Here is a 139,631-nt window from a genome sequence, read left to right as displayed (position 1 = left end):
ATGGCAAATTAGGCCAGGTGGGCTGAAACAGAGCCCATGGAGAGAAGGAGCCAGCGTGAGACTATGAAGGGCCATGAATAACAGTTTAGGGACACAGAGCTGGTTCTGTAGTAATAGGGAACGCATATGAAGGTTTTTTTTAAAACCTCTGAGCAAGTGGGAATGTAGAAGTAGATGGATCAAGTCATCTTTCCAAATGGAAATGTCCAGCCAAGGCTCTTCCAGAATGGTAAGTGGTGAGGGTGCCAGAAAACACTATAGAGCCAGACAGTTCTCCTCATCCCAGTGAAGTATTACTCCATATCCTTAGGCAGGAATTAATCACCCACCTAAGGATCTTGAGTTTGATCCCATACTGCTCATCTGAATTTCTTCCCGATCAGGTTTCTTATCTATAGGAAGACAGAAAGTTATCCAACTCAAAAGCCAAACTCTTTGAAATCTATACTCATCATAAAAATTGCCCTCTATCCTCCTTTCCTCTCATCAAATTTTTACTGAGCGCCCACTATGTACCAGACAAAGCTCCCATGGGACTTAAAGAGATCCCTTCACAACAGAATCCTAATAGAAGAAACCATTCACTCTAAGTTGGCAATTTTCAAATTATTTGGTCTCAGGATCTCTTTAGTCTCAAAAATTATGAGGATCCAAAGAACTATCACTGATGTGGTCATATGTATTAATATCTACTGTATTGAGAAATTTTAAATATTTATTTCACTTAAAAGTAACATTAAACTTATTCCATGTTAACATAATTTTTTAAAGAACTGTTTTACATTTTTGCACATATCTTTAAAGTTTGGCTTAATTCTCTTATCTGCTCCTGCATTCATCTACTGTGATGTTATTTTGGTTGAAGTATATGAAGAAAATCCAGCCTCACACAGATAAGTATTTGGAAAGGGGAGGAAAATGGTCTTTTCAGATAATTTTTTATATTCTTCGATAGTATACTCATGACCAACAAGTAGAGTTTCCTTAAGGTTAACAGAAATGTGGTGTCTGATTCCAAACTAATGATCTCTTTGTAATCTGTTAAATCAAAATCCATCTTGCACTTTGAATGGATCAATTATCCATGCATTACTTTATTTTTATTTATTTTTTAAATATATCTTTATTGATTACAGAGAGGGGAAAGGAGAGGGAGAGAGAGAGATAGAAACATCAATGATGAGTCATTGATCAGCTGCCTCCTGCACACCCCCGACTGGGGATCGAGTCCACAACCCAGGCATGTGCCCTGACCGGGAATCGAACCCCAATCACCTGGATCCTAGGTCAAGGCTCAACCGCTGAGTGACGCCCGGCCGGGCCATGCATTACTTTAAAACATCATATACCGATCACTTGGAAAATACTGGTTCAAAGAGTGATGCAGATCTTCTGTTAACAAGTTTCATTATACAATATCGAAAAATCACATTAATTAATATCACCACCAATGGTTTTATTAGAAAGTCTTTTAAGTATTATGGTGTTACCAGTGGCAAATATGAGTTTTACAAAATTATAATTGTCACTTGAAAATTCAGGTAAGTACTATTGTCCCTCAAAGTGACACACTCACTGCATTCATTTTTGAGAAAATGTCTGCCAAATACCTAAGTCTGAATAACCATAGATTCTCTGTCAGTCAATTTTTTAAGTAAAAATGGTGCTCCACAAAGAGTGGTTAGTCCAATTAGTAACACAAGTGCTTTTCCTCAAGACACCATCATGCTTGGTACGCAGCAGAGTGCTTTACGAGTACTTCCCATTTCCTCAGCACAGGATATTAAAAAGATGTGCACTCAAAGATAGAAACAATAAAATTAATTATTTTCTCAGCTCAATCAACCACATCCTTAAATGAAACCGGCTCTTTTTTAACTGTGAGTGTATGGCAGTGAAGAGTGCAATGACTAGATTGGTTTGGTGTCATTGCCCTGGTTCATGTTCAGCCCCCAGCAGTTAACATCGTTGCAGGTTTTACACCATCAGCACAAACATCAACAGACTTGGGGATCCTCAAGCCACATCTGAAGAACTCTGATAGAGGCAAAAGCCAAGTGTCATTAAGAATATAAGGGTTGCCCAGCCGGGCGTGGCTCAGCAGTTGAGCGTCGACCTAGGATCCAGGCAATCGGGGTTCGATTTCCGGTCAGGGCACATGCCCGGGTTGCGGGCTCAATCCTCAGTCGGGGGCGTGCAGGAGGCAGCCAATCAATGACTCTCTCATCATTGATGTTTCTCTCTCTCCCTCTCCTTTCCTCTCTCTGAAATCAATAAAGATATATTAAAAAAAAAAAAAAAAAAGAAAGAATATAAGGGTTACAATATACACTTAAGTGAAAAAGAATACTTTTTTAAAACAAAATGTATGATTTTACCTTTGGGGGGAAATGTATTTGCTCACATGACAAAAGTGTTGGAAAGATATAACCCAAAAAAGTAGAGGGTATCTATGGGTAATAGAAATGAATGATTTTGTTGTTTTTCTGGTTGTCTATATTGTCTAATTTTACAACAGTAAACATGTATTACTTGGTATTATATGAAAATATAAGAGAAAAAATAATCATTTTGCAATATATACATATATCAAATCATGCTGCACACCTTACATTTATATAATGTCATATGTCAATTACAACTCAGAGAAAATAGAAAAACTAGAGAGTTCACTTCCCAGTCATTTTAAATCTACTGGCAAAGACAAGGCTAATTGCCTATTTTATTTTCTAATCTCCGGCCTACCAGCTTCTGTGTTACAATCCTGAAGTGAAGTATTACTACCCTCTACCAAAGGCTGACTCACTCAAAAATAAATATATGTCCTATTTCTTAGATAGTAAGCCCATGAAATAGCAGAGGAGGAATAAAAGCTGAGGGTGTGCCCCCTGGATATTGTACCTGATTTCTGGTTCCGGTCAATGAGAGGAAGAGTGCTATCATCATATGAATGACTGCTCTGGCTTCGAGAAGCATTATTTAGATTCACCTGGAGGCAAACATAAAATGCAACAATGTAAGATACTGAATGTACCCATATCTTATTCCCTAATGGGCACAGATCTTTAGATCCCAAATACAACTCTTATAAAAAGTAAATAAGGGTTAAGTAAATACCTACATAGTGAAACAAACTAGGATATAATGGCTTCTAGTTGTGTTCCTGAACAGAAAATTATAAAGGTACTAAATACTCCTACTATCAGAAGAAGACCTACTCTCAGAAAATGGCAAAGTCCATCACAGGGCTGCTGGAGATTTGGGGAAAGTCAAAAAGGCCCCCAACCCTTCACTGCCACCAATATGTACAGTACGCTGTGACACAGAGGAAGACCAGAGCTGTTTTGGCAGCAAATGAACTGTCAGTACCATTCACTTGGGGGGAGGAGTAAACCAAATGATTTCTTTACTACCAGAGACTCAGGTCAAAAGTAGACTTAATGTGATAGTGAGAGAGAAGAAACCAAACACAGAAGCATTACCTGAGACCAAGAAAAAAAGGTAAATGTCTCAGGCCCAAGAGTTATCCTACCTGAAAGTCTGATTTCTTCCATCCTTCTTTTTCCAGTGGCTTCCGCAGTTCCTTATATCCCCAGATTGTCTGTAATACAAGTGCTGCTGCTCGAACTTCTTTTTCTGAGCGGTTCCTTTTGAGGAAAGCAACATCACATGGAATTTGGATGTAAGACCAGGGAAGAAGCTGAGAACCTGTTCTCTCTAACATAATGTAACGTATGAACATAAATGCCAAAATGGGTAAGATCAAGTTCCTGTATTCTGTCCCAAAAAGTGATGCACAAAAATGTGTGATGGAGCCTAGCCAGGCATGGCTCAGCGGTTGAACATCGACCCAGGATCCAGGAGATCACAGTTCGACTCCTGAGCGGGGCACATGCCAGGGTTGTGGGCTTGATCCTCAGCACAGGGAGTGCAGGAGGCAGCCGATCAATGACTCTTTCATCACTGATGTTTCTATCTCTCTCCCTCACCCTTCCTTTATCTAAAATCAATAAAGATATTAAAAAAAAAGTTTGATGAAAAAGTCTGTTATCAATTTATGAATCACCATTAAGACAGAACACAGTAATACCTCTTCACATTTTACAAGTAATTAATGGAAAATAACCTTAGAAACAAAAAGGAAAAGCTCCTTCTTAGCAACTCCCCTTTATACTTAAATTCTTCCATTTGCAATTTTAAGTGTTAAGCTCACCCTGATTTGTTGATCAACACCAGCTTCTCAATACCCTGTGTCTCTCGAAGCTTTTTGGCAGCCTCCAAGTTCTCAGCAATAACTTCGTTGATGGTGTTCAAAATAGAGACCACAGTGTCCTCAGAGAAATTCTGGGAAGAGCTCTGTTGCCCGCCTGGCAGATTCTTTACCAAGTTAGGAATAGCATGTTTACCTGTAGCAGTGAGACAAAGGAACACGTATTGGGACAACATTTGAATCACCTTATGAGGAGCCTAACACTATTCTTAACTGCACTGACCATATAAAGTACAGGTCCTCTCCCTATGAATCCACTTCATTCTCCTATAGGATTATCATATCAAAAGAGCAAAGGATCTGGAATAACCATGAATTTATTGTCCTTACTATTCCTTTATTTATTCTTTCCTTTTTCAGTCACATTGAAATAATGTGAATACTTATATCAAAAATGCTACACAGTCCCTTTAGATATTCTAATGAAAACAGTATATTTAATATTATAATAGTTCAAGAGAATGGAGTCATTATAAATTATTTTAAAAATCTGGGCTCTGCCACTTACAAGGTATATTAACTCTGAGCAAATTGCTTAATTTACCTTACCTTGAGTTTCCTTATTCTATAAAAAAATGAACCTTTTTAAAGTGGTGACAATTAAATGAGAACATACAAAAGTGCTTAACAAGGCCTACTAACAAAGTAAGTGCTTAAAAAATAATAGCTGTCGCCCTGGCCGGGTGGCTGTTGATAGGAGTATCACCTTGCATATCAAAAGATTGCAGGTTTGCCCGGCTGGGCGTGGCTCAGTGGTTGAGTTTCGTTGACCTAGGATCCAGGAGATTGTAGTTCAATTCCTGGTCAGGGCACATGCCCGGGTTGCAGGCTCGATCCCCAGTCAGGGGCGTGCAGGAGGCAGCGGATCAATGATGACTCTCTCATCATTGATGTTTATGTTTCTCTCTTGCTCTCTCTCTCTTTCTCTCTCTCTCTCTCTCCCTTCCTCTCTCTGAAATCAATAAAGATATATTAAAAAAAAAAAAAAAAAGGTTGCAGGTTCAATCCCTGTTCGCAGTGCATACAGGAGGCAAACAATTGATGACTCTCTTTCATCCTTCCTCTCTCTAAAATCAATAAACATATCCTCAGGTAAGGATTCTTGTCTTTCTGAGAACTATTAAACTACAGTTGACCCTGAGCAACATGGGGTTTGAACTGCTCATATCCACTTACACCCAGGTTTTTTTGAATACTATAAATGTATTTTCTCTTTCTTACGATTTTCTTTTTTTTTTTAAAATATATTTTTATTGACTTCAGAGAGAGGATGGGAGAGGGAGAGAGAGATACAAACATCGATGATGAGAGAGTCATTGATCAGCTGCCTTATGCATTCCCCATGCTGGGGATTGAGCCCACAACCCAGTTATGTACCCCGACCAGAAACTGAACCTCAATCTCCTGGATCATAGGCCAATGCTCAATCGCTGAGCCACACCAGACGGGCCCTTATGATTTTCTTCATAACATTTTCTTTTTTCTAGCTTACTTTATTGTGAAAATTTAGTTTATAATACATGTAACATACAAAACATGTTAATCAACTGTTTATGTTATCACTAAGGCTTCCAGTCAAAAATAGGCTATTTACTAGTTAAGTTTTTTTTGAAAGTCAAAAGATATATATGGCTCTGACGGTGTGGGGGTGAGCACTCCATGTTGTTCAAGGTCAACTGTATAACCCTCTCCTACCCTTGCATTCACAAACTATGAAGGGCTAGGATCCTCCCTCTCAGTCACCTCAATAAATAAATTATTTAGCACCTGCTGGATTACAGCACTGTACTAGATGCTGAGGTAATGGTTAACATCCTACTCCTTACCAATTAATTCTTTATTTCGAGCATCCACGGCCAGATTTCTCAGAGCTCCAGATGCGGCTTTTACTACCCGCTCATGTTCATTGGTCAGGAGGTCAGCGATGGCAGAAAGAGCCTTCTCTTGACGCAGAGCAGAGCGGATGTATCGACCATACTAGAAGTAGCACATGAAGGTGGAACAGATTACAAATGGATGCAAACTAGTGAGCTAAGTGCCCCCACCTCCAAGCCCATTTTCTAAAAGGTACTCACCGTCCAGCGCCCAGCACACAAGTTCTGGATAGCCCCAGCTGAGGCTTCTAGGATGGCAGGAGTCTTGCTCTCCTTGAGGAGGGAGATGTATATCCGAACCACCTCTGGCTGAAATAAAAGCTCATAGCCTACACAGGAAAGCAGGAAAGGATAAGAAAGCAGAGGGTGCTAATCAGTACCTATGAACCAGGCTGTGGCTGGCTGAAGTCCAGCCTTTACTCCGGGTTGATGGGTTTATGCTCCTATACCATTAGGCTCCCTCACTCTTCCACCCACCAACAGCAAACTCAGGGATTTGATTCCATGCCTCCTTAAGAATAATTAGTCCATGGTAAGAGCAGAACAGATATCAACTCATCATATGTAACGTTTCTCTCCTCCCTCCTTGCCTCTTCTCTCCCCGTTTACTTTGGCCTTGCTTGGCAGTCAGGGCATGGGTACTCAGGGGATTCATTTGCTCATTGACAGTATACTCAGGGTTAATGATTCCTCAACTCAAATGAATTATTTCTAACTTAACTAAGTCATTCTGCCCACCTTTACTGTGACTAAGTAAAAGGGCCTATCGCAGATTAACAACATCTAAAATTTTTATATCCATGGAGAGTTGGGAATTTTGGACTCACTGTGTGGATGGATATAAAGATCCAAACTATGATCAAGAGGTAAAGTTTAAGTCCCAAGAACTACTGTGGCTACTTAGGGTACCCGAGTTTCTAAGTCTAGACTTCCATCAGAACCTTATCCTACCCTCACTAATGTGGATGGCTGCCATAACAAGCAGTGCTTTCCAAGTTACTACTATAACACTATAGTTTCCCAATACTTTCACCATCACTTCAAGTCCACAGATCAGAGAAGACAGAACAGTGATGTATAGTCTAGTGTTCGGATACCAAATATTTACCTGTGGACTATGTTTGAGACCCCTGGAGAATGAAAAAAAAAAAAAGATAACTTACCTCGAGCGGGACTAGTTCTTTTAGGGAAATCCACTGTGTCGTTTGCTGGATCTTCTGTGGGTTTTTTCCCTTTGGAAATTAAAAAAGGGGGGAGAGGTAAAAAGTGTAAGAAAGGAAAGAGTCAACCTGTAGCATTCTTTATTCTTTAATCAAAATCTTTGAATCAGAGATGCACTGAGGAGTGGGGGGAGGGGAATATCCAGGCCCCCAGCTTGTCCCAGCGGGGGGATGTGCAGAAACAAGGACAGAAAACAGGTGCAGAGAGGTAAGATAAGGACAACCATGGTTGTTGCTATTGTCCTGAGTTCTGGTAACTGGGACTGCTGCCCAGAAATAGCATGCCATGGGCCATTAGTTCAGAAGAGCTAAAGTTGTTTCAGTGGTCTTCCTCAACTGAATTTTCCTACATGCATCCACAGGGAAGGGTTAGGCAAGGAAATACTAGGGAAGCTAAAACCAAAACATGCAAATTAGAAATAGATAAGCGCCTTTAAAGATTCCACTCACCTCTGGAGAACCACTCATCTTCCAGTGTGTCACCCAAGGTGAAAAGCAGAGGAGAGAAATGAAGGAAGAAAAATGCAGGAGAAAGATGTCAACAGGATCATGAGCAAATAAGCAGAAAAGCAGAGAGGAAAAGAAAAACACAGGAAACACAAAGGAGGAATGGGGAGAAGGCCCCAGATTAGTTGAGTTCTCATCCTTCACTGCCCCAATCACTGATACCACCACCACTGCCACCACCACCACCGCCACCGCCACCATCACCACCACCACAACCTTGAATGAAGCGCACAACACAAGGAAAGCAGCAACACAGCAAAAGGACATACTTGACTAGGCAGACTCCTATACTGCTCGGCAAGTATTTTGCACCTAAAACTAAAAGTATTCCTTTCTTTCCCAGTCCTACATTAAAGAGCAAGAAAGAGGAACTAAAACTCACCTTTGCCTTTCTTGGCCCCAAAGCAACTGGCAGCATGTGGCCCAGTATTGTTGGAAACACTGGGAGGTGCCTCTTGGTAACGCTCTGCCTGCGGGATCTCTCGATGAACTTGATACGACAAGTTCCGAAGAAGGCAAACACAGTTCTCCACAAGCTTGGGAACATAAGAGAAAAGGCTCAATGAGAGAAAAGAATGCCTATAGGGATTTCCCAGCAAGTACAGGTTTCCATAATTCTGATATTATAATACTGATCCAAAAAGCACAGTCCAATCCATCATCTCTCACAGTGCCTCAAAGTGCCCCAAGCTTCTCAAAATACTTGTAGCCCCAGGTTACCGGAAGGTTGCCACCATTTGGTAGATGACACAAAACCTAGGGTTTTTTTCCTTAAGCTTTTACTTTTTCCTACTTAGTAAAATGAACAACCTTGGAAGTATGGCAAAAGAGCTTTAAGGTATAGAGGTGAAGAAAATTCTAAAGAAAACATTTTTCTTCTAAGGTGAATACCCATTTTAGGGAGTAGGGGCTGGTTTACATATCTAATGTTATTTAAAAGTCTGGGATAATAGGTCTGCATGCATTTCAGGTACCTCATGGTTGTTGTAAGTGGAATTCACTCAGCCATTAACTTACCTTGCTGTCCGAATCCTTCTGCCCAATCTCAGCCTGAACAATGAAAATGAGGGCATCCACTAAACCATCACATTCCCGAAGTTTCCGGCGAGCTTCACTCCTCTCTGAGCTGACATTCCTAAGGGGAAAAGGAGAGGCGTCGAGATGACTTGAATACAGAAATCCTCCCCTTAAGATCCTTCAACATCTGCAAGCCTCCTCACTTCACTACCTTTTTTATTCACTGCAACAAATAGTGAATACCCATAATAAGCAAGGCACTGCAACTGAAAGTTGAATAAGACAGTCCCTGCTTCAGAGACATTTATAACCAGATTGGGGGGGGGGGGTGTGAATAAAGTATACCAACCACACAATAATTTAAGATGAAATAGAAAGATACTTCTTGTAGCTTTCATTCTACAAGTGAAGAATGAGGCAGAGCACATAGGAGTATATCCCAAAGAGAGAAAGAACGTATTGTACCAATTACAGGATGTAAGAAGAAATCGGGAAAACCTTCAAGAAATAAAGGTTGAGTTTAGCCTCGAAAGATAAATAAGGAGAGAAGGGCATTACAGACAGGAAAAAAACAGATCTTCCTCACCCCACCCCCACCCTTCTAGGACTTCATATTCTTTTCGTTGTGTTGATCACAGCCTGACCTGAAATAGAGATATTGAGAGCAGGGACACAAACCCAGGACTAGACAAGTGCCTTACATGTGGCAGGTACTGAACAGATGTTTACCAAATTAAATGAACAAAGTCAAAGAGACACAGAAGTGAGGAAGATATGTATGGAACAGCAAGTAAACCAACATCATGGGCATATGTGGTACACAAGGAAGTGACAACGGTAGAAAGGTTGGAGTCAAAGCCTGCAATATAGATAGAATGGAGAATGAATGACAGGCTAAAGAATTTAAACTTTCTTTTTAAAGAAATTTAAATTAGTCTTCAAAAATTCAGTCTTCATACTCTCAAAGCCCTGTGTTACCTAAGGCAGCCAGCTGTGTTGGTGAGCACAGACTCCCACTCAATATGGCGTGGCTTACAATCTTCGTTAGGTTCCCGCTCCCAGCCAGAATGCGGAATGATCACTTCATCTGTCAAGGCATGCAGAGCATGATCCACAATCTCCATCTTGATTGAGTCATGGGATGAAAGATTCCATAGGGTTCCTGGCAGAGACAACTCGTCAGACAGCTCTTCAGCACCCAAAACATGTGTGAAGAATGCCAAGGAGAATCCCCTATTCCATCATTTCTCAGTCTTCCCCAATGACTAAATACCTTGTAATGAATGATATTCAGGCTTTTGTTTGTGACCCACAGTAAGAAATATATTTTACATTATGGCTCAATACAAACACACATATCATGAAACAGTTTTAAAAAACAATATGTGTTATAAGCAATGCTCTCTGAGCTATCAACTCCAGAGTTTCTCAACCGCTGTACCATTGAATTTGGGGACCAGATAATTCTTTGTTCTGGGGAGCTGTCCTGTCCCTTGTTAAATATTTAGCAGTATCTATAGCCATTACTCATTAGCTCTTCCCACCTCCATCCCACCACCAGTTATGACAGCCAAAAATGTCTTCAGACATTACAAATATCTTCTAGAATGCAAGATTTCCCCCAACTGAAAATCAATCATTACTGCAATTTCTTTTCTTCTTTCCTTCCTTCCTTTCTCTTGGAATGCTGATTGTGATCCACAAAATTATGTTCAATACACACTAACAAATTACAACCCATAATCTGAAAAACCACACTTCTAAAGAAAGGACAAGCTCAAATGTCTACACATGGCGGCAGGTGAGTCAGGAAAAGCAGGTATTTAAAAAGAAATTGTAAGAACATGGACAAATAGTAATGACACTCAGCTTCAATATTTGTGTGACAACTTATGGCAGTAGTTGGTCAGAACAACAGAATGTGCTGGGAATTACTGCAAACTGGAGAGCACATGCCTCAATCAGCTCAAGACCAACTACTGTCAAGTAGCAAAACAGATCCAATGATACCAGTTCTTGCACATTTTTAATAGAAGCCAAGAATCTGGGAATCTTAAGTGAAATCTTCTGAATTTTAAACATTAGCAACAAATTCTTTAAAATTTGAAAACCCTGCATGACTCAAACAAACCTGTGAGATGAATTTGACCCTATGGCCACCAGTTCACAACTTTAATCAAAAGTAAAAGGACTAGAAATCCCTCTAGCTCTCAACATCTCCAAAGTAACAGTGACCCTAACACTTTAGCAATTTCCCTTAGGCTCACAGCTTACCAGTAATGACTTCAGTGAGGTCCACATCACGAGCCTTTCGGAGCAATCGCACAAGGGCAGGAACACCATCACAGTTTTTTATGGCAATCTTGTTATCCTGGTCCCGACCAAAAGAGATATTCTTGAGAGCCCCACAGGCTCCAAGGTGCACTTCCTTTTTGGGGTGGTCTAACAATCCCACCAGTACTGGGATGCCCTTAAGCTTCCGGACGTCAGTCTTCACCTTGTCATTGCGATAGCACAAATGTTGCAGGTATGCAGCGGCATTGGACTTGACGGCATCCAAGCGGAATCCTAGCATAGCTATCACCTCCGGCAGCTCTGGCTGTCTCCAATTGGGGGGTGGGGGCCCTCCCTTGCGGAGGCTATCCAAGCTTGCTAAACTTCCCCGTTCATGCTGGGCCAAAGGAGCCCAATAGTACTGGTCTGATGGTACCTCCTCACCAATCATGTCTTCATAGCTCCTGCAGTGTTGGAAGAACCAAGAGGGAAAAGGAATCTATCAAGCTGGTTTCCTGGACAGTTCCCATTATCCCCTCATCCTCACCATAGGAGTTATCCCAGGTCCAGTACACTAGATCCTAGATCTCTGCTTTGCATAAATAATATACTGATCAATTTTTCTTAATAAGATAAAGTAACAATTTTAAAGCCATCTCCAACTAGATTAAAACTATCATTTTTCCTGTGAAGTTTACTAGCTTGGAGAAGAGTAACAAGCATTCAGAGATGTTAATTGCAATAAAAAAGAACCAAATCCTGCTTAGCAGTTAATGATACCTGACAGCTATTAACTTCTCTGGATAGAGATTGAAATGAACCTTCAGACAGCAGAGTTCACCAAAGCAACTGACTCAACACCACAGAGAGGTCAGCAAACAATGAGAACAGTTCTTATAAGCCGTAGCTAAACAGGAAATGAGGTATTTACACACAGGAAACAGCTGGTGGGATAAGACCCTTAAACACACTTCATATTTAAGCCTCTCCCTACCCTCTTTTGGAAATTATAAAAAAGGAGGTAGGTGATAGAGAAAAACAGTACAGGGCTTCCTATGTCATGAGCACCTAGCTATAGTACTAATGAGGTATAAGTTTGAACATTAATTTTCACAGTCCATCCCAAGGTCATCTCTGCTATTCAACAAATGTGTTGGAGATATGACTTCCAGCCTCCAAATTCTAAAGACAATACCTCCAATTCTGTCAAAATAGAGACTACTCATCACTGTCACGTTTTAGATACCCAGCCAGTCACTAAGAAAAGGAACACAGACAAAGCAATTGAAGGTAAAGAGATTATTATTCCTAGTTCAGTACTACCAACAACCACTAGAGGGTGAGTCTGTCACACTATCATTTATTCATAACCACCAGGAAAGAACAGACCCCATTAACTGTGAGCTCATCTCACTCTGTGACTCCCACAGGAGAGAGGAGAATCTTTTGTGTGGAGCTCTCCAAATAAAACCGTTGTTTGTTCCACAAAACCACTCCCACTGTCACCAAACCCTCAAGGTTAGCCTAAGCAGAGGGCCTGCCTCACAGCTGTCAACATCAACCACTCAACAGTGATTTAGATGAACAAAGCATTTAGCAAAAATCACTGGTTTTTAAAATCACTGAAATAAAATGAACAGGTTATATAGCTAAATTTTAAAAGTAGGCTACTAAATAGTACGTTAGTAAGGTTTTATTTTAGTAGGGGAAAATACAATCAGGTCCATTTACATACACAGAAAAAGAACTCAAAGGGAAAATGCATCAAAGTGTGAACAGTAGTTCTTTATTAGGGGATGGTGTGCTTTTCTGGGTTCTTCTCATTTTGGACTGAGCATGTTTAACTTTTATTATTATTTTAATATAAGCAATTACAATAACTAAGATTTGGGTCATTCAAGATTTAGGTCCTTCTTTATAACTGATGGATCATGACATTCTTTCCTTTGTTTTACCAATAACAAGGCTGTGCCCAGGAAGATTAAATTACTTGCTCAAGGCTACAGAGCCCGCGGCAAAGGCACAACTAGAACTACAATCTTCTGGTTCATTGCTTTTTCCACTAATCATTATGCCTTACTGTTTTTGTTTGACCTTGAATTACCCTCCTAGGACCGGAACAGGAAGCTGCAAATGTTCTTTCTGGTCAAGCAGGTTTCCAAGTCCAGTGCTACCCTGGAACAAACCCAAGAACCAGGCCAAAAAACCTTCTCTATGTCAACTGCCACAGCAAGGGACAGCAGAGAATGACCTGGCCACCCACACCCACCTAGGCCCAATCACTCTACTAATGAGGAAGTCAGAAAAGGCAGACTAGTCAGTAAGCAGGAGCCAACACCCTGGGCAGACTCCTTAGGTGATAGCTGTTATTGACCATTGCTCCAAGTTGAGTTGTACCAGCTGAGGTCTGCTGCCCCACCCCAACCCCCACCCAACCCCCACACCCAAGAATAAAAGGTGAGTCACATGGGAGTTGGATTAGATGTCCAAGTTACCTGAAAGGCAAGTGACTCAGGCTTAGATAATGGGGCCTATACCCCTGGGCCCAACCCAGTTCACTGTTAACCAAAGCTACCTAATGAGGAAAGGGAGCACCAAGGCATTTTTTAGAAGGTCATGACCTCATACAGAAATTCAGCAAAAGCTGCTAGGCTATACTTACCATCAAGATATCCATAAATCTTCTCCCTTACTTCTATTCTCTTTAACTAGAAAACACTGTCTCTGATTTATTCTAAAGCAGGGCCCGGATGGTGTGCCTCAGTGGTTGAGCGCCAACCCATGAACCTGGAGGTCACGGTTCGATTCCAGGTCAGGGTACATGCCTGGGTTGCGGGATCGATCCCCAGTAGGGGAGCATGCAGGAGACAGTCGATTGATGATTCTCTCTCATCACTGATGTTTCTCTCTCTCTCTCCCTTCCTCTCTCTGAAATCAATTTTTTTTAAAAAGGCAGGGCTGGTGGTCCATTGGCCAAACCTGTTTTCCTACAGTCCCAGAACTACAAACAGTTTTTATATTTTTAAAAAGAACACCACTACGATAACAATACACAACAAAAATTATATATGACCTGCAAAGACTAAAATAGTTCTTTACAGAAAAGGTCTGTCAACCCCCATTCTCATTCATTCACTCAAGGCAAACCATCTACCAACCAGTCCAAACACCAATCACTTCCTTTTTAGATCACCAAAGAATCCCCAGGGATGAGTAGGAAAGTCAGAAGAGACAGCTACTTCCTGTCAATAATGTACCACCCTCTACAGGTGCCACCCCTGGCTTCACTTTATAAGCAAATATAAGAACCTAAGTGCAAAGTGTCAGGGCTTTTGCAAGATCAAGATATGTTTTTAACTTGAGATTAAAACCAAGACAGGGAGGGTTCTTGTATCTGTCTATTCTGACCCTGAAAGCCTAAAATCCTTAACTCTGTTAATATAAAACCAAAAGCTGAAGAAATTCACAGAAACGAATATTCCAAAGGAGCACCAGGCTCCTTTGTGGTGCTCCCTATCATCAAAGAGGGTCAAATGTTAGGCAGAAATAACAGAAACTTTGGCAAGAGGCAAAAGCCACTGTTTAGGACACAGACCAATAACCATCACAAGTCATTTTCTATCATTAAAATATATGACTTTTACAATTAAAAAATTAGACAAAAAAGCAAGTCGATAATTAGTAATATCAGAAAAGGGAAGAAGAGGGTGGACTTCCACACAAAAAACCAAAGGAGAGGAGGCCCTAAGTATCTTTAATCCCAAAAAGCACTTAGAAGGAAAGGGAGGAGCTATACCTTTTCAATATCTTGGAAAGACCCTTTCCCTTCCCCTTTTCTTGCCTACCTGAGGCGTCGGCGAGGGTCAGAGGGTGTCCCAGTCCGACGGGCTGTGCCATAATCGGACATCATGCCGTAATCCAGGTCATCGTAGCCCATGCTACGCTGGTCATCCTCTAGACCATAAGGCTCTGGATGAAAGCGATGCAAATCCACGCTGCTCCCACCTACCCGAACCTGGGGCTGGGGCCCATAGACATCCTGTCTACTAGGTGCCCGGTAACCTTCCATGCTGGGCCTATACCGTTCCTCAATGCGAGTCACCCGGGATAGACTGCCATAGTTGTCACTGCTACTTGGATAACCATCTTCATAGTGGCGGCTATATCCATCAGGAGGGTAGTGGAAGTTCCTGGGAAGGGTAGCAGTGCCTGCTTGCCCCACGTAGGGACCAGGTCCCCCATTGCCATTCTTACGGAAGTCACGACCCAGAGTCTGGATATAGTTGTTAGAAACAGATGAGGCATCCACAGGCAGCCCATCTGGTCCCATAGGGACTGGCTGTACTGTCCGTGTTGTCACAGTCTTCACTACTTTTTTGACCTTCAGTAAGGAAAGAGAAAAGGAAAATTAATGAAGCCCTGAACAGTGTAGCTCAGTTGGTAAGAGCGCCGTCCCATACACCAAGAGGTCACAGGTTCAATTCCCAGTCAGGACACACCATCTATGTTTCTTTCTCTCCCAGCCCCCCTCTATTCATCTACCCGCCCTCCTGCCCCCAATCCCCTCTAAAAAAAAAAAAAAAATCAATGAAAATGTCCTCAAGGTAAAGATTTAAAAGAAAAAAATTAATGAAGTATAGAATATAAGCTTAAATTCTAGACCACTCTAAGATGCTTTCACTACAGATCAGTGGCCCTTCATCCACCTTAAGTGTTCAACCCCTCCCCTAATAGAAACTATAGGAAGACCTCCTCCATCATCTCTGACCCTTATACAAATCTTAGCTTACTGTGGTCTCTGTGCGGCGAGTGGTTCCATCATCTGAGGTCTCCACAGAGACAACAGACATGGCTCCCTCAGGGTCTTCCTCCGTGTACGTCTCCACAATCTGCCCTGGCTCCTGCATCCTGGGGATGGTGCTATAGAGAAGGTGACTGTGATCCTATATGGAAAAGAGTTACTATCAAGCCATATATAGTAACAATCCATCCCAATGAGAAGCACTGTCTCCCTAAAGACAGTACCTCCTCATGCGTCTTCTATAAGCCCTAGGATTTTAGAGGGGTGGCTGTCCTCATCTTTTGAACTTGTACAGAAAGGCAGGAGATATAATCTCCCAGTTCTAACAAATATGAACTGAGTTAACTACAGCCATATCAACAACCAAATGACAGAGACAGCAGATTTAACTTCCCATTTCTGGCCATTTAAGTGAATATGAACTGTGTTAAGTGCCGCTACATCTACATCTGAATGGTCCTTCAGAAAAATTCACCCAAAAAAGAACTTTTAAGATGAACCAGGAAATCTCAATACGAGCCATCTTCTGGCTAGCTCTGTGTTACCCTTCAGGTACTGCCTAAGGATCAAGACCAGCCAGAGCTTAGGTAGGATTTTCTACAAAGTAGATGCACACCCATTCTGGAAAGGGAACACAGTAATTGAGAGATCAAATACTGGATCAATGGTCATTAAAATCCATTCCAAAATAAAAACTACATATATTCTTTAAAGCTCCACTCTTTTATTTTCCTAAATAGAAGAAACTAATTAATGGGTGCTTACAATGTGCGAGGCACTTTATAAGACACCCATATGCTCTTATAGGCTGGGGAAGTATGAAGATATACATGATGCAACCCAGACCTTGAGGCCAAAGAATTACCTGGGGTCCGTTGAGTTTCAGATCTGAAAATTTCTGTCGCTCAAGGTCAGCATCGCCCACAAACCGGCCGTTCTGAAACATAGCCCACAAGAAGACAATTCATTTTGCGGCCTTCCTTTGCTCTATCAAACATAAATGATCTTTTTTTCCAAACAGGAAAAGGGCTTTCAAGAAGATATTTGTGGCCTGGAGTCCTTCTGTCAGTACTCATAGAAGAACCACATCACTCCTTAATCTTAGCACTTTCTCAAAATTGGAACTGGACCTGAAACTTGGGCAGATGGGGTCTCGGGAACATAAGAATGCAAGCTCCATGACAGCAGATGTGTTTTGGGGTGGGGGGGCAGTTTTGTTCAATAGTGTATCCCCTTGTGCCTTGAACAGTGCCTGGCACACTGAGTAAACAGCACAGGCTCCGGTAAGTTCCCCAGCACACAATCTTTTTGGAAATCCAAAAGAATATAAGGAAAGTTGGAAAGGCTAGGTGGGGGAGTTTCCAAAAGGCTTCTTTATTGCTCCACACATCTTCATGCTCTACCACCACTGGAAACTCCCATACCAGGCAGCTTTTTAAAGCAAGGAGCAAGAGTTTTGAGTCTCCCTTTCCACGTAGGAAGAAAACAAGTACCCCCAACTCCCCTCAAGCAAACAGATATCTCAACACCTTCATCATCAATTATTAAAGCCACAGAACAAAATAAAGAATGTCACCTTTAATTCTGTCTTAAAGAGCAGGAAATAAGCTACTGACTTTATACTACATAAAAATACATATGACTGCTCCTCTTCCAATAGAATACAGTGAGATCCAGCCACCTTGGGAGACTCCTCCCCCACCCTACTCCCATTACACAGAGAGTGTAATGCTACAGGGAGAGGAAGTTAAACATTATTTTCAGGAAGAAGGAAGGGTGTGGTTTCATTGCGAACAGAAGTTAAAAATAAAAGAGAGAGACAGGGGGAACCATATACTTATAAATCCTGGAATTCCCCACCACCTCCAAGCCTGAGCAATTCTGCTCTCTCCCCTTTCAATATATACCTCTCATCCCTAATCCTTTACTCTGGTTCTATAAAAATCCTAGGAACGTTGCAAAAACACTACCTCCAAATTCCAGATCATCCCCCAATTAGAATTCTGCCCTCTCACTCAACAGGTTCTTCAGTGTGAGGGACCTTCTCTAAAAAATAATTAAGCAATCAGTAAAAAACATGAGCACTGTTCTTAGTTCCCACCAGAGATCTCTTAAGATGCAGTCTATCAGGCGATGCCTAGAGGGAGATTACACACACACACACACACACACACACACACACACACACACAAAAAACCTCAGACAGATTACATCATAGCAAAGTCAGACTAGAGAAACCAGAGGAAACACAAGATACTTCTTATTTCTAACACCAACTCACCCAAGTCACATCACAGAGTCAGCCAACCCAGAGACCACTGGCTCCTGTGGTTATTTGGGTTAAACAGCAGCACGATGCTCCCTCTCCAACTCTAACCAACAGAATTAACAATGACCCCTTCCTCCAAGACATGATTTGCACAGCCAACAAAAAGAACACACAAGAACAATATGGAACAGGAATATACAATTTATGGACACTGCCACACCTCCTGAGTACAGACTGTTTCTTGAAGGAGACTGAACTGGAGTTGAGAGTACAGATGCCCAACTTCCCCAGCCACAAGAAGACATTTACTTTCCTGAATGTCTAGTACCAAGGTAGGGAGGGGGATCAGAGAAAACAGAGGTAACTTGAATATAGCTCCAAACTATGTGAACTACCATTACTAGAACTGCATACCAACCCAGAAACCCCACTCCAGAAAAACAGGAAGTCATGTAGATGCTTCTAGAGATAAATCCACCCAACTCAGCACAGCGGCAACATTCCCTATCCCTTAATCAGTATTTATTACCCTTGTAAAGGTTCATCATAAAGCATGGGCTTGGGACAGTCTATCACCATGAGGAAAGTAGTTTCCGAAGAAGAATCATAGCCTCTCTATGACCATGCCAAAGTCCTACCTGCAGGTCTGATGGAAAGAGGGGTTACCTGATGCCGGCGCGTGAGGGTGCCGTTGGCCATGAGTGGGTTGGCATCTTGTGGTGAGACCCGGACGCGTTCCAGTTGCGCCGAGACGTGGCGCCGTTCCTCCTCCAGCGCCCGGGTCAGCTTCTCAAACTGGGCCTCTTGTTCCTTCACAGAGGCCAAGATGCTGGCGGTCGACTCCACCTCTGAGTCGTCCATGAAGGTAAGGGGCAGAGCCGCCGCAGGGCAGGGTAAAAAGTAAGGTGGATCACAGAGGGAGGAGGAAGGAGGGAGAAGGCCCCCCCTCACTTCACACTACCGGGAGAAGGTAAGAGAGAGGAGAGAAAAGGTCACAGGTCAGAGAAGACAGATTATTCATCCCAGAGCCAAAGATGCCCCCTTGTGGTTTTACTGCAGTGCAGAAAGCAAGCCACCACCAAGCCTGAGAGCCCATCACCAGTGTGTCTGCTCAAGCAGAATCCTTTGCCCATTACCCTCTTTAACACCCCTCCAGAAATACCTACTGAAAGGAAAGGTACAACTAGATCCAAGCCTCTACATTGTTGGTAGGAAAGGCAGAATGTGGCTAAGGGCTGTAGTCATTACATGAAATTAAAATTATATTCTTTTTCCCTGGAAAATTTTGCTGGCATCAACTTGATGAAAGTTGTACAAACAAGCACCCACTGTCCTGCAGGGGGGCAAGCCATTTCTAGAGATAAAGGGGCAGTTACAGATCTTACTTAAAATCTCTCCCAAATCTGAACACTGAAACTGCTGCACTGGTGGCAAAATGAATATGCTAATTAAAATACCAATAAGAAGTAGATGTAGTAAAAAAAACTTCCCATCAACAAAGGCAGGAAATAAAATTAAGGTCCTCATGTTTAATACATTTATGAGGGAGGCCTTTCTACTTTTCAAAACTATACTACAGTATTGGGGGCAAAATGTGTGCTTTGGCTAACAGAGACAAGAAAGCAAGAAAACCACACAAAAAAACTCTGTGTAAAAAGGAACAATTTTCAGTGTCCTTCAGCTCTTTGTGGAGTAGAAAAAAAACAAAAACAAACTCAAACTAGGAAACTGTCCCTCAGAGTAACTCATATTGTAATCTGCAGACAATCAATGCCTAGAACTTCCTACACCAGTGTTATCCTACAGACGCTCTAAACAGACTATATTTTTACCTCTTTACTTATTCTAACTCAGGGTAATATAAAAATATCTACAAGGTTTATATGTACTACTTATACAATAAATGATAAATAGACATGAAGAGTTCCTCATACCACATCACATAAACTGCAAGCTGGCTAGTAAATGGAGGGGCATTGTAGTCATACTATTGTACTTAATGGGGTTTCTCTCTTGCTTGCTGGCTATGGCAGACTTTATGGACAGTCCAAAATACACCATGTTGAAAGGCAGGTTTTAGAATAAACCCTCTCCTCTACTCCCCACCCTCAGCACCCTTCAAAAAAAAAGACACTTAAATTTTGTTGTTATTAATAAACAAATTTCCATACACACCTGTTAAGAGAAGGTCGTAATTTGATTGTTTTAACACAGAGAACCAGCCCAGTCTAGATTCGAAAAATCATGGAAGAAGCATCCCAGCCACCACAGCAAGGAGGAAGCAGGAAGGAGAGAGCTGCAGAAATATTTGGAGGAAAAATGGAAATGAGAGAAAAAATAAATACACCCAATACATTAAAAAATAAGAAGAGCAAGGGCAGCTACTGGGAGAAAGACAATCTGGGAATGGAAGGGACTTACTGAAAATATGACTTGGAACTGCTTAATGTGACAAATGCCCTTTGGACTTTGCTCTGTTTTCAGATACCTGGACCTTGGATATAGCTTTCATTAAAACCTGGATTCTGTCATATCAGAGGTTCCTCTACTTGTTCTTATACACAGAGCCAGGAGCAGGTTATAATATGAATAAAAATCCACTTCCCCCTGTTCCCAGCAACCAAATTGGAAAGAAGAAAAAAAAAAAATGCTGTTGGACTGCCCTTCCCCCTCCTTCCCACTCCAAAGGCAGAAACCTCAAAGCCCAGTCCCAGCATGCCCACAAAGATATTGAGAAACCAATGCAATAGTGTAGTGGGGAAGACATGTGGAGACTAGCCTAGGTTTTGCTTCAGTTCCCTTTCCCACGCTCCACAGAGCTCCACCAAGTACACTTGGGCCTCTTTGCCTCAGACTACAGTCATACCTCGAAGATACTGCAGTTCAGTTCCAGATCACTGCAATAAAGTGAGTTGTAATCTTTTGCTGGTTGAGGGTCTTGCCTTCAATTTGTGAAAAACACATCTGTGAAGTGCAATAAAACGAGGTATGCCTGTATATGGAGCATTTAGCAAGCAAGAACACCCAGAGTAACTGATAAAGGGTGCCCAATAAACTCCCTAAATAATTTTCCATCACTAGACTCCTTCCAGTGGATCCAGCCCCTAAATCCAAGAATGTGGTAGACCTTTTCTAAATTCCTCCCATCTTCAGCTCTGGGCTCCCACAATCACTTATCAAATCCTATTCTACCTTTCAGTCCAAAGCCCACTGTTACTTTCTCATATTCCCACCCTACATTCCAACAGGATATTCAAATGTCTTTAATAAGTACTCTTACTTTTAAAAAATGTTGCCCCCATCTCATCTCCATTTCTTCATTTTAAGCACTTGTCACATCTGCTGTTACAATGACCTATGAACCTTCCACACCAAGAGTTTAGGAGAGATTCTTCCAGTTCTGGGTTTCAACAGGGCCTGAACTGCAGTTACCACTCTGGCAGCCTCCACCCTATAATTTTCTTTGCTAATAAAAGCTCAAACTACCACTACTACGGGGCATACAGTGACAACAATCCCCGCTGCACAGAAAAATTATCTGTCACCCTGCCATAAATGGCCACTTTTTGCCCTCATGACTGTAATTCAATAAAGGGAGTTAGATAGAATAGTAGGGACACTACTCAGGGCTCCGGTCAGGAAACAGTATCTTTTCCTATCTTCGTGGCTTTAAAAGCTGACCATTTGGCTCTAATTTGGAGAAGAAGACAGCACAGTTAAGTAGAGAGATCAGATTCCTAGACCTAAAAGCATGGGGAAATTTTCTGCCTGAAAGAGGGTAGAAGCAGAGGCTGTATAGGAATTCAGAAGTCTGGTCCCAGTCCTGGCTCTGCCACTAGCCAACAATGGCAGTAAGTCACTGCCATGTTCTCATCTGTAAGAAGCCAATACCACCAGCCCAATCTAACTCAAGAGTTGCTGTAAGGATCAGGTGAGATAATGTATGTTATACAAACACGAGGTATTAAGTTGTTTCAAGAGCTAGTTTCTATCTTTCAATTACATTATTTAATGGTAATGCCTCAGTCCAAAACTATTTTGTGAACTAGTAGATGAAATTAACTAAATCAAGAGCATAACTGAGTTCTAAGGAGTGGATGAGCTGGTTTCCCTACTCCAACTCTATTTACTAGGAGGTCCACCTAGACCAGTGTTTCTGGGTCACAGGTGCTTCTCTAGTGCCTGGCAGTCATCATCACGTTACACTTCTACTATAAGTTCTTGAATCCTTATTTGCAGTTTATTACCTAGGAGAAAGTTAAGGTGTAAAGAACTAACAATTACTGAATGTTTATTATCCTGGCAATCCTTACAACAACCCTAAGGAAGTTTTACTGCAAATGAGGAAACAGGTTCTAGGTGAAAAAATTACCCAAGGTCTCAGGAAATAGCAAATTTGGAATTTAATCCCAGATCTAAGCCATTCCACAGTCTGTGTTCTCTTTCTACTGCATGCTGTCAAGTCCAAAAAATACAAGTCCAGTATAAGATGGATGATCCAGCCCCTCTCCCCTACAACCCTTGAGAGTACTTTCCCCCAACATCACAGGAAAGGGGGAAAAGAAAAGATTTCCATTTATCTCCAAGGTAAAGGGTCATCCACATGTCTACATAAAAGATATGTGGGGCGGATGAAAATAAATGGGAGGGAAAAGGAAGTATACTTGGGGGAAGAGAATGAAGGAATCAAGCAAGCTATAAGTATACTGCATCATAACCTGAGACTTAAGGAAAGATCCTTCTCCATGCCATATACATAATTTTACACACACACACACACACACACACACACACACACACACACACATATGCTCTATAGACCAGAACCTGCAAGCAAACCATTAACTGACTTTGGTAGTTAGAGTCAAGAAGATCTTATGAGTACAGGCCAACACAACACCTGTTCAGGTTTACCACTTAGTATTTTCAAATGGATTACACTTGCTCTCACTAAAAAAAAAAAAAAAAAAAAAAAGACCATCAAGGAACTCCCAAAGTGAAGGAGTGGGGTAGGGCACATAAAGTGAACCTTGCTACTCCCCTAATACTAGATTTTCTGAGAATAACTGGTTTTACTCTTAACAAGTCATAGGTTCTATGAGTCTATAGCAAGGCTCCAGCATTCAAGCAATGACAATGGTAAAAAATCAGTCTTTTCTGTAAGAATTCCAAACCAAAAATAGTTAAGTTGAATCAAGTACCCAGAAGGACCAAACAGTTGGACAATGCCAGCCAGGTAGCAGGACAAAAAAAATCACTTGCCGGTAGCACGGTCCCTGGAACGGTTTGTTCTACTGTAAACTGGTGGTAGAAATGTTATTTGGAATTATGATTCTAAGCAATTAAAAATATAGACTTTGGAATCAAACTGACTGGGTTCAAATCCCGGCTTCATTGTTTCTTAGTTATATGACTTTGGGCAAAGTACCACAATCTCTCTAAACTTCAGTTTCTTTTTTGTAAAGTGGAAGAAATAAAACACACTGGGTGGTTGTGAGGATTAAAAGAGACAATCCACATAAAGTACTAAGAAAACTGTCTTGACACACAGAAAGCTAGTAATATTGTTACTAATACAACAAATAATAGTAGAAATAGCAACACAAGGGACTAGAGTTTTGGTGGTGTTGTAGGGCTTTTGATTAAACCAACTTATCTCCACATGCTCCCCTCTCCCATCTACAGTTGTCCTGTAGACTACAAAATTCTTTACACTCTCAAAGGGGAAAACAAAATCAAACTCTGGACTAGGGGTCAAAAGACCTGGGTTCAAGTCCTGACTCTGCCAAAAACTAGCTGTGTGAACATAGAGAAGTTATAACCCCTGTAAGCTTCAATTTCTATTACTTTTCAGAGTTTAGCTTAAATGGGCTAAAATATGCAAAACTTTAGGCTGGGTGACTCTGAACTTCTCTGTACCTGCAGGTAATTCAGGTAAGTATATCCAAAGACATGGCGAGAATTAGGCAGGCAAGCCCCTGAGGAAAGAGAAAAAATTATTTATCCTGAAAATTCTAAACTTCACGAAATAGTCTTTGGGTTTCTTAGGGAAAAAAATTTATCTTCTGTTGCCAGCCCCAAAGTCAGCTTTCCTCCTTTCTTCCTATTTATTCATTATGAAATCAAAACCAATGTCACAAAGTTATGCTCTCCCTGTAAAAGCAATGATAAGCAAAACTCCCTTCCACGTCATCCTAGGGATTTTAAATGGCTTTTTAAAAATATATTTTTATTGATTTCGGAGAGAGGAAGGGAGAGGGAGAGAGAGATAGAAACATCAACGATGAGAGTCATTGATCGGCTTGCCTCCTGCATGCCCCCGACTGGGGATCAAGCCCTCAACTCAGGCATGTGCCCTGACCAGGAATTGAACCCTGGTCTCCTGAATCCTAGGTCAATGCTCAACCACTGAGCCATACCCGGCTGGGCAATGGCTTTTTTAAAAGCACACTGAGCCCCCTCCTACTGAAGAATACTGACCAATAAAATATAGCACCTCTAATACTACAGTACTGTATTACATAACATTCAAGCCAAGAAAGGTAGGTCTTCTAGATACCTGAAAGGTATTCATTTGCCTTAACTGGCATTTGCCCCAAAATTTGAAGCAATTATTCTTGTTCAATCATGCAGGAAAAAAATGCCATTTTACTTTTAAAATAAAGGAATATATTTTGTCAATAGCTTTTCCATAGCTTATCACAAGGAGTGCTTGAACCTCAGTCCAAAACCTAAGTAACCACAGCTCCCACCGGATGTTCTACCATAAGAAGCTTGGTCAGACAATTCTAGTATTTCTTCCTTGGCTGGGAAGTCTTACTCCTGCACTAACTCTAAAAACCTGGAATGATTTGCATTAAAACTAAAGAGAACTCTGCTCACTTCACAATCTCTTTTCAACTGAGCACTTCTCAGAGTTACTAAACTGATATTTTGGAAATGGCCTTGTTTAGGTGTTAGCAATGTCTGTACTTCCCTGTGAATTTTTATGCTAGTCCCTCCTTCTCTCCTTAAGAGCACCCAAAAGGTTGACTGAAGGAGTTTCACTTTTACCAAGATCTCACTGTGTCCACCATGAATCTCTCTGATGACTTAAGGAAGTCTGGCAATGAGTGACACATTCTGATTGGTGTTTCAAAGAAAAGAAGGAAAATAAATACATAAAAGTTTTTAAAATATTCCTTGCTACAAGGAGGTTGAGCTGGCCCAAAGTTACCTGTCAGGATTTAAAGTTTTACTATGACTTACCAAAAAAAAAACAATCACCTCCACCATCTTAACCCTAAATTCAGAAACCAGATGGAACGTTCTTCTTGCTCTCTTTTCCCCTCCCAAGTATTCTGGGAAACCCCCCAAACCATATCATACTAAAATGGCTAAATGCTGGACTGGCTTTGAAGCAAAGGAAGGGTGTGGCTCTCACCTGGTGAGGGGGCCCAGGACTGAAAGGGTATGGAAAGAAACAAAACCTGCTTCTCTCTAGAGTATGTATGACACACACACAAGACTGGTCTAACAAGTCCTTCTGATCTCTCAGGCCAGGCCTCCTCCTCTTCTTCCCCCATTACCCACGTGCCTCTCCAAGGCCCTCCACTGAAACAGATTACACAAAATTTCCTCTCAATCCTGAGAGTCTGAGACACACTAAGTTACTTACCTGGATCCCTGTAGCAACCCTGCCAAAGGCGCCTCACTTAGCCTTATAAGGAGAAAGCAGAGCTTTAGGGAGAGGCCGATAAGAAAACAAAGATAAGAGGGAGGGGCAAAAACGGAGGGAGGTGTCAGACTGGAGGAAGCGGAGAGGCCAATTGCCTTTCTCCTTCCTATTAGAGGGAGAAAAAGAGAGGGAGGTCAGGTACACAATGGGCAGTGACAAAACCTAATCAAAATGGAAAGGTATTTATTTAACTCTTGTGTCATAAAAGAGAAATCCAAAAATTAACTAGGACACCTTATACCCTTCCCTACCCTAGGGGAGAAAAATATTTTTCATGGAAAAAAAACTTAACCTTAGGGTTTACTAGAAATCACCCAACTGAGCTCACATTCCTTTTTTAAAGAGGCAGCTTCTCACCAACCACCCCCCTTACTTTCTATCTACGGCATTTCCACCATCTCTTTGGCCATCACTTGAAGATCACTTAGAAAAGTTGGAAGTATGTAAATGAATCATATTTACACAAACCTGTTCCTCAAAGCCCCTTGAAAAGAGCAACAAGACACCCCTTCCATCAGGTTTAGAATACAGTCCCTTCTGAGACAAGCAACAAAGAGAAAGAAGGTGTGAGTCTATAAGGAAACCAGAGGAAGTGTGAAGGTTCTATTTCATCTATAGGACAGAGCTGAAGAAAATGTTTCTCCCTATCTAAAAAAAAAAACAATCTGACCTTACAGGGGAAGAAAAGTTGTGAGATGTTAATTATTAATCTCTCCCTATAAGTTATCAAACATAATATTCTCAACAACTTCTGAGGTAATATTGGCCCCTTTTTTATTTATTTTTATTTTTTTGGGAGGGAACATCGATGTGAGAAACATCAATTGGTCACCTCCTATACATGCCCAAATCAGGGATCAAACCCACAACCTAGGTATGTGCCCTGACCAGGAATCAAAACCACAACCTTTTGGTGTACAGGACAATGCTCCAACTGCGTCACCCAGCTAGGGCTTTTTTTTTTTTTTTTTTTAATTCGTCCCTTTTTAATCTATGTATCAGAAGCATTCAGTATCCTGCCCAAGTCCATATACCAGTAAGTGCTGAAAAAACATCTGTTCTATTCCAAGTCCATGTTCCTTCTGGACAAAGTGAAAACAGTATGAACTTTCTATGCTTCTTGTGGTTAAAAGTCATTTTAACTCCAATAGAGTTGGGAGAGGAGGAGAGGGAGGTGAGAGAGGAGGTGGTGGAGGCGGCTAGACGTTTGGTCTTATCTTCACTTTAAAGAGCAAGACCATTCTCAGTTCTGGGGAAGAATAACTTGCAATCTACCTCAGATTTCCCATTTTATAAGGAACAAGAACTCAGGAGGGATGGTATAAGGGACAAAAGTAATACTACTATGTACAAATACAAAATTTGTACAAAGTCATTTAACTTTCCACTGGAAGGCCTGTTCTAGAAATCTGGCTATATGCCATACTCTCTAATCACCCCCACCTCAAGAAAGAAAATCTAATCACAAATATCCCTCTCTCATATTTAATGTGACATCTCACTAAACCAAATGCAGAGATCAGAGTTGGGGTGGAAAACAGAAGGAACTAGAAGCAGGGAAGATTGTGCTAGCCAGCATCAGAACAGAGGGGAGGGATTGTTCTAGCGGTATGTTAGCAATCTGCCTCTAGGGCAGCTGTCCTCCCCAGCAATCAAAGGCCGGTTTGTGCGTAGGTGCTCAGGGGCTAGCCAGCTTGGCAGTTTAAGGACTCCCGTCACCCAATCCACAGTGAGAAAAGATGCCCATGTCACAGCTGGAATAGAGGGCAGGGAAAAGACAAAACAAGGGGAAAAGGGAAGGAGGAGGGGAACAGAAGTACTACAGGTGCTCTTTCAGTCTAGATGGGGAGGGGGAATCCCAGAACACTACCAACCATTCCCTAGTTATGTGCAAGAGAGACTTGCCAGTACCTCTTAATACTGAAATCGAAGAATGGGTAGGTTTCTCCAGCTCTGGATATAGTAGGGTGCCAACTGAAAGGATGAGACCTAAAATGTGGGGCCCCAGCAATACCTTTCAGACCCAACAAAGTATATGCAATACGTACAGTTTAAAAAGTTATATAAATAAACATCTCTCTCTAGAATTCCTTTCTTAATTAAATCCTAAAGATCTATAAATAATAGTAGCACACACAAAAAACTCAGTGAGATCCCCAATGCTAAGAGATGGAGGACATTTATATAACTCAAGTGCTAAGATGCAAAAGGCCACAGTCAGAATTCACACTCCCTAACCCCTTAGAGTAGCAAGATGCTCTGAGATCCATTAGACACACAAAGGCTGCTCTCTTCTCAGTAGAGTCCTGCAGCAGAGCTCCTCTCCAGGGACAAAGAGATTTCACAGGAGAACCACAAAGACATCGCCCCTCTCCGTTTCCCCACTCCCAGCTTTCTCACTTCCTGTCACAGTAGCACCAGACCACAGTCTCCCAGAAACAAACAAATACAAAGTGCTGGATTCTGGGCTGCAGGCCAACCGCATTCCAGGGCATCCTGTCTACCAATCACCAGCCAGAGCTCCCACTTTGCCCTGCTCAGTTCCTTATCATGTTCGGGGAAAACAACCCTCCTCCCTGTCCCAAGCCAACACTGCATAGGACAAAGCTCAGGCCTTTAAGAATCATCAGAAGGATATTGTGTGTGGATCTAGGGTTTGGAGGGGGTAAGGGGATTTTTAAGATTCCTACTTGGCAAGTTTCTTCACTTTGGAGGCACTGCACTGGGGATTTTAAAGCTACTGCTGCTATTATACTCAGCTCAGCTACATGAAATACATCCCAAAGAAAGCTTCATCATGTCAATCTGATCTCCAACCTGGATTCAATCAATGGAATATTCCCAGCTGGAGAACTACTTTAGGACACATCCTCTGTCACCTTCTCCATCACCCATTTCCACTGTCTTCAAGGTCTTTCAGACACTTTTCCCTACAAGCATGAAGCTGATTCCTAAGAGGCCCCACAGAGAACAAACAAAGGCAGCCAACTCCACCCTACAAAGAGGCAGGATATAGGCACCAGCAGGTGCTAGGAGCAAAGTTCCCCACTCCCCTAGGGAATGAGAGAAGGACCACTAGGAATTGCACAGTAGCCCTGGCAACAGAGGTCAAGTCAACAACCTCGTCTTTTTTTGCTCACCACTCCCCCACTTTGGGTCAGGGGCTGTAGATTTGGCACCTCATCAGAAAAGAGAGCCTTCCTTCCTAGTAAGGGTCCTCAGCTGCTTCCAAGAATGGGATAAATGATACATTTTTCCATTATCCTGTACAAGCCTGGTGGACCTTAGCCCTAAGCCCCAGAAGCAAAGATGCAGACAGAAGTCAAGCTGTTAGCCAGAGATTCTTGAAATCCTAACTAACACCATTTGCCCAAAGGGCTCAATTCCCTTTGCATAGCACAAGGCTCAGCACAGAATTCTCCAAACAGAGGGATATTCCAGGCAACTAACTAGTAATATACTATCATCTTTTCTCCTCCCTTTCTTCTTCCTAGATTCCTTCCCCTTCTTGGCTCTATTAAAAGTACTCTGGGCTAAACCCTGATTTAGACAGTACATGATGCAAAAGGAGCTAAGTCTAAAACAGCATAACTTAGAAGAAATTAGTCCACGTCTGGATCTAACTAGGCAGAAATATACACAATAGTCAGCCATTCTAGGGCTAGATAGAAAAGGGAATATTTAGCAACACTATGTTCATTCATAGCCCAGGCCAAATTAATCAGTCAATTAAGTACTACAGTGGGAAGTGAATACATAAAAGCAAACAAAAATAGTAGAATCTAGCAGGGGAGCTTTCTGGGATACTTAAAAAGAGAGAGAGATGTAAAAGACACACCCCAGAAACACAGAACTGGACACACCTAGATCAATGCTGCTGCTCCAAAAGGATGCTTGACAGGTTCTCTGCCTCAAACTGAGGTGAGACAGAAACAGAGTGCTGACTCAGAAATATAGTCACCCCAGGGTATGAGGGAGGAAGGAGACCAATATAGCCAACTGATTACAATTCAGCATGACTTCTCCAGAGGTTCTGGTTCTAATTGTATCTCTGTTTGCAGACATATTTGGAAAATCCACCAAAGGAATAATGAATGGGTAAGAAGAAAGTCAATGGAGGGGCCCAAAGACTTAAGCTGAATACTTAATGGTTTGAAAAGCATGAATCTGCTTTGCTAACTTTCCACATACCCTTTTCTCACTAAATCAGGCCCAAAGCTGAAACAGCTAGGGGGAGGGGAGGCAGAGAAAAGAATGTGATTGGGAAAGATTTAGCTACATTCCAACTAGCCAGCATCCCGCATAGAATTAAAAGTGCCTGAGAATCCAATCCCACTACGTGAGAGATGCTGGAACTCCGCTAACACACATCAAACCCCTCCACTACCCACCATCCCCCACCCGCCACACTCTGAAAAGAAGCGTAATTGAGATAGCTTGATGAAGGCACCAGCTGTTTCCACCCCTCTCCCTTCCCCCAACTCCAGAGACCACAGTTCAAACTCACATCAAACACTTAATACAATTGACGGGCCAGTAGGAAGGAGAAGCCTGGACTAAAATAGCAGGAAGAATGCCAACTGGCCCCACTTAGAAGGAATGTTTTCTTGGCTCAATTTAAAAATAAGAAACCTTTGTCATCCACTCCCCTCTGCCCAATTATGTTCTCTTTTCCAAGATCTACCCCTCAGTGTCAAATGGATTTCAGTTTTTTCTTAACAATTCCTTGATATATTTTCAAATGTCAGAAAATACAGGGGCAGTACAAGGTTGAATGTAAAATAATAATATCTGGGAGACTGGAAGGCTTCCTGGACTGCAACAGCCAAACCTAGTACAGGGCTCCCACATAAGGGCAACGAGACAGGAGCCCACACAGCCCTTCTCGGTGTTTCAAGTAAGGAAAAAAGGGAGGGAACATTATGTTTCCACACTTGAACATTAATGGTAACCCGATTTCTCAAGGCATGGGTGGCCAGTTAAAAGTATTAACTTGGTCAGCCCCTCCCCACCCACATTCTAAGTTGACCAGAGTTAGCCAAGGAGGAAGGGAAAGGAAGCCAGAACTTCCTTTACAGACAGGAAGTAACACTGGCTCTTCCTGTGGAGTTTTAAACAAATTGTCCAGTTGAGTTTCAATGTTAACATCCTCTCCTGAATTTATTCCACAATTTCAAAATGGAGAGGGGAAATGGCGGTATCTAAAAGTTTCCCTTCCCCCTAACAGACAAGTCCTCCATACTATGCTAAGTGCTGGCATAACCCCCAAATCAGGTGGTAGCTCCTGTAATTCCAAAACAATACAGGATATCGTGGCAGAAAACTTGAAATTAGCACCTGCTCACCATGTCCACTACCACAAGCTCTTCTCCTCTACTCTGCATGCCAATTAAGTGTCCACACACCTGAGAAATCATATAGCTATGTAGCTTAAATCAAATGTTTAGGTTTTCTGGTCCTCAAACCTGAATGATAAGACTTACCTGGAAAGCTTTTTTTTTAAAAAATACAGTTCCCCAAATCTCTCTCCATCCCTCATACCTCAATTTCTGGAGAGAATGCCTGTAAATTCATAGTTTTAAAATGCCCTCAAAATTACTCTGATAGTCAGCTGTTGGGAACCACTGTACTGCCTATCCCTGACAACCCTCTGACTACTACACTCCTCTTGCAGAAAGGGCACTGGTTATAAAATACATTATTTGGGCCTAATTTACTGTTTACCAGACAGCCTGGGTCATTATTAAATGTGAATTAGAGGCTCTTACAAAGCACCGATTTAAATATAAGGACAGATGGAATGGCACAGTCCTAAATCCTATATTCTAGATTCGGAACCTAGAAATAACTGTCTCCCTTTGGAATCCTGAGTTGCTACACTGGAGTATATCCCTATTTACATTGGTCAAAAAGATTATTTTTAAAATGACTTAGTTTAACTTTCCTCCAAGGAACAAAGAGCTGTGCCACTTTTTGAAAGATTGGTTCAATATTCCATCCCAAAAGAAGTCCAAAAGTCCTAAGTCTAGCACTTAAGATCCTAGATAATTCTTGCCCGGTTGACAAGAGAAATAACCAAAACCTCTGGATCCAAGTGTTACCCCCAACACTTATCCAAGCAAGTCATTTTAACTTCTGGTTTGAATAAGATTAAGTGAGTAGTGAAATGTTTTTAGAAAAACCTTAAAGAGAAATATTTCCCACAAGGTAGCATGTGAAACTAAAGATTTAGGAAAGAAGACTGGACTGGAATAAGAAGATACTTTCAAGACAACTAAAAATGTCTATAAATGCTGACATAATACATATCAAGCAGTTATTTTAAAGCAACTTCAAAATTTGGGGGAAATCTATGATTGCCTAGAATATTTCCTATGCAAGATGACAGTTACCTGACCAAAGAAAAAGGAAACGGAAGGGGAAAAAAGAAAGTTTCATGATTGAGGTCACCTCCTAAGAATGATATTAAGTAACATGATGACAACTAGATAGGTATAATTAAAGAGAAGAACAGAGGGTAAACAAGGTCAAGTTCCAGGGCTAAACTCCAAACGAGAGAGAGAGGGAGACAGAGACTCCTTCACCTCCTTCACTGAGGGACAGACTAGCTAAACCAGAAATCTAGAGAGGGAAAGTGAGAATGGATGATTCAAGACACAAGTACTCTGGTCATCAGAAATCCTTTTACTTTCCCATATGCAGTTACCACAGAACACCACTAGTTGGTGCTTCTTCTTCAAGCCCACCAAAGTTGACCAGGCCAAGTAGTTCAGTAAAAGCTTTCATAACCCTTACTGCTTAAACATACATATGGAAAGGGAAAAAAGACATACAGTTAGTTATCAGGAATGATCATCTCTCCCAATGTGCAAGACAGAAATATGGATATGGTGACCTATAAAGTGGTCCCTGAAAGTTATTAAATCCCAATGATTAGGGCTTTGGGAAACCAGGAGTTTTTTGGTCAAATAAGCAAAGGAAAAGCAACAGGTAGGTAAACCAAACCAACAAATGTATTCAAAAGGGAACTGTACCAGATCTAGTTTGTTACTTCTCCTGTTCAAAGAAAATTGACTATGAAGATAAGAAGGCGGAGAAACAGATTTCTCTAGGGAAGAAAATTTTGATCTCACTTCCCAAATACATATAAGCATATTATTCTCCAAGACAAGGGTCATCAACCTATGCAAAATCTGCTACTCTGCAAATTATCTGCTGACTATACTCACATGAACTTCTGCATTGGGATGAAGATGGCGGCTAGGTCAGATGTTGCCTCAACTCCTTACAAATACACAAAAGTTAACAGCTATTGTCTAAGAGGTCTGAAGTGAGAAGACAACTTTCTTTGTACTGTATAGTGCATGATGAAGTCCTATATCACTCTCCCCTTCTCCCCAACACACATCCATTGGACCTCTCTAAATAGGTCTACTTCTCCCCACATCTCTCTTGTTCACTGGTAAAAACCAGCCTCAGGGCTGCTGAACTTTCTACTCATATCTACATGGCTCCACCCTAATTTCACTTAGGTCTCTCTCACACATACCTCTAAGTGAGGCCTTCTCTGACCACTCTATTAAAAAGCCTCACCCTCCTCCTTGCACTTATTCACCACCCTACATATTCTGCTTCATTTTTCTCAATAGCATACTATGTACTTGTTGCTTTTTTAATCTCTTTCAATTAGAATGTAAGCTCTGTGAAGTCTATTTGGTGCATATACTGTTTATTCCACTGCATGGCATACAGCAAACTCTCAAATTTCTTTTGAATGAATGAAGATGTTTTACTTTTTCAATGAAAACAAACAGTTAAATTTTAGAAAAATACAGCAACTTTGCTTCATTTTCGTTGCTATAACCTTTTTTTCTAACTGTTATCTTAGGTCCATCAATTGGGGTCTCCTGTAGCCTCACCTGCAGATTTGACTGACCTTCAAGAGAGAAGACATTCAAATAGCCAACTCTGCCCTGATTTAACAAAGTAGTCAATGGAGAGCAGAACAGCAGAGGGGTTACAGAGCTCCCATTCCAACAAAGAAACAGTGGAAAGAAATCAGATTGGCACCAACTTCTCCTTTAAAATAGACTAGTCTATTTTAAAAGTGTGCTGAATATACACCAGCTACTTTATTTCAATGAGATTTATTTCACTTGCAATGAACTGTAGGTGCTTTGATAAAGGTATTGAAAAGTTGACCTAGTTTCTATAACAATGTCCTATGTCCACAACCTTCAGAATATATTCTGGTTTCTTAAAATACGAGCTCCCTAAAACAAAAATCTTTTCACTCCACTAAGAGAACTCTCAATGTGCTACTGTATTCCAATATAGAACAACATGGGAAGCACACACAAAACTGATATTTACTCTGGGAAAAGCAAATTTCATTTGCTCTACCGTCAAATGAACCAAAATGAGTAATTCATTAGCAAATGTGAATGAGATTGAAAATCAAAAAGATAAAAACTAATCAGAATAAAAGAGATCAATATTCTTGGATCACAACAATTAATCCTAATCTAGATCTAACTGAAATAAACCAGAAGCAGTATTCTAATATTTGTACCTTTAGCACATGAGTACGATTTATTCTATAATAAGAATCAGAAACTTTTTCCATATTAAGTGTTAGTGAAGCAAAGCAACAGCCATAAAGATCAACAACCTAAGGGGAGAAAAAAATAGGGCAGGCAAAGGGAGACACCAGAGGACAGGAAAGCAAACAAAAAGGAGAAAATGTAGGGAAGTCAGTAGAGGAAAAAGTGGGTTAAAAAAATGTAGAGAGTTGGGTAAGGGAGTGCCAAGAGAAATTAGTTTAAGTACTATTTGGAACACTAATTTTATGGGTTTAGTATGAAGGAAAGGAAAAAAAGGAAGGAAAACTGTAGACCGGAAGAAACCTAGAAGTTTCCAAGCAAGGCTGCGTCTAACACATATATATTTCCCACAGGCCACAATTTGGCTTTTCCATAGAGAAGAGCAGACCCCTTTCTTAGCACACTTCTCACAGGAAGCACTGATGAACTCAAAATTTCTACATGTCTCAGTTTTGCAAATGTCCATAAATAAGGACTGAAATACAGAATGTTTCCTGAACATAAAAGAGGGAGATTTATTTCAAGAAAAGGGATAGTAAAAGCCTGCCTTCATTTCGATATAATTGTTTCCTGTACAACCACTCATAATGGAATGTTATCCTTCAAAATCCTGGTTGAACAAGTGAGACTTCAAGGTAAAGGATCTGGTTCAAAGTCAAGAGTAATAAACCCAAACTAAGCTTTTTCAATCCATTCTCTGCCAAAATTAAAGTTTACCCTGGGATGCTGGAGTTCTGTCTCTTAGAGATACAAAAAGATGATAGAAACTTGTATTGCTGTTTTTTTCCTAATGCATCCAAGGCTCTGAAGAAGTTACTGCAAGATATTCAAGCTTTGCCACCTGTTTTTCTTTCCCCACTCACACCTCACTTTATTAAGTTAGCCATCCATCCCCACAGCTCCCTTATTTTGGACAACCACACCCACACAACTCCCCAACTTGCCTATTACTAAAAATACTTTTTTCCCATTAAAAAAAGTTAGCTTATCCATCCAGGAAGCCCATTTATTCTGTAATATAAGCATCCATATCTACCACAGAGTCTCAGGTTTTAAGAGACCTTAAAGGGCATTGATTCCAATAGAAAAATGACTTTTGAAGTCATTTAAAGCATCCATTCTAATAGCAAGCACAAGTTATCCTTATAATGTCCCCACTACATGCCTGATCTAAACTGCCTACACCACTCGAGTCAGACTTAAGAACTCAATGGAGAAGAAGTGGCCCTAAAAATGGGGAACACTGTCCCTGAACAGGAATAGTAAATGTGGTCTATGTTCTCAATGCTTCATAGCCAATAATCAACAACATGCAATTCCTAGTAGAATTAGGAAGAAAAATTACTTCCAAAAATACATTACACAATATAACTAAATACAAATCAACCCATGCCCTTATTTCCCAGTTAGTTAGTTCTAACCAAAATAGTTGTTTTCCCTCCTTACAATCTCCCTGCCAGGCTGTCTCAATGCTATTAGAAACCTTGAAGGCAGCTGCATTTAGCCAGAACAACCCCTATTTCAGTTTCTCATGGCATTTAACCCCTTTGAGAGGGAAGAGAACATGAAATAACCCACAGATTACCTATGATTCATTCCTTTAGGCACATTTCTTATTACTATTAAATTATCCATGAAAATTTGGGTTCTTAAACTCATAAACTTCCCAATATACTTTGTGAAAAAAATTTCCTGAAGTTTCATGGCAGAAGCAGTGACCAAAACTACAGTGATGTCCAAACATATTTTCATTGAAACACTAACGTTCAAACTATCATCCCAAGCTTTTTATGTTTTTATTAACAAGTATAAAAACCACTCACTGGTGGTTGAAAACAATACTTCCCTGGTACCACCCTAATATGTTCAAAGTAACCAGTTCCTCTCCCCTAGAAATATCTACATTAAGGTATCAGTGGCTAAAGTTAATAGCTGTCTACATTGTGAAATGAACTGATGAGAGCCCTTACTTTTTTATACTATTCGTTGGGCTGCTTGCCCAGACAGGAAACAGAATTAAAGAAAATTTTAAATCTTCAATATTTCCAGAAATGTTACTTAAAAACGGAATGTGGAAGATACGTCAAAGGTTGAAACTACAGACTCCAGTAAAAGTTTCAAAATTACATTGCAATTTTATTAATCCGGGTGGTACGGCTTCCTATCTCAACTTCCTTTCAGCCTTCCCCACAAAGATCCCTCACTCATTTCATCACGTGCCTTATTTAACCAAGGCTTACTGAGCACCTCGGTATATACCAGACACTAAGATAGTTGTGAAGAGAATACAGAGATAAGATAGTACCTACAACACTCAAGCAGCTCACAGTCTAGAGGGAAAGACAAAAACAAATAGATAATTTTAATACAATATGATAAACATTTGAACTACCTGCTATAAGGCTCTGCCATGCAAATTAGCAGTATCATTCCAAACCACCTGCCTAAAAATTCTCTGGAAGAAATTTCACTGATAATCAAATGAAGTTTGAATCATTTTCAGTAAGTTTAAAAAATTAGGACAGCAATGGTGTGCATATGGAAAGATCTCTGCTCTAAAGATTGAAATAATATCCATTCTAGCATACCCAGCTCCCCATGGCTTTATGGAAAATGGATTTTTTTCTTAGGTTATTCCAAAAGGGACGGGGCTGGAAATCTAAATGAGGACTGACCCTCTGCAAAATGAAACAGCCTTGCCTCTAGCAAGGGCTTATTTTAGTCTGGCTCTTTTTTCTATTCTCTCTGGAGGATGGCAGTGCACTAGTGGTTAAGTCTGTGGACTTGGTTGATAGTCAGAACAGGGTATAATCCTGGCCTTGGCCACTCACAGGCAGTGAGATTTTCAGCAAACCTCAGCTTCTCTGAGACTCAAATTCCTTAAAAAACAAAAACAAAATCAGTTGTTGTGGGAAATTAAGTAAATAGTTTATGCAAAATGCTTAGCACAATGAGAAAAAAACAAGGGAGGGAGAGAGGCTGGCAGTTAGTAACGTACCAAAATAGAAGCAATAAATTATACAGAGCTAATCATTTCGTTATTCCAATTGAATAGTGATCTATACTTAATTTATTTGCACCCATTCCTAGACAGCAACTACCTCATAAACCTAAGGGTGAACTGCAATTACTGGGAGCTTTTTTTTTTTTTAAGATTTCCAATAGTCCCAATTTTTATACTAGCTGAAAGAACATGTTCTAGCCCCTCTGACTCTCCATAATTGGGACCCTATGAAAGGCACTACAACTCTAACCACCCACAAGATACCCCCACCTGGAACACAGACCATACCTAAATCGTATAACAAAGAAACCAACAGTATATAGGAGTCAAACAAGGAAAGAAAAATCTGCACATTTCATACTTATTTGTCATTTTTAATCCCAAAACCAAAATGAGGAGCAAAACAAAATTTTAAAGATTACTTGTTCACACCCCTTATTGTATTTCCTGAAAGAACTAGTAGAGGTGAAGTAAAAGACAATCTTCCATTTTATCATCCAAAAGGCTCTATAGTACATACCAGTCAAAACAATGCCTCAGTTCATGGAAATAGTCCTGGACGACAATTAACTAGGATGCTCACTGCAGCTACACAAAGCCCAGTACTTAAAGCTGGACCCAAATCACCACCATTCAGTCATCCAGAACCTATTTTCAAACTGCCTTTGTACTCCTTCTTCAGATTCCCTCATCCCTCCCCCTAAAGGTTGAGTGAGAAACTGACACTCTGGCAGCAATATGACCAACCCTTCAAAGATTCACCAAGAAACCTCCCTAGGCTGGAGTCGAGACAGAACATTTGAAAGAAAAAATAGAAAATATTAAATAAGAACTACAGCCCAACAGACTGTACACATTGTCTTTTTTCTTCCTTTTTAACTGCATTTGCTAAAATTATGAGATCTAGACATTAAAAATCTTACTGTAGCCCTTGCACAGATTATATTAAAAGAAGGAACAAAGTTGTTTCCTATGAAGCCACAACCTCATAAGAATGAAAGCATCTTGCAAGAAACACTCTTAGTTCTAGAAAAGAAATACAAGGAAGTATTCTAGTCTAAAAAGAATTCAGGTGGGGGAGCACAAAAATCAGAGATTATAGACACTTATCAGTTTAAAGCTAATGAGCAGCTTACATATTAAGGCCCATGTTGTTACAATTAGGGCAGCAACTAATCCGGCTATAATTTTCAGACTGATTCACATTTTCAAAGGGAAAAGGAAGAGAACACTCAGTTTTAAGCTACTGATGAGTTGGCTATATAATTATTTAGAATCAGTATTTTTGCAAGAATATATGTGCAAAAACAAAACAAATCTTAAGGTTAAATAAAGCACAGTCAGGGCCTTCAGCTCTTACAGATTTCTGATTTCACAGCAAACAAAAAACTCACCTCCAAAAAAGAACTTTCAGTTTTATTTAAAATAAAAATTCCCTTTGTGCTTTCTCAAATGCATTCTAAACACTAAATTTTGTATAGTATAAGTGTTTTCTCTCAGCCTAAACTTATTTAATCCGTGGCCCTTTAAGAGAGCACAAAGCTAAAAATATTTTCAGGTGTGTTGCCACTTTACTCAGGTGAACTAAAAAAGCATTAGAATTTCCTATCCCTTTCAGCATATAAACCAAATGTTATCGTTATTTTCAAACTGAGCACACAACACCTCCACAAATCTCCATCAAAGGTAGTTTTAGAAGAAAAGGGGATTACAATTCAGTTAACATGGACCCAATCTGTTTTCTTTTATAAGGCGAAGCAGGGAGGCAACGTCTAGCAGGAGAATGAGGCTCCCACCCACCACACCTGGAAAGTAAAAGAGGGATCCACCCAGGAATAGCAGGGCTGAAACCGATCTGGGCCGTTCAAACTCTCTGGGGAGAAAAACCACCACCGTTTAAGCTGCAAAGCTCCCTGCAACTTTCCACTTCCACAAATCTAATGATAAAAGGGGGAAAAAGTTTTGAAACATATGAAGAACCATATGTCTAACCAGCTTCCAACCCGGACAAATTCCTTTCCCAACCCACACACAAAATGCCAAAAAACAAAAAAGAAACCAACCTTTGCTTTGGGCTCGGAAAACACAAGTTTGTTAGCTTAATCCAGAAAAATATATAAAATAAAAGAACATACCAAAATGTAAATTTATGGAATTGCTCTCACCCCTCTGAATCTATTTATCTCCATTAGAGAAATCTAGAAGTTTGTTTCTGGGTCTTGCTATTTTACCTTTTTAAAATATAATAAAATTCCCCAAAGTAAACAGAAAGAAAAATTAATAATTGCTTAAAAGTCACCCGTCAGCATAGCAGACTCTCTCGTTTTGTAAATTCCCTCTGGTTACCGAGAGACAAAAATTCGACTTGGGTTATCCTCCTTTGCCCGTCTAAATACACATTTTTTAAAAAGGCACACACCTCAAATGTGGACTTCTATAAACCAGTCCTTTACGAAAGAAACCCAAGGCTTCGTCAATGTGTTGAGAAAGGCAAATCCAGCAAGGTAGTTGATTTTTCGCCACCTCTTCCTCCTTTCAGGATCTTTCCTGGTCTTCTTTCTCTCTCTCTCTCTCTCCCTTTTTTTTCTCTCAGATCCAACACCTAAAATGGAAGTTGCACCCAGCCAAAGGCTAGGGAGCCTGGGTGGTGACAAACTGATCTGGCAGCCCTACCCCCTCGCTTTCCTAAGTGATGTCAGCCTCTGAGAGCTTCCAATAGGAGCCAGGCATAAATCAGGGAGCAGATTTTATCCAATAGGAAACTTTATTATAGGAAATTAAAAAAAAAAAAAAAAAGGGAAAGAGGAGGAGAGAAATGGGGGAAGTTTTATATATATATTTATATTTAAAGTGGAGACCGTACAATCTCTCAGGAATTGCCGCACAGCCCAGGGGCCGAGGGAACAGGGCTCTTTAGAATGGCATGCCTGAGGTCGGCTCTCTCTGATGGTGGGGCTCTTCCTCCTTCTCCCTTCCTTTCCAGGTGGGGAGAGAAAAGAGCTGATTTTACTTGCCTGTTATTTGATTTGTTGCTTTCTACCCTAAAGCATTTTCCCAAAGGAAGACAAGAGAGAAATCCTAAAAATAGGACTATTATGTGTTGATTGGGATGATAGAGGATATCTGATATAAACTGTTTCATTGTTTTGGTTTAACTACACTAGAGCTAATTAGAAAAAATAAATGCCTGGACTTAACAGTTCTTAGCGTCTATACTCTCAACCACAAGGAAGCTGAATCCACTGGGCTATTGAGGAAAAAAACTGTCTTCCCATTTGTCCTCAGATTAAAATAATGTGGGTTTGAGGGGCAGAATGAATGGAATACAATAAACAAGCAATATGTTTACAGGAGATAACAGCATGTGTAAGGAACAATCTGTCTCACATCAAGAAAATTAGCTTCCTTTATGAACTTCATACTTAAGCTGATACAGTTCAGACGTTCTCTTTTTACACTTGTTCTTTAAAAAAAGGATTATGCAGGTATTCTTTTTCTGAGGTAAGAGTTATTTTAATATGTTCATAAGTCAGGCCGTTAAGGACAGAGATAGGTTTTGTTTTGTTGTTTTTCACATGCTTGACAAAGACTAGTATTTCATGCTCATTCAGTAGTTACTAAACAAAGATGATAATGATGAACTGAATTTTTCCTTTTTCTATCTTATTGAAAAATCTAAGATCTATCCTGTAAACCGCTGCCAAATGAATCTTCATAGAGTTTTCATAATCTAGAATAGTGGTTAAGAGCCCAGTTTCTGCAGTAAGACTGACTAGCTTCAAACCTTCTAAATACATTTATTCAGGTAAATGTATTACTTATTATGTGACCTTGGACAAATTATATAATCTTTAAGTGCTTCAGTTTCCTTAACTATAAAAGAGAGATCATAACTACCTCTCCCTCATAGGACTATTGTGAGAATTAAAATACACATAAAGTTCTTAAGGCAATGTATGGCATAGTATAAACTCACTAAGAATGAGTTGTTATCATTATCTACCCTGCCCAGAAACCTTCACTCGCTCACCATTGCCCAGTAATAGTAACCAATGATGGAGCATCTATCATGTGAGAGTCACTTTGCACTCATTATCTATAACTTCTAAAACTTCCACTGTAAAGATAGTATTACCATCATTTTACAGATGAGGAAATCAAGACTCAGCAAGGTTAAGAAACTTCACTGAGTTCATCTGGCTAAGAAGTAAACCCCTCATCAATATGACTCCAAAGCCCATGCTCTTTCCATCACCTTACACTGTGATCAAGAAAAAGGCCAAGTTCCTCATCTGCTCTCAAGGTGCCACACTTATTCATTCAAAAACATTAAAGTAACACTTTTTAACCATAACCTGACCTTTCCTTATTATCTGAACTGGAATTCCAATTCCACTCCTCCTCAGCATAAATGTGCCCTTCTAACCAGGCTGATCTAGCCATTATTCACTCCCGCAAGTGTCTGGTCTATAGTCTCACAGACCTTCATATTTGGTCTAATGTATCCAAAAAGGACTCCCTCAGAAGTGCTGGAAGACCAAACATGCATCACAGCACTTGTTTGGTGGGCTTTAAACAAACTAGAATGGGAAAGGAATACATTTAACAGAGAAATGAACAGACAGACTTTAACTCTCATTACCTAAGAATCATCTCCTATTACCTTATCACATCTTCTGTCTCTACTTCCCATCTATTCCTGCCCCTCCATAGCAAGATCAAAAGCTAAAGATGACTGCGAAAGGAAAACAATCAGCACAGAAATGTTTGTTGATTTCACTGGTTCCTAGATCAGAGCCATATTCTAAATATTGTATGATTTTCTAGAGATGGATTGGTCTTGTTTCCCTCGCACTGCCACTAACAAGTTGCAAGTGTACTGCCTTCCTTTTTCGTGTGTGTGTGTGTGTTTCCCTGTCTCCTCCAACAGAGGATAAGTTCCAAAGTTCCACGAAGGCATGAACAGTGTCTTTCTAGTTCTGGTATCTCCCAAGAGCTCAGCCTTGTATCAACAGATGGATGAGTGAATAAAGTCTCTTGGCTGACTAGTTATGTAATCCTGGACAAGTCACTTAACATTAATGAATTTGTAGATTACATTCAAAATGAAATTATATACAAATAAAAAAAGATAACTTGGTGGTGAAAAAGTTGTTAAATTTTAAATTTATCTGGAACATCCACCTTCAAATAAAGCATCTACGGAAAAACTGTTTACACTCCATAGAAAATAAAAAGACTAGTTCTACTTGGGTTATTTTAAGCACCTACTGTAAGCCAGTAAATGACAAAAATAATGAGACGGACACGTTTCCTGCTCTCAAAAAGCTTACATTCTAGTGGGAGGAGGGAGAAGATTAATAAATGTCAAATGGAGGACTATGCAGAGATTTAAAACAGACTGATGAGAATGACTTGTGGTCCATTTCAGACTGGATGTCAGGAACAAACTCCCTGGAGAGGTGACGTTTAAAGGTTGAAATCTGCCCAGCCAGGCATGGCTCAGAGGTTGAGCATCAACCTAGGATCCAGGAGATCGAGGTTCGATTCCAGGTCAGGGCACATACCCAGGTTGCGGGCTTGATCCCCAGTCGGGGGTGTTCAGAAGGCAGCCAATCAATGATGACTCATCACTGATGTTTCTATCTCTTCCTCTCCCTTCCTCTCTCTGAAATCAATAGATATATGTAAAAAATAAGTAAATAAAAAATAAATAAATAATAAATAAAAGTTGAAATCTGAATGGTAAGAAGCAGCCAACCATGAGAAGATATGAGCAATGATAACTACTAATACCAAAGCTCTTAAGTGTGGGGTTGAAACACATGGGATCCAGCAGAGCTGTTGCAAATGAGGAGGGAGGGATAGGCAGGAATCAGAACGTGAAGGGTTCTATGGTAGGGGAAAGCCTGTGAGGGTTTTAAACAGCAGAACAATGTGATCTAAGCCACATTTTGAAAAGGTCAGGCTACCTATGTGACAAAGGGATTAAAGAGGAACAAAACTGAAAGTAAGAAAATTAGTTTGAAGGTCAAGTGATGGTGATAAGCAGTTCACTACAGTGGTAGCAGTAAAAATGGAGAGAAGTCAATGGATTGGCGATATGTTTAGAGATAGTGTTGTTTTTTGTTTGTGGGGTTTTTTTTCCTTCCTTCCTTCCTCTTCTTTTTGTATGCATGGAATATTACATTTAGTGGTCGGTTTTACAACTCTCAAGGTTTAACTTTCCCACCCATAACTGTCAACACTTACTTACACATGAAAAAAAGAAGATAACATTAAATGGTGAACGATAAGGAAAGAACTGGGAAATAAAATTGTATTTTAAAAAAATATATTAAAATTCTTATATGAGGCAGAATGCTGTGCTGTGATGACTCTACTTCTAAAATAGACTAAAACTGTAAATGCCAAGCAGAAATGAAAAAAAAAAACACTGGCTATCTATACAGAGGAAAACAAAGTATTTTTACCCCTTTCTATCCTCTGGTAGCTACATATTACCATTGAAAGTTTGTCATTTTTGAAGCCCTAAGTAGGGTGGCCATTTTACATTTCCTTTAGAAATTCTACTAATACAAGATTTAACTAAAATGGTACTGGATTTTTTAAAAAGAAGGGAGTCCTCTACTAATCCTGATAACAATATATTCATGAGGGCATAGAATATTTATATTTTTGTTACAGAACTCCACACAATCACCTATAACTACACTGGTACTCCACTGCATAATCGCATCCTGATTCCACAGTAACAGATGCCATCAACAAGTATTGTTCTGCCTTATGTTCTTTCTTTTTTTTTTTAACTTGCTTTTTTATGCATCTGCGCGCTGCAGATAATATCTAAAATCTGTCCTTCTGTTAAGTTTTATGTCCTTTCACGAACTGCTTCCTCTTCAAAATATGACAACTGCAACCGAAAATGTCTCCTGTTCTCCTTTCTTTTCTATCTTAAGAGCTGAAGCCTCAAACGAGGGAAAATATGACCCGACTTGCAGATGCTCAACATCCCACCCATGGTTCAGCTAACCACCTCAAATCCTTTTCTGAGAAAGTATTAAATGCTAATAAAGACATACTTGAGCACACTGTACTACTCACCCCTCCGCGCCTGGTCCCTGTGCAGGTCCCCTCCTCTTAGGCGCCTTCCTTCTCCGCCTCGCGTTGGCCTCAGCGGGGGCTGCTCCGTTGCAGCCCTTCGCGCTTTGTCACCAATGGCTCTGGGTTCGGCCACTTTCACGCAGCGCTGGCCACCCAGGGGCGTCTAACCGAAGCCAGGAACCGGGGCCTAACACACAGGGGAAAGACCCGCCGTCCAGACTGATAAACTGGTTGGCATTCTTGCTAGATGCTTCTAATAAAGAGATCATTTAATTTTTCAAATCCTCCCCGAAAAAGCTGCTTCAGTCGGGAAGTGCCCTACGCGAACCATCTCTGGAAGGACACCGCCGGCCACTCCGGACGGGAAGCTGCGACCCCCTCCAAGATGTGGGGCTGGAGCGGGATCTGGGAAAACCCTGAATTCAGAAACCAACCCAGTGACCTTGCTCCCGAACACCCCCGGCCTTACGAGATAGCTGCATGAGAGACGAGGGGACGAGGTGCGAGGAGAGCCACCCCCGGGCCCTTTCCGCCATTAAGCATGGCGCGCTCTTGGCAGGGCTGCCGCCATTTGCAGCCTCTTGAAAGAGAAGCGGGAGGTGTCCTTCCAGCGCCTTGGAACCTGCCCAGTTGAAGAGTCCTGACCCTGTTTTCGGAGGGTTTTCACCCAGCGCTGAGGGAGAAGCCGGCTGCCGTCAGAATTCCTCCCCCCACTTCTCGTGGGCGGCCTTCCTCCCTCGGCTCTCAAGTACCTCGAGACTTAGCCTCCCGCCCAAAGCGCTCCTCCTCCTGTGATTGGCTGGCCCAGGAGCCTCCAGCCAATGGGGATGACGTATCCCAGCAGACTAAGCCCGCGTCGCACCGCGAGCGAGGGCAGCGGCGCGAGGTGTGTGGCGCCAGTCGCGTGGCCCAGGTCCTCGCAGTAACCACGTCCCAGTGCATGAAGGTGCCGGGACCCGCGGCGGGAAGAGGGCACCGGAGCGAGGGTGGCTGCAAAGCCCGTGCGGCCGTAGCTGACGGTGAGCGTGAACCCTGAATTCCGGCCTCGGGGATCCCCACACTCCATTCCCAGAAACCTTCGCGCTGAGGAGTCTCTCGTCAAAGGAGTTGGGCCAGGGCGCCCAGAGCCTGCGGGGCGCCCAGCTTTGCAGGGCCTAACCTGAAGCCCCGCTCTCTCCGCCAGCTCCGGCTCCCTTGGTTCTGGACGGGCAGAGGAATCTCAGGCGACTCACCCACCTGTGCTGCTTTCTTTGATAACCCTCGCGTTGCGAGGCTGGACTCTGAGAGGAAGCAAGGTAGGCTGGACAGAGGACCCCAGCAGAGAGAGGACGGGGAGCAACTCCGACTGCAGGGCTAGTTTACGTTGGGTCTGGGGGCACGGCGGGAGCTGGTGGGTTGGGGAGCTCCCAGCCGCACGGCCTCGGTTTGGGCCCTTGCAAACAGCTGCCAACCTCCATCTGCATCTCTCTGGCTGGGGTGGGACTGGAATCCACCCTTTCTTCATTTACCTTTCCACTCTTTTGTTTCCCGATAGTTTGGCGTTAACTCTTTGGATCCTCAGTGCCATCTGACGGAAAATTGCACGCCAGGAGAGGAACACCAGCTGTGCAGTGAGTGTAAGGAATCCAATGCAAAAAGCTGGAAATGTAGTCAGCCTGAAGTCAGAATATCCAGTTTGTTTTGGTTGGGGTAGAATGCTTAATTATCCTTGCTCCATTGTTAGCCAGGTAATCAAACGAACTGACAAACCTAAAGGTCGGATTCTTTGCCAATTTCTAGGTGGAATCAGGCTCGCTTTGGGCAAGGACGTCTGAACCAAGGATGGCACTGTTCTTATTTCTGTGAGGAACCAACTCCAGCAGCTTTTCTTGACTGTGCACCCTCTGCTGGTTAGTGTGATAGTGAGCTCAGAAAAAGAGGTGTGTACGCTTACTGGAGAATCTTATACTCAGTATTGTTTCTCAAGTGTTAAATTGAGGATTATACCCGTGGAACTCTGAGGTGTGGTGCTCAGGAAGAATATGAGTAGTCAGTAGTATAGGAGTTGGGTTTCAGCAGTAATGTGAATGAGGACAGTTTCAAGGATAATAACAGCTACTGTTTTGGGGGTGATAGTTATTATGTGCCAGGCACTCACAGTACTAAGCAATTCCACCTGCATTGACTCATTTAATCTTTAAAACAGACCTAAGAGGTAACTACTGTTATCATTCCCATTTCATAGATGAGAAAAATAAGACTCAGAAAACTTAGATCATTTACCTGAGATTCAAATCTGGAATTATCTTGTATCTCCCACATGAAACTATGATAGTCTTTCTTGAAATAACCTTGGCACAATTTCTGGGCTTATGGTTCCTCAACTTTCAAGTTTCCCTGCCATTTCAAAGACAAATAAATAAATAAATAAATAGGTGTAACCATGGTTCTGAAATGTGTGCTCTCTTACCCACAGGAATCTGATCTGTGAAAATCTAGGTTTGTTAATAGACCAACATGTGTTCCCCTGCCAGTCCCAAAATCATATATAGAAATTCCCGGTTCCTCCGGTTGGCTTTTCTGCAGCTACATCACCAGCAACAGAGTGGGGTATTCTGTGATGTCCTTCTGCAGGCAGAAGGTAAGAGACTACAGCAGGTCCTCAAATAACATGACTTTGTTCAGTGTTGCTTCATTATAACATTTATGAGGAAAATAAAATCAATCCCTGCTGGGGCCACTGTTTGTGTGGATTTTGAACTGTCTCCCCATGTCCTGGTGCTAGTTTCCTTCCACTTCCCAAAGATGTGCATGTTAGGTGAATTGACGTGTCTGAATTGTCCCAGTCTGAGTGGATATAGGGGTGTGTTTGTGAGTGCACCCTACAGTGGGTGTCCTGTCCAGGATTGGTTCCTGCCTTGAGCCCTGAGCTGCTTTATAGGCTTTGGCTCACCAACAACCCTGAACAGGTTGGAAAATAATTACTGTATCTGATTTGTTTTATTGAACTTTTGTAAATGTATGCATACTTCACATTTATTTCAATGTTTAATATTATAAGTATTTTGGTTGTTCTTTATTTAGAAGTTTGGTGACATTTTTGTGACCAGAAATATGCTGTAGGAACTTCACTCTTGTTTATATCAATTAGCCTATGGCAAAATTGGTTTCTTTATAGTCATCTCACTTAAAGTTCCAGTTTCTAATACCCTATCAATGACATTGAGGACTTACTCCAATGGGGACTCACTTAAAAACTCACCATAGGATAAGATATAATGACTTTAGAACCAGAGAGAGGATGACAAAATCAGGAAAAAAAGGTGTCACTGCCTTTGAGCACTGTAAGCTGTTTGGTAAAGAGCTGTTTGTTTTCTAGGACAGGTATGTTTGCAAGAGTGAAAATGAGACTATGGTCTTTTTCTTATAGAAAAGTGCCTTCAATGTACTATGCACAATGTAAGTGTTAGGTGATACCATTAAGTATTTTCCTATTTTCTTACCAAGCTGTTGCTTTTTCCTTGTCTTCAAATTGATGGTTTTTGTTGTTGTTAGACCTAAAATACAGGGGTGGGCAAAAGTAAGTTTACAGTTGTTTGTATAGAAAAATATGTAATACAAGAATAAATAATAATACAAGACTAAACTGTGTTTCCCATACTCACAATTGTAAACTTACTTTTGGCCACCTCTGTATATATAGCTTATTTCCACCTCTTTCCTTTACATTTGAAATGTTAAATCAGCATTTAACCTGGTTGAACCTGGTATAGTAGAAAAGGCCCAAGACTAGGAGTCAGTTTAAAATGTTTTTATTGATTTCAGAGAGAGAGGGAAAGGCAGAGAGACATCGATGAGAGAGAAACATGGACTGGCTGCCTCCGGCACGTCCCCTACCCAGGATCAAACCCAGACATGTGCCTTGACCGGAAATCAATCTGGTGACCTCTTGGTGTATGGAACGACACTCAATCCACAGAGCCACACGGGCCAGGCAGGAGTCAGTTTAAATCCTAACTTTTTAGTAACTAAGTGACAAATAGGCAAGTAAATTCATCACTCTGGAGCTGCTTCATTTATAAAAGAGGATTTTGAAAACCAATATTGTGTAGCACTCTACAGTTTACATAGTACATATTCTATAGTACAGCGTCTCTTATAACAGCCTTGTGAGATAAATAATGTTATATACGTGGTGAATGAATTGAGGCCCAGTGTGTTAAGTGACTTGCCTGTTCTCTTAGTAAGTGCAGAGTTGATATTCATTCCTTAATTCAGAATAAACAACAACAAAAAATCAATTACTTGTTGTATGCTAGTACACTGTTCTGGCATGCACACAGAATATATATGAAGATAAAATCCTTCCTTGTAAGGAAAGCACATAAGGAGAGACACTCAAATAACCAGTGTATTCAAGTAACTGTGCAGTATGATAAATAACATATTGGGGTAAGTATAGGCTGATATAGCAGCATTCTTTACAGACTTGAGGAGGTTGGGGGACAGGATGGGGGTTAAGGAGATTTTGTTGGAGGAAGTAACTCCCTTAGGGTGGTCTGAAGGGCAAACAGAAATAGGCGGAACTGAGGAAAGGTTTTCCTAGGCAGAGAGAACAGAATGGAGAGAATTAGAGATGTGGCAAGGAATTTATAAGTGGCTCCTTATGGGTACAGTGCTGACTACAGGAAGTATATTGACCAGAGATATTGCTAGAGGAATTAGCAGCAGTCATGTAAGGTCTGAAGTGTTATGCAAAGGAAATAGGTCTTGTCCTCAGAACACTGGGAATTGTATTTACAGGTTTTAAGGTCATGATCAAATAACCTACTTTTAGAAACAGCACTCAGGCTGCATAAGAATTATTGGATTATTTGTGGACACAAATAGGAGACTGCTTTGTAACCCAGAAGAGAGGAAACGGTGGCCTGAACTAAGGCATTGTGAGAGAAATTTCTGGCTTTTGAGCTATTAAAGGGAATTTTGTTATTTTTAAATATATTTTTTAATAGATTTCAGAGAGAGGGAGATAGAAACATCAATGATGAGTCATTGATCGGCTGACTCCTGCCTGCCCCCTGCTGGGGATTGAGCTTGCAACCTGGGCAGTGCCCTGACCAGGAATCAAACCTCAGTCTAAAGAGAATTTTATTTTATTTATTTATTTTTAAAATATATCTTTATTGAATTCAGAGAAAGGAAGGGAGAGAGAGAGAGAGAGAAACATCAATGATGAAAGTCATTGATCGGATGCTTCCTGCACACCCCCTGCTGGGGACCAAGCCCGCAACCCCAGGCATGTGCCCTGTCCAGGAATTGAACTGCGATCTCCTGGATCCTAGGTCGATGCTCAACCGCTGAGCCATGCCAGGCCAGGCTAAAGAATTTGAAAAACTTGTTGTAGTTAAGAGTATAGACTCTGTAGCCAGACCCCCGCTGTGTTCAAATCTTTTTTTGCTACTTACTAAACATATAATTGTGGGCACATTACTTAACTATGCCAAAATTTGCTCATCTGTAGTAACAATGGCTACTTCATAGGGGTCTGGTGAAGAGTAAATGAATACTGGTAAAACCCTTAGAACAATACTTGGCACATAAGGACTGAAAAAGCACTCACTTTCAAAAAACTAATGCTTGAATAGATGCAGTAGATAAGGGAGAAAGTAGAATCAAAGATAACTTCTAGTGCTCAGATTTGAACTGGGTGAATGTGTTATTTTGAAATAAGAAAACGGGTGGTTTTGGTGGGTGAGGAATGATGAATTCACTTGCTAGAAAGGTTCCATTGGAGGTATCTGTGGGACATCCATGTAGACATGCAGCCTATGGCACATTCAGTATCTCAGGAAAGGTATCTAGGCAGAAGTAGGATCTGGGAGTCATCAGCAAGCCTTTGGTATTTGAAGCCATCAGAGAGACTGAGATTGCCCAGGAAGTGCCTATAAAGTGAGGTGGCTCAGGGCAACCACTGGCTTAGTAGGCAGTGGATGGAGCTCAGGAGAGAATTGAGCTCTGATTGTCCATATCTAAAGCTCATGCCCTTTCTATTAGACCACAGGCAGCTTCTATAAATATTTTTACACTTGTGTGAGCCACAAAAATTGAGCAAGCATTTGATCCCCTACTTTGTGTCAAGCTTGAGTATACCTCAGTGAGCAAGACAGGCAAGAGAAAATGGAGGATACAGATAGCTAAGTGCTGTGATAGCTACAGAAGCACCAGGAGCACCAAACCCAGATGTATGATAGAGCAGGGGAAGGCTTTCTGAAAGAAGTGGTATCCAAACTAGATTTTGAGTTAGCTAGGGAATAGCACAAGGTCCCAGGAAGGCAAAAGGAAAGTATTTATCCTTTCTCCTTGAATTTCCATGGAGGGAAATTGAGAGAAGAGGCAGCACATTTGGGTAGTAGTATCTGTGCTTAGCTCATGAATGTACTAGTCTGTGTGGGATAACCGAGTGTTTGGGTTTCCCTCCAGGTGAGGCAGTCCCAGCCCATTGCTGTATCCTGTCTGCCTGCAGCCCCTTCTTCACAAAGCGCCTGGAGCAGGAGAGGCCAGCACAGGGTTGTAAGGTGGTGCTGGAGCTGGGGGGCCTGAAGATCAGGACACTTAGGAAGCTGGTGGACTTCCTGTATACCTCAGAGATGGAAGTATCTCTAGAAGAAGCCCAAGATGTGCTTTCTGCTGCTCGTCAGCTCCGCATATCTGAGCTAGAATCCCTTCAGCTAGAGGGTGGGAAGTTGGTAAAGGCCCCTCAGGGCCGAAGACTGAACCGGGAGTGCTTACAGCCTCCAAGTGCTGCACCAATCTCTGCCAGGGTGGTGGCATCCAGCCACTGCCCTACTCCACTGCCTGTTACCCAGACTCCCTGTCCTCTTGGGGTAGTGCGATTGAAGTTATCAGGGAAGGATGAGGGGCCCCAGGACAAGAGCAGCCGACAGAATGCAGAGAATTCATCTGGAACTCTTCTGCTCAAGAGGAAGGCCAGAGCCTGCGTAGCTCCACAAGGTGAAAGCTCTTCACCATCAAGCCACAGTCAGGGATCTAAAGAGAACAAAAGTGACCCTGCCCTTGGTCCTACAGAGCTTTCCCCACCCAGCTTGTACCCCTCTGTGGATAAGCGACTGTTACCCAGAAAGATCAGGCTGAGTCGTTCAAAGCCATCACCTGATGGCTGTACATCCAAGCCTTCCAGCATTTTAAGAGGACCCAGCTCAGTACCAGCAGCCCCTGGTCGGCGTCTTTGGCGACAGAAGAGTATAAATAAAGAAGTGCTAGAAGACAAGCATAAACCAGGGAGAGCTAGTCCTCTACAAAGCACCCCAAGCCCATCTGGTCTTGGAAAGATAGGTGGGAGTAAGAAGTGGAGCCCTGAAGTCAGGGCACCTAACTCAGACTCTGCAGAGGAGGGGCAGGTTGGGAGAGTGAAACTTAGGAAGACTGTCAATGGGACCTGCTGGGAGGTGGTGCAAGAGCCTCCCATCAAAATCTCTAAAGGTAGCCCTCATGTCCCAGAACCTGGAAACTTAGAAGAGCCTCCAGGGATTCAGCCATCAGTTAACCGGCAGGAAATGTCATCTACTAGAGTAGACCTGTGTCAGGACTCCCCAGTGTGCTCTAGGCTACAAGACATTCTGCTCTCTGCTAGCTGCTCCCCAGACCACCCAGTGTTGAAGTCTGAGTTTGGGTCCAGTCCAGAGATGGTAGGGAAGGAACCTGGGTTCAATATTGACTGCACAGAGCCATATGCATTTGACACAGCCCTGCTGGAGCAGCCCTGTGAAGCCGAGGAGTACCGAATCACCAGTGTTGCTGCCACCAGTGAGCTGGAGGAGATCCTGGACTTCATGCTATGTGGCTCAGACATTGAACCACCTACAGTATCTCTGGAGAGTCCCAGGGCTGAGGGCTGTAGGACCCCTAGTTATCACCTGACAGAAACAGGAAAGAACTGGATCGAGGGGGAAGAATGGTATTTACCAGACATGGAACTCTGGCCCCGGGAGCTCACAGGATTGGAAAAGGAACCTGTTGGTGAGAACAAAGAGCCAATTGAACCCTTTAGCCCCTTTGTTATGCCCTCTAAGATTAGTGAAGGCGAGGTGCTTTCAGTAGGACACTCTTGGACTCAAGACCAAGAAATTAGCAGCTCCCAGCCACCTGACGGTCAGAGAGACAAACTTCTCCATATTGACTCCCTTGATCCTCCCCAAAGGTCCCTTGGGGAACTCTCACCTCCCTGTTCTAACTGGGTGGAGACTGGGCTGGAAGTGTCACTAACTATGGAAGAGGTGTTATACCCTGCTCCAGAACCAGGCAAGGAAGTACTTAGCAACTCAGAGCTGGCAGACCCACTTCCTGCCAGCCCTGAAGAGGAAGAGGTTGATGTGGTAGACTGGACATCGGAGGGGAGGCTGGTGTCTACCAGTGTTTCCTCCATATGGCCTGACCCTTCCTCAGAGTCAGAAACAGAGGTAGACATACTAACCTAGGGGAGTAGGGAAGGCAGTTAAGGGCTACTTAGTAGGGAAGGCAGTTAAGGGAAATGTTGGCTAGCAAAAGTGGTATTGGCAGAGGATAGCACATGTCTGTCCTCTTAGCACAAGAGGCAGACATACCCCTTGCGCTCTGTAAATCCCACCCTCCCCTTCCCAGGTTTTGGGAGTTGGGCAGAAGTAAAGTATTACCACGAGTAGAAAATTATGAACTTGAACCACCTTAGTTTCTTATAACCTACTTTCCAGTGACAAGTAGAACAGTAAACTGTGTGGTCTCCAACTCTAGTGGGTCATAGGTAACAGCCAAGGCTAGGTCTCCCAGGTTATGCAGCACCGCTGATTCAGGAAAAATTAAGTACACCCTCTGCAGTAGTTCCATGTCAGAAAATGTTCCAGAAGGTGTGAAGCCGGGCTGGGGTGGAACATGAAGTGGATGGGAGTGATGGGAAATTGTCTAGCACATTATGTGTGGGGTTTATTCCAGTATGGGAAGTCTAGCCAAAACCTCTGCAGGGGCCAGGAAGAAGTACTTTCATCATTTCCAAGAAGTGAGTTGAAAAAGATACAGTTGCTTTTTTAAAAAAAAAGTATTTTCCCCCAAAAGTTCTTACAAGTATTTCACATGCGAGTTTCAGGTTAATTAGTGACTTCAGGCTATGAAAAATACATGGGGGACCAATCCTGTAAGGCTGGCTTTCGTCCCTTACCATAAAATTAAGTTTTACTTTATTACTCAAGTACTTTATTTCAACTTTTATTAAACCAAATCCAAGTACTTTCCAATGCCTTACTAGAGTGTTGCCTCACAACTGAACCATCAATTCTGGAGGAGAAGAAACCACAGCTTCAGGCACATGACTGGAGTTTGGCCATGTCCCGTCATAAATGCTCCAACATCACCAGGGACAGAAAGCTGTGAAAAAGAAAAAAAAGTTAGAAAAGGGATCCAGGCAATCATAGAGCTTAAGGAAGATGTGCTCCCCATCCTTGAACCCAAAGACTCAGGAGAGCTCAAGGATTGCATTCTCCTCCCACATCTGAACGTATCAGGTACTTAACCACATGTCGAAGCACTGTATGAAGCACTAGGTATGAAGACATGGTGAAATTTGAGTTTGGAGAGTACAGTAATGAAGTGTTACCACATGAGACTATGAACAGAAAGACCCTACTAGGAAAAAATAACATAAGAGGGTTGGGGTAAGTATATATGAAGCTACACAAAGATTTTTGCCAATAAAAGGGGAAATCACAACCCATAAAATAAACACGTGTCAGTGATTTTGTTTTAACTCATAAGTGAGGGAACTAGTGGGATTTACAATCACTTAAAAAGAATCAGAACACTTGCCATCAGGGATGTGGAAAATGAAATTTTTAACAAAACCGGCCCATATCCCCAGGGCAATAATTAACTGCATCTTCAAAGGACATAAATTGCATTTCTATAAGTCATTTACAATACCATCAGTTCTAAAACTTAGCTCAAAGACAATGAAATGAAACATGGGAGTTAGCAAAAGGCACACTAGATAGAAAACAAAATTTGCTGATCTCAGTTTTTCCTACCACCAAAAAGGGAAAGAGGTATTCCCAATACAGGAAATACTGAGAACAGAGAGTTATAAAAAAAATGTAGCTCCTGTGTGTGTCAAATGAGTAATAGTAAGGACTGTTTCGCAAATAGCCACACCAAGATCAAACCAATCCCTCCCGACCCCTCGCCCCCAGTTCAAACCTCAGCATGAGGATTTCGGCCCAAACCTACGAAAGGTACTCCTTCAGCTTCTCCACCACCACCTGCGGCTCAGGGAACTTGAGTTTGCGTGGGGGCCCCTTCTTAATCCCAGTCCAGAGCTCCGCACCTGCGGAAAGACCGGAGGATGCGAAGTTACTGTCTCCCCGCCCCCCTGTGAGACCAGCCTCCCTCTCCTCGGACCCATGCCCTCTCTTCCCAGACCCGGGTCCCCACTCACTGCTGCCGTCCGGGCGCAGCAGCGTCACCTCGAAGCTGCCCCTCCGGGGCTTGGCCGGGTTCACCCTCACTGGAAGCTCCGGGGCCTCCAGGCGCAGCGCCTGGCTCAGGGCCGCGGCGTTGCGCCCGTACACGCGTCAGCTGGTGCTACGGAGAGACCAGGGAGGGTCAGAGACCAGGGTCCTGGGTGTGCAATGCCCTTGCCCGCCTCCCCGTGACTCTCCAGGCCCCTCACCAATGTTCGATAACGACGGTCGCCTCCTCTACTTCCTTCTGGCTGCCAGCCAGCTTCTCCTGCTTCTCAGCTGCAGCAACCACCGCAGCCTCGGCCTTCCGCTTCCTCCCGCGGGAAGCCATGGCGCCTGCAGGCCGGCCGGGCCCGGCAACAGGGTGGAGACGCGGCCACCGAGTAGTGGACAGCCCCTCTCCGAGCTCCAAACCGCGGGCCAAACACTCTGCTCCCAGAACAAAACCTCGCCCAAGCAGCGGAAATCGTGGCGCCGACGCACACGCGGCCGGGGGGCGGGACCTCCGGCCGCAGCCACTCCGCAAGGAGGGTGGGGGGAGCCAAGGGGAGCACCGGCCTGACCGCCGGCAACCGGGGTCGCGCACAGCAGGGGCGGGGACTACGAAGCTCTAAAACCATGGTTTCCGGTGTTCCCGTAGCCGGAAGAGCGGCTACAGCGTTACGAAGCCGACCCCCATCCCTCAAAACCTCCTCCCTGGGACCCGCGGCCCAGTCCCGAAGCAAGCCTAGAACCTAACATGGTGCGATTGGTACTCTGGGTTTGCAGAAACTGGCCTTCCCCTACTCTCCCCAGTCATGGGAGCCAACGACTGGCATTTGGTGAAATTAATGAAAATGGCCTTTGGAGTTAGGCAATTCCTTTGCAGTTGCCTGGCTTTTTAATACCTGAGGAACACACTGAGGGGCAAACAAAAGGAAATCCCAGTCTCTTTATTATGGAAAACCATCAACTGGGTGTGGGAGAGTAGGTAGGAGGGTAAGTGAAACCCTAATCCTGCCCAAGGACTTCTCCAGGCCCCACCCCACAAAGGAAAGGTCTCAAACTTCTATTCCCTTTTCTCCCTCCTAACCTCCCAACCTCCATAAAATAAGTTACTGAATACTATCTTCAGTGAGAAAACTGGTTAAAGGTTTGCCCTTGGGACGAGTGACAGAGGTTTATTTTTAATGAAGGCCAGAAGGGCCTAAAGAAGCAAGGGTCCTTGAGGGAACATTTTTAGTGCACTCTGTCCCCCAGCATCTTATGTTAGGTTCAACCTACTGTAAATAGTCTCTGTAGGTCCACTAAGGAATACTGAAACCGCAGCATGGTGGAGATGTGTGAGTGGTGGGCAGTAGTGACACACTGACCCAAGCTGGGAGGGAAAGAATTTCCTCCTCCATTACATAAGATCTCTCCCTTCCTCCAGTGAAATAGTTGGCCACAGGAGTGGTCTTCCTAAGTGTGCCTGTCAATCCTATGGATGCCGCTTTAAAACCAGAAGCAGCACCCTGCCCCACTCAGGCACAGCCAAACAGGGAAAAACATAAATAAAAGGCGAGGCCTCAGGCAAGGCTGTGGTTACAGAAGTGGCAGGACTTCAAAGGTGCCTGGGATTGACCAGAAGGAAGCACTAACAAAGCAGGGAACCTATTTGTCCTTCTTGCTTTCCCCATCTGGCACTGCCGTGGGGGTTTGAGCCACAGACTGCTCCTCGGGAACATTATCTCCGGCCTTCCATTGCTTCTTGGCCCGTTGATAGAGTTCATTCAAGCTGAATTCTCGGATCACATTCTCCTGCACAAAAGAGATGCACAGGTCAGGTTGGAAGGGAGAGTTCAGAGCCTGGGATGTAAGAAGTATTTAGGCACAATCTAGGAAAAGATGACGCAAAGGATAGAAATCTACTCTAACCTAAATCTCTTTTATGGGTCCCTGAAAAGTCAACTATTATTTAGGTACCTATTATGTGCCAAACAGTGTGCCAAGAATTATAGCTCCATTATTTAATATAATCAGCAAAACAACCCCGAGAGCCAAGTGTTTCTGTCTCCAATTTACTGCTAAGGAACCTAGAACCTACAGACTACCTACAGACTACAGATGCAGGGCCTTTAAGACTGAATCTTGCCCAGGCAGTGGCTCAGTTAAGCATCAACCCATGAACCAGGAGGTCACAGTTCAATTCCTGATCAGGGTATATGTCTGGGTTGCAGGCTCGATCCCCAGTAGAACACCTGCAGGAGGCAGATCAATGATTCTCTCTCATCTTTGATGTTTCTATCCCTCTCTCCCTCTCCCTTCCTCTCTCTGAAATCAATAAGAAAAAAACATTTTAAAAAAAAAAGACTGAATCTTAACAACTAATAATTCCCCAGTACTAGCAGGTCTGGCACATGGTAGAAGCATAATATAAATTTGCTGAGTGAATTCAAAAATGAGATCTAATAACTAGTCTACACTCTCAAATCTTGTGGGCAAGTGGCAGAGCTAGGAATTGAACTGTTTGGGCTCCAAAGCCCACCCACTGTCCCATATGCTTCTCCAAACCACCTGCCCACTCTTTCCTGTACCTCAGAGAAAGTCCAAGAGACAGCTCGTCCTTTCTTGTCAATCTGTGGCCGCCGCATGACCTCCTTGCCACCTTGGAACAGGATCAGGGTAGGAAGCTGCTTGGTGAGGGGGGATATGCTCACTCTGTACCTACAGGGCCCAGAAAGTACTCTATAAATGCATCTGTGTACATCACTCAAAATGACTCCCTGTTTAGATCCTCTACCCAGGCCCTTACATACCGTGTACTAACATCGGTGTAGCGTCCAACGTCCACCTTCCCAAAATTTAGCCCTGTACAGTTGTACCTGAGAATATATTATTTAATATAGTGTAAGAAGCGAGAATGGATCAGGGAAGTGGAAGTACAGCTATTGGAGGGGATGCCTTTGGTTGCAATGTGCAAAAATCAAGGCCAAAAACAATGAGAGGGAAGGTACAGTTCTCAATTTCCATCACCCTTCCCTTTGCACTACTCACTTGAGGGAGAGATCAGCGTAGATTGGAGCAAATGATTGGCAGTCACTAGACCAATTGGCAAAGAACTCAATAATCCAAGTGACCCTCTTGTCCCGCTCTAGTTCTTCCTGCCACACACAGGGAGGAAACAGTGAGCTGGATCACACAGGCTCCTGGAAAGGTTCAGACCTTAGCATCTAATTCCTCATCAGGGCTTTCCCTCTCCACCTCCCTTAGCTCCCATGATGAACCACAGTGCCCTTGACTTCCATCCTGAAGCACAGTTGCTCCTTCTAGTGAGTAGGGTGCACAACTACAAAATTACCCACAAGGGACTCAAAAAACAGGAGGCAGGATGAACACTCACATCAATGGTTTTATCGTTGAAGTACTTGATGTACTCAGGGCCCATGTACAGGGGAGGCTTGCACGTCATCAGGAACACTAAACACAGTAAAAAAGACGTTGGAGGAAACATAAGGCCTTGGGCAAGGATTTGCTTTCCAACTAATTCAAAGGCTTCAAGCACCAAAGAACACATTTCGAGGGCATACACAGACCACTGACACATTCCCTTCCTGTTAAAATAAAGTTTCTGTAGAGTCTTACCATCTGAACCACACACATAATTAATTAGGAACAGATATGGAAGAAGACTATGGAGAAACTGGTTTGTATTTGGTTCCCACAACCAAGTCTTGTAGTCCCCTTACCTATGCAGAGTATGATGTAAAGCAGGCCCATGGCAATATCCAGGCGGAAGAAAAGAATTGCATTGGCCACTTTACTGAACATGAAGATGTTGCCTATATGTTGCTCCACAGTGACTGAAACACAAAGATGTCACAGGTCAGGCTGGGTGCATGTTCCAGCATCTCATTCTTTGTCCCTCTTCCTGGCGTACTTTGAAACGGCAGAGGGGAGGGGATAAAAGTCCAACATCAAATTCAGTGTTGGCATGGAATGAGGGGCTAGTACAGTCAATAAGGCCCCTCACATAACATGAATAAAAACACCTCTGGAAGGCTTTAGGCCTACCCTTGGGAGACAGAGAAACAGGCTAACTTACTGGACCTGCGGTTCTTCATCATCACGATGGCACTGAGAAACATCAGGATCTCTACTTCTCTCTGCAACAGAATCAAAGTGGCAGAAATGCCATCAGCAGAGAGACTTTGGGTGGGTAAAGGAGCCAAATATGGAACAAAAACCAACAGATATCCAAACGGGGAATGGTAACAATAAATAAATGGAGTCGGCTAAGGTGTAGTGGTGAAAAACACCAGATCTAGGTTCAAGTTCTACCCCTGCCACAACCTGGCTGGCACCTTTCTGTGAATCAACCGCTGAGCTTTTGTTTCCTCCACTGAACAACATCTATTTCAAAATGCTATTGTGAAGATTAAATGATAATGAATATTAAAGAGTTGTATAAAGTATGGTATGGTATAAAACTGTGAGAAATTATAACCAACTCTGTGACCGTAGGAAAAGGAAACTTTTCCAGGGAGACTTTCCCAGTAATATTCCACTCATACAATATATGGTTATTTCATTTGTTTGGTTTTGCTTAAGTTAAATCATTCCTCTCCACCCAATATTCACAGTGATAATCCATGGGCCTTTAATATAATTTGAGAGCTGAAGGAGGCCTTTCAGAGCTCCCAAAGTATCCTTGTTTTAAGTATCCTTGGCTTATAGCTCTTTCTCACATTCTAGAATGTACGCTCCACATGAACAAAGTGAGACAGACAATGAACATGACAAAGAAACAAACAAAATAATTTGAAAAAGTAACAATTGCAATGAAGACTAACAAGGCCCATGTGAGAGTAAGCACAGGAGGAGGGCAACTATAGATTAGATTGTCTGAGGCCTTCCATTCCTTTCTGTTTTTAATACAGAGGCCAAATCATCATGTCAGACAGAACCAATCAACTGTGATTTACAGCTAGGAGTCAAGAACATGCAAGCAAGATCCACACACTGCCTTTGGCTGATGTGATTCTTTGGTCTTCCATAATCCCTAAAGGATTCCTGACTCTTTTTATTCTGAGCTATTTATCTGTTGAAGACACTGAGTCAGTTGTACTGTTAACTTCCCTACTTTCTGGACTTGTCTCTTGCATCCTCATGGTATTTGTTCTGATGATCTTCAATCTCCCATATTTCTTGTAAAGTGAGAATGAAATTTAGAGGTTTGAATACAATGAAATCCAAATCTTTTGCCAAAAATACATCATAGGTGGTGCTTGATATTCCCTATTACATCCCTTCAGAGAGCATATCAACCTTTCATCTGATGGTTTTAGCATCCACAGATGATCATTGCCTAGATTTATTATTTCATTAGGGGTTGCTAAATGATATTTAAGTTCTATCATCCTTCTGTATTAATTAGCTCAAATTCTTCTATTAGGAAATCAACATTCCCTTACTAGTTTAAGCTGAAAAACAGTATATACAGTAAAAGCAAAAGCCTTCTTTCCTTTTATTTAAGAAAACAGAAATAAGCTTTTATACTCTGTTAAGCCACTGAAAATTTGAGGTTTACCTGTTATTGATAACATTTTTTACCTTAGCTTCCCAATCACCAAGGTAAATCAGTAAAACATAGATTTTCCAGGAAAGCACTGGCGGTGAACCCATAGTAGAGATGCTTCATGACTCAAGATGAACCCAATAAACCCATCACTAAACTTGAAAATGTATTTAACACTACACTGTAGAGTACTGGTTGTTCACCCCAGCATTATGAGAGAGTATCGTAACACATACTGCTAGCCCAGGAAAAGATCTACATTCAAAATTTGAAGTATGGTTTCTACTGAATGTGTATCGCTTTAACATCATCCTAAAGTTGAAAAATCGTAAGTCAAACCATCGTAAGTCAGGGACCATGTGTAGCTAAAACAAAATTTATCAGAGTAATAATAAAATATAAAACTTTCCAATATTTTGCATATCATTAGACAAGAGTATACAGAGAAATTATGTAAAATGGCCCTACACTTATTAAAATCTTTATTACTATCCACTTATGTTTTTGAGTCCCATTTTGGTTAAAGTGGTATGGAATATCAGATAAAAATAGGATCTTTTGAAGTAGCATGGCTACACTTAAGTAAATTAACAATACTGTCTGGAGGTGGCCAGAGGAAGTATTAAAGAGTAAACAAGGGATGAAAGACAAAAATAAGGGAGTGGGTTCTGGTAAAGACCAACACTCATTTTTGGAAAAAAGACCAAAAGTCAGGATGACCCTCCTTCCTCAACATAAATGCTGCTATATACAGCTGAGAGCAGAGCTTCAACTCATTTGTCCCAGTGGTCCCTGCACCCCTACTGGGGAAGTACAGCAAGCAGCTTGAGGTAGATTTATGATGAATTTTTTACAATACCTTTTAGATAGGTATAACAATTTTATTTATTTTTGCACTCTCAGGATGCAGCATAGTTTCTAGCATATAGCGAGCACTCTGGAAATGTTAACTGAATTAAGAAATGTGTGAGCCCGTCCGGCGTGGCTCAGGGATCGAGCATTGACCTATGACTCAGGATATCACGGTTCGATTCCCGGTCAGGGCACATGCCCAGGTTGCGGGCTCGATCCCCAGCAGGGGGCGTGCAGGGGGCAGCTGATCAAGGACTCTCATTATTGATGTTTCTCTCTCCCTCCCTCTCTCTGAAATCAATAAAAACATATTTTAAAAAAAAGAAAGAAAAGAAATAGGTGATAAATGTGTAGGTACTATGGCCTGGAGCGGGGTTTCAAATCCTAGTTGTGTGACCTTGGACAAGTCTCCTAATCACGCCGAGATCAATTTCTTCACCAATAAAGGCAATATTATTACTTGTCTCGTTTATCTCACTGGCTCCGTGAGAGGCTTCACATACGAGCGGCACTGATAAAGACGGTACACACGCGGAGAGTTTGGGAAGGGCTGTTGTGCAGGCTAACCGGGTTTTCCATCTTAACTAAACTCAGGGTTTAGCCTCGATGACACGCCAGGCTCTATACTCTAATGGTGAGTCCGCGACAGGCTCGGAACCGCGGGGTGTTCTCAAAAAGGGGAACCTCGCCCCCCCCCCATGCAACCGCAGGGGAAGGGGCCGTCAAGGTCGCGGGGTCTAAGGCGGGGGTCGCTCACCCAATCAAAGTCACACGGGTTGCCGTCTTCGCGCTGCGTGGGGAGGGTGTGACAGAGCGGGGGCAGCTTCCTCACGAGTAGGAAGGCAGCAGAGAGCAGGGCTGAAAAAAGGTAGTAAGGTTGGGCCAGCCATCGTGAAAGGCGCGGCACCGAATACACCAGAGCAATCAAAGGCGCCAGGACCGCCATCTTCCTGGCCAGGCGCCACTGGCCGCTCGCAGCTGCTGGGAGGCCTGACCCCGCCTCTCCGCCATCGGGACTGCCATTGGGCCGAGTCTCGGACGCACCGCCTCTGGACCCAGCAGTAGGTTTCTGATTGGACGCCACCGTAAGGAAGACCTGGAAAAGGGACGGGATACTTTATTGGCCAATCTAGCCGTCGCTTTTTCCACCTAAGTCATTTTATTGGCTATGCGAGTGTGGCTGGAGAATAAAGTTAGATAGTACTTCCTGTACGTAATCATTCAGCGACGGTAGTAGTTGCCGGATCAAGGTAGGCGGGGCCAGAAGCATCCAATGATAAGCGGCAGATGGAAGAAGAGGGCGGTACAGCGGGAAAGGACTGTCCAATGAAAATCACTAGCGCCAGACACCTGGACGGCGCCGGGGCAGAAGGAAAGATGGAGAATTTCACGGCGCTGTTTGGAGCTCAGGCTGACCCACCCCCGCCCCCAACCGCACTCGGCTTCGGACCAGGGAAACCTCCACCCCCGCCTCCCCCTCCTCCAGGCGGGGGACCCGGCACGGCTCCGCCCCCCACCGCGGCCGCGGCCCCTCCGGGTGCTGAGAAGTCGGCAGCTGGTTGCGGTCCCTTCTACCTAATGCGGGAACTGCCAGGTGAGTGCTAGGCCTGGCAGAAGCGAGCCAATGAGTTCATCACGGGGGTGATGGGCGTGGTTCTTAGCCGGCTGGCCGACGTGCAAGGTAACCTAGGCAACTCGTGCCAGGACCTTGGAGCTCAGAGTTAGCCTTTGTGTAACGAGTTTGAGGAGATGGAAATCAAGAGTCATTTTGGACATGTTTAGGCTCCAAAATGCCTTTTAGTTCATCCCAGGCCCTACTGCTACATCGAGAGTAGAGGGGCACAGCCGGGCGTGGCTCAGCGGTTGAGCTTTGACCAAGAATCCAGGAGATCGCGGTTCGATGCCCGGTTGCGGGCTCAGTCCCCAGTCGGGGGACGTGCAGGAGGCAGCCGATCAATGACGACTCTCTCATCATTGATGTTTCTGTCTGTCTCCCCCTCTCCCTTCCTCTCTCTGAAATAAAGATATATTTAAAAAAAAAAAAGTAGAGGGAACTAATACTGGATATTGGTACAGTAATTTGAAGTTCACAACGCAGTTATATACGTAATAGAATTTAATACATAGAATAGCCCATTGAGGTAGGTATTGTTATCTGCATTTTATAGTTGAAAAAACTGAAACAGGGAGGTTGGCTTTCCTTTGGTTGGTTAGTGATTGATGTGTGCCACTAACCTTACCTATTCTGATAGTACCTATGTATATCAGTCAGTTGACATGTTAAATATCTGTTTGGGGCAAATGCTGAGTGTATAGGAAGAAGGTGGGAGGACACACGGTGAGAAGAGGAACAAGACTGATAAGTCTGGTCCTTGCTTTTAGGGAAGTTATTTTAGTTAGGGTTGCCAAGTATGCGGTTTAAAGATAGTAACCATATTTCTTGTCAGGGCCAATCTCATTACTTGGTGGTCATGCCTCACATACAACAAAATCACAGCAAGAATAAGTTGTCACTTGAGCTGAAACTTGATGAATTTATCTTGGTGAAGAATTTTCCTATAATTAGGTCAGTTTTCCTAAAAGGAAACACTGTGAGAGGTGTGTTTTTCAGGAGATAATGGAGACCCATTTGGATGGATCGAAAATTTTGCATAGGGAACTGATGGTTGACGAGGTCCCAAAACTTTTACTAAGTTACAGTAAAATATGTTTAACCATGAATGCCAAAGGAATTTGAAGTCTTTATTGAGGGTTATGGGAAACCATTGAGGTTTTTTAACTGAGGAGTACTGCTTCTAAAAATATCTGGAGAGTAGGGGGTACCATGTATTGAAATGCAGAAACCAGGAGTGAGGTGGAGAAGATTTGGAGTTTAAAAAAACATATTATCTGCCTGGCCGGTATGGCTCTATGGTTGAGTGTCGACCGATGAGCCAGGAGGTCACGGTTGGATTCCCAGTCAAGGTACATGCTCAGGTTTCAGGTTCGATTCCCAGTAGGAGGCAGGCAGGATGCAGGTGATAAATGATTCTCTCCAATCATTGATGCTCTCCCTTCCTCTCTGATACCAATTTTTTTTTAAATTATATATATATATATATATATATATATATATATATATATATATATATATATAACTACATAGTATCTGACCCTGCCTAGGTAGCTGAGTTGGTTAGAGCATTGTCCGTGATACGCTAAGTTTGCGGGTTCAATCCCCAGTCAGGGCATATACAAGAATCAACCAATGGATGCATAAAAAAGTGGAACAACAAATTTCTGTATCCCTCTCCCCCTTCCTTTCTCTCTCTAAAATCAATCGATCAATAAAAAGCCATAGTATCTGCATGGAATTGACTAAGAGGAAGTTGGAAGTGCAAGATTAGTTTTCAGGAGAGGAGTCAGAGCTGGGGGAGAGATTTATAAATCATCTTCATAGAACTGATAGTCAAAAAATTGGAATGACTCTTAAGTTAAAGTTCAGAAAAAGCACAGAGTGTCTTCTCACCTGAGCCTTGAGCATACCACCTGGAAGGAGAGAGCCAACAGAGAGGGAGGGTAAAGTCAGGACAGGAGGCAATAATGGCAGGAGGCAATGCCGAGTTATGCAGAGAGGTACTGTGGCTCTGAGTCTCCTGCCATTAACAGTAGACCACTCTTCTGAGGTATTTGACATGAAAAAATAAGGGAAAGAATAGGGTAAGGCCTAGTGTTATGGAGAAAAAAATACCTTGTTTCTTTAATAGTTATTGAGCATCAAGAATGTGCAGTTTTGGGCACCAGCCATACATGAATGAACAAGACATTGTCTGTCTTCAAGGGGCTCTCACAGTTCATGACCTGAGTTTTCCAAAGTGAAGGATTGGAAACAAGCCACTATGGCATTTGTACCCTTCATGTTCATCATAACTCTAGATGAAGTTATAGGCTAGATATTTCCCTTCTTGCCACTGGATCCTTATTAAGTTACAAGTTTATATTCTTTGGAAAAAGTCAGCCACGCAATATTTATACTGATAATGCCTTACATTTATATAGTACTTCATACTTTTCAGTATGTTTTCATTTGTCACTTGAACAAAATTCAGTTTACTTAAGATTGTTATTACTACATTCTATGGATAAGAAGCTGAGGCATAGAGGACAGTTAAGATTAGAATTTTAGTTGCCCAACTTCTAATCAAACATTTCTTTCTATAAAGCATTATTCTCGGTATTATGAGGAGGAATAAAGATAGTGATAACAAAAGTTAGGTAGCGGTAGCTAGAAAAAGCTCCTGGCTGTTTTTCCATGTAAAAGTGATCAGTGTTTCTTGCTAGGAAAAAAAAAAAAAGGAAGCCATTGGGTCATATTTGGCCCTTAGCTTGGTTGTAGCTGAGCTGTGAGGTAATATCATCCTGGTCATGCCAGGGAGTATGATTTCTCACTACCCCAGAGCAGCCTGGCAGGGGTAGCTCAGCAGTTGAGCATCGACCTATGATCCAGATCGAGGTTCAATTCCTGATTCCGGGTCAGGGCACATGCACTCAGGTTGCACTCAGTCTCCAGCAGGGGACATGCAGGAGGCAGCCTATCAATGACTTTGTCATTATTGATGTTTCTCTCTCTCTCTCTCTGAAATCAATAAAGATATATTTTTTTAAAAAATCTCTCAGCCCAGCCGGTCATGGCTCAGCTGTTGAGCGTCAGCCTAGGATCCAGGCAGTTGGGGTTCGATTCCTAGTCAGGGCACATGCCCGGGTTGCGGGCTCAATCAATGACTCTCTCATCATTGATGTTTCTCTCTCTCTCCCTCGCCTTTCTTCTCTCTGAAATCAATAAAGATATATTTTTTAAAAAAAATCTCTCAGAGCAGTGTTTAGCACAGGGTATCGTGGAAGTTATTATTCTGGTTAGTCCAAGGAAAGGAGTGTCTCCTTCATTGGTTAAAGCAGTTTCCATCTCTGCCCTATTTAGATTTTTGCTTATTTTCTCATTCTCATTCCAACCCACCATTTTATAATACTGTATTTTAGTGTTTATTATGTTTACGTTTGCTGTTCTTAGTTTAAAAATAATTTATTTTTTTTTGTAATTCTCACTTGAAAGATTCCTTATTTAGGCTAAACTACAGTTCTTCACTTTCCCTCTGGATCAATGACTTAAAAGATTCTTTTTTTAAATTTTTATTTATTGATTCTAGAAAGAGAGAGAGAAAGAAGTGCCAATTTGCTCTTCTACTTATTTATGCATTCATTGGTTGATTCTTGTATGTGTCCCGATGGGGGATCGAACCCACAACTTTGGCATATGGGGTGATGCTCTAACCAATTGAGCTACTCAGCCAGGGCTGCACTATTTCTTCTTATCCATGGAAAGTGGTAATAACTGTCTTAAGTACACTGAATTTTTGTCAAGGTTCAAATGAAAAAGTACGGAAAAGTATTATAAGGCATTATCAGAATAAATATTGTGTGACTGACGTTTAAAAAATATTTTTTTATTCTCCCCGTGTTCTCCAGGCAGCACCGAGCTGACAGGCAGCACCAACCTGATCACACACTACAACCTGGAACATGCCTATAATAAGTTCTGTGGGAAGAAGGTGAAGGAGAAGCTGAGTAACTTCCTGCCTGACCTGCCGGGGATGATTGATCTGCCAGGTTCCCATGATAACAGCAGCCTCCGCTCCCTCATTGAGAAGCCCCCTATTCTTGGTGGCTCTTTCAATCCTATCACAGGGACCATGCTAGCTGGCTTCCGCCTCCACACCGGCCCGGTGAGTCCCCTCTTGGGGAGGAAGGAGGCAAATTGGGAGGCGTGAAAGGCATGGAGGTAGTTTTTCTGGCCAAGTCTGTTCCTTCCTAACTTACCAAGCAGAGCAGACGATGGGAGCAGGGCGTTTATTTGCTCCCCCCGCTCACCTGGGCCTTCCCTTGGATCCTTCAGTTGCCAGAGCAGTGTCGTCTGATGCATATCCAGCCTCCCAAGAAGAAGAATAAACACAAGCACAAACAGAGCCGTACCCAGGATCCCGTCCCCCCAGGTAAGCAGCGGTTTTGTTCGCAGCCAGAAAAGCTGATGTTCTGAGTCTGGTTCGACCGTCCTCAGTGGAACACACCAGGTAAGTTCCTTATGGAGCCCTGGACTCCCAGGTTCTCCTGAAAGAAGAAATGGATGTTCTGGGGTCTCCTGGGCAAGTAGGACCAGGGGACAGGGGCCTTAGCAGTGCCTCTGGATCCTCTTTGGCCATTTGAACAGAAGCAGTTACCCTGACCAGGGGTTTCCCTGCAGCAGCAGGAGGGAGTTTTGAGCTCCTCAGTTGATAGGCGGGCGCCTGTCTCCAACAGAAACACCATCTGACTCAGATCACAAGAAAAAGAAGAAGAAGAAAGAGGAGGATCCCGAACGGAAGAGGAAGAAGAAGGAGAAGAAGAAGAAGAAGGTAAGGGAGGGGCTGGTGGCGCAGCCCAGTGAGTTTCCCTCGTGTCTCACCCGGGCCACCATCAAGTCCCGAGCCGCAGGTTGGACCCAGCATTGAAAGCCCATTGAGAACAGGCGGGTTGTATGGTTCTTCTATACAGCCCTGGTCAAGGCCAGAGCTAGTTCCTAGTTGTTCTTGTACCCCTCCTTTGTCTCCCCCAGAACCGACACAGTCCAGACCACCCAGGTATGGGCAGTTCTCAGGCCAGCAGCAGCAGCAGCCTCCGCTAACAGACCACTGGACTCTGCCAGAATGACTTTTCCTGCTGTACTGAACCTGCTGTCAAAGACTGCCTTCCTGGCTCTTGGACACTGCCTTAAGAGCATCCCCTGCGGCTGGAACAGAAGCAGGCCTGCTGTGCTCAGTTAAGAGGAATGCATTATGAGAAAGAGCCATGCATTTGTAAGGCTCAGTCCAGCTTTCTCATGGACATCTCTTCCTCTCCCAGGAAGCTTTCTTTTCACCTCTTTTGTGCAGTTTGTCTGATTTATGACCTTATCTGATTTGTTAGGGTTTTTCTTTAAAAAAAAATTTTTTTGCATTTATCAAACTTGAAGTATGGCTGCCTGTTAAGAGGTAAGTGCCTTTCTGTGAGTCAGGGTTTAAGCCAAGGCATGCTGAGAAGGGGGGGGGGGGGGGGGGGGGGGGGGATTTGGGTCTTATATTATATTATCTCATCAGTACACAGGGAACCAATCAAAATGAGATTGGGGGACATGGTCCAAAGGTTAGGCAGAGCTTGTTAACACCTTGCCCATAATGTTGAGGACCAAACACCTGGATGATCTTCAGGCCTCATCTGAAGAGCTGATCCAGTTAGGGCTCAACTGTATTCTAGGTCAATTTTGTGTTGGAACAGAATAGCCAACCAAAAAAGCACCTACAGTCACCACTGAACTTTAGCCAGTTGTTTCTTGGTCAAGCCCATGATTTTTCTGAAGTGAGTATCTGGCAAGCAAAGGTAAATGCTTCTCTTGTCTTTATAGTAAGAATGTTGGACCTGCCTCATTCCTTAGTTAAGACCAAGTACTTGGCTAATGTGAAAACATTTCTAAGCTTCTAAGAGAGCAACAAAAAGGCAGCCTAAACTAACAAAATGTAAAAATAAGTCCCTTAGGTCTTTGCAGGCCAGGTAACTGAAAAAACCTGAGAAAACCCAGCCTAATGTACTCAAGACTTGAAGCTAAATTTGACAGAACAGTTAAAATCTGTTGCTATGAGCTAGGGTTTTTCCTAGATTGGTAGGCAGAAAACTACTCATTTAGCTCCAGTTTTAATCTAGGATTTCAGAGCAAGAGTTCATATACTTAAGATATAGACAGCAAAAATAAATGGTTCTGGCCAGTTCTCTGAGATTTAGTGTCCAAGGATGCCTGTAAAAGTAAGGCACAGCCTTTTGCTTTCGCAAAGAGAAGAGAAAGTAGGAGATATCAGATTGAACTGCCGCCCCTACGTACAGCTGGCCTTTTAGAGCGCTTTCATACTTCCATCATCCAGTCTCCCATTTGGCTGCATACAAAATGAACCTTACTTTCCAGAGACAATTCTGTATTAAGGAACAAGTGTGGCACAAGTCAAGAGTTCTCTAAGCTTCAAAATGACAGGCTTTAGTGGTTACAAATGATTTTTTTCAGGAATTTTTGGATTAAACCACTGGAAACAAAACCAGGACCTGTTGTCGTAAGTGGTTCTTTTCACTACAGTCCTGACAAAAGATGGGTCAGGACCTGAGAAGCTTATGAGGTTTTCTTTGTAACTCCCCTCCAGAGATCATTCACCCTGCCTTAACCAGACAAAATAACACAAGTCAGGGGGAGCTGGTTAGATCAGGATTTCTTTTTATTCCTTGTTGGTTTAAAATGGCTAATCAGAATAAAAAATAAAAAGGGCCTCTATCTAGAGGCTGGGGTCTCCTCTCCTCTATTTAGAGGTTAGAACCCAGGTATCCCCTCTACCCAGCACCATACTGAGGTGGGCTGAGGGGTAACCCTCAAGGGACAATCGGAGGGGCCTAGGCCTGCCACTCCTTCTTTCTATCCCCCGTTTTTGGCATGTGATGAAAAATATTGCTTTTTGGATTCTTCTCTCCTGGCCTTGGATTTAAAAATGTTAACTATGTGAAATGGGGGAAGGCTTTGAGGGGCTAGTTGAAGGCCACCCTAATCTTTCCGTCCCAAGAAGAGGGGATTATCCAATTGTTTTTGGAGCTTGGCCAAGCTCTTTTCCTGATCTCCCACCACCAAAAAATCACGGGGCCGTGACCCCTCTCCTGGGGAAACTAAGTGCCAATGAGCCTAGAAAACTAACTCCTCTTCCTCTGACCAAGACCTCAGACTCGCCCCTCCCAGGTTTCCTTCCTGATCACTTAGCACCAACAGAGGGTGCTATTTTCTTAATTGGTAGTGGACTAAAGAGGGAACCTGGGGGCAAAGGAAGACTTCCGTCCACATCTTCCCTCTTCTGCTGGCCCGAGGACTGGGAAGAATAAGATCCCTCCTCAAACATACCCCTCCCTCATTTTCCCATCCCAGGATAGATATATAATTTCTTTGATATTTATAATATATATATATGTACACACACACCTGGTAACGCAGAAGAGGAAAAAAATAGAATCCGTAACAATAATAAAAAAAATTATTTCTGGTTTAAAAATGATCTGGTTCTCTCCAGGGCGAGCAATTGCACAAATGTCCACTGAGTCTGGTCCAGGGGTTAAGGAAGGGAAGTTCTTAAAAGGTAAAAGGGGTTGCTGCCCCAGTCTCCGGGCCCCAACTCTCCGACTCCCCAACCCCACTGCATTTTATAAAACACTCCTCATCCTCTTGGAATAGGTGGTTTAAAAAATGTCCATGCAGGGGAGGGGAGCCCCTTGAGGAAAGGAAGGTGGCCACCTGGGGGGCCCTTTGGTGTAGGCGCAGAGGTGTGGGGAAGAGGTGCCGAAGGCTCACACGGAAATCTCATAGGTGGTGCCACCTACTCCTGACACCTTCTTGACTCCGCCCCTTGTGGGGCTACTGAGAGGCGGCTGGCCTGGGCCAGGGGAGGCTGAGCCTATACTCTTGGGCTGCCCGTTGGATTTGCTGTAGGCGGTCTTGAGCTGTACTTCATCTCTAAGAAGAAAAAGAGAGGGGTGTCAGGAAGTGGGACACAAAACACAGAAAAGGAAGGCGGTTGTAAAAGTTCAGGAAAAAAAGAATGATGTACTTTTCTCCATACACACTTATTTTTTTAGTGTGCTGAACGATTTTTAATTAATGGTTTGTACATAGTACATATATAATTCCTTTCCAAACATTCCCTTTTGCTTTACTGCCCTGCTTGAAACAAGCATGATTCCCTATTCCTATTTATTCCTTCTCTCCAACAGCAGCTATATTGTATATTTACACTCAGACAAGTAAATTAATTTTTCGAAGGGCAGGATTAAGAGAAAGGTATTAAACTTCAGTCTCTTAACAGGAATGGCCCATGAAGGCGGCTGGAGTGAGTGAACAAGGAAGAGCTACTCACAAGCAGGATAAGCCTGGGTCCCTTCGCATTAGAATGTACAGGGCAGTGATGATACCTTCTGCAGGGCAGGATGCTAATTCTAAGTCTGCTGAGGGCCAAGATGGACTGATACTTACTTGGGTGTCAGTAACGGCTGCAAGGCCACTTCTTCCGTCTCAGAAACAGCAGGTGGGGCTTTTTGGCTGCTGTAAGACACAGATCGGCCCAGGTATGGAGCAGTTGGGCCTGACTCAGGGGACCCTAGTCCCCGGCCCCTTAGCCCATCTGGCTTGCCAAAACGGGGCACAGCTGGGCGTCCCAGTGGAGTCTTGCCCAAGGGTGATCTCTTCGAATCATCTGAGGAGGAACTAGTACGAGGGGCATGGCCTGAGCCTGGTGTAGACTGAATGCCTGAGTCCCCCAAGCCTGGTTCTTCCTCCCGGCCTGGGAGTGGGGGTGACTGGTGTAGCAGCTTCTCTCGTTCCTGGAGGGAGGCCACAATATGGCGCGACAGATTGTCGTACCGGACTGGTGAGGGCTCTCGGTGTGCTGGGCCGGTTGGCATCAAATGTGGGTGCCTCTCGGCTTCCCGTTGCTGGGCCAGCCGGGCTGACAGAAAGGGAGAGGTGTAGCCTAAAGGCGTGTCTGGCTCAGGCCCTGCCTGTACTGACTCGAAATCAGGGCTGTCGGAAGGAGTGAGCAGGCTGTCATAAGATAGGCTCCCATTGCGTGTCTGGTTGGCCAGGCTCTTATAGGAGGTGGAGGTTGTGCCCTCTGAACGGATGGACTGCAACTGGCCCAGCTCAAAGCCTGTGCCCTGGGCTGACTTGAGGCTGGAGGAGCGTGAGCCACTGGACAGTGGATCGAAGTGAAAGCTTTTGCCAAAAGTGGGAGAACGGAAGCTCTCTGGTTCCAAGCTGGGTTCTGAACGGTAGCTGGGATGGCGGCTGCTCTCTGCAATTGAGGTTGGCTCCTTCAAGCTGTCACCACGACTCAACTGGGGGAGAAAGTAAAGCACGCTCTTAGTGATGTTCCTCATGTGACAGACACTAGGCCACAAAGCCCAAGGAATCCGTCAAAAAAGGACCTGTTATATGCCAGCAGTGTTTAGAACATTTGCATGCATTATCTTGTTAACCCCTAAAGCAAATCTATGAGTTCAAACAAATACCCTATTTTAAGATACAGAAAATAAGACTGGTTAAGTAGCTCGCCCATGATGGGTTTGGAACTTAAGTATGACACTTAATCGGTGCTTTGATCTATTACATTACTTGCCCCCCTTTAATGAAGTAACATCAAGGAGATTCAAACCCACTAACACCAACAATTAGTAAAATGCTTTTTTTTTCTTCCCCTCTGCCTCTTCCCTTCTCCCAGTCGTCTTCTTCCCAGAACAGGTGGCATGCATTACACCCCTACTTCTTAGGGAGAACTCAGTACCTTGGCGCTGGAAGAATGAGGCATGGCGGCTGATGTGCTGCTGCTGCTGTAGCCTGGCCGATACTTGTACATGGTAGGTGTGGGGGGGCTGTCCTTGCCCAACAGGCTGCTATCTGTAGGAAAAAAGGCCCAGGGGGGGCCACTTTACAAGCTGTTCTCTTAACCTGGATAGAGTTCCTTAAAGTACAGGGGAGGACAAGGTAGGAATAGATATACCCAGCCAAGGGAACAGGAATCTGCTGAAATCAAGACTAAAGACTCCAATCAGCTCAGAACCCAGAGTACGAGAACGCACCAAACAGGCCTAGGCTGCTCTCTGTCTAGAGCTGACAGTTCCCCCACAAATGTCCAATTCACTGGCAACAGCTAAGTGGCATCCTCTTTCTCCCAGCTGTCCAAAGTAGTGGCTCAACGGCCACCTATTGGGTGTTCTTAGCTACAACACAAGCATTATCGCCTAGCCCCTGCCTGCCTGTCTGCTCTACAGTTCAATCACCTTCTCACTCCTGCCACTGCCCTTACCCTCATTAGTAGCCAGGTTGAGGTGTGTTCGTAGCCCCGTGTAACGGCTCAGGTCCGGCTTAGGAGGAGGTGGAGGTTCAGCATCTGCAGATTGGCTCTCTGTAATCTCCAAGCTTCCCTTAGACTGGGTGAAGAAGGGAAAATCAGATTTCCAAGAACTGGGCATTAGGCAACTCAAGTATTAAACTGGTAACAGAGGAGTGTTGGAGAGTCAATTATCATATATTTCTAAATGGACCGGAAGACAAGGGACAAGAGTCATTTTGGGAATGGTACTGGATAAAAAAGATTTCAACAAGAGTTTAATCTTGTCACTTGTTTGTTCATTTTTACCACAACTACTACTTGAGCTGCAACCACCCGCAAGTTGCTATGTTGAAGTCCTATGAAGACATGGAAATGAATGGACTCAATTTCTAATGTCAGTGAACTTACAATCTAATGGAGGAAAGAAGATAAGTATTCAAGTAATTTTAACACAAATCAGGAAGTGATAAATACTGAAGAGAGATGTAAACTAAACGCATGTTTCCATCTGTTTGCCATGAGTGAGTCTCCAAGTTACCTAGCTTTACTCCCCTAAGTCCTCACCTTACTTCTCCTCAGCTCTCCCTGGATGCCATTGTCCATGATCTTCACAGTTATCTGCCCATCTGACACTTCTGGTCGAAGGAAGGGAGGTCTGATTACAATGGTCTTCTCTTTCTTTGGTCTCCCCAAATACCTGAGTGTTAAGAGTAAAAGAGCTTTCATTCATTCATTCCAACATATCTACTGGTTGTCTACCTTGTGTAAAGCATTTTTACACAAGAAAAAGTCCAACCAGGCCAGTGAAAACATCAGCAATGAACTGATTTATTTGATTCCATACACTGCAGCAAGACTAGGCCTCTGGGCAGATACCTAGCTCAAGATACTCTAGACTAAATCTCAACTCTCAGAGGAGAGTAACCGTAATACCTGACGGATATCAACTGAACTGAACACACAGGGTCCACCAGAGGATGGCTTGTCTTTCCCGTGCAGGCACTTCCCATTCTAAGAGAACCTTTCCTAGGCAGTCTCCCAAGAGACCTCCCCAGTATCAGAAGAAGTCTAAAGGAGACAAAAGTTTTGATGAACAGTGAACAGACCAAAGGGGCAGATGTACCTGGGTGCTGGGGAACTGCAGAGTACACGGCTGACATTGTTACAGCAGCCATTGGTGAAGGGGTTCACACCTCCCCGGAATTTACCCGTAACCTAGAGGGAGGAAAAATGGACCACAGCAGTCAGACGATGAGAACCTGGCTTCCAAAGACCAAAACACAAACCAGTGACAAATTATTGTGTACCCACTATCTGGAAGATACCAAAAAAAAAGTGAGTAAAACAATCCTGCCATCAATCAGCTTATTCCTGTCATGCCTAATAATGGCAACTCTAGAGGCAGTGTCCTCAGTTCAATTCCTAGGTCTTCTCACCATAGCTATCCCACCCTCAACATCAGTTTCCTCACGTAAAATGGGGATAAATAACTCTAAGCATTGAAAACTAAGATAATACACAAAGGAGCAAGCAAGTAAAATTAGCTATTATTACATGCAGGAAAATAACTCTTTAAGCAGCACTATAAGCTGCTTGAAGGCTGACCCAGGTCTTTTATTAAGTTTCTCTAAGCTCAGAGCCCAAATTGTCCAGTATGAGCAGGCATTCTGTAAATGTTAACTAAGGTGGCCTCTGCTCTCATGCTTGCATGAGGAACTTGGACACCTCCTCATAAAAAAATACTCTAGGTATCCATTTATGGAAGCACAGGCTAAACACTAATCAAAGGGCTAAAAGACATGCCCTGCTCTGCATGGGTCTCTCATCACTTCTTCCCATACCTGTTCATTGGTTGTGCGTCCCCTAGCCACCAGCACCACGTGAAATCCCGTGAGGCCAGCTACAGGGATGAAGAATAGGCCAGCCACACACATCACTGCCATTCTGAAGCCAAAGAGTCAAGGAGAACAGAGCAGCCTGATCTCACCTTCCCCAGCCCATGCTGTCGCCATCTTCCCTCGAGCCTCACTACCACAGGATTCAACCTTCCTCGTTCTTCCCCCTCCCCATCCCGCAACCCGTAAGCCTCGGAGGATACGTGACAGCCGTGCGGACCCCTGAGAGTTCCTCCATGTGGTAGAGGACGTAAAGGAGGCCAAAGCCGAACACACCCATAATGTGCGCGGTCAGGGAAAGGAGGAAGAGGAAGAAATAGCGGTAGTTCCGGCGGCCAATACAGTTGTTCACCCAGGGGCAGTGATGATCAAATTCCTAAGGGCAAAAAGAGAGAGGCATCCTTGGACCACAGCACTAGATCACTTTTCCATCAAGAAGGCGAACAAATGGCAGGTGTAAGTGTTGTTTTTAGTAATCTGGGATCGTGTTCATTGTTTCGTTGCGAAATAAAAACAGGCGCATGCAGTCTATCTTGTTCTACCAGCCTGTAAGGAAGACCTTCCAAAGGCTGATGATCAAAGGCCAGAGTTGCCTCTCAGAGTTTATCCTCTCTGACCAAAGGCCTCTGAAACGGAAGAATGTCAGAGGCTTTGCAAAAACATCAAGATTTGTGAGGAAAGAGGCTTGGAAGGAAAATCTGGCAGACAAATGCTTACAGCTAAGGAAAGACTGATTGGGGGAGGAGTCAAAAATAAAAGTAAGGGCCCTGGCCAGTGTGGCTCAGTTGGCTGGGCGTCATCCTGTGCACCAAAAGGTTAGCAGTTCAATTCCCGGGCAGGGGCACATGGCCAGGTTGTGGGCTCTATCCCCAGTAGGGGGAGTGAGTGCAGGAGGCAGCCAAACGTTCTGCTCTCACATCGATGTTTCTCTCTCCCCACCTTCCTTTCTCTCTAAAAATCCATTAAAAACACCATTAAAAATAAAAATAAGGGATGCAGGAAGAGAAATATAACTAAATTTGAATGCAACAGCATGATGCCGTAGACGCAGGAGATAACACAAAGCCAGGACAAATAACCAGAAAGATGAGCCAAGGGAAGGAAGGCCAGAGCCACAAATCCTGGTGCCTGTGGTGCTTGAGGCACCACCTGTAACAGAATACTTACACTCTTAACTCAGGTGCACATCGCTGCTAACACTTTTGACAGGGCTGGGCCACGCGGTCCAGGGAGTTCATGCACAGGATTTGTCCCTGCCCCCCCCCTTGGGGTTCTTACCTCCACACAGTTGTCACAGACACTGCAGTGGGAACACCGAGGAGGGCGGTAGAAGCGGCAGGTGGCGCACCATTTCATGCGCACCTGGATGCCCTTGATCTCCACCGTCTTATAAAGGGGAGCGCGGAAGTCATCCTCCTTGTCTTCATCCTCCTCGGCTGCAGAGAGGGGCGTCGGAGAGGGGCGTTGCTAAGACAACTGCCCGGGCTGCACCAGCCCAGGCGAGCAGCGCTGTTTAAACCAGGGCCCCTGCCTCGAGGGACCCAGCTAACGGGGGACAAGGACTGAGAGCTCTGATCCTGGGAGGCCAGCTCTATATGCGACACCATGGGAACACAGATGAGGAAGCGACTGATCGTGCACCAGAAGTGAGGGTCAAAGACTATGACTCAGGCGGCTATGATATGGGTACACTGATATTCTAGGTTCACATACTACAAATATATTTTTAAAGAGGTAACTTACATATCACAAGCACATATAATGAGTTTGCACAATAGTTTAATATTTACCAGAGCATGACTGAACTATAACAATCCAAGAGAGGACCTAACATCAACCTTCTTTCCTATGCACAAAGCCCTTGCCCAAAAGATCTTCCCTCACTCTATTAACTTCCTATATATATATATATATATTTGTGTGTGTGTGTATGTGTATATATACAAAAGACATTCTCAAGACGTTCTCTTTACCTGAATGCACTTTCAGTTTTCAGCTATCAAAACCCCACCATCCCACTTCAAAACATAAAGGACATTATTTGCCTTCTCATCCATAGTGTGCAATTTTTATTTTTTTATTAATCTAGAAAAAAAAAAACCATGTGAGAAGGAAAAATTAAGTGAGAGTATAGGATTAAAAATTAAGTTTCCCAATTTTACTGACTAGGAGAAATGCTTACAGTATATGTGAAAAAAATAAGGCATGGTAAAGAACTGTACAAACAAAAAACCGTACAAACAAAAAGATCTCATCTTGAAAATAGAAATAAAAATACACACACCTATATATTATAGTAAATGTAAGTCTTCAAAATACAGAAAGGAAATAAAAACACTAGTTATCTCTGGGCTGTAAAATTATAGGTGATATTTTTTTAAAAGAAAACCAATTCAAATGCTGCTTGTTTTGAAATTTCCACACCATCATCTACCAGAAGTGAGCTCTTTCTCTTTTTAAAGCACTATGTAGTTCTCTAATTACTCTTATAACTTAACACACATATAAATGTCTTTCCTATTGTCCCTTCTAGGCAGCTATTTGAAAGCAAGGACCTTTTAAAAAAACACACTCCAAATGATCATAATGCCTTACATATAGATCCTTGACTTTCAACCTTTTTCATCTCATGGCACACATAAACTAATTACTAAAATTCTGCAACACACCAACAAATATATTTTTTGCTGATCTGACCAAAAAAAAGTATAAGTTTGATTCATTCACACCGGGTGCCTATTGTTGTGTTGGGTGGTGCACTTTTTCATTTGACACTCTGAGCGAAAAGACGTCAGTGCCCCTGACTAAAAATGTTTTAAAAATTCATGCGGCACACTGGTTGAAAAATCACTGTAATAAATCAGTATTTGATAAAAGACCACTAAAGGACCATTAAAATAGCCCTACTTGTCTTTAGGGATTCAAAGTTCCTTTCATTCACCTGATCTTTGAAACAAAAGTTACAAATGAAGCAGTGACACAGGCTGTTTCAAACACAATGAATTTCAGAAAAACCTAATCTCACCAAAGTTGCTATCCCAATCCACCTGTCTCACTCTCTCACAAGATAACTTCACATTTGAAAGAAAAATTAGATGTCTTCATCAATGCCCTTCTTCTTATTCTACTTCTGACTCTCACCTCCTGCCCCAGCGACAGCCTATTGCTTCTGTATGCAAAACCCTTCCAATGTGCATGGGAAAGCTGCTCCTTCCTAACTCATCAGTTACTCCCTTCCTTCCATTTCAGCCTCTCTCTCTCCTCTGGGTCCAGCTCCTCAGCCTACCAACATCCTAAAGTCTTTTTTTCTGTATCATTAAAAATACCCTCCCCTCCCATAAGGTATTTTCTCTTTCGCCTTCTTTGCTTCACTTCCTGAAAGAGGCATCTTAATACTCTTGACTCTTCCTCATTTCCTGCCTATTCACTGCCTTCCAAACCATTACAATTTTGGCAATTTAACTGCATCTCTCCCACATACATACATACATACATACACTATTAAAACTATTCTTGTTCAGATTACTAATTTCTTAGTTACCAAAATAATGGGCAATTTTGAGTTTCGATACTATTGGATCTACTTTCTAACAACCACCAGCTACTTCATGAAGTTCCGTAGTTCCCACTTTGTCCAGTTTTGCCTACTAACCTTTCTTGCTCCATCTGTCTTCAATGGCTCCTCCTCCTCCCCTGCTCCTTATTAAAATGTTAGCGCTGGTCAAGTGCACCTCGGTTCTTTTCTAACATTCTACTTTCTCTAGACAGTCTTGCTCCTGTTGCTTCAAACAGCACATGGCTAAAGACTGGAGACCTTGGTCTCGGAGTCTGACTACTCAGTTGCACACCAGGTGACTCTACCTAAAAGACCCATAAATATCTCCAATTCAACATTCTGAGATGCTCTGTCTTCCCTCCAAACTTGTTCGACATTCCTGTAACTTGGTTTGTATCCTGGTTTATAAACATCAGCACTGAACTTCTCTCCCATGTTAGGAATCTTGGAACTACCCTACACAGCTCCTTCACCCTCTCTCTTCCCCAAAAGCAATCGGTCATGAAAAGCTGGGTCTACTTCTGGAAACCCTGTGAATCCAGCCTTGAAGTCAAGTTTTCACCTGGCTTGCTTATTCCAATAGCCTCCCAAACAGTATCTGATGGAATCTGGTCCTGTGATTCCTCCAATTAAAGACCTCTTGCTGTCCACAGGAAGAAAATCCATTTGATTTAGCATATCAAGTCTTCCACAGTTTGGCTCTGGGTTTCTCTTTCGCCCCTTCCACCCCACTGAGTTCAGCATTTCATGGCTCCAAGCTTCTACCTAGACTGGAGTCCTTCCCTTCCGTCCTCTACTTGGTAAAGTCTTTCCTACCTACCTTTACCAGTGTTTCCAGTTTACCTGGGCACATATTAGTGCACACTTTTCTTTTATGGTCTCACAGAATCTTGTTCATGCCTCCATTACAGTTTGTATCACACTGTTTTAATTAATTCATCTTGGATAGTACTGTGCCTAGCTATACTGCCCAATCCACATACTCGAAATATATTTCTGCTGAACAGATAACTAAAAAATCAAAGAACTGATTCAAAGTGAATCACATGGCTAGAATCACATGACACACAGTACTGAAGGCCCTGACCTGCTTTTCATCATTATACTATAAAAGTATCCCAAAACCTTAGGACTCTTAAGGCTCAGGACTCAATGTATATGTTCAAAAATCATTATTTTTTTTTCAAAGGTAATAAGGAGCTTCCAAAAGAGCAGAGGGAAATCTTACCTCGAGGGAAAATCCCTGGGTCCATGAAGGTGGCCATGCTGAAGTTGGCCAGCACAAAGAGAAAAACAATCGCATTGTAGATGGGCACTGCAGGTGACACATAGAGGCTTAGTCCCGGACAGCTGCACAAATAAGAAAGAAAATGAGGGGTGCCTCTAATACTCTAGACCCCAACCATATAAAGATCTATCTTTAAATCTTGTGTAGTTCACCTCTGCTGTCTCAAATTATCTTATCCTTCCCAACAAATGGGTCTAGTTTCCCACAGAAATGTTCATTTTAGATCAAGGTACAAGACTGAATCTCTCCTACCATAACCCCTTGCAGTAAGGTCTGTGGTCTTCAGATTCTTTCTTCCCTGGTGGATCTTTACACATTTTATAATCTGTTATCTACTTTTTAACAAGGCACAAGAGTTAGTATGTAACTGATACCAGCTACACTCCCTTCTCTGGAGCAGCCTGAGGCTTCTGGATTGCAGCCATGCCCCAGTGACCTGTACATTGGCCCAGAGCATGAGATACCACCTGCCTCCCTGACTCCCACTCCCTCTGGCTTTGTACCACTCCCAACTGACTGAAGTTTCTTCACTGTGTCAGATATTTCTAAGTTTTATTCAACTAGAAGCTTGTTCTCAAGGTGAAAAAAGGACAAACCCCCACAACACTCAGACATGGATGGCACAAAACTAGAACCCTTGAGGCCTATAAATGAGCAGAAGGGTGGGGAAGAAAATAAGGATTCCAGCCCGGCCAGGTGGCTGTCAGTTAGAGCATCGTTTCATGCACTGAAAGGTCGATGGTTCAATTCCTGGTCAGAGCACATACCTAGGGTACGAGAGGCAACTGATCGATGTTTCTGTCTCCTCCCCTCTCTTTCTAAAATCAATATAGCTTTTAAAAAAATTTAAAAAAGAGAAGATACCAGACCAAACTACCCTAAATCCTGTAGGAAAAAGAAACTGGTTAAATATATCGAGTATTCCCCAGGGCTCAAATCCAGAGAGATGCTTTAGGTAACTTCTGTCGGGATAGGAGTCTAGTAGAAATGCTGCAGGTGCTCTTCCTTTCTCTGATGCTATCCTGGGAGCTGGAAGTTTCAGAACACAGATGTGCTGCTTGCTTTGTCAATAGTATCAAAGGCCCTCTCTCTCCTGTCTCAGCTCAGGAAGAACTTCCCATTGCAAAACAGTGGCTAAATACCCTAATCTGCTTTGTGGCTGAGAACTTAAATCTCCAGAATTAGGACAGCATCTGTCTTTGTGCCCTTTATCTAGACCAGTCAGAAGGAAAGGAAGAGTTCATTGAAGGAAAGGAAGCAGGGGCCAGGAGAAGACGACAGCATGAGTCTGGAGAATTCATCCACAGCAGTCCTGGATTCTGTTGTGATGTCTCCACCAAAACAAAAAGCACAGCCCTAAATAGTGATTCAAGACAATTCATAGGAATGGAGCTCCTTAAAGAGATATAAACTAATGATGAGACAAAGGTGACTGTCACAAAGCATCTCACAAGTCCTGACCACCACTATCTAGTTATTCAAATTCCACTTAGCCATTATTAACAAAAAATCTTAAGTAAATATTATGTGCAAGGCTTTTTAGATAGTAAATATCAATTAACTCTTTGCTTCTGATGGGTCAGTACATAAAACTGAAAGATAATGAAGCTAGGGGGAAGGCACTGATTTCAAGGGCCAAACGGGTCTCCCATCACAGTCCTAGGTGTATTCCATCAAAGTCTCCTACGGAAACCTCTTCCTCTGGTGGTCCTTTGGTTCAGAAAACATGTCCCCCTACCTTGGCAGGGTATGGGGTGAATTACAAGCAAGAAGGAAGAGCCCCACCTAAAGCCTGACTTCCTAGGCTCCTTGGGAGGGAGGGAGAGAAACTGAAAACCAGTCATCCAGGTCAGAGCCCCTCCCTAGTATTTAGCTGTCACTTCAATTTCCGCCTGGGGAAGAAGAGAAAGGGTGACTCACTTGACTCCTACAGCCTGGGAAGATAATTAAGGGAAAAAGAAATTAAATCCTCAGAACAGTGAGGTACCGTGATTTAAAAGTCTCATTCCTAGAATTGGCCATTATGGCTACTGTGGCAGCCTCTTGAGCTTCTGAGAAAAATAAGAGTACCTCTATTCCTGAGGGAAACAAAGGTGAATGAAATGAGACATCAGCCCCCTCGCAGGCCCAAACGTCAGTCTTTCTGACCCCATTCTTTCTTCAGCTTCTGAATTTCCAAACAAAGCAAATCACACAATTTCTTCTGTATCCTGCCAAACACCTACCCTTGGATAATGAACTTGACCCCTATAACCTTCCTGATATCAACCCATCCCAATTAAAGTGTGAAATCCTAGTATCTGTTGCCAAAATAAACCCTGCCCCAGTGTGGCAGTTTCTAGAAATGATACAAGTAACTACACAGGCAGTATTTGCTCCTAGATTCAAAACAGGGACCGACTGCTTCCAATGTGAATTCTCTAGCTAAGGGAACACCCTACCAAGGAGAGGCATGTGTGAGCAGAGCCTGTTCCTGCCATACCCCACATTCTGCTTGGCCCAGGGAGAGGCTTGCTGTTGCTATAGTATTCTGCCAGACTCCTAGGTGACCACCCCAAGTAGCCTGTCTGAATCTGTTGCCTTTGATGGAAGGAGATGAGGCCTGAGCTGAGAGGAGTTGTTGGGGCTCGTCCTAAGCCTATAGCAATAATCACAGAGCTCCAAAGCATAGGGAGTGGCCGCAGCCCAGAAGGCTGGCTGACTGACTCACTGATCAAACTCCCAGACCTATACCATCCCAGAAAGAACAGGTTCTTCTGCCCACCTATTCAGCCCTCCTGTTTTCAAGCCAAATAAAATGGAGAGAGTAGGTTTCAATACCTACACTCTTGAAAATCTGTTTCCTAGCCCTTCACATTTCCTGTTATGAATGGTTCAACTCCTGGTGCAAAAAAAAACAACAAAGTAGGAGTCAAGAAGCTTTGATTTTAATCCTCTCAATCAGTATTTTGCTAAGTAGCCTTAGGTAAACCACAGGAAACTCCAAGTTCATTACTTCAACTACATAACACAGATATGAGAAGGAAGGAGATAATGTTTTAAAAGATCCTAGAATTATTTTTAAACCAGGTGGCTTAATACTGGGCATTCACTGGCTAGAAGATACACACACACACACTACATTACTATTACCATCATCATCAATTATCATTCCAGCTCCACCTTCATCCTTTCATTCCACTTCCCCATCTGAGGCACCGGAGACTCAAGGACACTTCAAACATAGGCACTGCCCTCCTAAAGAGCAGGTCTACGCATTCCACCCATGCCTAGCACATAGTTTGAGTGTATGACTAGTGTTCCTTGTTAATGAGGAAAGGCTGGAATGACACCCCACTTCTGTCCCTGGGGATCCTCAAGATTCCACAGGAAAACAATTTCTTCCCTTATAAATGGGTAAGTTTCTCTTAAAACACTTAATTTGTGGTGTGTCTGTTACCCAGAATTCTAAGCAGCTCAATGCAAAACATGGGACCTGGGCACTTATTCCTGGATGAAAAAACAACGTGGGAAGGAAATGGAACTACTGCTCAATTAATGCCCTAAACCACAAGACTGCTCCCACTCAATCAGATGCTAGCACCTCCACAGTCATGAAAAAAAGGACCAGAGGGAAGATTAACTCCAGTTACCCAAGCTCTGGGATAAAAGGGTTGGGAGGAGCCAGAGGTAGAAACTGAAAGGAAGAAAGCTCTCCCATGGATGGGACCCTGGAAAGACCATCACAGATTTCTGCACAACACTGACTTTTATCCCTCCTGCAGAGGATCACCTGCAGCAGAGATGTACCCCCATGCCCTCCCTACCGACTTTCAAAATAAAATGAGACACAGGTTGACCTCACTCACAGTTTGAGGAGACTTTAGAGGATACAATTCAGTGATTATTTCAAGTGGCACTGCCAGGAGCCCTAAAAAGGTCTCAAGGGTCCCGAGGAAGACAAAAAGTAGACACACCAAGTGGCTGGGCCTCTACATACCAACCTCACTTGAACCAGACAGCTCAACTCTTATATTTTATGTACTGAGGTTCCAAATAAGATCTCATTTGAAAAAGGGTTATGTTGCTTAAACAAACTACTCTAGGTCAATTTCCTCATTACAGAGGAAGAAACAGGTCCCAAAGTTTAACAGCCTTTACCAAAATCAGTCTTCTAACCCCCCCAAAAGTGTATATTCCTTCTACCTAGCACTGCCCCCTTGCCAATCACAAAAGGTGGCTTAAAGACAGATGAGGATCCAGGCACATTATCTTAAATGCAGAGTCTAACGCCTAACTGCGAGGCGGAGGGTTACTTTAGCAGACACTCTCCCTCCCAAGTAGTAAAAAGGGGAAAGAATTAGGACATGATCCCCAATAACTCACCTGAATGAGGGGGATTAGACTTCTAGGAGGAAGACCTCAACTGTTCTATTCAAGTTTCTCTGGGGCAGAAGATCACCATTTTTTTATGACCAAGCCCAACTGATCATTTCTGCTCATAGCTTTCCCTACTTAACAAAGAAACATGGCAGGTAAATTATGTCTAATTGGTTGAAGCCTATATGCCTCCACTAATTATGTCTGCCAGCTGAAAGGGACTCTGCCTCCTACTCCCCAGTCCTCTAAGCCCCATAGTAATTCTCACCTGGGGCTTACAGAGATAGCTGTAGCCTAGCAAAGAGAATAGGAGGACGACAGATTAGTTACAGATTTAGGGCCCCAAATAGGAGCTGGTCCAAAGACAGTCTTCCTCTTGTCTCTCTATTTGAAATCATAAATTATTTTTTAGGTTGTATACAGTTTTAAACAAAGGGTTCCCCAGGGACTTGAACCTCAAAAGGGACAGAATGTGTGGGAAGAAGTTTTTGAGACCAGTGGCATCTCAGCCCAGATGTATGCTCGTAGAGAAACTGCTACGGTTAGATAGAAGAGACGAGAATTTCACAGGCTCAGAGTAAGATAAATAGGGTGTTTATGTCTCCACAGGTGTGCCAGGGGGAACTCTCACTAGGACTTAATTTAAGGCTTCTAACTTGGATTAGAGGCAGTAATTCCAAATAGAGTCAATACTGTCCTCCAAAATTATTTTTCCTAGGGCTGAGAGACCATGGAATAAGGAGAGCCCCTACTTTTCTGACACCAGGGAATGGAAAAGTAGGTTAAATAGCTTCAACTATCAGTTGAGAAAATGCCTATGTCAGGACAACAATTTGTGGCAAAACTGGTATAACCAGCCAAGCACTTCAATGTTTCTAGATTAGCAAATTAAGAGCAAGGATTCTGCTTACCCTATCTCAAGAACAGATGGGTTAAAAGAGAGAAACCACTTTGTCCCCTGAATTTCCAACTTCCCCAAGTCTTTGCTCCTTGAAAGAAAATAGAACCTCCCCAATTAAGCAGGTCGGAGGATGTCAAAGTGGTCTTGTACATGTCCCTCCTGACACAGCACCACAACGGCTATAAGGATACTAAGATCCCATATACATGTCCCGTGGTTAAAATGCTGATTCTACCTACTGGCCATAATAGCAGAAACCAAAAGTCTGACACTAATATTCATTTCTCCTTATTGGCAGTCAATGCATGAAGGACGGAACACTGAACATGTTGAGGCAAAGATGATAAAGAACAGAGAAGAACAGGGCTGCTCTAGATCCCTGAGGGATGCAGCCGGTATGTTCAGGCTGGAGAGCGGGGGATCACAGAATCTATGACTTCTGCTCATCAGTGGAAGAGGTGAGAAATAGGATGATGCTTGTACCTTAGGTAATAGATCTTTTCCTTACCTAAAAACTGAATAGAAACTAAATCACTATTACTTTGCTGACCCACATTTTTTAGAATTCCTTCTGGCATAAGCTCAATTTGGGAGGTTTCCCTAACGCCTTTCTCAGATCTAATTCCTGTTCACTACTTCTCCTCATAATAGTAACTGCCCACCCCAGCAATTCCTGCTTCACTCACCCTTCAGTGAGTCCAAACTGCTTTCATTCCCTACCACTTCGTTTTCTTCCTCTTCCCAGCAACCTCCCATTGCTCTAAACAGCACCTCACAATTAGGTTTCAGCCTGAACCACAGCAAAGTGAACTCCCCGGAAAAATCTACCACGCTCTGATTGTTCCAAGAGCTACAACTAGAACACCAACTCAATGATTCAACAGTTAAGGCTCAGAAGGTTGGTACATGTTAATTTATAAACAGGTAACAGCAAAGACGCTTGCCGGATGGTCGACAGCTGAAATGCTGGGGAAAAGGGGAAGAATAAATCCTAAGTAGGGAATCTCTTAATACCAACTGCTTTTCCTAATAGGACCAGGGAATAGAGAGTTGCCGCCATTCCCTTCAGCAGGAACTAATATAAAGGAAGTCTTCTAGGACTCTCTTCCTAAATAAAACTTGCCTTCACTTCCTAGTGGCCTTCACTCCTTAAATAACACTAAACGCCAAAACTCTCTTTGTATATCTTCTAAATCAATTCTGAAATTCTCCAGTACTCTCAGTTCCCACAATCTTAAATTTAAGCTTCAGATATCCAGGGGAAAAGCCAATGCTATCTGAAAAACCTTTCATCTACTCTAGTTCTCTTTTCTGATTGCTTAAGCTACTTCAGGCCTCTCTGGTGGTTTCCTCCCACTTCCTTTCTAGTTCAGGATCATCTAATGATGGAGCTGGGTAGGAAAATATGAACATCTGTGATTCCAAAGGAAGGGAGAAAGGGAAGGTAGAGGGTTCAGTGGAGTCAAATGTATAACAAGGCTGAGGACAAGCTTTTCCTCACTCTTCCTACCATGTCTCTGGGGTTAGATTTACCTCTATCAGACATCTGACGCCCAGTTGCTTGGCTTTGAAAGCAAACACTCAAGAGAAAAAATACCCCCATCACCTCCCATGGAGTGCCCCCCAAATACCACCGCTGGGAGGAAACTCACGTAAAGGCAAAGAAGAGGGTCGTAGCTCCCACTAAGAAGATGGCGGCTGCTGAGACCGGAACATACTTGCTGGGTTTGAATCTCTTTCCAGACTCTGCGGGCATGTTGGAGGTCTGATGGGAGATCTGCCCTGCCGCATAGCCCAGGCCCACACAACGGCAGAACAGACAAGAAAACGGGATGAGGGCAACAACGGAGATAAGAGCACAGGACACCAGGGAAAGAGAAAATTTAAAATTATCGCCCTTCCCCCTCCCAAATAAAACCAAAGGTCAGAAGATCTCAAATGAAGGAAAGCGCATGGGAGGGGGAAAGGTGACTCCAAATGATGAACAACCACCTCCCCAGAGCGCGGCAGGAGAGATTAAGAAACACAACTTGCACAGTTTAAAAACTGGAGACAAACAGGAGGCTGTACACATGCAAATGGTTGCAGGTAGAGAACACAGGCAGTCAGACAGATCAAGGAATAGCTCATGGATGGAGATAAGTCTTCAGAAGGAAAGAAGGGGAGAGCATCGGGGAGGGCAGGACACTTCGGATAAGGAAAACCTCTTCTGAAGATACTGTGGTACCTCCACGACTATATCCACAGAACGTGAGCTGCACCCAGAGGTGTGCCCTGTGTTTCTATTTTAATCCAAGAAGGAAAGGGGGTTTTTCAGCTTTAAAGAGAAGGTGTTTTTACTGCAGTCCTTGTCTCTTTTAGGCAGTTTCCTCAACACCACCACTCCCACACCTTGACTTCGGGGCTTGCAGTCTGGCAATGGTGGTTTCGTTTTATTTCTTTTCTCTTGATGGCTAAAGCTGGGCAGCAGCTGTTACAAGACTGAGTTGTAAATCCTTTTCTTTGAAGGGGGAGGGAAAACAGAGAGAGAGCAAGCTTGTCTGTCTTCAATCTCTTCTTGTTATTCCCAAGCCCTCTAAGGGCTCCGTTTCCTAGAGAGTTCATGCAAACCTAAAGAGAAACATAAAATCCCTGAGGCCATGTTCTTCCCAAGAAGCAAAATAAGATGAAAAAACTAATTCCACTCGATACTTTTTAAAGGTTACTGTGGATGAAAGCAAAGTTCCAAAGAGGTCCCTGTTTCCAGGTTAGTCAGTGTTTCTGATCTTTCGTCTTCAAGCTTGGGCTGTCTGAATGCAGAGTTCAACTGGGTTCCAGTGCCTCACCTGGAAAAAAACACACAAATATCTTTATCAAAGAAATTCTTTCAGGCCATTTCTTAAGGACAACAAGGCTAAAACCCCACAGGCACAGGCCACTGTTAAAAAGTGCCTTTCAAAAGAAAGATTAGTTTCCACTTATGTGTATGATGGGCTCTTAATTAGGAGGACAATGGATCCAGAATCCTTCACTCTTCTAAATGCTGTTCAAATTAGAAAGAGAAGAACATGGCTTCACCTGGCCTAAGGTCATCAAAGAACTAGTTTAAGAGGCCCATCTCACCTGACACAAATAGTCAGTAACAAATATCAAAATCTAAAAACAAACAAGGGCCAGCAGTGACAGGCAGTCCTACACAGGAGATTTCTCTTTGGATGAAGACTATTGCTACAATGAAAAGATAAGAAAATAACCTCAAAACTAGGGCAGTAAGTCTCATTTCCTTTCTCTCTCTCTCTTATTCCTCTATGCTTTTTAGTTATAACCCTGAAGAGATAGAAGTTGAATGTTTGGTCTTCTGGAGTAACACATGAAAGGAACTGGGTGAGAAATGTTGCACTGAAAGGTGAGATGCCCTCTATGGGAAACTGAGTCAACCCTAGAGGCTGATCCTTTTCTTCCCAGTTCAACAGCATTTCCTACATTGGCCTATTGGGAAGTCGACTGAGCCCCACCTTCCCTGATATGATTAAAAGTAACAATTATTTCTGTTGATGGTAGTAGCAAATAACACTAGCACTTTGGATTTTACAGGATGCTTTTCATCTAGTGATCTCAAAGCACTTAACTCACATTATCGGTGACAGAGTCCCTTATCCCACCCCATAAAATTGAAGGCTAGAGAATGCCTGAGGTTATTCCACTGAATCACTTGAGCAGTCAGGTTCAGAGCCTAATTCACATGCCCCTTTGCCAACCCAAACCCTTTCTTCCTTTCTCATCCACTACACTACCTGCCCAGTGATGACAACCTGGAATCTGTAGACTGAAAATTTTACTTCTTAGAATTTAAAAATAAAAGTTTTATCACACCCAAGTGATCTAGTATTTCCCTTAATACCAAAGACAGAGATTAAAGTATCAGAAGATTCTAATGAAATACATATGTGCCCTGGAACTAATAACTTCCTCTCTTACCTGTGGCATGGAAGGCAAAGGAGGCCTCCTTCAAAGGATGCATTGTCTCTCTTTTAAAAATGGCATTTTAGAGAGTGAAGCAGCAATATTAGAATAAAGTGAACACCCAGAGATTACAAAAAATTGTTAACATCCTAAAAAATATAAATCCTCTCTAGCCCCTAATTTTATAACTATTTAACTCTCAGTTTCCTATAAGAATCGAATCCCGACCTTCCGAATGTAGGTCCTACGTAACTTTGTTAACAATGAGAAGCAAATTCTTGATTTGTAGACAAAACTATTAAACTTTTCCCTCAAAACCCCAAAGGTTAGAGAAAAATGGAAAATTGTACTGCTTCTATTTTATCTAGAGTAGGATATCATTTAGACAGAATCTATTATTTCAGATTATATTTTCTAACAGGAAAAAAATTCACATGGGCTAATACTGCCACAGTAATGCAGTGTCATAAAAGGCCATGCAACTTTGGGAGTATGAAACTGAGAAACAAGAGATCAGCACCTGAGATGTTTAAGGGATATACATTAGAGGGGACAAGACATAACCTAAGAATTTATTGGGTATAATAAAGACACACCAAGTCTTAGCAGAAGGATGTGCTGTGGGTAGTAAGGATAAGATTGCAGGGTGAGTGTGTTTCATCAGAGCCAGCAGTCTGGATCCCTACCAGTATGAGAAAGGTGTACAAACATGTATATGACACAGGCAGAGTAATCTATGGAATGGAAATATGTATATATGAAACTGGAAAATATGTGGCTTGAAGGCTCTAATAAAAGGTTTAATACAAGGACCTCCTTAAAGGGTAAAGGGATATGAACAGTACCACTAACAGCACAAGTATTGTTTGTTGAAACAAAGAGGTGTAACAATACAACATAGTAAATCTGAATACAAAGTAATCAAGGTATCATGCAATGATCCACATGTTAAGATATTAGCTAAAGAGTCAAGCAGAAGTTTAATGTGGGTGTTATCTGTATACCAAAGCAGCAAAGCACACGGATATATAATTTTAGTAAGCATTAGGTGGGTTTTGAAGAATGGGTAATAATGAGCATTCTGGAGAGATTTGATACAGTACAGGGAGATACTGGGATACAAGGGTAGGGGTTCGAATAGAAGATCAACCTAGACAACATGACATTAATCAGGAAGTGAAAAACCCATGACAGAAAAAGGGTCTACAACATATATAACACATAACTGATCTTACACCTCCTTTCATAACTTTGTCACTTTCTTACTTCAGTGTTTTCATTCGACCAAGTGGTTAAAACATCTTTCAACTCCCTTCCCCACAAAGAGCTAGATTCCTGTTGGTAAAATATTAGCGAACACACCCGAGCTCCACTTGTAGTAAGTACAAAGTACTAAAAGCATGGAGCACCCGACTGGAGGGGGTGAGGAAGCGGACTGACGGGAGAGAACAGGTAACAGGATGAGGCTAGAGCCAAAATAAGTACCAGCGGAGTGGAGCGAGGGAGCTGAAACGCAGGGAGGCAAAAGGGGAACAGCACTCAGTCCCCACCCCGGAGCTGGGGCAAGGAGAATCACCGTAAGGGGCAGAGCTGACTGAGGCCGAGAAGACGGAATCCACGGCGGCAGGGCCCACTGGGCTGCGGGGGACTGCAGAGCCCAGGGGCGCAGGGCCGGGGGCGGAAGGGGCGGCGGCCGGGCACCAGGCGCCGAGGGGGACCAGGGTCCCGAGCTAGGACCGAGCGGCCGGGCACTAACCCGTTCTGAGCCCGGGCGGCCGTGGATCCCTGGCCTGTCTACTCGTCGTCCGTTTCCGGGGCCCACGGGTCCCGCCGCAGTTGGATGACCCGGCCCGGAGGAGAAATGGGGCCTCAAACCACCTCCCCCTTCCAGGTCCCCCTTCCCTAGAGGTCACTCTCCCCTCCCACCTCACTGGCCCCGCACTTCCGGTTCCGCAGGGGCCGGCGTCCCCAGTACTCACCCCCGGCACGGTTCCAGTCTCCGCCGCCGTCGTTATCGCTGCCGCCTCTCGGCAGTGCCGTCCGGCCTCTGAGAGGCAGCGCGCGGCCCCCGCACGCTCCACGCCCGCCCTGCTCCGCGCGCTCCCGCTCGGCGACGCTCGTCTTCGAGCCGGCGCGCGGCCGTTGCCCTCAGTGCCGGGTCTCGAACCCTCCCAGCGTTCCCATTGGCTCCCGGTCCCGGGCGCGCGCGACGTCTCACGCGGGGCACGTTTCTCTCATTCATGCGGCTCACGCCGCCGCGCCCGCCCACGCTCACTCTCCCATTCACCCATAGCCCCTACCCCCTCTCCGCTCTAGACCGTGCGCGTGAACCCCGGCGACCGCAGCGACCTCGCGGCCTGATTGGCTGCAGGAGCACGGCGCCGTACGCACGCGAGCGCGCGCGCAAGGCCGTCGGGTTCCGCAGACGACGGGAGAAGGGGATTGGCGTACTGCGCAGGAGTCAGAAATGGGGACGTGGCCGGGCGAGTCTTTCCTTTTCCTGCGTCCTACTTTCTATTCCTACTGTATCCAAGCCGAAATCTTCGGGAGGAAACAGCAGTTACGCGTGTGTGCTGGAAGACCTCAGAAGCAAGCCGCTGCCGCCTCGAATTCGCCGAACCCCCTCCCGTGAGTATGGTACAGCCCAGACAGGCTTCCAGCATAACCAATCACGTGGAGCGGCCCCGCTCGCTTCCGGCTTTAGCCCCTTCATTCATTGGCCAAGCTTTGGCGACCAAATAGGCCTCCCCTCCCCCACCTTTTTTTTTTTTAATGGCAAAAACTTTATTTAAAACAATCTTGACGAAGACGTTCTGGGTCCAGCGAGTTTCTTGAGACCAGCAGAGTCGCAGGAGAATGGAATGGTCTGGGGCTGTGGTTTCCATGCGGAGGGGGCGCCGGGACTAGAAGAGCCCGTGCGGGGCGAAGCTCCTGCCGGAGGCCGGCGATGAAGAGGAAGGAGAGCGGGCCCGAGCCCTGGAGCAGTGATGCCGACGGTGGGAGGAGGCGCTTGGAGTGCGCGCCGTCGGAGGCGGTGGCAGCCCCCCGGGGTGCGAGCCTGCTCTCGACTCCACTTAATTACCTTAATTTCTCACCGCGAGCCAAGGAGTGACAGCCGCATCCCCTAATCTCGCTGGAATAAAAGGGTTCCCTAGAAGCTCCTGTCGCCGGCGAGGTGCTGGCCAACTCGAAGTAGATCACGGCGCTACACTTGGCCGTAATTAGCCCCACACAGCTAGCTGTGAACCCAAGAGCAAGGCAGGTGTTCTCTCATTTACCTCGAGGCCATTTCCCTTTTGAAAGCCGCTCTGGCTATTACATAACAGTCTTCCAAAAAAGTGCTCCACCAGCCACTTCTCTGAAGCCAAGGTTCTTCACCTGTAAAGTGTAATTCTAAATCCTGCGGTCTGCCGCCGGGTTTGATGTCGAATGTTGCTGGTTCCACTGTGGTTTGACACTTCAGCACTAAGTAGCAAGGTGAAGGAAAAAGGTCTTCCTTCCGTTTTCTGGGGCCTGGTCTAGTTCCTTGTCAGTCATGGCATATACATCAGGTTCTAGTTTATTCTTGCTAAGGGCTCCAATCCATCATTTATTGCAACACACTGGGGAGAATTCTTTTTAGCGACAGTGTGTATTAAAAATGATATCTTTAAAATACTTTCGACTTTATGAAAGGTAAAGTTATTACTGGAGATAAAGTAGTTCTTTTATTTATAGAGGCTTTTCTGTCAGGTTAATTTGTTTCCTTAGGAAGAAATTCAAATTTCATTTTTTCTATTGCTTATTTTTCTTGGATTTTAAAACTTCATTTCCCCAACTTCATAGATTAAGAATGTTTCTTTTCCTTTCTACAGTCTAAGAACCTGTAAGTTGTTTTGCCTCTTGGCTCTACAGTGCTGTATGGGAATGGAAATTCTACTTTCCACCATCCAGCCACACATTCTAAACTCCCCTGGGACACTGGACTACTGGATGCCAAACTCTTAGCTGGATGAGCACTAACAGTGGCATAATCACTGTCTCAGGATTTAGAGATTCCAATTTCTTGTCCAGTTTTCCTTAGGATCATACGAGATATTTCCTGGCAAGGATGTTTACTAGAACATAAGGGTCAAACTGTTAGCCACTTCTGAAAAGTATTGCACAGTAAAATCTAGGCCAAAACAATGGGATATCCAGACCACCCAACTTCAAATAAATTACTATGTACTTATATCAAGAAATACCTTATAGTTTACCTGTACTTTTTCAAATCCTCTTCACTTGAATTCCCTCATGCCTGTGGATGGCAAACCACAGGATCATTTTTAGTTCAACTCACTGGTAAATAAACAGGCAGACAAGAAGTGCTACCCTTGGCTTTAGACTCAGAGAAGAATGACCTGTCTTTCAGCACCAACCAGCTCTTTATGTTTAAATACTGCCATTTTGCCCTAGCCGTTTGGCTCAGTGTTAGAGCGTCGGCCCTTGGATTGAAGGTTCCCAAGTTCGATTCCAGCCAAAGGCACGTACCCATGGTTGCTTGACCACCAGCCTTGGTGTGCACATATGTGTGTGCGGGAGGCAACCAACTGATACGTCTCTCCCTTCCACTCTCTCTGAAAAGCAGTGGAAAAAATATCCTCGGATGAGGATAAATAAATAAATAAATACTGCCATCTTCCTTCCTGTCCTTACAAAATGTCTCTGCTTGCGTTAAATGACAGTTTCTCCCCTTGTGCTCTGGATCCCATCTCCTTCACTCCAGCAATTTCTTCTGAAGTCTTTTTGACATTTGAAAAATGAAAAACATACAGAAAGAAAGTAGGATAGTCAAGAACATGCCCATCATTAAATTCTCTATCGTCTGTTATGCTGAGAGGTAATCTATCTAAAAAACTAACAACTCTCCCTTGATTCCATATCCCCACCACTCCCTTTCTTAGCAGGCTTCTTGACTTGTCTGTAGTTGTTACCCCTACTTCTTCAGTTTATGTCTCAATATATTCCAATAAGACTTATCCCCATCATTCCAAGACTACCCTCTTTAGCATCAGTACTGACATCCATGCTTCCAGACCCATAGTCAAGTCTCCTTTGCTAGCTCCTGTTATACCTCACCTCTTATGTCTGGAGTGCGCTGAAAGTCCATCATCTGCCTTCTTCTGATCTCCATAGTCTTTAAGTGACTTCATCCAGTAACACTGCTTTAAATGCCTTCTATAGGCCAATAGTTCCCATGATCCTTAAGCCCTAACGCCCCAGATTCATGTTTCCACTGTCTATGTGGCATCTCCATATGGATGAGTAATAGCTCAAACTTAACAGTGCCAAAGTAGAACGCGATATTCCCTTAACCTCTCTTGGAGTTTCCCCAATCTCATAGCCAGTCCAGTTGCTCAAGTAAAAAACTGCAGAAATCATCTTTGATTCCACTTTCTTTTCCTCACTACTCCCCTCAGCAAGTGCTATGAACTTTACCTCCAAAATATCTCAAGGCAATCTCACCACCTCTGCTGCCCTACTTTTAATTCCCCATCGATTCTCACAATGAAACTTGTGTCCTTGCTACTACTCTTGCCTTTTAATCCATTTTCCACACAGCAGTGATCTTTTCCAAATGTAAATTAGATCATGTCATTCCTGTTTAACTACCTGCACCATATCTCCACCAGGGGTGACAGGTACTAGCTTGAGCTGATTGTCCTCCTGAGACATGCCCAAAGGTAAACAGGAGTCTGGAATGGTGAGTGCCCCAACTTCGTAGATTTTCACATCTGAAAATTTTTTTGTTTTTGTTTTAAATATATCTTTATTGATTTCAGAGAGAGGAAAGGAGGGGGAGAGAGAGATAGAAACATCAATGATAAGAGAGTCATTGATTGAGCCCACAACCCGGGCATGTGCCCTGACCGGAAATGGAACCCTGATCGCCTGGATCCTAGGTCAATACTCAACCGCTGAGCCACGCCCGGCCGGGCCACATCTGAAAATTTGACATTGAATGCATAGCAAGTCTGAATGTTTGTGTCCCCAAAAATTCACATTGAAATACTAACCCTCAAAGATGATGGTACTAGGAGGTGGCGCCTTGGAGAGTTGCTTAGGTCATGAATAAAGAGCCTCCATAGATCCCTTTCTCCTTCCACTACATGAGGACACAGCTAGAAGTTGGCAGTTAGCAACCTGGGAGAGAACCTTTATCAGAGCACCACCATGCTGCCCTGGCTGGTGTGGCTCAGCTGACTGGGCATCATCTAGTGTACCAAAAGGTTGCCGGTTTGATGGCCCCCCCTTCAGGGCACATGCCCAGGTTTCGGGCTCCACCCCCAGTAGGGGGTGCCCTGGAGGCAGCTGATCAATGTTTTGCTCACATCTATGTTTCTCTGGCTCCCTAAAAATCAATTTAAAATATTTTTTTTAAAAAGACCACCACCATGCTGGTACCTTGATCTTGGACTTTCCAGCCTCCGGACTGTTAGGTTTCTTATGTTTATAAGCTTCCCAGTCTGTAGTACTTGTCATAGCAGCCCTAAGGAACTAAGACGTGCCCCCTCACCCTCTGCTTCCCGCTGCTCTGGGATCACAAAAGCCCTGCATTATCCTGTCTTTGCTGCTCCCTCCCTTCTGTTTTTACCTTGCTCCCCTTGATTCACTGCACTCCAGCCAAGCAGGTTTTTCCTTCACCAAATATAGAGCTTTTTCCTCAATGTTTCTGCAGTTTCCTCCACCAGGAAAATTTTGGCCAAATTTTACAGTCATTCAGGTCTTAACTCAGGAGATGCCTTTCCTGACCACCCAATCTAAAGTAGCCTCTCAGTCACTGTCCCAAATCACCCAACTTTGAGTCCCTGAATAGCACTTTGTGTGTTTGCTCTAAAATGTAAGCTCCATAAAACTTTATCTTGTTCCCCATCTAGAATGGTTCCTGGCAAATAATAGGTACTCAATAAATACTTGTAGAAAGAATGAACAGATGAAGGGCATAAGATACTTATTCAATAATCCAAGTCCAAACTAGGAACACCAATTATTTGCAAGAGATCAGAAAATGGGCTTTCCTGGCTTCTTACCAAAAAGCTCAATTTACACTTTGGCTTAGATTCTAATTCCAAGCAGACAGACAATAGGAAAGGTAGTTGCAGCTGGGAGAAAATGAGCTATCTCTGGAAAGTTGCTAAATCTGAAATCTCATCCCAAGTCTATCAGCAGCATCCTTGGTTCCTCACAGGTATCCCTGCACTGAGAACAGATTTAGCTTCTATTTACCTAGATGCAGAGGAAAGGGGGACCATCATAAAAAGTCACCTTCTTGGCTTAGAGATGGGTTCTTGGTTTCCCTCTTTTCTAAAAATTTAGCAACAAATCATTCTAATAATGTTTCTATAATTCTTAGGGGGGAAAACAAAATTAAAAAATTATACCAACTTCTGTGATATACCAACAATATTTATTAAAATAATTTTTTCCAAGTTTGAACTTTATTGTAAGAAGTTCCTAATACACTCATTCATCCTGGAAAAATGAGATAACAAGTACTATATACAGAGTATAAAGCAGTGATTTTTTAAAAAATGTTATAAAAAATGAGTCCACATAGTAACACAGTGAAAGAAATGGGATTCTCCAAGGCCTTAGAGAATTCAAAGTGGCACCTTAGGTGATCTAAGAAACCAATTATAGTCTCATGGTTTTCCTTCTGGCTCAAGATTAGAGAAGAATTAGGTTACCACCACCTGTCTTAAGAGGTAGAATATATGCTTTTTACTAGTCCATTTACTGTTCAACTGGCCTCAACAGACTCACACTTCAGCCCATCTGCCTGTGGTGAAAGCCATAAGATATCCATGCCCCAGGCAGCAAGGCTTCCGAATCTCTATTTAAGGTCCATGAACCGGATATCCATGATGAGAAGGAAGTTCTTAGGCAGTGGGCGGGGGGCTGGAGAGAGAACGGTAAACACCTGATGCTCCAGGTCCACACTGGTCACCACGATGAAGCCAGCCACACTGGTCTCAGAAAGGTTCTCCTCTGTGCCCTCAGCAGTGCTAACACTCAGGAGGTGGTGCACCATATCCCGGCCAGGAGTGACAGGTACTAGCTTGAGCTGATTGTCCTCCTGAGACATGCCCAAAGGCAAACAGGAGTCTGGGATGGTGGGTGCCCCAACTTTGTAGATTTTCACATCTGAAAATTTAACATTGAAGGCATGGGGATAAAAACAGCCCCGGAATCCATAGAAATACTCACGGATACGCTCATCCCTACATTCCCGCCGGAAGTCTTTGGAGCGCTCAACCACACCCCCTGATTTAGGGAGCAGCACGGTGCGCACAAAGTGAGGCAGGTCTCGTTTCAGTTCATTGTACAGTCGTTCTTGATCCAGAACCACAACCACATCCACCTCAAAGGCTGAGGCTGCATGTACCAGGGCCTGGTAACCTGAGCCCTTGACCCAGCCACAGGTGTTAATGACACAGCCACTCACAGAGGCCCTTCGGTTTACTTCACACCTTTGGTTGAACACATCTGCTAAACGAGATGTAATCTGCAAAAGACAAGGTGAGGAAAAACACAAAAATGAGCAAATCCATAACTATTCTGTCCCTCTTTAGAATAAGTACCATTAGGTACAAGAAAAACATTTTTAATGGCTGTGGTTTTGACCCCATAACATGTATTTACTTTTTACGTTGCTTCTTCTGTCTCCTAAGTGGAAATTTATGGAAATTTAATAAATAATAGGTCCACAGAAACATTTAACAATCTGAGGTTGACATATTTAAAACTGTCTGTTCCAAGATCATACAGCTATTATACCAGATGAGAGCAAAAAGACAACTATAGACAGTTTTAACTAACAAACTTCTGCATACCTTCCTACCCTGGTAGCAATCCTACCCTGGTAGCAACCCTACCCTCAACCCCACTTTGGCTCTGGCTCTGACCTTATTATAAAGCTTGATGTTGGTGCCAGGAGTGGTGGAGCCAAAATGATATACCAGAGGGGCTTGGATGGAGAATCCTTCTTCAACATCTGCTGGCCGCTCAATGTAGAGGGCCCCCATGGTGCCTGGGATAGACACAGAGCCCTGGCCCACATCCAGCTCCACATAAGTAGGACGGCGGCCCAAACGCACTGCGTAGTTGAGCAAGAGACGACACACTGTGGACTTGCCCACATCAGTGGGGCCCACTACCATCACTCGGGGGCCTCGCTCTTCTTCCTTTTCCGCCTGCCTCCGCATCTGCTCCAAAGCTGTATGAGTGTTGAGATAAAGCAACATAGGGGTGTCCTTGGAGACATAAGCCACCTCGGTGCGGCCACTCAGCTGTACAGAACAGCCATGCCAAGTGAAAACAGCTACCTTGGCACCAGCATCAAAGGTGAATTTCTTATTTCGGGTCAGCTCTGTGCCAAAGATTTCTGCCATGCCAGCCAGCAGCTCCAACTGAACTGACTGAGATGCTTCCACCTCAAAGCGAAGTTCTGTTTCTCGCTCTAGTTCAAATTTATTTGTTGGCTTCTTGTCATCATTGGCCTCCTCTCCCATCTTTTCTGTGCAGCTGCTGTGCCTAGAACACAAATTAAATATCAGATCTAAATACAAGTTAGAACTCTATTCAAAATCCTCCAATGAATGTTTCCCCTGACCCTGCTTTATTACTCTTATCTCTCTGATCACCATCTGTCTATCCCACTGGGGTTGGGCATTTTTGTTTGCTGCTGTATCTCTAGTACCTAGAATTGGACTTGATAATCCCGCAGGCTCTTCTATACATACGCCAAGTGAATCAATGACTGAGACATTAGAAAAAATTATACTTACAGATAGAAAACTTGATCACATCAGCTCATCCCTCCCTTCATCACTCTACTGGGATACTCTAGAGAAGGCAAGAGATGCCCACTCCCCAACCCTCTTGGTCAACAAGAAAGGGCGTCTGCAATCTACATGCAAACCAGAGAATACCCAGTTTGGACTCAGAAAACAACATTTCGAGGCCCCGCTCGGCAACTAGTAGTGTCTTCAGACAAATCACTTAACCTCTCTGAACCGTTCCCGCAGCTATCAACTGGAGGCACTTACACTCTTCTCAAAGTGTTGTTCTGGGGACTAGCAGGGATTGTTGGAGGAAAATATCACTTCATGAACTAGAAAACGCCGAGAAATGGGAAGTTATTTCCGATACCGGACCGCAGCTCTGAGTCCCGCATTTTTCCCAGCTTACCCAGACACGAAATCCGCCTAGGTCCCAAGGAGGCGATAGCTGCTTTCCTGAACTTATTACCCCACCTGCACATCCAAGATCCCCAAACGGTAAACCGAGAAGCCCTCCGGGGCGGGTCCTAAGCCCAACTACCGCCGCACTAACCCAGACCCACGCCGGAAACAAGGGCAGTTCCGCACTTGCGCAGTGGAGGAGAGGCCGTCGCGCGACGCCCCTTGGGATATGTAGTTGTGTGGGAACCGCAGTGAGCAGTTGGGCTCACGCCGCCGCTAGGCCTTCTGGGAGTTGTAGTTAAAGGACTGTTTTGATTGTGACGCAATAGGTGGGAGGGGCGGAGACAGTTATTGTTCGCGGAGCCGACTGGCCCCAGTGGGCGTGGCGGTTACGCCCCCGCGCGGGGCGGGGACCCGCCGAGGGCCCAGGGTTGCTGGGGGGCGGCGGGGGCGGCCTCTCCGCGCGGCTCCCGCTCACCTGTTTCCCGGGAAGGGGGAGGGCGGCGGGGTGGAGGGAGACTCACTGTCTCGGTCCTACGAGAGCCGGCTTGCCAGGAAGAGAGGGGATTAGCAGAACCCCTTTCGGACGCGAGGAAACCTCGTGGTAGAGAAAGCGGAGGAACACGGCCTGTCAGGGCCCCCTGGGCGGCCATCCCCTACCCCACATAGTCCTTGGCACCTAGAGAGCATTAAAATTTTTTTTTAATAAAAAAAAATCCAGGAATGTCTTCCAGGTATTCTGTAAGTGATTACCCAACAACCTCTCCTATTGAGCAGGGAGTTTTATTGGGGACTCTTTCCCCCCTTGACTGGCTGACAGTGACGCAAGGTGGATCGTTGACCCTGCAGGCAACAGGCTGGGCCACGTCCATAAGCCTCTCGTCGCGGGTTTGGGCTTTGGCATCTTGTCTTCTTTGCTGTGCCACTTGCTCACTGTGTGACTTTGAGCAGATGATAGGCTTACATTCTCTGAGACCCAGTTTCTTGTCTGTAAAATAGGGGTAATAACAGCACCCAACCTCTTAAAAGTCGTTTTGAAGATTGAATGGGAATGATACACATAAAGTACTAAGCATGATGCCTGTAATATAGAAAGCATCTGATGTTAGCTTTTAAGTTTTTATTACAGTTTGAGGAGGGGAAGCTATAATAATGCCATCCATTTGTACAGTGGTTTACATTTTTCAAAGCCCTTTCAGGTATCTTCTTTCACAGCCACCCTGTAAAATCAGTTTTATTATTTCCAGATGAGGGAAGAGAGAGAGGTGGGGGACTTGCCCAAGCTAGGACTTAACCCCGGGACTCTGGAGTCTGAGTCCAGTTGTTATAACAGCAAACACATATGTAGTGCCAGGTACTGTCCTCTGGGCTTTACAGGTGTAAATTCATTTAATCCTCACAAGAATCCTGTGAAGTACACACTGTCATTGTCATCCCCACTTTACAGATGAGCACTTTTTTCAGTCCAGCTCACATGGTTAAGCTAGATGGAGAACCCTGGGAAGATTTACCGGGTTGCCTTTTTCCCACTGGCCCTGCCTTAGCTCTCACTTTCTAAGAGTGCCATCCTCATTTCTCAGTTTTTTCTTTGATGGTCTGCTTTAATTATCTCATTTATTCAACATGCATGCATTATTTCTTCAATGAACTATTCGGTATCCCCTAACCTTTCACCATTCTTCAAAAATTCAACTGCAGTCTCCCGTTTGCCTATTTTCTCCCCAAGTGAGCTCATCCTCTCCTGTTTCCATGCAGTCTATCCCCCAGACGTGTTTCTTCGCCTCCACACGCTCTCCCTGGAGGCAATTTCCCCCAATTATCTGAAGGTCATCTTTATTTGGATATTGTATAGCTATCTCAAGCTGAATTTAGGAAGAAAACCCACCCCCTTTAGAGGGCTCTCCATTCTGCTGCTTAAACACAGAGAGTCGGGGCACAGCCTTGAAAGCATCGGTGCTTGCCTACACTCTTTTCTCATTTTCACCAAACCCTCCTGTCATCGCCACACACCCCCCCAAAAAATAACACTGTCCTGTCTTTTTCAGCTAAATCCTTCATCGTTATCTTCCTGAGTTAAATTGATACCTTTTTTGCTTCCAAACTTTCAACCCTTGCCCCCAAAACTACTCCCCTTCTTTTTCCCCACTTCCCTTCCCACTGTTTTCCTCAACAATGGTTCCTCGTATTCCTCCTGCACTTACATTTCCTTTCTCATCTGCTGCCCAGACAAGTACACTTACCTTTTTTTTTTTTCTTTTTTTTTTTCTGTCCCTCTTCTTTTTTAACCAAGTTCTGTCTCTCAATGTCAAATGTCTGGTACTCAAAACACTACATTGTTCTCAGAAATTACCTTAAACCCAAGAATCTTTTGGAATTCCTTTCTTCATACCCAGTTAGCAATGCCTCCCATTACATTTCCCTACCTTAACCTTTTCCCCTCCTTGTATGTGAAACGGAAAACCACAAGCAGTCCTTCCCGTAAGTCCCTACTTTTATCGAACTTAACGTTCTGAATGTTAGCCTGTTAGAAGTCAGGGGTTTTTATCTTAGAGGATGTGTCCTGTGACCACATACTTGAGTGACTTGCACAGGGCAGCCCCCCCTGAGAAATATTCTGAGTCAAAATGAAATAGAACTGGAATCGGATAGGAAAATAGCACAGAAAGATATAAGTTCTTATTAAGACACAAATTTAGCACATGTCTCTTTAGATATCAGAATTTTTCACAGGTTCTATAGGTTTCAGGGTATTGAGAACAGTGTATTGAAATAACAGCAACTACTATTTACTAAGTGCCTATTAGGTGCCAGGCACTTTATTTCACATCTCCATGAAGTAAATATCATTGGCTTCCTTTAGCAGGTGAGGAAAATTGGGGCGCAAAGAGCATCAGTAACTTGCCCGTTGGTTGCTAGTGAGAATATTGGCAGATCTGGGATTCCAGCTCGGGTGTCTTCGAGACTAAAGCCAGACACCTGGACCACGTCTGAAGATGCAACTCAGCTGCTGACTGGGGAGCGTCAGCTTTGTGCTAGGCATTGAGGAGGTGCCCAGAGGACCTGCCTCAGAAAGTCTACCGCCCAGTAGAGAGCCTTATGTAACGTGGGTGTCTTCATTCATGAAGCACAAGGAATCTGGAGGTAGTTAAGAGGTTCTTGCATGTGACATGTCATATTTGGTTTATGACTCCTTCAGAGGTATGAAGCTGAGGCTTTGAAGTTTGGAAGTGCCTGGTACAAGCTTGGGGGCACAATCTGCTGGTTGTGACAATTAGTATGTCTTTCTTTTCTCTGCATCAGGCTGGGATCCGAGCTGAAACGGGAAATGTATCATCTTGAATGTGTGTGCACGCACCTAACTGCGTCCATCTCTCACGGTCCCCTGCCTCACCACCTCCTTTCCTCCAGCCCTGCCACTGGTACTCCATCCTTGGCCAGCCTTGTCCTTCCCCCAGGTTCTATCTCCTTGGCCACACTGCCTTCCTCCTCCACAACCAGCCTTTCTTCTTTTGCACCTCTCCCTGTCCAGTCCCTCGGTTCCCACCCCTGCCTCACTCCCCCAGCCCCCATCCCTAGAAGCCTGCCCCCTCCCTCCCTCCCTCCCGCCTCCTGTGTCTCCCAGCCCTGCTCTGACGTGGGAGGTGAGGGGGGTGGGGGGATGGATGACTCACAGTGTTATGATGCAGTTCCACAACACACAGCTACATTCACCCACAGACCGAGGTACAGACTAGAGACAACCTCTGGCCCCCCAGCAGCTGGCCAGCTCTGCAGCCCCAGCCTTGAGCCCCTAACTCCCCTCCCCCGCCCCATCCCCTTCCCAATTGAAGGAGCGGAAAGAGAAGAGAGAAGAGTGAGCAGAGAGATAGAGAGAGAGAGAGATAGACGGAGATCTCTGGAGCAGACCTCAAGGTGAGGGGGCAGCCCTTCTCCAAACCAATTTTCCCCTTTGCCAATGCCCTGCCGCCGCGTGTTGCTTTTCCCCTTTGCAGAAGCATTCTCCATCCATCCTTTGTCCTCCCTTCCCCCTCCCTGCTGCCTCGCTCCTCAGCTCCTCCATCCCTCTCCGAGCTCGGACGGTTCCGCACTTATTTCCCCGGCAACTTCGGCCGCAGCATCAGGCATCGCTGCTTATCGTGTTGTGGCTGGTGCAGACCCCCCAAAGCCCGCCCAGGGAGCTGGCTGCGCTGCTAATGATTTTGGACCATACCATGCGGCGAATGCCAGCCCAGAGGGGGCCGAAGCCTCAGGGCGGGTGAGAAAATCCATTGTGAGCAGGTGGCCCCCTCCGGTTTTTTTCCCCCCGAGCGGCTCGGGATTCGCACCTGGTTCCTGGAGCCTCTGCCTTGGGGCCTCTGCTGTCGGTGATGGTTGCTCAGCAGCCTTCCCTCCTCCCCCCCACCCACCCCCGCCCTCCCTCTCCCCTGCCTCCCACAGTCCAGCCCTGGCTCACTCGGGGAACATCCTCTCCCCTGCGCTCAGCTTGCCTTTGTTTTTTTCCCCGTCATTTGCCCAACTTGCTTCTCCCTGTGATCTGAGATTGGGAAGAATTGACCCCTCCTGTGAGTGATTCTCTGGCCTTCTGTGCAGCCTCTGCTTGGCTTGATGGGGAAGCCGGGAAGAGAGAGGGTGGGAGGCGTGAGGGAGGCTGGGGAAGGAGGCCGAGCAGGTACCTGGCTGGCCCCCTCCCGGGCCCTGGAAGAAGGCATGGTAGGTGGAGCAGCAGAGGGGCACCGCAGGCAAAGTTGGAGGCAGACCTGTGTAGTGGACACTGACCAGTTTGTGCTGGCAAGGAGGGCCCGTCTTCTGCGACCAGAGCCCAATGTCACCCTGAACTCAGCCCAAGGTATCATCCTGGGGCCCAGCCAGGGAGACAGGACCTGAAACTAAAGATGGTCCCGTCAGGGGTTTTGTGGAGAGATTGCTCGAGGCATGAAGGACTGGAACAGCTGGGGCACTAGCTGCCACCGCAGAGGACAGGATGACAGCCTGTTTTCCCTGACGACCAGGAGCCCCACTGCCTCTGCTCTGCTTCATGGCTTGTCATTGCCAGAGCACCCAGCTGGCACCTCTGAATCAGACTTGTGGGCTAAATCGCCCACAGCGGCCTGAAGGCCCCGTGAAGGAGAAAGCAGCACTCACCTGCTTATCAGAGCCAACAGAGGCCACCTCCCCTTATCCTCAGCCTGCAGCACCCTCAGCCACCGGGCGGCTGGAGTTTGGACAGATGGCAACATCTTCAAGACTTCTAATCAGAACCCAGCAATTATTTTATCTCCTGTCACCCACAGGGGCACTGCTGCTTGTCCCTGCCCCTGGCAGAAGGTGAAAACATTCTCTGCCTTGTTGCCTCAAAACACAGCTTTTGAAAACGAGAGCCCCCCTTTTGCTGCCTGTTGAGGACGTTGCCCGAACACTCCACCGCCCAGCCCTGCTCAGCCCGGGAGGCCCGCTGCCCTCCCCTCCCTGGGCCCACTCCCATTGATCCCAGCTGTCAGGTTTGCCCGAAGCAGAGAGTTTGTCTCCTACAGCTGGGGGCCTAAGTCCTTAATCGAGGGCTAAGGCAAGAGTCAAGAGCGTAGAAAGGCACCAAGGGGCTCAGAAGACAGCCAGGCACTGCTGCTGGGCCAGAATGAGTGAACCAAGGGGCAGGATCGGGCAGTAACGGCCACTTCCCAGGTCTTTGGCTCAGAAGGAGACATCCATGAGTTCTAGCGCCAGGGAACAGGCCCCAGCCCCAGGAGAGGGCTGAGGTGCGAGTGTAACCTGCCCGCCCTCCCTGCCTCCCTCCCTCCGCCCTCCCAAAATGCGCGCAGGACCAGTTGTATTGCAAACAGAAGCAAAACAGAAAAACTGCCAGGCATCCTCAACTTCTAAGAGGCTTTGAGCCCCAGAGCCTATCAGAGCCTGTGGGAGGCAGATCGTCACCGAAGCAGCGAAACCGAGAGCGCGCGGGCAGATGACATCGCTCCCATGGCAGCGCGGGGCCCGCGGCTCCCGGGGGCCCGCGCGGCCCGCCCCCGCCCCCGCGCCCTGGGGTGGGCGCCGCCGCCCCAGCTGGGGCACCGGGGGCCTGGACCTGCTGCCGGGCTCGCAGAGCAGGCGGGGTGCAGGGGACGGAGGCTCGGGCGAGGGGAGGCTGGGTGGGTGGGGATGGGGCCCGCGGGGCAGGGCTGAGCGCGCACCCTGCTCCCCGCTCCCTCAGGAGGGCGCCACGCCGGGTCGCGCTCTCCTGATGCACCGTCCCCTCTCCCCAGGTGACTTCCGTTTCTACCTGGTTCGCGTCTGGGGGGGGCCCTGGCCGGGCAGCCCCCCCACGTTTCTCCTGCCCTGAAACACGGCTCTAGCCAACCTGCTCCGCTGCTTCACCTGCGACCGCCTGTGCGGGGGCTGCACGGCGCCGGCGCCCCCGGCCCGCCAGGGCATCGTGCTCCAGCCCGTCATGCCCAGCTGTGACCCGGGCCCGGGCCCCGCCTGCCTCCCCGCCAAGACGTTCCGCAGCTACCTGCCCCGCTGCCACCGCACCTACAGCTGCGTCCACTGCCGCGCGCACCTGGCCAAACACGATGAGCTCATTTCCAAGGTACGCCGCGCGGGGCTGCCCCCCCCGGGCTTGGCCTCACCTGGGCGAGGCCACGCAGCCTGCCCCCTCCTCCGTGGCCCCAGGCGGCGGGGCCAAGGGCCACCCAGTGGTCACTGTCTGTCCTGTCTCCACAGTCCTTCCAAGGGAGCCACGGCCGGGCCTACCTGTTTAACTCCGTGTGAGTCCACCTCTCTCCTTGTGCGTGTGTGCTTGCGTGCCTGCCTGATGCTCCTCTGTGGAGAAGGGGGGAGCCATCGGAAGGTGGCCTTGCACTCTGCTTTGCCTCCCCTCTTGCAAAGGGGTTCAGGAGCTCCGACTGCAGTTCTCTTGTGGGGAGTCTGGGCAGAAGTGGCATCTCGCTTGGAGGAAGAAGGCCCAGGCACTAGTCCTAAAGGGGCGGGCTGCTGAAGGCAGGGGCTCCCAGCTGGGTGGGTTTAGCTCTCCAGATGGAAGTTCCTTTGGGCTGTTTGGGGGCTGGACTGACAGAGCGACCCCACCGGGTGCTGGGTCCTTCCTGTTTCCTGAGACAGGGTCAACGTGGGTTGTGGGCCGGCTGAACAGCGCCTTCTGCTCACGGGGCTCCACTCGGTAGCGGATATTTTCTGCGAGAGTTGCAAAACCACACTGGGCTGGAAATATGTAAGTATGGGGGGTGGACACCCTCCGAAACGGACAGTCTCCATGGCCCTCCAAGCCCCAGTTGGGTGGAGTGGGTGGGGGGACTTTCAGGGCAAGGGTAATACAGGAGGTAGGAGTGTCTGGAGGGGCCTGTTTGGCCCCACATTCACCCCTCCCTCTCCACTAGGAGCAAGCCTTTGAGACAAGCCAGAAGTACAAGGAGGGGAAGTACATCATTGAAATGTCACACATGGTGAAGGACAACGGCTGGGACTGAGGGGCTCAGGCAGGCAGTGCCCTTCTTCCGCATGCCCCACCCTCCCACACCTGTCTCCTGGCCCTGCCAAGCAGTCCATACCAGCATGAGTACTGCTCCACCCCTGGGGGGATCCCGGCTCCCACCAACCCCTCCCGCCTCCACCTCATCACTCCCAGGCCTCTTTGGCACAGGGGTCTGGGGTACCCCAGGGGTGTTCAAGGCTCAGGAGTGGGCAGCATTCAGGGAGAGACAGAACTGGGGGAAAGGGGTGGTTGTGGGTCTCCGAGCCCCAAGGTCCTATAAATGGAGGTGATGGCAGGGTATGCACTAGGCAGAGGACCATAGGAGGGATCCGTTTTTGCTCCACTTTTTGAGTGAACAGGGGACAAAGCCTGAGTCAGGGGGCAGGGCTGGTACATCCTAGGCCACAGAGTAGCAGAGAAAAGGCTTGGGTTGGGGCAAAATTTTGGCCTCACACACAGGGAGATACCAGTCTCCAAGGGTGAAGTATCCCACCCCATGAGTAGGATTCTGGGGGTGGAAGGAAAAATCTCAAATCCCAGGCCCTGGGAAATAAAGGGATCACAGGGGATTCCATTTCACTCCACTTGTTTATCTTGGCACTAAAGAGGCACTTTCCAGTATCTAACCTTTGCCACTGGGTGGGGTGGGGAAAGCTGCCTCTGGAACAGCCCCCGCCCCCAGCTGGCTGTTTCCGGAGAGAGCAGTCTCTGTGGGCATCCCCTGAGGCCCAGCCACTGCTCCTTGGGACACAGTCCCTTGGAGAGGAGGTGGGACATCAGTGCTACGGGGTCAAGCTTCCTCGTGGTTGCCACCAGCGAATGAAACTTTTGTATGATACATAAAGTGTTTGGGTTTATTTTTAATAAAAAGGGGAAAAGCAGCAGTGAGTTGCTGTCCTCTGACTTTCCTTCCTTGTGCAAGTACCATAGCCACCCCACCCCATCCCTTCAGGCCACTAGGGGGCAGCAATTGCTTTGTCTGTGGCATGACCTCACTAGAGCCTTCACCGGGGGATGGGTATTCAGGTGAGGTTTTGCTTAGTAAGGGGGATCGCTTTTGTGAGAGGTATCCCATTTGAAGCATCCACAAGTTTGAGTCTACTGGAGCCCTTGACAATGAATCAGTTTTTGCCTGGATCCATGACTGGACATCTGGAAGCAGCTCATCCCAGAACCAGGGTGTACTGGGTCCCACTGCCTCTGCACCTGATTCTGTAATGTTTTGGTCAGCTCTTGGCCACACTTAAGGCTAAAAGGAAAATCGACCAGCCAAGGTGCTGCCCTGGCAGTTGATACAAAGTGGAACAAAACAGCTCAAAATTGCAGTATCAACGCAACCATGTGACCCAAGTGCAATTTTTGGCAGTGATGTGAAATTGCTATTGTTGTTGGGTCACTGACAACTGCAGGCAGGACTGTACACACCATAAAAACCAAATAACAAGCTAGCTTGTTACTTCCAGATTCATTCATTGATATTGCAAATATTTGCAAAGCAACTATTTGCCAGGCGTGGTGTTAACCACTGGGGATGCCATGAAGAACAAGGCAGCTCGGCCTGACTTCATGGCAGTCTAGTAGGACAAACAGTAACCAGGCAATTCCAGTAGGTGAAGGGATCTTAACAGGGATGGCGAGTAAACTTGGGAGCTTGCAGAAGCTTAGTCGAGATTTGAGGAGTCAAAAGTAGGCTTAGTGGAAGTGATGACTGTGATACACTTGAAGGATGAGAAGTTGGGTGGGCAAAGGGAAGATTGGGAGGAGGGGGAATATTTCAGGCAGAGAGATCTGCTGTCAAGTGGCTCAAACTGAGTCAATTTAAGGAGGAAATAAGTTTCCTATATCTGGAGTATAGGTGCAAATGGCTGAGATGAGATGACACAGGAAAGACAGGCAGCAGCCATACACATTTAGGGAATCCAGATTTCATCCCAAGGGCATTGGGGAAAACACTGAAAAGTTCTTGTTTTTTTAACAAGAGTGGTGTGGCATCATCAAATGGCTGTTTCCTGCCCAGAGAAGACTCAAAAATATTAATAGACTGGAGAAATTACAGGACATAAACTGTATACCATCTCAAATACTGGCAACATCAGAATGGTACTCTCTGGGCAGAACAGAACTGGTAGATAGAGGTGCAGGAAAGCAAATGCACCCCCATCTGAGAGATCTTGGGGGTCTGTCCCACCATTTTCTACATGCCTGGTGATGCCTAGAGATCCTTTCAGGCTCCAGCAAGGGACCCAGAACCCTGTCCCTCTCTGTCCCATTTCTTGTAGCAAACTTCAGGAAGGTCCTGACCTTGAAAATCAGGCTAAACTAGCTGCCATCTTAAGGCCCCCCAAATATGCCTATTTTATATTCTTACTAAGCCAACTAGGCACTGTGGGGGGAAAAAGTAGTAAATGGCGTAGTTGTTGCTTTCAAGTTCTTGCAATCTCTCCCCGAAGAATCCTTCTGTGGGCTTTGCTCAGGGAACCTATTTAGTCTCTAAGATCCGGCTGTGGGCAATGCAGTCCAAAGCTTGGATTCCCAGAGAGGTGTACCCCCAGGAAGCATTACTATCAAACACCTGTTGACAAGAAGGGTCGTGCTGGGAATTACAAGTGGAGATGAGATCTCTTACACCCCAAGAGCTAGGGAAGAAGCCACAGGTGTGGAATGCCAGAGGCCATGTCCTTGTCCCTAGGGAGCAGTGTTTTCAAGTTAGCCCTTTTTTCTTCCCTGTGCATCCCCTTTTCTCATGGAGGTCTATTCAGGTCATAACAGGGATTCTCCCAATCTTCTCCACTCACCACCCTCCAATCCCAAGCCATGTCTGAGCCCGCCTCCTCCTTAGGCAACAAGCCACCACTTTATCCTTAAAGGCTGGAGACTTTGGAAGATACCCTCATACAACCAGCAGATGGCATCAAAACCTTCCACCCCTCAGCTGAGAACCTACCCACACCTCTTCAGACAGGTCTACAAAAGGATGGGTGAACTACCAGACTTAGGACAGGGTTACAGGCAGGCTCTGCAACTTAAGAGTTACGTAACCTTGGCCATACTGTATAAACCTCTGGCTCAGTTTTTCCACCTGTGAAATGGGGTTGTGACTTGCCAAGTCGTCCTTCATGTACACAAGTGTCTAGCCCACGAACTACATGCAACAGTGCTTCCATAAATGTGAGCTATTCGGCTGACTGTAATAGTGAGGCTTCCCACGTTCCCACCAGGGTAGCTGATTGGCGCCCAGATGGGAGAGGAAGCCTTGATGCTGAGGAGGCAGCCGGCGCTGGTAGCGCTGCACGGCCAATGCCCTTTTAACATTGCACTGCTAGTGGTAGGTGCAGACAGTAGCACAATGTGAAAAGAGCTCCGGCCTGCAGCAGAGGCGTGCCCAGCCTGCCTCCTCGCCCCTCTCCCAGTCCCTGGCCCACTCAGCCTCCCTCTGCCCCTCTTATCTTCAGTACAGCTTTCCTCCCTTCTCCTCCGTTCTCAGTGTTAATCCTCTATTTTCTCTCCGCTTCTCCTTGCCTTCTTCCTCATGCCCTTCCCAGCACTTCGACCACCTTTTTCTTGAGTTTTGGGGTGAGGAACGCGGCCCATGGAGGCAGCAGAAGGGATACCTTGAGCTTGTCGCTCAGTCTTCACAGGAAGTGACTGGTGGAAATCCCAGAAGCTTGGGGGTCACTCACGTTATCTGGGTTTGTATCTCTGCCAGCTTTCCTTCTGGAGAGGAGCGTGCCCACCAGGACCACAGAGCCCTCTATGCTTTCCTACCCTAAAGCTCTCTCTCAAGTTTAGATAAAGGGGAGTTCTAGGCCTCAAGGGGACACCTTAGCTGAAGCTCCAGGACCAGATGGTGAGGGACTATAGACCCAGGTCCCAAGGCAGCACAGAGGTGGAAGTTGTGAGTGTCGCCACACCCCTCCATCTCTTCTGAGATCTTCAAACTCCACTTTATGGATTCAGCATGAAACAAAAACAGTGAGGGTGATTCCCTCTCTTATACTGAGCAATAGGGGATAGGATTTCATTGGCAGTGATATTCGAATCTAGGTTGTTTCCTGTTTTACCCAGGGACTCCCGTTAGGAAGTCTTCAAGCTCACCCACAACTTCCCCATCTTACCCTAGTGGAGGGGGCTTCAGCTCTGGGTAAAGAACCCTGAGACTGATTAAAACGCAAAGCCAGGAGACAGCCCTGGAGGGGCAACCTGAACAGCCAAAGATTCAGTGCCCTAGCAGGACACACTGCTGGCTAGAGCTGTGGCCCCAGAAGCCCAGCTCCAGTTCTGACCTGGTGAGCTGTGGCCAGCTCAGGGGTGCAGAGGCTGTGGGGCCACTCCTGGGCTGTACTGGTCAGTGAAGGCCTCTGGGCCATGCTGATGCCCTCCGCCCCAATCCACAGCCAGCAGGAGGAATGGAGGGCAGAATTCCGGCTGGGAGCTCCCCTTCCTCTGGGCTTCCCCTGCAGCCTTCTCCCACCCACCTCAGGAAGCAGGAGGGGTTCTCCCGCCCTCCCAGGCAGGGTTTGTTCCTGTGATCTGCAAACACGGGCCCCGTCCCGCAGTTTGCACAGTTCTAATGGACGGAAACTAAGGCCCCGCTAGGGTCAGTCACCAGGCCTCTGCTCCTGGGCTGGGCAAACCAGTCCCAGCTGGGAAATGGATCATGTCAACAGAGGGCAGAGGGGCGAAGACGGGACTGCTCAGCCAGCTCTAGGGAGGCTCGAGGAAGCTTCTTCACCAAGGAGTGCCCAGATCTCTCCTTGGGGAGCGCAGGGAGAGGGGCTGGGGCCGAGATCCCCTCCGCTCACACCCAGCTCATTCCAGAGCAGGATTCCCTGCGACTCACCAGCCAGCAGCGCCCCTCCCCCACCTCGGGCCCAGGAGCCATCCCCCAGCTCCTTCCAGAGGCGGGTGTAGAGACCGAGGAGGAAATGGGGGAGGGGAGGCCCGGCTCAAGTTCTCTCTACTCCCCCTCCTCATTGGCCACCATCTTCCGGCCCCTGCCCCCCAGAGCAGCAGGGGATGGGGCCCAGCCTGTGGAAGGGAGAGAAAGGGCCGGTGGAGGGTTAGCTGGAGCAGCAGGGGCAGCGGCTGGCCCCAACTGTCTCCTCCCACCCCCTCCCCGCAGCCATGGCGACAGGAGGAGGAGACCAGGAGGGTCCTGAAAGCCATGTTCTGTGAATGGGATGAGCGGGGCCGGGGGGAGAGGGGGTGAGGGGCGCTCTCCCTCAACACCCTACTGTGCCCCCCCCCCGACATGCACACACCTCGAGGCTGGACCACACGCGCGCGCACACACAACTCTCAGCCACAGTTGCCGCACAACTCAGCCCTTACTACACACTTACCCCAAACAGCAAGCACCCGAGTGTGAGCACACAGCTCCCCGCCTCCCGCACCCCTGAACACCCCGCAACTCTCAGCTCAGGGGCGGGCCTCGTCCCCAGCACAGCCCCTGAGCTCAGCCCAACTTCGCAAGATGCACAACTCCCTGCCCCGCTCCAGCCCTTCGGTTCCCTCGGAACACACCCGCCAAGGCCCCACGCCCGCACACCCCCGCACACACCCCCGGGCACGCACAGCCGCAGCCCTGCCGCCGGAGCCCCCCACGCCTCCCCACCCTACCACACCCCCGCTGGAAAATGACAGTGAGGCCGCCCCGGCGAGACGCGCCCGGTGCTTCCCAGTTAGTTGTTTGGAAAGGAAAAGAGAGAGGAGCTCGCGAGTGGAGGAGTGAGGGGAGGAGAGAGAAAGCCCAGCGCACCCCTCCCCTCCCCGACAGAGGAGACCGAAAACCGGCGGCGTTACCCTTCTGGGAGCTCCCGACACCTACACAGGGCTCTTCGTTACGTTCCTCTGCCCGCCACCTCCTTCTGCCCGGGCTCTTTCTCTGCCCCTCGCTCGCTCCCTCCCTCCCTCCCCGCGTCCCTCCCGGCCGCGCTCCCCCTCTCACGCCTCGCCCCGCCGGCCCCGCGCCCGGCCGCGCTGCGATCCCCGCAGCCGCGCCCCGGCCCGCCCCCCGGGACCGAGGGCCCGGGCCGGCCGGGCGCTGCGCCCTCCCCACGGCCGAGCCGGCTCTTCCCCCCTTGCCCCCTTTCTCCTTCCACACTCCCTGCCGTCCATCTTGAATACTTGGGATTCTTGAATGGAGTGAGCAGGATCCGCTCCCCCAGGCTCCCATTGGCTGCGGGTTAACCCTTTTGAAACGAGATCCTCCCTCCCATTGGCTGCCAGGCTCCCCTCTTCTCCCCCAACCCCCATCCCCTCCGCCTCCCGACAGCCCGCGAGGTCAGGGCGCTCCCGGGCGCCCCCTCCCCAGGCCTCCTACCCCGTCCGCACCCCGGTACGCCCCACTCCCTACTCTCTCCATCACGCGCGCCCCCCACAGCGCTGCAGGTGAGGGCAGGTCCATTTCCCGCCAAATGTGGCCCCGGGCTTGGCCTGGCAGGAGCCCTGTTCCCAGGTGCCCCTTGCGCTGGACTTGCCGACCTGGGAAGATGCAGGGGGCGCAGTTTCCTGCCTCCTCCTACCTCTCCTGGACCAGAAGTGCCCCGCCAGCGGGGAATCCGCGCGGCCTCAGCCTCGCCCCAGGCCAGCGCAGAGCCCAGGGAGTGCTCCTGGACCAACCGGCCTCCAGGGCCGGCCAGCGAGGGGGCAGCTCCCGAAAGATCTGGGGCTCTTCAGAGGCTAATTCCCTCAGTGCCCGGGGGCAGGTCTGACCCCACGAAGAATGTGCAGCATCTGGAGCTCGCTCGGGCATAAACATCCCCGGGAGCAGCCCCGCCGCCTGACCCGGCGCTGGGCCCGAGGGGGCTCTGGGCTGGGAGTGGGGAGAGGCGCGGAGGAAGGAGGCGCCCGGGGGCAGGGTACCTTTTCTGCAGGCCCAGATCTGCCCCGAACGTGCTTGGGGAGGTCATAGTCCCTCTCCGTGCCTCAGTTTCCTCATTTGTCAAAGATTGGCCTAGAACAGCGATTTTCAACCGGCCTGCCGCAAGGGTTTTTAAAACACCCAGTACCTGACTACTGAGTCAGGGGCATTGACCTCTTTTCCCTTAGATTGTTAAATTAAAAATGACAACAGCTGTCTGGTGTGAATGAATCAAAATTAAACCTTTTTTTTTTTTTTTTTTGGTCAGATCGGCAAAAAATACATTTTTTGGTGTGCCACGGAATTTTAGTGATTAGTTTATGTGTGCCGTGAGATGAGAAAGGCTGAGCATCGCAGGTCTAGAAGACCACTGTTCTGTAGAAGTTTCTGTGTGAAGATGGACGTTGGTCTGTGTCTGTGTCATCGGATATGGTAGCCACTAGCCACATGTGGCTATTGAGCACTTGAAATGTGACTCCTGATACTGAGGAACTGACTTTTCAATTTTATTTGATTTTAGTTACTTTTAAATAGCCGCATGTCGCCAGCAGCTTCCCTATGGGACAGCGCAGGTCTAGAATTCTTGTTAGGGAAAAAAATCCCTTCTCTTCCTCCTCAGGTACAAAACCTTCCAGCTCCAAATCACAGTTCACCAAGGGCCTCGACACCCAGGCGAGGTTCCAGTCCCTGCCGCCTTGGTCAGGAATCCTTTCCTTATGGCTGTCATCTCTGTTCTGACAAGGGAGCTGAGATACACACACCCAGGACACAATAGGAGGTCAGGGCTAGCAGGAACCTTGCAGGTTTTGTCCAACTTTCCTGTTTCTTCAAGAATAGAAACCAAGATATTGATGGGGCGAGGGTGGGGGGTGTCACTTGCTCAATGGCAAGAAGCAGGTTATGTTCGCTTACAAGTTAACACGCACCATAAACTTAACACATCTCTTTGGGGCTCTGCGCACGCGCGCACACATACATCATTAAGTTCACTCAATAAGTGTGCTTCTCTGACCCAGGCCAACTGTGAACTGAGGCTGAAATCAGCCAGGATGGCTGAGACCAAGGGATAGCCAGCTCCATGGGAGGGCCATAGAGAGCCTCTGACAGCGGCCTGAGCTTGTACAGTATTTGTCCAATCCCCACTTCCAGTGGGCCTGTGTTATAGGTGAAGGGGGAAGACAGAGCTGCCTGGGGAATGGCTTTTGTCCTCAATACTTCTTTACTACTAGGTGGTAATGGCTAAATGACTTGGCTGGTGACAGGCAGACAAGGTGTTCAGAGGAGGGAAGGGTTGCTCCCAATAGAGAATGGAATCTAAGAAGTCTTCCTGGAGTAAGTAGCATCTAAGACTTGGAGAATAGAAAGGACTTAGATGGAGAAGATAGGAGGAAGGAGACAAGGAAATGCCAAGGAGAGGAAACAACAAACACAAAGGCTGAAAGGCAGGGAAATGGGATGTGTTCAGGATGGAAATTCAGGGGGAACCTACATTGTATGACGGGGAACGGCGAGGATGGAAAGGCACACTGGGACAGATCGTGGAGGTCTTGCACACTTCCCTCGAGCCCCTTGCTCAACTCCCATGACATCATTTTTCTAGGAGATGCCCTTACCCTTTTCCCTGCCAAGAGACACATCCCACCTCTTCATCCAGCGACCTCTTGCCTCCACCCTTTGCTTTCTGCTGCTTCTGCCTTAGCCTGCAGGACCCCTTCCCAGGGCAGAGTGGACTCCAGTACCCCATCAGGGGATGAACTGTACTCGGTCCCTCTCAGATCAGCCTCCAGTCTCCGGATTCCCCGTGTCCAGGGGTGAGCCGCACAGAGGGAGCTTCCTTTTTCACCCTCCACCTTTCAAACCCTTCCTTGGCCCCATCCTTTCACAGGGAAGTCGGAAAAGGGAGCCAGAAACAGCTAGACATGGTCCAACCTGTTATAAGAGTGTAAAAAAAAATTTACCCAGGAGCTCTTTGGCTCCTTGCCACCCCACCCCACCTCCACATCCTTCCCTCCTCCTCTGGGAGTCCCATAATGCGCCCGGGGTTTGCAGTAGCCTCCCTTCCCTGCTGTCCCCACAGCAAGTTGAGGACCAGTCTGAAGCTACCCCTTTGCCCTTTCCCCAATGCCCAGAGTCCTACCCAGATCTCTGTCTGGGTACACCACATGGAATTCTGTAATTGCGAGATGGGAAGACCCCTGCCTCTCAGAAGGACTGAATCTGAAATACTGGAGAAGGGTTGCCTTCCTGCTTAAATGTCAACAGAGGTAACTTGGTCGGTAATCACATGACTCCTAATTCACTGAGATGATAGAGGCTTGGCCCTGTGAGCCTCTTCAATTTCCCCTCCTTCCACAATAAGGCATCTCTGTATCCTTAGTCCTGCATCTCTCAACCACGTACATGTCTGAGCACTTCCTGTGTGGAAGGTTCTGGAATCATTGCTGGGAAACATTCCTGGCCCCCCGAGGTGCTCACAGTAGAGGAGCACACAGCGAACACACAAAGAGGAAGTCAGACTGCAACAGTGCGCCAATAGATGCAAGAACCTTCTTTCTGAGGCAAAGCCATTCCCCTGAGGTCTTGAGCCTCTTCTTGCTTCATCAATTGCCCCATTTATTGCATTTCCAATCCCTTTCCATGAGCCTAGAGCAAGGGTCAGGCAGGCTGTAGCCTACTAGCCAAATCCTGCCCTCTGCTTGTTTTTTTGTAAATAAAATTCATTGGAACACAGCCATGTTCATTTGGTTACATATTGTCTCTGGCTGCTTTCACACTACAAAGGCAGAGTTGAGTGGTTGCAACAAGGCCCTATGGCCACAAAGCCTAGTATATTTACTCACTGGCTCTTAACAACAAAAGTTTGCCAACATCTAGTTTGTGGGAAGTTTTGGACCTTGTTATCTCAGAAAGTTGTAACAGAACTCAAGAAAAACAACTGAAATTACCTTGAGATTAGAGCAGAAGGACAGAGCCCAGACTTTTTCCCACAGACTACACATGCTCAAGTCTTCCCACAACCTACCGTGAAACTTCAGCAATACTACTTGGTTTTCTATATCCCTCCTACCTCTCCCACCCAGTCTTAAATCCATGCAGTCTGGCTTCTGCCCCTAATTTCCACTAAAAGAGTTCCCACTGGAACCAACGATACCTCCTCATTATTGACCCACCATTCTTCTCTCAGGCCTCATCACACACAACCTCTCTTTTGCATTTGCCTCCATTAACTATATCAGTCTTGAAATGCCCATTGCCTCTGGGTTGGATTGCCTCCTACCTCTGCAACGATTCCTTCTCAGGTCCCTTCCCGTGGGTCTTCTTCCTTCCCTTGCTGCCTAAATGCACACTTCTGCAAGGATCTGACCTTGGCCCTCTTCTTCCTCCATGCTCTCTCACTGGACAAAATCATCCACGTGCCTGAGTTTAACAACCACTTCTATTTTGGTGGCTTCCCAATATACAATTTCTGAATTAAAGATGCCTAGGTTGCTAACAGAAGGCTATGCCTCCTCAGACACATGTCTTACTGACCAGACAAGCTGAATTTGTTCAACATCAAACCAACTTCCTACATCTCTGCCCTAACTTAATCACCTTTGTCTCTTTTTCCATCCGCCCATTAATTATTGCTATTCCCAAGAGACCTGCCCAACACTTTTCTCTTTGGGGGTGATTTCACCCATTCTTACAGTTTCATCACTGGGCATGAGTTACTGCCCAATCTCCATCTCCAGGTGTGCTTGCAGCTACCTCCTTAGGATCCCAAATAGATGTGTGAGGTAGACACCTGGTGCCTTTGCCTGCCCAGATTCCATCTCCCTTCTAGTAACTACACTTTAACTTTCCTTTGGGGAGACACTTATTCTCTACTTTTAGTCCTAAGGGTGTCCCAATGAATTCAGGAGCAGTCACACAGCCCAGATATATTAGTTGTCTATTGCTGTGTAACAAAGAAATCCAAAACCTAGTGGCTTAAGGTAACACATTTATTTTTTCACAGATTCTGTGGGTCAGGAATCTGGGCAGGGCTTCGTTGGATCCTCTGATCATGGTCTCTGGTGAGGTTGCAATTAAAGTGTCACCCAGGGCTGGAGTCTCATCTGAAGGTTCAGTGGGAAAGAATTTGCTTCCAGGCTCACTCTCGTTGTTGGCAGGATTCAGTATCTCAAGGGCTATGGGACCAAGGGCCTTGGTTCTTTGGTGGCTGTTGGCTGGAGGCCACCCTCAGTTCTTGGCAATGTGAGTGTCTCCAGTATGGCATCTTGCATCATCCATGTCAATAAGAGAGTCACGGCAAAATGAAAGTCAGTCTTTTGTAACCTAATCACAGAAGTGACAACCCCTCAACATTGCCATATACCATTGGTTAGAAGTAAGTTGCTCTGTTCCTGAAAGTGGCCTGAGTGACCTCTGAAAATGGTTCATTATTTGCTTGACCCAGAAACCCCCACAAAATCACTCAAATCAAGAGGTTCAAATCTTCATGTTCACTTTAAGAACACTCGTGAAACTGCCCAAGCCATCGGGGATATGCATATCCAAAAACCCACCAGGCGCCCGGCCGGGCATGGCTCAGAGGTTGAGCATCGACCTAGGATCCAGGAGATCGTGGTTTGATTCCCCGTCAGGGCACATGCCCGGGGTTGTGGGCTCGATCCCCAGTAAGGGGAGTGCAGGAGGCAGCCGATCAATGACTCTCATCATTGATGTTTCTCTCTCTCTCTCCTTCTACCTTCCTCTCTCTGAAATCAATAATGAGATATTTAAAAACAAACAAACAAACAAAAAAACTCCAAGCATCTGAAGGATGTCACTTTACAGAAGCAATGTGTGCCATTCGGTCATTACAATGGTGGAGTAGGTAGATGTGCCCAGGCCAAACAGTGGGACTGGACTCAGAGTTGGTGGCCCCAAAAGAGTGCTGTATTTTTGCTGCACATGCTTGAAAATGCAGAGAGCAATGCTGAACTTAAGGTTTAGATGTAGATTCTAGGTGCACAAAGCTGCCAAGATATGGCTCAGAACTTACAGAGCTCATGGGTGGGTTAATCCACCCATGAGCTCTCCCTGCCACATGGAGATGATCCTACTGAAAAAGAGCAGATTGTTCCTAAACCAGAAGAGGCGGCTGCACGGAAGAAAAAGACACCCCTGAAGAAACAGAAAACATAAACTTACCCCAGGAGTAAATTCAGCATAAAATAAATACTAATAAAAGTAAAACAAACAAAAAATAGAAATAAGTTACTCAAGAGGTGGAGATCACACAAGAGCATGGTTACTAGGAAGTGGGATCCCTGGGGCCGACTTAGAGGCTATCGATCACAGCGCTGTTAGCCTGAATCGCAATGACCGGTTCGAGGAGGAGCATCCAGAGTCCAGTCAGAACTGGGCCTGAGATGTTTAGCGGAACCTCTGGGAAAGTGGCTTAGCTGGTGGAAGAAGGTAAGCTTGAAACCGGAGGAGAATCTGCCTAAAGTGCAAACATAATCAAGAACAAGGAGACAAGAGATGGGGAGAGCCAGATGCCAACATCATTCGAGAGCTGGTACAGCCATGCCTACGGCAGAACCTCTGGGGTTTTCAGTTATGTGGATAAACCAAGGCATTGCCTCTTCTACTGACGTTGGTTTCAGTTCGAACCTGACACCCACGACCAAAAAGTTCCTAACTGTTGAACTGTCTCAGAGATGCCTTGGATCCAGTTTGTCCAAACCCAATTGAATGATCTCACCTTCAGCTTCCTCACAAACCTGCTTCTCTTGCTAGGCTCTATTTTGCAGTTGAAAATATAACACAATTGCTCAGGCTGACAGCCTTGGAGTAATCTTCGCTCTTCCTTAACTGCTGTAGGAATCGGAACAGCCCTTGCAACACCGGTTGATTCTGTAGAACCATAGACGAGACTTTCTGCTTTGCAGTGACAGTGGGAGGCTCTAAGGTGACCCAATGAAACACAGTCTTAAATATAGGTAAACAAGTAACTCTAGGTTTTTCTCCAAGTCGTTAAAGTCTTGCAGAATTTCTGAGTGTGGATCACATGATTGAGAGGATGAGAAGAGTGTGTCTGACCCTCGTATCAGAACACACCATAGATTAAAATGAAACTCTGGCAAAATGCCTGGTGAGCCTGTGGTTTGGAAGGCACCCTGGGCTGCATCTGTGAAAATATTCCTTCTGTATCTAAGGCAGATTAAAAGAAATTCTGTCATTTGAAAGGAAGTCATAATTTTTCATGTTCTTTTCCTGAGGGTTCCAATCAGAATTCGAAACTTTACCTTTCCTTCCCTATGTCACCTTCATCCAAGTTGCTCTAATCCCTGTGCATGCTCCTCTCAGACGTGTCCTGTTTTCTCCATTCCCCTGCCAACTTAACACCCACCTTGGGGTTTCACATCACCTCTGAAAAATATTCCTTTCCGCCTCCACAACAGACACCTCAGGTCATTCGTCTACCTCAAACTGTGATGGCTCCCTAGTGCCTAGACCATGCTTCCTAACTTCTATTGGGTGATGGACCCTTTTATAAAAAGCTGATGAAACCGTGGGTAATTCTTTCTAGAAAATTCTGTATTTTGTGTTTTGCTCTACATTTCAAGGGGAACATGAACCCTCTGGAGTCCCTTTATGTACCCCACCCACCTGATGACATATCCCTTCGCCTCCCTTCTTAAAGAGAATATGTCCCAAACTGCCTAACATGGCATTTAAGACCTTCCAAATTTGTCCCTATCTGCTTTTTTGGCTGCACGTGTGCCTTGGGAAGTTGGGGTTATTTGATGTCTGACTCCCCACCCGACCAAGAGCCTCCCTGGGAGCAGAGATTGTGCCTTTTCATTTTTCTTTGCTCTGTCTTTCCAGATGGAATGGAAGTTTCTCAGGAGCAGCAATCAGAACGCCCAGAAGAGTGCTGGGTAAATTGTTGGTTCATTGTCAGATTTATTTTTAATTTATTTTATTGTGGAAAGAACACTTAACCACATAGCATGAGATCTACCCACTTTAGACATTTTTAAGTGTACAGTACAGTGTTGTGGACTAGAGGGTACAGTGTTTACACAGCACATCTCTAAAATTTATTCATCTTGCTTAATGGAAACTTTATGCATGTTGATTAGTAATTCCCCATTCCTCCCTCCCTTCAGCCCTTCATAACCACCATTTGATTCTAAGGGCTTGACTATTTTAGATGCCTCATGTAAGTAGAATCATGCTGGACCTGTCTTTCTGTGTCTGGTTTATTTCACTTAGCATACTGTCCAAGTTTCATCGATGTTATTGCATAGTGCAGAATTTCCTTCTTTTTTAAAGCTGAATAATATTCCATTGTATGTATAACCACATTTTAAGAATCCATTCAACTGTCGATGGACATTTAGGTTGTTTTTACATCTTCAGTATTGTGACTAGTGCTGCAATGAACTGCTAGAGTTATTTGAAGCAGCGAGAGGGTCTTGGGGTTATGGGCCCAGCTAATATGATACATTATGCTCCAAATCTGTATTTGGGGAGAGCTCGGTTATCAGTTTTAGTGGGCCCCGTAGGTATAGGGACTTCTCAGACCTGTGTTATGATTTTGGTTTAGAAAATATAGATGTGTGTGTGTGTGTGTGTGTGTGTGTGTGTGTCCCCCGAGAACTTACCTCATTTGTCCATTACTGCTGTCAGAAATCCTTTCTTGGTAGCTGGGGTCTGTTGGGACCCCAGAGAAACTAGCCCAGTTGGTGGATTCCTAGGTGAGTTAACTGGCTTCATATTATAGCTCTGACTCAACCCCAACCCCCATACAAGCCAGGGCAGGAATGTGTCCCATGTCCCTCCAAAATGGACATTCCGAGGAAATCTGGGACAAGAAAATTGCTCCTTCTTGGCCATATTTCAAAATTTCTCCCACATTTCAGTCCATCCCCCGCCCCCGCCCACCACACACACACGGGGATGTTTCATATCACGTGGTGGGGAGTGGAAGAAAGATGTTATCCATCCATAAAAGTGCACATTCTGGGGTGGAGGGTGGGGACAAGGACTGTGTCTTGTGTAACACTGCCTTCCCAGTGCCAAAAACAATGCCTAGTATATAGTGAGCATTCAGTTAATACTTGTTGAACAAATGAATAAATGAGAAGACAGAAGTCAATGATCTTGGCTTCTGAGTTGTAAAAGTTTGTCTTCACAAACCTCTGTACTTTCTTTGTGGGCACTTGGTATCTTGTGATTTTATTCAACCATAAGCATTGAAGGATGTAGGTTCTACTAGACATGTCAGCACCAGTGGGATGACTTCAAATTTCTCCCATGTGCAACATAGGGAGCATCAGTAAATCAGATGCATTCATTGTGTGCAAGGGCCTCAAGTGTGCAAGGGTGTCAGCCTGCTAGGGTCTAGGTTAGCAGTTAAGGTTGGGTTCTACCTCATGACCCATCATGGCCACTCAGGCTCCAGCCATCATCTTTTATTCCAGCCAGCAGAATGGTGGAAGGAGCACTGAAGAAAAGTGTGCTCCTCTTTTAAGGAGGCCTCCCAAAAGTTACCTATGATATCTCTGCTTACATCCCATTAGCCAGAACTTAGTCACATGGCCACCGCTAGCTTTAAGGAAGGAAGTCTTTATTTCAGGTGTCCGTGTAACCAGCTGAAAATCGGGGGTTCTATTACAAAGGAAAAAGTGGGAAACACATTGGGAGAGACAGTTTAAAATGTTGGGGAGGTGGTTTGACATGGCAAGTCTGGCCTTGCCAAACCAGAGAAACCTCTCTGAACTCATGCTCTCATCAGAGGGGTGGAGTCGAGTGATGGTCACCAGCCCAGTGCCACCTGAGGGCAGAGGATCTGAGACATGGTTAGAAAGCATGGCTACAGGAGTCAGATGGCTGTAGTTTCCAATATGTCTCTGGACCTCTCCTTTCCTCCCTTTATGAATTGAGGAAAACAATATCCATTGTGCAAGGCTGTGGTATTTTACTATTGGGAAACCCCTGGGACAGAGTTATTACCCATGCATGGTGCTTTCTTTTTGGTGGAAAAAACATATAAGACACAATTTACCCTTTTAACCATTCTTAGTGTACAGTATTGTACCATGTTTAGTACAGTTTATTGCTGTGCAACAGATTTCTAGAACTTTGTCACGTTGCAAAACTGAAATGCTGCACCTGTTGAAAAACCCACCTTCCCCCTCTCCCTCCAGCCCCTGGCAGCCACCGTTGTACTAAGAGTTTGACTAGTTTAGATACCTCGTATAAGTGGAATCATTCAGTATTTGTCTTTTCAAGGCTGGCTTATTCATCTAGCATCATGTCCTGAAGTTTTATCCATATTGTAGCATATGGCAAGAATTTTCTTCTTTTTTAAGACTGAATAATATTCCAATGTATGTATATGGCATATTTTAAAAATTCACACATTCTTCATCCAATAGAACTCTAGGATGCTTCCACCTCTGGCTGTTGTGAATGGTGCAGTGAAAATAGTGCTTCTTATCAGAGACTAGTTCTCTCTTTTAATACCCTTGGGGGAGGATTTTTTTTTTCTGTATGTAAATAACTGTTAGGCTTAAGCATCTTAGGTGGAAACAAACTAGGTGAACGAATATGGGAATTCTGTAGATACCACATAGCAATGAGAGGGAAGGGGGTAAGGCCCCCCAGGACAGTAACAGAGTATAGATTCTCTATAGGTGGTCTGTTTGAATAGATAAAGAGAGACAATCCATAAGGTTGTCACATTGTTTAATCCTAGAGCAGCTAAAATTCCAGACTCCAGATGTTTACTTACATGAAGACTGCAGCCTTCCATCCCTGCAGTCCTAAATCCTGACCCTGGGATCAAAGGCCTGGGGCAGCCGTGAGGAGGAAAGACCACCCAAAAACAAATGTGCAATTCCCTGCAGTGGAGGGACAACTTGTAAAGGCAAAACCTTAGCTGATCCTAATGACTGAGAGAAGCTATGCTTGGGCGTTCCTTCCTATAATGATTTCTTGAGGAGGTACATAAAATAAGGCTAAAATCAATGTCATCATTATAAAACAAAGTCTTCACCCAAATATGCACAGTTTGAATCAAAAGTGTTTGCTGTGCATTTGTAGGCATAGATGGTGTCAGAGAAACAGGGACTGAATCAGGTTCCCAAGGAGCTTCCTAGCCGTTGGAGTAAAAAGGCAAATACTCAAGAACATGGTCCAAGTTCTACAAGGCAGCCTATGTGGAGCACGGTGTTTGGAGGAGGGAGAAGCGCTCTTGGCTGAGAAGAGCAGAGAGCATGACTGGGGGAATGGAGGTCTGCACCAGACTCAGAATAGTGACAGCATTTAAATAAACAAACAGGGTTCAGAAAGGCATTTTTTGTTTTGCTTTGCTTTGTTTGAGCCAATATGCATTTCATACAAAGTACGAAACTGGACAATGCCAGAAAGACACTGTCCCTGCCTTCCAGGAACTTTTTTAACGCTATTTCAATGGGGGAGTAGATTTTTCTAATGAACCCCACGCTGCCCCCGCCTCCCCCTCTGAGGGGGCCCCAGAGGCACCTCCAGGTCGCTTGGTCCCCGAAGCACAGCTTGATGAGCAGGGGTCAGGCATCCAGGGCAGCAGCTCAGGAGTTGGCTCTGATGCTGCCCCCTGGAGTCACCGGCAGTCAGGCACCCTGTGACCACACCAACTTGGTCCTGGGTGTGGCCATTGTCCAGCTCCCCGCTCATCTCACCCTGGCTGGCTGTCCCCATGCATTTTCTGCGCAGTCCTTGACCCTTGGCACTTGGGGCTGGTGTTTGGTCTCCCACTGTGAGGCTCCTTAGGACTTGGCTCTTAAGCAGCCTTAGGAGAGAAGATGGGAAGACGTGCTGGTGGGTTTCCAAGAGGAAATGCTCGGCAGTACACCGGCTCTTCAAACTGAGAAGGTGCCTGGGGAGTCACTGGGGAGGCGGGTGGGGTGGCAGAAGCATTGCATCCTGGGAGATCCTAATAGCCAGCTCTGGTTGGAATATCTAGCCTTCCAGCTGGGCGACCCTGAGCAGATTGTAGCTTAGAGGCCCCTTCTCTTCATTTGTAAATCTGGCAAGATAATACCAAGTCACAGGATTATTGCAAAGTTGCAGTTGCAGTGCAATACTAAAATATGAAGCCCCCTGCGGGGCACATGGTAAAAGGCCAGTGGAAAGGGGCTTGTGCCTGAGAGGGAGTGGGGAGCGTTCCTGAGCTCTCGCAGCGCCCACAGAGAAGAGCAGGGGCCTAACTGCTGGGCCGGGGCAGGGCCAGGTTTATGATTCCGAGACGATGTGAAGACTCAGCTAAAATGCTGCTTTTTACTCGGGGAGTCCATCTGCGGTCACTCAAGGAGAAATGGAGAGGCGTGGGGGAGGGGCTGGGAGGCCAGGAGGCCTGCTCAGCCAGCCTGTCACTCCAGGATGATGGATGAGCCTGCTCCGTGGCTTGTAATTAGTGCTGACTGGCTCCGAGGCTCTTCCCTTGAGGGAGAGCTCCCTGCGCCTCCATGGCCCCAGGCCCTCCTCAGGGCTGGGGGCTGGGCTGGACATAAAGTTTGCCCTGAAACTCTGGCCCCTGACTCCAAGGCTGGTGTGCATGGGATTTTGTACACGTGTGTGCATGTGAGTATGCGCATATTTGTGACTCTTGTAACAATGCATGTGTGAACACGTCTGCATATTGTATGTGTACTTATATGTATATGAGCGTGCGTTGTGCTAAGCTGCTAGTCAAGACAAAGATGAAACATGCAATGAGAGGAATATGGGAAATGCTAGACTTTTGTCTGGGTCACTTGAAGTGAATTTCAGTTTCAGAGAAGTCACTTGACTCGTCATGTTATCCACATGGCAGGCAGCCCCTGTCCTGAGGGAAGAAATAACAGAAGCTTCCGTGCCTCTGCCACTCCCTGAGGTGCCTGGTAGCCAAAGCAGGTCAGGATGGAGGGGTTGCCCCAATTTACATACAGTTGTGTGTTTTTTAATCCTCACTGGAGGACAGGCTTAGAGAGAGGAAGGGAGTTAAGAGAGAAGCCTCGATCGGTTGCCTTCTGTATGCTCCATCAAACCCTCAACCCGGGTATGTGCCCTGACCGGGAATTGAACTGGCAGCCTTTCAGTGCACAAGACGACGTTTAACCAACTGAGCAGACTCCAGCCGGGCTTGCATATGGGTTTTTCTGGGATAAGGGGAATTCATATTTCCCCAACATTTCTTCCAAAGATTCAAAATTGTAGAGCATAATTTCTTTTCTTTTTTTTTAAATATGTCTTTATTGATTTCAGAGAGAGGAAGGGAGAGGGAGAGAGAGAGAGAGATAGAAACATCAATGATAAGAGAGTCATTGATCGGCTGTCCCTTGCACACTTCCTACTGGGGATAGAGCCCGAAATCAGGCATGTGCCCTGGCTGGGAATCGAACCTTGATCTCCTGGATCCTAGGTCGATGCTTAGCCACTGAGCCACGCCGGTTGGGCTAGAGCGTAATTTCAACCAAAACTTCGGACAAAGAATATCAGTAAATTCTCTAAAATAAAATTACCCGGAGAGAAATGGAATCTAGGTTACTGAGCACTGGGGTCTACTCCCAACTCCACTTTTCACCAGCTCTGAGACTCTGAAGGAGGAGATTAACTGCTCTCTAAGGCTTCATTTTTCACTCAAAAAAAGGACATAAAAATGGTGTGGTGCTATCATATATTATATAAATTTGGACAATGCAAATGTGAAAACCTCCAAATCCCCCCAAGTTAAAAAAATCCATCAGGGTTGGGTTATTTTGCAGTTGGTGAGCCGAGTGGGCTGTAGACTGCGCCTCCCGACAGCATTGCTTGAGCTGCAAAAGTAAATAACTGCCGTCAATGTTATATCCTGTGAACTAAGCTGTCGATGCTTGTCCTCACTTCTGATAGTGACATTAATGACTAATGTGCTGTTATTTTAATATTCAACATTATCATTTAAAATACTTTCTGTATCCTAGAATGATGTTATCTTAGAGTTTATTAACTGGTGGTGTGAGGGCCAAAAACCACCCTCCAAAATCAGTAACTTCGTAATGGAAGTCAGATGTGATAAGACGCTATGACACAGCCAACCTACTTCCACGGCACGCCACGCAGTTAACTCAGGAGGGCCTTCTCAGAAACATTAGAGATCTTAGTGTTTATTGAGTAAAAATAGCATGAAGGCAGAAATATTCTTCTGTGGTTGAAGATTCCTCTCCCTACCTTTTAGAATTGTTCTTCTGGAAATTCTAGTGTCAAATTATGTAAGCCTTGAATTAGTCCATGTCTTAAATAACATGTTCTTTTCATAAGGTGTCATCTTTCCTTAGAGGAAATGATGTAACCCATGAAAAATTCTCAGCACAGCAGCGCCTGACAGCCTGGTAAGTAAGTGCCCGAAGCGTGTTAGTTTTGCCGCTTTTTGTGGTTGTCAACCTCAGCCCTAAGTGTGGCCATTAGGGACCGGGCTGGTTCTGACCCCGCGAGAGGCCCAGGTCGGAAGCCTCCGGAACCCAGGCAGCACCTGAAGGTCTTGATCTTCAAGGAACAGTGAGTGAACGAGTGTGAGCTGTAAACTTTGGAATCAAAGTTGAAATCCCCACAGTGGTGGTTGAAGAATCAGGTACCTGACAGGAAGTGACAAATGTCCAGAAGGCGATGCAAGACAAAGTTTCAACAGCGACACCATGTGACAGCAGGGGGTAACTGCAGTGGGCCCTCAATCACACTTCAGGGTTTTCTCAGGAGGCCCTCCACCCAACCCAGGTGCGGAAGCCGATCCCTGGAACTTTGTCTATCCCAGAGTAGGACTGCAGGGCGGGGGGGGGTGGGGGGGGGGTGGGGGGGGGGTGTTAGATGAGAGAGTGTGTGTGTGTGTGTGTGTGTGTGTGTGTATGGATCGCTGTCTTTCTCAAAAGTGACACATGCAGGTAGCAGAGTCAGGGGTTAAATATGCCAGAGAGAGCAGAAAAGAGTAAAATTATATGTAGGAAACTTGAGACTTCACATAATAAATCGTTTCTAATATTATGATATAGACAAAAAGTAGCAACTTGCTGGGGAAAATTGCTAATAGTTTCTCTACAAATATGTAAACCACTGTGGTAGACTGGAAAAGTGGTCACAATTATCCATGTTTTTAAACTATATATATATATCTCCATGCCTTTTGCAGAGTATTTTCTTTAAAAGTAGAGACTTTTTCCTTACTCTTTGTACCTAAGCTGGTCTGATGACTTGCTTTGGCCAATAGAATGAGGCAGAGGTGATGTTATATTGCCCCTGCTCACTTTCTTAGACCCCTGCAACCTCCATATACGAGTAAGACCAGGCTAGCCTCCTGGAAGATGAGAGACCAGGTGGAACAGAACCTGTCAGTCAGCTGATTCGTTTCAGCTGAGGCCAAAGACACATGAAAGAGGCTATAAAGCTCAGCAAAGCCAAACTTCATCAGACCTTCCAGCTAACCCCCCAGCTAAACCTGCCAGGCCCACACAGGCTCAGTGACTCAAGCCGTAAATGCTTATTGTTCTAAACAAACCCCTCCAAAAAGTGACGCATGCCCTCTTACAAGAAAAGCCTCAGAACAGAAAATTCTCTTCTCTTCCAGATTTTCTGCTCTTTCCAGATAAATAAGAATCTCCTTTTTCCCCCCTACCTGGATGTGGTGCCTCTCATTCAATCATTCATTTGCTCAACAGATCCCCCCCCCCCCCCCGTGTTAGGCACTTTGTTAGGCTCAGAGAGGGGACAGGGTGCAGGGCATAACAAAATACAGATCTGATTTATAGTCTGGTTTGGGCAGAAAGGAAATAAGCTTGGCCAAATAAACCACTGAGTGCATTCAAATTCAGATGTGGGATCACATTACAGCTGTGTGACCTTTGGATAGTTACTTAACCTTTCTGAGTTTTCCCTTCCTTATCTCTGAAGCAGGGATAATACCTGGCTCTCAGCATGGGGGGGGGGGGGGGGGGGAATATGCAAAGCACTGTGCCCATGGGTCAGAATCACTTCCCACCCCCTGCCTTTGCTCACACTTTATCATATCAGGATCTCCCCCAGGAGGGAGGTTTCCCTGAATTTGGGAGGTGCCTTTGCTTTCAACAGTCCCTCACAGAACCACTGTGGGACCAGCCCAGAAAGGAATTTGCCATCTTCCCAGCAGCCCAAGAGAGTGACTTTAGGGACACTGAGAAGGGCACACAGAGACCACTCTGCCAGTCAAGCCCAATGTGAAGTGGTGATCTCTTCATGTCCCCAGAGCTACAAGTCAAGTCTGGGTGACTCTTGTTTGATTCTCAACCTTGGCTGGGAGACTGAGCTTCAAGAAAGGCCTCAGACCTGAGATGTGGCATCCTGAGGTTTTGCCCACATGGGGAGCCAGGTCCTGCAGTGGGAAGCAAGTGGTAGATGACAGAGTAAGGGATCAGTCACAAATAATCCTCAAACCCAGTCTTCTTGTTTCCCCTCTCAGAAACCCCTGACCTCAACCAGAGCATGCATGAACTAGAGCGCACACTGGAAGCTTGGGTCATCTCCCATCTTGCATTTCACCCCAGAACTTGGCACCCAGCTCAGGCTATAGAGAAGACCAGCCCCAAGGACTGAGAGCTGCCAGCCCAGCTGCAGTATCCAGTTAGGTCAGTTGCCACACTGCCCCAGTGCCTCAGTTTCCCTGAGTTTTTGTTACTGGGAAACCTCAGTGGGGCTTGGGCTGCCTGTCGCTGTGTCCAATTCAGCGGAGGCAGGGGTGAATCCTATAAGGCGTTTATTGAGAAGGCGCTGACTGAGAAGACGGGGCACGTGAGCATCCCAAACTTGTCTCAGGAGTGGCCTGAGGGACAGGGCTGGATGGGGCAGACGGGGTGGGGGGTGGGGGTGGGGGGGGCTGGGACCGGAATGCAGCTACATGCAGTCCTGGAGGTCATTCTTTTGATCTTGGTCGCCTGGGGATGTCTTGATAAGGTGAGATCTTCACTCCTTCGATCTGGGTGGCCTGGCGATGTCTCCATAAGGTGATATCTTAACCCATTGTCCACAGCTGCGCCACCTCCTTAATTGCTTCAGTTCGGGATCAAGGGGAGTGCAGGGCGAAAAGGCCCAGGAGAAAGAAGCCTAAGGAAAAAAGTCCCTGCTCACCTAAGTATATGTGTTCTACAATTTTATAAGCAATATAATAATATCTCAGATTAATTCAGGTGCTCGATCTTTGGACATTACAAGTGCCCCTGTCATTTCCTCTCCTCATCACCAGGGTATTCTGTGAGAGGGGGATGATCTGCAGATGGCAGAAGTCCCTGGAGTGGTGGCAGCAGGGATGTGAGCATACACCCTGGTGGCTGTGATGGCCTCAAGGAAAACACTCACCCCGTAGAAACATCTTGGGCAGGGCTAGTTTGACCCAAGTTGAGACCCTAAGGGGCAGATGCTTAAGAAATGGCTGTGGGTTGAGGGCCAAATCCCTACCGCCTTCATGGGGAGTCCATGTACCTCTTGGGCTGTTCATGATTGTGAACCTGAATGTCTGAGTGTGTGAGAGCTGGGGGGGGATCAAGGGGCAGGGGGCAAGGGGGAGGGGGCAAGTATGACCAGGCCTGCAGCTGGGAGGGTTAAACCCAGAAATTGCAGTAGCATGTTTGGTTGGACAACACTGTACCAAAGAGAGGGGAAGGGACAGAGCGGAGACAGACACAGTGGGGGATGGAGAAAAAAAGAAAGAGAGACAGGAGACAAACAGATGGCATTAGGAGGGAGAAAAGGAAAGCGGGAGATAGAAGGACTAAGAGCCAGAGCACCAGTGAGTCTATGAGGATAAGCTAGAAATGAGAAAAACACACTAAGAGACATCTTCAGAGGTGAAAGAGCCCTCTGTGTGCAAATCTGTCTTCCCGTGGGCCTCCCTCATCGGCTGTAGGTTCGAGGGCAGGCACTAGCTTAAGTCATCTTTACGCCCCCTGTGCTTAGCATAGTGCAGACACAGGGCGCCATACTTGTTGAACAAATACAGAAAATATTAAGAAAAGGCAGGATTTGAAGATAGAAGGGCAGAGACAGAGAGAGTGGCTCTGAGCTTAAGGGACGCGCAGAGTCACAGAGACGCGCTTTGGAAGGCCAGGCCTGCCGTTTCCTAACTGCATGGCTTTGAGCAAGACTGAGCCTCTCTAAGCTGAGAGTTCACCGTATCAAGTTGTGGAGGGTGAATGTCTGATGCTCTCAGCAGACGGCCTGTGTAAGCTCCTGGCAATGTTAGTTACTATTATTCCTGTTGTCACAGACAAGGGAGATAGGGACTAGCATAGATGGGTTGCATGGATAGCCTCCAATGAAGGACCTTGCCCTGTAACTCTAGTGCCCGTCCACTCCAACTCCGGGTGCGGCTATGTGACTCGCTTGCTTTGGCTGATGGGACAATGGTAAACTTGATGCCAGCAGAGACAAAGACAAAGACAAAGACAGCCTGTGTCTGATTCCTTTCTTGGAGTCATCCAACCTGCCAACTATTATAGCTGTGTGATCGAGCCCAGGGAAGATCGGCCAGGTCCCACCCAGATCAGCTAGACCACTCAGCCAACTCAGCCTAGCTGAAATAATAAAGGGTTGTTGCTTTAAGCCAGTGGTTTGGAGTGATACGTTACAAGGTGATAGCTAGCTGTCACAAGGGCACGGTTACCCTTGTCTTTTACAACTGAAAGGCAAATGAGAGAGGAAGTCGAGATCTGCCAGGTTTTATTTGTGGAATCTAATGAACTTGAACCAAAGCAAGCTGCAAAAAGTGGTTTGGAGAGTAACAGGGAAGGGATACCATATGCCAAGGGCACCCTTCAGGTGGAGGACACCAGAGGCGGCAGGTGGCTGGGGCAGGTCCAGGCACCTAGCAGCAGGGAGGGCTGCAACTGGGCGAGCAGAGGCTTGAGGGGTAGGGCTTGTGTTACCCCGGCCCTGCAGGTCTCAGGCCCTGGGGTCATACACCCGGCCCATGAAGATGGGGAACCTGTGCTGCTGGTCCCAGAGCAGGAAGAGGAAGGGCTGCTGCACTTCAAAGATCAGCAGAGTGCGGGCCACCGAGATAGCCGAGGCTGCGGCCACCTCCACCCCGCTTTCCGTCAGCTCCAGCATCGTCTGGTGCTGCATCGCAGAGACCTGGAGGTCCGCGTCCTCTGTCAGCCCACACAGGTTGAGGTCGTAAGAAAAGTCATAGAATTCTAGGGCATAACCGGAGAAAAACAATGCGTCAAAGACCAGCATGACCCCCTCACCTGCTGGAGACATTTGCCTGGAATTTTCTGGGTTGGTCCCAAGTTCTGACACTCTCTTCTTTCTCCTTGGTTATCAAAATACATGTCATATCTTTTGGTCCAGTTCCTGGGACCCTCGGCCAATGGGCCCAGCTTCAGGCCAACCACCGCTTTCTCTCAAGCGGTAAGAGGCCTTGCCCCTACCCCCCAAAAACCCTGAAAAATTACGTCATTGCTTCCTTGTCAATGAGGACCTTGGAAGTGAGGTACCGTATCAGAAAGAGGTCATATATTATCAAATGAGGTAATATACTAGGAAACAAGATTATCTATTAGGAGGTCAAGTTCTTTAACAGAAAATGAAGTGATATATCTGGCAGTGAGGTCTAAGGTCAGGAAGTGAGGCCAAAGGTTAGGACATGGAGTCTCTGTGGCCTCTCCTAAACTCAGAAGCCTCCAGTCACCCTTTTATCCTGAGTGTTGCTTGCACAATCCATGGGGTGGCTGAGTGTTAAGGAATGTCTCTGAAAGAGGAGCATCCACGGCCCACCTTAGTCACCTGTCACAGTGTCACAATGAACCATAGTGGAAAGAGTAAAGAGAGGTAAAGACCTGGATTGATGTTCTGGCTCACTTCTAATAGCTCAAGGGATCTTGGCTAAGTCATGTAAACTTTCTGAGTCATTTCCTCAGTGATGTAATGAGATAACAGCACCTATCCCTCTAACCTACAGGATTGAGGGACAACCTGAGATTATAGGTGTAAAAAATACTCTTAGAGAGTGCTAAATGCTTTGAGGGACTCCCCTGGCCCCCCTCTTTTCTCGGAGTTGGGAGTAACTCTGAGCTGCCAGGGCTCACCCAGTTGCTCCATGACGGCCAGCATGTTCTGGTTGCTCTTGAGTTTAAATCGGGGCATCATCAGGAGAGTGGGCTGGAACTTGACCATCTCCAGCTTCTTCATGACGGCCTTGAAGACAGAGGGGCTGAGAGCATGCTCGATGTCTTCGAGACTGTGTTTCAAGTTCTGGGGTACCAGGATCACCATACTCAGGTTGTGGGAGAGCTGCAGTTGCCCCACCTGGAGAAAAAGAGATGCTACTTTATTAGTCTTCCCACCCTCTGGGTCCCAAAGCTGATCTCCAGTCTGCTGCTCCAATCTGTACCATTTCAGGAAGCAGCCAGCAGCCAGACCTAGGCTTCCAGGCTCTGCCAGTTAGGTGAACAGTGCTGGTCTAACTCTGTGCTCAAGTTTGGGCACAAGTTTCTGATCACACATGCTGAGGATGACATCCTGACTCTACCACTGATGAGCTATGTGATACAGGCAAGCAATTTGATCTTTCTGAGCCCTGTTCCCTTCCTCTCAAGTGTGCATAAGGTACCACCAGCGTTACCAGGTCAATCCTTTGAAAGACTTGATGGCTCTGCAGTGTCTATGAGAGTAAGTAAAAATCTCTTAATGTGACATTCAAGATTCTGTACAAGCTGATCTTAGCTTATCTTTCCAGTCTGCCATCAGAAGGACTTTCGCTCATGGCCAGACAAAAATATAAGAGAAATGCAGGACCCAATATAGTGGTTCTCAACCGAGTGTGAATTTGCCCCAAGTAGACATTTGGCAATATCTGGAGACGTTTTGGTTGTTGCAGCTGGAGGAGGGGGTCACAGTGTTACTAGAATCTAGTGGGTAGAAGCTGGGAATAATGCTAAATCCTACAATGCCAGGACAGAACCTCATAACAAAGAATTATCCAAACCAAAATGTCAATAGTGCCAAGGGTGAGATACCTTAGACTAATAGGACATAAGAGACTATCATTAAAAGGGCATTATGGTTGTGGCTGAAAGATGGACGAGAAGAATCTAGACTGCAGAATTCAATTGGGCAATGAAGAAATTAACTGAAACCAGTCAACTGTTGGAATTTGAAAAAATTGCCCAGAAGAAGCAGGATATAAATTGCTATCGACTGAGGAGCAGGGACATGGGGTCCCTCTGTTGATGGAGGCTCCAACTAGGGTGTGATCACTTGGGCAGTATGGACCTTTCAAGTCCTGTGTATGGGCCTCGAATCTCTAACCAAAAAGTACCATGTTATGATCCTGAACTTCCAAACCAGTGACCTGAACATACCTGAGCTGGTAAATCTAACCCCCTTAGTTGGATGAATACTCTTTAAGTCCCAGGAAGATCCAGAATTAAATATGGGAATGAAAAGTACGCCAAATTCATAGTATGAACACCAGATGACAAGATCAGGATAATCTTAAGAGAATCTGACAAGCCAGTTTTATGCTTTTAAGCAAAAAGTTATAGAATAATTTCATTAAGTTTGAGAATGATGTCGGTAAAAGTTGATTTACTCTTCAAACTTAATTTTCAGTTCACAGGTGTTTGGAAGATATGGCCAAGCATGGTTGTAATTCTGCCCTGTCAGGTATATGACATACTTAAAAAGAAAATGAAGTATGTTTATAAAGTATACGCATAAGCTTGAAATGCTTATGGGAATATTAATTAACCATATTTATAAGTGGAACAAATGGTTTAAAGAAGTTTAATCTGTTCAAAGTGACTTGATTAAAGAAAAAATTATAAGTAAATTTGCTCAAAATTAAAAGGCTTAAGACTTTGAATTTATAACATTTATTGTATTAAATAAGTATCTGTTTAAAATCCAAGGAATTGTAAATACTGTTTTTCTGTGCACAAAACTCCTGCTCCATTGACGTAAAAAACACATTGGTACCTTCCCCCCATATACTCTGAGTTAGAGCAATGGCCTAAACATGTTATATAGATTTACTCCTCTCTGCCTTACATATGCTATTCAGATTTTGTTAAATAGTTATGAATGGCCAAATTCAATGAATGGGAATGAATGGGTGGAAAAGTGCATGAATGGTCAAAAATAACCTCCCCTATGAAGCCTTCCCAGCCAAGGCATACTAGCACCTTCCACTAAATCCATTCATTTATTCAGCAAACATACAATGAGCACTTATTATATGTGGCAGTGTTCTAGGCACTGGGGACATTGTAGGAAACAAGATAGGTAAGGTCTCTTCTCAAGGAGAGAGAGAATATCTCAGGGAGATAGACAATATTGTAATCAAATAAGTAAATAACATAATTTCACGTAGTGAGAAATGCCACGAATATAATAAAACGATGATGTTATAGGGTGAGAAGGAGGCTACTTTAAGGAGTGAGAAGGCCCGTCCACCAAGGTGATCTTTGGGCTGACACCTGGATGGGCAGGAGGAACAAGTTATGTGAAAATCTGAGTGAGGAGGGTCTAGGCAGAGGGAAAGCTAAGGACAGTTCTCAAGGTGGGAACAAGCCCAGCGTGTCCCAGGAACATCCTTTATTTCTCGGCCTGGAACTAAGTCAGTGGGCATCTCCCACTGTGTTCTAGCTCATAGGTCTGTGTCTTGATGCCCTAACAAGGCAGAAATAATATCTGATCACTGAGTATGAGACAGCTTACTAAACTCTGGGCTCCATGTTTTCTGTTTTCCCTCCCTTCCCATCCACTGAGATGATACTGTTCAATTTCCGCTGGGAACTTAAGCCATTAAACACATGCGCACACAAACCGCACATGTATGCACATACAGATATACCTATACACGTGTACATATACATGCATGCTGCACATGCTTGCATATATCAGATGCACAGAACAGAAACACAACTCACTTTTTGCCATTTGATGGAGTAGAGATGATTGAAGAAACGTTAGAATCCTGCTTTCCAGCCTAAAATAGAGAATGCCTGCCTCGGCCAAGGCTGGAGAAGGGAGAAAAAGGCAGGGTGGAAATACAGAGGGAAGGAGCAGAAATTAGTAAGGGTGCACCTCAAACCGATGGATGGGGCCACAGCAGAAAAGAAATCAGGACACACAAGAGGCACTGAAGCAGGAGCAGGAAAAACCAAGAACTGACCTTGGCCTTCAACATCGAGTCAGTGAAATGCGCCACGGGGTACTTCTTGCTGGTCATCATGGGCACTTTTATCACAGAGGATTTCAAATGAAAGGGCTCCTTCCTGGTTTTTGTGCGATCAAATGTCGTCTTCCACTTGGCTGGAGGGAAGAGAGGGGGAGGGTTACTCTAATGCAGGTGGGCTAAGGATGTGGAGCTGAAATCCCTGGTAGCAAGGGGTGGGACAGGTACAGTGGGATCCAGTCGTGGAACTTGAGGTCGGGTGGGCTTTGAAGCCCAGAGGAGAGGAAGGATTCAGGATGGGAAGAGGACCTGGTCCAGAGCCCCCTTACCACTTAGGTAGATAGCGTTGAGAAGGACAAGGCGGGTGTCAGAGGGCAGGCTGTCTAGCAGCTGGGTGATCTTGTGGTTGGTGTTTTCCGCCACCCAGGAGTTGATGAGCTCCACGTTGACATCACTGTCATTTCCCAGGAGTCTGGGGCTTTCATACAGGTTCTGAGAGGCGTTCACAAAGGCGTCCCTTATGGCCAGGTCTGGGGGAGGGGGGTCCAAGAGAAGGAGGCATGAGTCCCTTGAATACCCTTCCCCCTTCCAAGAGCAATCTTTGGGGGGGTTTCCATCGACCTTTGTGCTCACTCCAATGAACACAGCATGTTGGAGCAGGGGTCCAAGCCACTCCTCTTACGGATGTGACAATGAGGCCCAAAGAGGGCAAACCCTAAACTTGGAGCAGAACTGATCCCAGGCCCCACCTGCCTCAGCTTGCCATGTGAGCATGGCTTGGCAAGATAACCCTGAACTTCCATTTGCCTGTATTTTCCCTCCTTTCTTTTCCTAATTCAAGAGGCAACAGAGTCTGCTTGCTGGCCTCAGCGAAAATTTGTAATAAGACTTCCTGGCTTTTGCTCTCCAAAGCCCAGGTCCACTAAAGAAAATAGTGTTTGAAAGAGAAACTTTGCTCTCCAAAGCCCAGGTCCACTAAAGAAAATAGTGTTTGAAAGAGAAACTTTTCCTAAATAACTGATATTGAATGTAGCTGTATTTTCCACCAACCCAGCAAGACAGGATGAAGTCGATTTATAGCAAATAAGTGCAACATTACTCAAATACCTCTGAGCTATACTTTCCCATTTCTAAAAAGAGGGTGTGGTTTTTCCCTCACTGTTTTTCTTTATTTTCTCAGGTTCTATGATGAATAAGTATTATTTTCATCAGTTAAAAAAAAGGCAGGAAAAAATGGTTTTCCTTTATTTAAAGAGAGGGTTGCCCTAGCCGGCGTGGCTCGCTTGGTTGAGCATTGCCATGCACCAAAAGGTTACTGGTTTGATTCATGGTCAGGGCACATGCTTAGGTTGCAGGCTCAATCCCCAGCAGGGGAGGTGTGGGAGTCAGCTGATTGTTGTTTCTCACATCAATGTTTCTCTCTCTCTCCCTCTTTCTCTAAAAATCAATAAAATAAAATTAAAAAGTAAAGAGAAGTAAAGAGAGGGTCAGACTAAATCTGTAGTTTTCAAACTTTTTCAAGCAGCAGAACTGTATTTTCAAATAAAGTCATATTTGAAGCCCACAATATAAAAGGACTGTGGTTGAGGCTGGGTGGGAGCTTAGAGCCCAGTTGGCTCCATATCCCTCTCACAGGAAGTGGCACCCCCTCCCCACTCTGCCTCCCTGATCCCCACTCCCACCATGACTTCTGAAGCTGCTCTGCGGAACCCTTAGGACTCTGTGAACCAAACCTTGAAAAAAAAATGCACTCGATCATTTTGGACGTTTATTGCTCTTATTACCTACTTAATCATCTAACACATGTAAATGACAACAAATTCATATAATATAGGAGAGTACAAAGACTAGGAGGCCCAAGACTCCCCTGACGCAGATTAGCAAACATTTTTTGCCTATTTTAGATCTATAGCTCTCTAGCCCTATCTATTCATGAACTCTTATTCTAAAAGGAGTTGACGCATGCAAGAGACTTGCCCAGTCTCACAGTGGGGACTATCTGGAGTCACCTGATATGTCTGCTGAGGCCCTCACCTGCTCTGCAGTCCATCCTGGATGTTCTAGCTCTAACATTCCCTCTGTCCATTCCCCCCACTGCTGGGCCCCCTCAGAATCCCCTCAGGACCCTGCTCAGCAGCTGCCCCCTCTCCCCAGCTCTCACCTGGGCTGTGGAAGATCTGAGAGACTGAAGTGAAGCCTTTGGACGTGAAGGCCTTCAGTGCCTGGTGGACGCAGGCAAAGTCCTTGGGGTAGGCGAGAAGGGTCTCCAGGTTTTCCTTGGTGCTGTTCCCAGCCCCTACAAGAGGCAGAGAGAGGGCCAACTGCAGGAGGTGTGGGGGAGCCACCATCAGGACCACTTCTGAGGGACCAAACTGGAATGGGGGGGTTCTGCCTGCTAGGGCGGGGATCACATATCATCAGAGCCGGAAGCATGGTTTTGGGAGACAATACATGTGTCAGAGAAGGGTGGGGGAATCATGAATAATCGATTAGGCTTTTCCAGGGCTTCAAATACTCTCCTTCCCTACTTTTCTACTTAATTTTTATCCCACTCATTATTCAAAGCCTGGTCCAATCACTGCCTGTTCCGCATGAACTAGTATTTAGTTGGTTTGGGTTTACAAGGGTTCACCCTATAGGCAGGGACACTGAGACATCAGCCCTGGCTGGGTAGCTCGGGGTTGGTTAGAGTGTCATCCCGATATGCCAATGCTGTAGGTTCAATCCCAGGTTGGGGCGCACGTGGGGAGGTAACTGATCCATGGATCTCTCTCAAATTGATGTTTCTATCTCTCTCTCCCTCCCTCTCTAAAAGCAATTAAAAAAAGAAAAAATAAACTAACTGAAACCAATCAACTGAAATATGCCTTCCAGGGGGCATCTGGCAATGCCTGAAGACACTTTGGTGGTCTTAAGGGGGAGGGGGGGATGCTACCGGCATCTAGTGAGTGGAGGTTAGTTAGGGATGTTAGGATTCTGGGATTCCAGAGGAACGGTTCTTACATACGCTCACTCTATTGTCTCTAGCAGCCTTCCTGGAATTTCCCCCTTAGAGTGAAAGCTCTGTCTCCACTGCTTGTAGCAATTTGTTTGTGTCACTCCTAGGGTAATTAACCTGTGGCACTTGACAGTGATCCTTCGGGAAGGCAGAGGGATTAACATTTTTTTACCTCCCATCAAGCCAGGCACTGGGCTATCTACTTAATTTTCTGAGGTAAATACAACCATCTCCATTTTACACATGAGGACTCAGGTTCAGAGATGTTAAGTGACCTGCCCAAGGTCACACAGCTAGAAAGCAGCATTATCACAATTCTACTCTACTTCTCTTACAGTTTCATCTCCCTTATCGTCTGAACTTGAACCATGGTGAGTGGCTGGGAACTTGTTTTATATGTTCTTGTATAGTCCGTAGGGTTTTTATAAGCAATAGTGCCTATTAAATCATTGTTACATGAAAGAATAGATGGAAGTTCAAGAATA

General features: G+C 45.3%; 9 protein-coding genes and 1 pseudogene across 29 annotated transcripts in view; 4 read left to right on the top strand and 6 right to left on the bottom strand.

The window, feature by feature from the left end:
* The window catches only part of CTNND1 (catenin delta 1), a 43,774-nt gene extending 3,560 nt beyond the window's left edge, over nt 1-40,214 (bottom strand). For 2 of the 12 annotated variants that reach the window (XM_081155273.1, XM_081155280.1), the window contains exons 1-18: nt 39,976-40,213; nt 20,408-20,528; nt 18,899-19,189; nt 16,829-16,900; nt 15,953-16,105; nt 15,008-15,543; nt 11,163-11,626; nt 9,867-10,050; nt 8,889-9,006; nt 8,254-8,407; nt 7,815-7,832; nt 7,308-7,376; nt 6,346-6,473; nt 6,097-6,247; nt 4,214-4,406; nt 3,533-3,647; nt 2,902-2,989; nt 330-392 (exon numbers count right to left, since the gene is read on the bottom strand). In XM_081155273.1, coding sequence (XP_081011399.1) covers nt 330-392; nt 2,902-2,989; nt 3,533-3,647; nt 4,214-4,406; nt 6,097-6,247; nt 6,346-6,473; nt 7,308-7,376; nt 7,815-7,832; nt 8,254-8,407; nt 8,889-9,006; nt 9,867-10,050; nt 11,163-11,626; nt 15,008-15,543; nt 15,953-16,105; nt 16,829-16,900; nt 18,899-19,093 — 2,701 coding nt within the window. In that variant the 5' untranslated portion in view covers nt 19,094-19,189; nt 20,408-20,528; nt 39,976-40,213. Of the gene's footprint in view, nt 1-329; nt 393-2,901; nt 2,990-3,532; nt 3,648-4,213; nt 4,407-6,096; nt 6,248-6,345; nt 6,474-7,307; nt 7,377-7,814; nt 7,833-8,253; nt 8,408-8,888; nt 9,007-9,866; nt 10,051-11,162; nt 11,627-15,007; nt 15,544-15,938; nt 16,106-16,828; nt 16,901-18,898; nt 19,190-20,407; nt 20,529-21,098; nt 21,197-38,076; nt 38,218-39,975 lie in introns of those variants that run through there. The other 10 variants (XM_081155277.1, XM_081155278.1, XM_081155284.1 and 7 more) reach the window with 10 other exon arrangements.
* Nucleotides 40,215-48,442: 8,228 nt separating this feature from the next.
* Nucleotides 48,443-53,785, top strand: BTBD18 (BTB domain containing 18). Its single transcript, XM_081155290.1, has 2 exons — nt 48,443-48,862; nt 48,895-53,785. The coding sequence occupies exon 2, from the start codon at nt 51,287-51,289 to the stop codon at nt 53,132-53,134; it is 1,848 nt and encodes a 615-aa protein (XP_081011416.1). The 5' UTR covers nt 48,443-48,862; nt 48,895-51,286; the 3' UTR covers nt 53,135-53,785.
* A 93-nt stretch (nt 53,786-53,878) lies between these two features.
* SELENOH (selenoprotein H) lies at nt 53,879-55,973 on the bottom strand. Of its 2 annotated transcripts, none has more exons than XM_081155409.1 (4): nt 55,351-55,973; nt 55,117-55,262; nt 54,879-55,005; nt 53,879-54,053 (listed from the first exon to the last, which is right to left on the bottom strand). In XM_081155409.1, exons 1-3 carry the CDS (start codon nt 55,470-55,472, stop codon nt 54,905-54,907), a joined length of 369 nt encoding a protein of 122 aa, XP_081011535.1. In that variant the 5' UTR covers nt 55,473-55,973; the 3' UTR covers nt 53,879-54,053; nt 54,879-54,904. The 2 variants fall into 2 exon arrangements, with proteins under 2 accessions (XP_081011535.1, XP_081011534.1); XM_081155408.1 differs by having other exon boundaries at nt 54,909-55,005; nt 55,351-55,754.
* Nucleotides 55,974-56,058: 85 nt separating this feature from the next.
* Nucleotides 56,059-62,526, bottom strand: TMX2 (thioredoxin related transmembrane protein 2). Its single transcript, XM_081155390.1, has 8 exons — nt 62,287-62,526; nt 59,205-59,265; nt 58,849-58,962; nt 58,503-58,579; nt 58,157-58,263; nt 57,919-57,984; nt 57,697-57,826; nt 56,059-56,920 (listed from the first exon to the last, which is right to left on the bottom strand). The coding sequence occupies exons 1-8, from the start codon at nt 62,473-62,475 to the stop codon at nt 56,774-56,776; spliced, it is 891 nt and encodes a 296-aa protein (XP_081011516.1). The 5' UTR covers nt 62,476-62,526; the 3' UTR covers nt 56,059-56,773.
* A 352-nt stretch (nt 62,527-62,878) lies between these two features.
* MED19 (mediator complex subunit 19) lies at nt 62,879-69,664 on the top strand. Its single transcript, XM_081155398.1, has 5 exons — nt 62,879-63,123; nt 67,032-67,288; nt 67,459-67,555; nt 67,860-67,954; nt 68,155-69,664. Exons 1-5 carry the CDS (start codon nt 62,907-62,909, stop codon nt 68,221-68,223), a joined length of 735 nt encoding a protein of 244 aa, XP_081011524.1. The 5' UTR covers nt 62,879-62,906; the 3' UTR covers nt 68,224-69,664.
* A 147-nt stretch (nt 69,665-69,811) lies between these two features.
* Nucleotides 69,812-94,089, bottom strand: ZDHHC5 (zDHHC palmitoyltransferase 5). 2 transcript variants are annotated; one of them, XM_081155286.1, is made up of 12 exons: nt 91,398-94,089; nt 87,129-88,301; nt 80,157-80,278; nt 76,651-76,808; nt 75,576-75,748; nt 75,319-75,421; nt 74,601-74,692; nt 74,042-74,174; nt 73,451-73,574; nt 72,929-73,041; nt 71,623-72,482; nt 69,812-71,106 (listed from the first exon to the last, which is right to left on the bottom strand). In XM_081155286.1, exons 2-12 carry the CDS (start codon nt 87,230-87,232, stop codon nt 70,941-70,943), a joined length of 2,148 nt encoding a protein of 715 aa, XP_081011412.1. In that variant the 5' UTR covers nt 87,233-88,301; nt 91,398-94,089; the 3' UTR covers nt 69,812-70,940. The 2 variants fall into 2 exon arrangements, with proteins under 2 accessions (XP_081011412.1, XP_081011413.1); XM_081155287.1 differs by lacking the exon at nt 91,398-94,089 and adding an exon at nt 90,995-91,326.
* Nucleotides 94,090-96,833: 2,744 nt separating this feature from the next.
* On the bottom strand, nt 96,834-99,793 carry CLP1 (cleavage factor polyribonucleotide kinase subunit 1). 3 transcript variants are annotated; one of them, XM_081155311.1, is made up of 4 exons: nt 99,631-99,781; nt 99,489-99,553; nt 98,346-98,973; nt 96,834-97,945 (listed from the first exon to the last, which is right to left on the bottom strand). In XM_081155311.1, the coding sequence occupies exons 3-4, from the start codon at nt 98,949-98,951 to the stop codon at nt 97,274-97,276; spliced, it is 1,278 nt and encodes a 425-aa protein (XP_081011437.1). In that variant the 5' UTR covers nt 98,952-98,973; nt 99,489-99,553; nt 99,631-99,781; the 3' UTR covers nt 96,834-97,273. The 3 variants fall into 3 exon arrangements, with proteins under 3 accessions (XP_081011437.1, XP_081011438.1, XP_081011436.1); XM_081155312.1 differs by lacking the exon at nt 99,489-99,553 and having other exon boundaries at nt 98,346-98,693; nt 98,766-98,973; XM_081155310.1 differs by lacking the exon at nt 99,489-99,553 and having other exon boundaries at nt 99,631-99,793.
* A 3,539-nt stretch (nt 99,794-103,332) lies between these two features.
* On the top strand, nt 103,333-107,993 carry YPEL4 (yippee like 4). 3 transcript variants are annotated; one of them, XM_081155410.1, is made up of 5 exons: nt 103,333-103,535; nt 105,881-106,206; nt 106,341-106,384; nt 106,737-106,845; nt 107,012-107,987. In XM_081155410.1, the coding sequence occupies exons 2-5, from the start codon at nt 106,066-106,068 to the stop codon at nt 107,099-107,101; spliced, it is 384 nt and encodes a 127-aa protein (XP_081011536.1). In that variant the 5' UTR covers nt 103,333-103,535; nt 105,881-106,065; the 3' UTR covers nt 107,102-107,987. The 3 variants fall into 3 exon arrangements, with proteins under 3 accessions (XP_081011536.1, XP_081011538.1, XP_081011537.1); XM_081155412.1 differs by lacking the exon at nt 103,333-103,535 and adding an exon at nt 104,068-104,185 and having other exon boundaries at nt 107,012-107,993; XM_081155411.1 differs by lacking the exon at nt 103,333-103,535 and adding an exon at nt 105,571-105,661 and having other exon boundaries at nt 107,012-107,993.
* A 10,391-nt stretch (nt 107,994-118,384) lies between these two features.
* LOC308565584 (large ribosomal subunit protein uL22 pseudogene) lies at nt 118,385-119,140 on the top strand (annotated as a pseudogene). Its single transcript has 2 exons — nt 118,385-118,522; nt 118,766-119,140. The product of its transcript is annotated as a large ribosomal subunit protein uL22 pseudogene (transcript).
* A 12,529-nt stretch (nt 119,141-131,669) lies between these two features.
* SERPING1 (serpin family G member 1) overlaps nt 131,670-139,631 on the bottom strand; it is a 10,409-nt gene continuing 2,447 nt past the window's right edge. For all 3 annotated transcript variants that reach the window (XM_081155301.1, XM_081155300.1, XM_081155302.1), the window contains 5 exons: nt 138,310-138,444; nt 136,478-136,678; nt 136,146-136,285; nt 133,057-133,276; nt 131,670-132,162 (listed from right to left, as the gene is read on the bottom strand). In XM_081155301.1, the coding sequence (XP_081011427.1) occupies nt 131,909-132,162; nt 133,057-133,276; nt 136,146-136,285; nt 136,478-136,678; nt 138,310-138,444 (950 nt within the window). In that variant the 3' untranslated portion in view covers nt 131,670-131,908. The remainder of the gene's footprint in view (nt 132,163-133,056; nt 133,277-136,145; nt 136,286-136,477; nt 136,679-138,309; nt 138,445-139,631) is intronic.

The sequence above is a fragment of the Miniopterus schreibersii genome (genome assembly GCF_964146895.1).
Source record: "Miniopterus schreibersii genome assembly, chromosome: 12".
NCBI classification, from domain to species: Eukaryota; Metazoa; Chordata; class Mammalia; order Chiroptera; family Miniopteridae; genus Miniopterus; species Miniopterus schreibersii.
This window is presented reverse-complemented; position numbering and strand designations above follow the sequence as displayed.

Bases quoted from the DNA above. Each gene is read 5' to 3' on its own strand.
- BTBD18 (XM_081155290.1), top strand. From the start codon at position 51,287: ATGGAAGTATCTCTAGAAGAAGCCCAAGATGTGCTTTCTGCTGCTCGT.
- TMX2 (XM_081155390.1), bottom strand. From the start codon at position 62,475: ATGGCGGTCCTGGCGCCTTTGATTGCTCTGGTGTATTCGGTGCCGCGC. The intron at 58,580-58,848 runs GTAAGGGGACTA...TACTGTGTTTAG, and splicing joins TTACATCATACTCTGCATAG to TGTTCCTGATGACGTGCAAG. The intron at 57,827-57,918 runs GTATGTAAGGGC...TGGGCCCTGTAG, and splicing joins TACACCGATGTTAGTACACG to GTACAGAGTGAGCATATCCC.
- YPEL4 (XM_081155412.1), top strand. From the start codon at position 106,066: ATGCCCAGCTGTGACCCGGGCCCGGGCCCCGCCTGCCTCCCCGCCAAG. The intron at 106,385-106,736 runs GTGAGTCCACCT...TTCCTGAGACAG, and splicing joins GCCTACCTGTTTAACTCCGT to GGTCAACGTGGGTTGTGGGC. The intron at 106,846-107,011 runs GTAAGTATGGGG...CCTCTCCACTAG, and splicing joins CCACACTGGGCTGGAAATAT to GAGCAAGCCTTTGAGACAAG.
- ZDHHC5 (XM_081155286.1), bottom strand. From the start codon at position 87,232: ATGCCCGCAGAGTCTGGAAAGAGATTCAAACCCAGCAAGTATGTTCCG. The intron at 80,279-87,128 runs GTGAGTTTCCTC...TTATTTGTGCAG, and splicing joins ACCCTCTTCTTTGCCTTTAC to CTGTCCGGGACTAAGCCTCT. The intron at 73,042-73,450 runs GTAAGGGCAGTG...TTTTTCCTACAG, and splicing joins CAACCTGGCTACTAATGAGG to ATAGCAGCCTGTTGGGCAAG.
- MED19 (XM_081155398.1), top strand. From the start codon at position 62,907: ATGGAGAATTTCACGGCGCTGTTTGGAGCTCAGGCTGACCCACCCCCG. The intron at 67,289-67,458 runs GTGAGTCCCCTC...TGGATCCTTCAG, and splicing joins TCCGCCTCCACACCGGCCCG to TTGCCAGAGCAGTGTCGTCT. The intron at 67,556-67,859 runs GTAAGCAGCGGT...TGTCTCCAACAG, and splicing joins CCAGGATCCCGTCCCCCCAG to AAACACCATCTGACTCAGAT.
- CLP1 (XM_081155310.1), bottom strand. From the start codon at position 98,951: ATGGGAGAGGAGGCCAATGATGACAAGAAGCCAACAAATAAATTTGAA. The intron at 97,946-98,345 runs GTCAGAGCCAGA...TGTCTTTTGCAG, and splicing joins ACATCAAGCTTTATAATAAG to ATTACATCTCGTTTAGCAGA.